The 144,179-nt window shown below is 34.9% G+C and overlaps 3 protein-coding genes and 2 pseudogenes across 3 annotated transcripts; 4 read left to right on the forward strand and 1 right to left on the reverse strand.

Moving 5' to 3' along the window:
* The first annotated feature begins 14,233 nt into the window (after positions 1-14,233).
* LOC115985581 lies at positions 14,234-30,547 on the forward strand (annotated as a pseudogene).
* Positions 30,548-36,219: 5,672 nt separating this feature from the next.
* On the forward strand, positions 36,220-66,895 carry LOC115985582 (annotated as a pseudogene).
* A 46,596-nt stretch (positions 66,896-113,491) lies between these two features.
* LOC115983599 (WAT1-related protein At5g07050-like) lies at positions 113,492-119,150 on the forward strand. The gene is made up of 7 exons (XM_031106317.1): positions 113,492-113,785; positions 115,262-115,324; positions 115,422-115,538; positions 116,544-116,784; positions 118,450-118,608; positions 118,680-118,831; positions 118,946-119,150. The coding sequence occupies exons 1-7, from the start codon at positions 113,553-113,555 to the stop codon at positions 119,073-119,075; spliced, it is 1,095 nt and encodes a 364-aa protein (XP_030962177.1). The 5' UTR covers positions 113,492-113,552; the 3' UTR covers positions 119,076-119,150.
* A 736-nt stretch (positions 119,151-119,886) lies between these two features.
* Positions 119,887-122,077, forward strand: LOC115983600 (DEAD-box ATP-dependent RNA helicase 15-like). Its single transcript, XM_031106319.1, has 4 exons — positions 119,887-120,829; positions 120,998-121,116; positions 121,580-121,636; positions 121,762-122,077. Exons 1-4 carry the CDS (start codon positions 120,814-120,816, stop codon positions 121,936-121,938), a joined length of 369 nt encoding a protein of 122 aa, XP_030962179.1. The 5' UTR covers positions 119,887-120,813; the 3' UTR covers positions 121,939-122,077.
* A 671-nt stretch (positions 122,078-122,748) lies between these two features.
* LOC115983914 (protein FAR1-RELATED SEQUENCE 5-like) lies at positions 122,749-128,410 on the reverse strand. The gene is made up of 8 exons (XM_031106774.1): positions 127,896-128,410; positions 124,655-126,794; positions 124,462-124,530; positions 124,233-124,325; positions 124,093-124,146; positions 123,895-123,969; positions 123,137-123,218; positions 122,749-123,036 (listed from the first exon to the last, which is right to left on the reverse strand). Exons 2-8 carry the CDS (start codon positions 126,788-126,790, stop codon positions 123,032-123,034), a joined length of 2,514 nt encoding a protein of 837 aa, XP_030962634.1. The 5' UTR covers positions 126,791-126,794; positions 127,896-128,410; the 3' UTR covers positions 122,749-123,031.
* Positions 128,411-144,179: the final 15,769 nt, after the last annotated feature.

Here is a 144,179-nt window from a genome sequence, read left to right on the forward strand (position 1 = left end):
TGAAGAGGGTGTTGGTGGATCAGGGCAGCGGGGTAGAGATTATGTACCCTGATTTGTACAAAGGGATAAACTTGAAACTTGAGGATTTGACAGCTTATGGTTCACCTTTGTTAGGCTTTGATGGGAAGTTGTTGTTCCAAGGGGCCAAATTAGACTACCCGTGCAAGCAAGTTCAGAGGTGGTAGATGTGGACTTTATTGTGGTGGATGCTTATTCTCCCTTCACGACCATTGTAGCAAGACCCTGGCTTCATGCCCTGGGATTCGTTTCTTCCACTCTGCATTTGAAAGTGAAATATCCATCTGAGGACCAGGTTGAAGAGCTAGTTGGGAGCCAGTGTATGGCTAGGCAGTGCTTGGTGGCTGTAATAATGCAATAGCCAGGAGTTGAGTCCTCGGCCTTTACTGAGAGGGGCTTATAGCAATTAAGGACTCCGGTGTTATCTATAGACATGGTGTCAGAAGGGACAAAGTGCGAGAAGTTAGAGAAGACTGTTATTGATGATGATCTAGAAAAATTCTTTCAGGTCGGAGCTTAGTTGCCTCCTCGAGAGAAGGAAGAGCTGATAGTGTTTCTCAAGAAGAATATTGACGTGTTCACAGGGAGTGATTACAAAGCTCTTAGGGTAGATCCAAACTTCATCTGTCATCATTTAAATGTCAATTTATCCGTCATTCCCAAAAAGCAACCACCCCAATGCTCATTTAAGGACCATTTTGATGTTGTCAAGGATGAGGTGATCAAACTTAAGCAGGATGGGGTTATTACAGAGGTGTTTTACCTTGAGTGGCTAGCCAATATTGTAGTGGTGAAAAAGGAGAGTGGAAAATGGTGAGTATGTGTAAACTTCACAGATTTGAACAAGGCCTATCCAAATGACCCTTTCCCCATGCCTCAGATAGACCAGTTAGTGGATGCAATTGTAGGCCATCCTAGGATGAGATTTTTGGATGCCTTCTACGATACCACCAAATACCACTAGCTTTGGGTGATTAGGAGAAGACAGCTTTTGTTACTCCTACTGGAAATTGCCACTACAAGGTGATGCTTTTTGGATTGAAGAATGCAGGGTCTACCTATTAGAGGATAATGACCAGGATGTTCAAGCCATAATTAGGAAAAAATATTGAGGTTTATATAGATGATATGGTAATAAAGAGTAAGGTGGTGTCTGAGCATGTAGGAGACCTCGAGAATATTTTTGAAATACTGAGGAAACACAAACTGTGCCTCAATGCTTCCAAGTGCTCATTTAGCGTGGGATAGGCAAATTTCTAGGCTATATGGTCATTCATCGTGGAATTGAAGTAAACCTTGATTAGGTTAAGGCAATTAACAGTTTACAGCCACCTCAGAATCCCAAGGAAGTCCAGAAACTAACAGAAATGACTGCCGCCTTAAACTGATTTATCTCTCGGTCAGTGGACAGGTGCAGACCTTTCTTCCAGTTGTTGAATAAATGGAAGGGATTTGAGTGGACTGAGGAGTGTGTCTTGGCCTTTTAGCAGCTTAAGGAATACCTTTCTTGGTCACCTGTTATGTCCAGGCCCGAGGTGAATGAGGTTTTGTTTGCTTACATTGCTGTGACTTCCCATGCCATGAGTTTGGTGTTGATACGGGTTGACAATGGTGTGCAGAGGCCAGTTTACTATGTGAGTAAGTCATTGCATGAAGCAGAAGTTCGTTACTTATCACTGGAAAAGGCCATTTTGGCAGTAGTACATGCTATGCGTAAACTTCTTCACTACTTTCGATCCCACACAGCTGTTGTTTTAACCTAACTTCCACTTCGATCACTACTTCAGAGTGTTGATTACACATGAAGGATTGCCAAGTGGGGTACGATCCTAGGGGCTTTTGATATCAAGTATATGCCTCGTACCTCTATCAAGGGCCAGGTCCTCGTAGATTTGGTGGCTGAGTTTGTTGAATTCCCATTGGAAGAGGAGGCAGAGAAGCAGGACATGGATGGAAAATCAGTTGTCATGGTTTCTTTGCAAGAACCTTTATCCTGGAGGGTATACGTTGATGGTGTGGCAAATCAAAGAGGATCTGGAGTGGGGCTAGTTGTAATCTCTCTTGATAAGATCATTATTGAAAAATCCTTAAGGTTAGGTTTCTCAGCCACAAACAATGAGGCTGAATATAAGGCTTTATTGGTAGGGATGACAATGGTTCAGAAAATGGAAGGAAAGACGATAGAGATATTCTCAGATTCAAGGTTGGTTATAGGCTAGGTTAAGGGGGAGTTGGAGGCTAAGGATGTGAGAATGCAAGAATACTTAAATCAAGTTAGACACTTACAATCAGAGTTTGAGTCTTTCAACTTACTACAAATCCCTAGAAGCGAAAACACCCATGCTGATTCTCTGGCAACTCTCGCAACCTCCTCAGCGTAGAGCTTTCCTCGGGTTATCCTTGTTGAAGACTTGTGCAAACCTACTGAGATGAAGAAAGAGATGGTCCATATTCATCAAATTAGAGTGGGACCTGGTTGGATGGACTCTATCGTATTATTCCTTAAAAAGGATATCTTGCCTGAGGGGAAGTCCGAGGCTGACAAAGTGCGAAGAAAGGCTCCTCAGTTTTGGCTGTCCGAGGACCAAAAGTTGTATAAGCACTCTTTTTCTAGGCCATATTTGCTATGCATACACCCTGAGGCATTAGAGATACTCCTAGAGGTATTACATGAAGAGATTTGTGGAAGTCACATAAGAGGCAGATCCTTGTCTCATAGAGCCTTCACTCAGGAATATTGGTGGCCAAACATGCAGAAGGAAGCATAAGAGTATATGAAGAAGTGTGACCAATGCCAAAAATTTGCCCCAAACATTCATCAATTAGGCGGTGTCCTTAATCCTTTGTCCAGCCCTTGGCCTTTTGCTTAATACGGCTTGGATATTGTAGGGCCTTTCCCTAAAGCAGTAGAAAATAAGAGATGATTGCTGGTTGGCATAAATTACTTCATCAAGTGGGTTGAAACTAAACCATTAGCAAATATCAGGGACATGGATGCCAAGAGATTTATTTGGAAAAATATTGTCACTCGGTTTGGGATCCTTCATACCCTTATCTTGGACAATGGTCTTCAGTTTGATAGCAAAGCCTTTAGGAGGTACTGTTGTGACCTGGGCATCACGAATAGGTATTCCACCCCGACTTATCTACAGGGGAATAGACAGGCCGAGACTGTCAATAAGGTCATAGTGAATGGACTCAAGAAAAGGCTAGATGATGCAAAGGGAAAGTGGGTGGAAGAGCTGCCACACGTCTTTTGGACATATCGGACTACACCTCATAGGTTAATAGGGGAGACCCCCTTTTTAATGACTTATGGGGCGGCCAAAATTGGGAATTAACACTAGTTTTCAAACAATATAATAAGTAGGCATTGCTTTCAAACTATATTTTTTACTAGCATCTCGAGTCTAAAAGACTAGATTTAAGGCCTATAAATCAAGTCTCAAAGACTCGGTTTCCATGGTCTGATCATGTCTAATGTGGCGTTTTTTTCACGTGGCGCCCACTTGGAAATCAAGTTTCTAAAACTTGATTTATAAATGGACCTTTTTTTTTTTACCATAACAAGGTAGAATAGTATATTTAAATAAAACAAATACAAAAGGTATAAGGAAGGGTCCTGAGCCATGCAGGCCTACCCAATAGCCTGGTCTCATCAAGACATTAACTTCACCCATTTTTATTTTTATTTCCCCAAGGCTTCCATTTCCCAAAGTTTACTTTGCACCACACCTTTTAAAACAATCTCTACAATAAGTCAGCCATTTTTACTTCTAGTCTTCTTCCTATTTTTTTCTTCTTTCATCTAAGTTTCCTTCATTTTTTCCTGTCACTCCAACTTTTCACAACTTTTTTTATTTTTTACCTTTCTTAAGTTTTCTTAAACCAGTTCGATTTCTATATTTATTTGAAGTATTTTAGTTAAATTTTCGATTTTTACTAATTTATTATATTTATTTATATTTTAAATAATTATTAAATTAATTATGAAATGATTATGACTACTCAACTTTTAGTTGTATTTTATACATTTTTCTGTGACTACCCAACTTTTGTTTTGTATTTTATACATTTTTTTTTTCACTTTCGGTAGTGGGTAGTCTATCCTTGTTCTTGTGTCCAGGCTATTGGGTAGGCCTACATGGCTCAGGACCCTTCCTTATACCTTTTGTATTTGTTTTATTTAAATATACTATTCTACCTTGTTTCAGTAAAAAAAAAAAAAGGGCCGGCTTATAAATCGAGTCTTAGAGACTCGATTTCCAAGTGGGTGCCACGTGGAAAAAATGCCACATCAGACGTGATTAGACCATGGAAACCGAGTCTTTGAGACTCGATTTATAGGCCCTAAATCGAGTCTTTTAAACTCGAAATGCTAGTAAAAAATATAGTTTGAAAACAATGCCTACTAATTATATTGTTTGAAAACCAGTGTTAATTCCCAATTTTGGCCCTTATGGGGCTGAAGCTGTGATTCCTTTGGAGACCGGATTCCCAACACTGAGGACGAGTTCTTTTACTTCAAGCAACAATGATGGGCTAAGAGAAGAGCTTAGATTTAATTGAAGAGTGAAGAGAAAGTGCTATGGTTCAATTGGCATATTATCAAGACAAGCTCAAGCAAGGGTATGATGCCAGCGTGAGGTTAAGGCCATTAGCGCCTGGAGACTTGGTATTAAGAAAGGTTTTGGGTACCGCAAAGAACCCAGCATGGGGAAAGTTAGGGCCCAACTAGGAAGGGTTATATTGTATCACCTCGGTGGCTGGAATATGAGCATATTATCTTAAAAATTTAGATGAAAATGTTGTACCACACCCTTGGAATGTAAATAACCTGCGAATGTATTATTATTAATAAAAGTCTTTTCTACCATATTTTCGTTTGCTACATTATGCGTTACACTTCATATTATTTGTTCAAGTATTAAACAGAACATTGGTCATGCTTGGCTCCTTGGACCACATACCTTGGGTAAATTAATGCTTCATGTCATTTTCCTAAGTATTAAACAGAACCTTGGTCATGTCTGACTCCTCAGACCACATACCTTGGGTAAATTAATGCTTCATATTATTTATTCAAGTATGAAATAGAACCTTAGTCATGTCTGACTCCTCGGACCACATACTTTGGGTAAATTAATACTTCATGTTATTTGCTTAAGTATTAAACAGAACCTTAGTCATGCCTGGCTCCTCCGACCACATGTTTTAGGTAAACTAGTCACTAACCCGTGCAATGCATGGGAAAGCTGCTAAAAATGAGATCAACTAAATATATATATATATATATATATATATATATATATATATATGTATTGGATCCAAAGCAAGTTACAAATTGTCAAGCTTTACAATTAGAATCATTTGCAAATTAGACTACAAAATTGGGTAAAAGAATCAATTGCTTGTTACAAACCATCCAGCTTTTTATTGGTAGCAAAATCACTTGCATGTTCGAATTTGGTCTTAATGGATCAAGTGCAAATCCTTCATCTTGATATTCCAGTATCAGGATAGATGATATGTTTTTGATAGGTAAGAATTAAGATAAATAACAATTACACATATCCACATAACTCCAAAAAAAGAAAATAATAATAATAATCATTTATTAAAGAACCTCAAAAATGTAAATTTTGCCAAACAAAACATCACATATAATGCATAAGCACATGTCTACATAGCTTTTGAATCATCCAAGTGCAGCAACATTAGAAGCAACCTTTAGGCTTCTGCCCTTTTTCAAGTGGATCTTAAACAAAGTCATTTTTTCCTTTTCAGTTCTTTTCATCATTCTACAACATAAAAATCACAATCAACACGTATACATCTCATAAAATCCATAAGCCTTTTTCCTTTTTTTTAGAAAAATTTTCCTTCACCCTCCTTAGTTTGACTACAGAAGTTAAAAATTACAATTTAAAACTAAAAAGTCAAAGTTTACTTCTTTATAGTGTTTCACATAAAGTAGATACAAAACCAAGCTTTTAATAAGAGTTCAAGTTAATTTCAAAACACAAACAGGTCGAGTTGAATACGATGAAGCAAGAACCTTTGAGAGTGAAACTATACATACTTCAAATAATTGGAAACTTGTCGAAGCATAATCTCAGTCATAATTAGAAAGACTTTTATCACGAATGAGCTCTAAAGTCTAAACTACCAAATAAATTGAGTGGCATCATATTAGGATGATAGACTATCATACATTATATATATATATATATATATATATATATATATTTTACTTAAAAAACATTCCATTGACAAATTGAAAGCACTCAAATAAAACTTTCATCAACAAATTCAGAACTATTGATTCAGAACCTAACGATAATCATTCATGTTGACTTCTAAAAGTTCTACAAAATGATAATGTTACAATAGCAAAAAAAGAAGCAATGTCACCATGATACCTGAAAAAATGATATACAAAATGCTAAGCACACTACCAAAGTAATAAAATATAAAGGTAACAGTAATACCTTGCACATACTCTGTTTGTTTCTTTAAAGCTCCTATAATTCTTGAATAGGAATGGATTTATAAAAAAAATATTATATTACTCATTGAAATTTCTTAAAAAGACAAATGGATAATCTTTAAGACAAAGTAAGTCTACAGTCATATTTATTTCAAATTTTTTTTTAGGTCAGTGTCAGATTACTAACCTTGCTATAAAAGATAGACAAAAAAATAAAATAAAATTGAAGTCATATAGACTTACCCCTCCATGTGCAAAAGCAATGGTCGTGTGATAGTTGCAGTTGACCACATATATGAGACAAATAACTTTTCATTAAGCAATACCCATCAAGGTTTGCATTAAATTCAAGAAATTTCGTTCAACATGAAGCAAGAACCATCCGAAATTACAATGAAAGAAGTCCTCAACTCAGAGATAAATAGCAGTATAGAAACCCCACTTACTTTGCCTTGAAATAATCTTTCATTAAGACCAAGCCATATGTAACTGATAGTAACACCAAAGGCCAGCTGAACATAAAATATTCCAAACAAATGAGAGTTCCTTGTTCATGAAAATTGTTCCTTAAGGCTTCCAATTCAAACAAACATTTGGCACTAAAGAACAATACTTTTTACCAGGCAAATTACTTTTGACTACCTAATTGAAATATGTGAATAAAATACACAAAAGAGAAAATAAATGAAACACATTTATTCTGCTTTCTAATGATTTACAATCAGAAAATAAAATTGTTGGAAGCAAACCACAATACATGTAAGTAGGGAAAATAAAAAGAACATAAGAAAAACTATACTTAACATAGAATTGCACATTTCCATCATAATGCAAATCACCTTATTGAATTGTTTATCAAATCCATTATTTCACTATGTTCAAAGTAAAGACATATATAGTCTCTAAAACATAAAATAGCTCAAATTGTGACAAATCCATTATTTTCTTTTTCTTTTTTGGTTCTAAATTGATGAATCAGAGAGAATATGGTATTATTTGAGTTCAACAGGTTCAATTATAGGCTTCTAAATATTTTCAAGTTATTTTGGATTTGAATTGTAACATGGAACTAATAAAGTAGGGAGAATTGGATTATGTAGTAGACTCTAGCTTCATTATTTTCCTCCAATTTTCATGATATTATGCAAATTCTAAAGTGATTTTAAGGTACATGATTCAGAGAACTTTGCTTCATATTACATGAATGATATTATAGGTAGGTTATATGGCAATTTCAAAGTAAATTCAGCATTTGATGGATTAAACCTTCATTGAAACAAATCTACTTGTAGTTAGTCTTAAATGAGTAATTTCAAGATGATATTTTTCTTCCTTATTTTTGGATTTTGATAGCAAAATTTGACCCTGTCTGGATTTTATTGGTTAATAAACATTCTTTCATCTAAAAAAGAGATTTAATATCAATTCATGTGTGTATGCATGTATTTTTCACAATACTATTCTACATACCCATAAAAATTAGATAAAGAAGTCATAAAAACAATAGTAAACTTGAGATGAAATAATAATTAAACTAAACATAAAACCAAGCTTGACCATAACCCAGAAACTTAAATTAAATCCAAACACAAACAAATGACTCACAAAAACATCAAGAGCATCCCAAGGATGCTCGTCTAATAAAAGGATAGGAAATATCATTACTGTCCCACAAGATGAGCATCAATTATAATATAAACCTTAACTTGTATTATTCATTCAAGCCATCACCTTTTTTTGGGTGCAAAACTCCTTGCACAAAACACAACAAAGGGGGAAATAAAGAATTGCTAACTCTGACTTACCGCATCTTGCTCACTCAATTCAGCACCAGATTTTGGCTTCATTCCTGTAGCCAAAAGCTTAGCTGGAATTCACCATTAAGTAAAACATCCAGTAACAGCCCAAATAAATCTTATTAATTACACTAAGTAACCCCTGAACTCATAAACTTGATGCAAGTTTCAATCTACACACATAAAAATTCAATCTAAAATCCCAGATGGATTTTCTCACGGCCAATAATTGAAATTAATAAAACCCACTACAGGCTCCAAACCCATCAATCTAAGCTAATCATTCAAAAAAAAAGACTCCCAAACAAAACCCTAAATCATATTTAACAACCAAAAACGAAACCCTAAATTATAGAACAAAATAAAAAAAAAAAACTTACCGATAATGTTTGCGGAGAGAATCTGGTCTAATGGTAAATTCTCAAAATCAAAAAATTTCTGCCACTAAAGGAGTGGGAGGCTGGCACCCGTGGACTATAGCTTAGGGGTTTGAGAATTAAGAGAGGCAGAGAGAACGGAAGAGGCAAAGAACCAAAAACGAAACCCTAAATCATATTTAACAGCTAAAATTATAGAACAAAATAAAAAACTTACAGGTAGTGTTTGCGGAGAGAATCTGGTTTGATGGTAAAGTCTCAAGATCAAAAACTTTCAGCCACTAAAGGAGTGGGAGGCCGGCACCAGAAAGGCAGAGAGAACGGAAGAGGCAAAGAGGAGAAGGCAGAGTGTATATATCGGGTTTGGGTTTTAGAAAACCCCTTGCGTTTATGATTTTTTTTTTTTAGTTTAAAAAGGTTTTTTTTTTTTTTTTTTGGGTGTTTTAGAAAGCCCCTTGCGTTTATGATTTTTTTTTAATAGTTTAAAAAAGTTATTTTTTTTTGGGTTTATGTTTAAGTTTTTTTTTGTGGGTTTATGTTTTTTTTTTTTAATACTGTGCTGACGTGGAAAATTGTGGGAGTTTCAGAGGTTTCGGTTTTATATATATAGATTAATACTTCATGTTATTTATCTAAGTGTTAAATAGAGCATTGGTCATGTCTGGTTCTTCGAACTACATGCCTTGAGTAAATTAATACTTTCTATTATTCATTTAAATATCAAATAGAACCAACCATGCTAAATGGCAAAGATCTTCATTGTAGTGACATGATTAAATGGACACTCATGAGCATCACTTAAAGCATTTGCAAGTATATCTATGATCTGTTTGAGAACTGATTATCACCTCCAGTTCCATAGAGTTACTGATAAGTGGAGAATTAGGTGGAGCCCGACATGTATGGATGCTCTACCATTATGTATGTTTTTGAGGTTAAGGTTATACTTTGTTAAGATTGTAGACTTAGTAGGTTTAACCTATCCTGTTGCTGACCATGTGAGGTGTAGTAACTATGCTACCACTTATGCAAGTAACTAAATGGAGCTATATCTCATTGTCACGTTGGTTATAAACAATTAAAACTGTTGTCAAGAAAATGACATGAGAGAATGACTATTTGAGCTTCATCACAACCAATGAACCAATAAGAGCTAAGCTTCAGTGCTTGACATGAGACAAGACAACACGCTACACAAGGCTGTCAAGACAACCATTTAAAAAAAAAAAAAATTCTCATTCAATACTAGTTGTAGTCCATTGTCCAAAGCCAAAGGCACAATGCACAAACCTCAAAGTTGAAACATGACAAACCAAACCACAAAGGGCCCCAAAGCTTCCTCAGTTCAGTTCCTTTACTCTTTCTCTTGCACCTTCGGCCTTTGCCCTTCTTCACACATTCCACACTTTTTTAGTTTCACGCAAAGCAATCAAAGCTTGTGCCTCTACCTTTCTCCACTGTTTTGCTTTCTCACTTCTCTCAGTTCTCTGTCACTTGCCACCCACAGGCCACACAGCCTAGATCTTGCTACCTGTTGACCCATTTAAAAGGAGCACAATCACAAATCATCAACTATGGTGAAGGTAAGTTAAATCCTTTTCATTATTCTCTTAAATTTCTAAATGTTTTTAGTTTTTGGATTGATTTTTTAATATTATGAATTTATGATTTAGCAATAATAATATAGTATACTACTCTGCCTCTGCTAATATTATATTTAATTGTTTGTGTGTTTGATTGTTGAAAAAATTGAAAATGTTATTGACTCATTGTCATTTGGATGAATGTCTTATGTTCATAGATGTTTTAAATAGACTAGAATTTTAATTTTAATGATATATTTTTCTTTGATAATTAAAGTATAGTGGCTTCTCCGGCTGTAAATTTGGAAGTGATGATGATGCTGTAATTATGGATACTTCTACTAATCCTTCACCATCTTTAAGAGTTAATTCAAAATCAAATTTTAAGGAACCAAAAAGAGTTTTAAGAGAGGAAGAAAAAAGGGAAAAACAACACACTTCTACAATTTGGACTAAATTTGTGAAATTGCCTATAGATGAAGAAGGGTTAAGTAAGGCTACTTGTCAATGGTGTGGGAACATGTTTTTGGCAGATAGTCATCATGGAACATCAAACTTGCATTGCCATCAAGATGGTGAAGAAGAGGGTAGGGTGTTACAAAACATGATAACTCAAGAAGAGTTTCGTGAGATGTTAGCGAAAGCTATTATTAAACATAATTTACCATTTAGCTTTGTTCAGTATGAGGGCATTAGAAAAGTTTTCAGCTATCTATATTCAAATGTTAAACATATTAATTTTTAGGAATACTTCAAAAGCTGATGTTCTAAAACATATTCAAAGTTGGTAGTTCTCTCTTGGTGGAAAGAGCATTACAATTGGTTTCCAGAGCTCTCTTTAATGGCACCGGATCTCATGAGCATTTTGATAACCACTGTTGCTAAGTAATCTAACTTTACTATTATTTTAAATGCAACAGGAACATGTGCACTTAAGAAGATTGATAACTTGCTACTTTGCTGACTTACTTGTTTTGTTTGTTTTAATATCTATCTCTTTTTGAAGATGTAAAGTTGTAATTATATGCATTTTGACAGTGAACTATTAACATTGGAGACTTTTTTCATCATAAATTCATGACTATAAATAATTTTTGTCATGCTTAAAATTGTTAGAATTGGAAGGATATTAACAAGTGGCATTAAGTACAATTCATTTGCTTAATTAATTTTATTCATTCTCTCTAAATATGCTGTCATTGATTTGTTTTTGTAATTGAAAAAAGAAAAGAAAAGCTTGTTTGAAAAATATGGGTCAACCCGACCAGACCTACAACCCGATTGACCTGACTCAACTGTTTTGCCACGTCTTGGTAGTAATCGGTGGTGGTTTTTATGATTGCTGGTGGTGGAGATCATTTGAGCTTGCTATCTTTTTTTGGGTTTGATATGACTGAGATTGGTTAAATTTTTTTTTTTGGTTTACTTTGGTAGTGATTGACGGTGGGTTTTTTAGGTTGTTGTGGCAAGGATTGGTGGTAGTTTTAGCTTGTTGTTAGGGTTTTTTTTTTTTTTTTTTTTTTTTTTTTTTTTTTTTTATGAAATTATTTTATATTTTTTTAATAAGATGGGTTTAAGTTACACCTGGTGTAACTTGACAAGAGTTACACCATTTGTAGACCATAGATTTGTAATTGATCTAATGGTTAAAAAAATAATATTAAATGCTAATTGACTTACACCTCATTCACTTAATTAATAACAATTTTTTTTCTCTCTCCTTATTTATTATTTAAAACCTTTTACATATATTCCTTTTTTTGCCAATGACTTTACAAATATATTTGTAATACTCTTTTTTTTTGGTTGAGTTCATACTACTCTTTTTTCTTTTTTTCTTTTTTTTTTTTCCCCTTCTTTTAAGCTAGTCATACTCTTATAGTCTTATCAATTGTGAATATATATCCTGTCTCCTTAAAAATAAATAAATGGCTAAGTGTTGTTTAATGACTGACCAAGCTTGTAATTTTTTGATTTGAGATAGAATTTAATCTTCACATAGACAATGCGAGACCAAGGTACTCTGTATTTCCCTCAGCAGTTTTTAATCTAATGACTGACCAAGCTTGTAATTTACCCGATGCCACTAGTGCTAATCTAATTTCTGTTAGATTTTTTGTCCCTTCAGAAGATGTGTCTATCATTCGCAATAGTAAATGGGACGTGGCTGGGTTCCTCGAGCTATTTGGATGCCTTTAACTAGGCTTTCCATCTAATGTCTTGCAAAAGTTTGAAGAGAGCTTCCATGACTAAAATTAATTGGGCTTCTGACCTGGATTTAGTTCGAGAAGTAAAATATGACACTCGCATCCATTTTCTGTTTTGTGCACTCAGGAACTCATGGAAATATTTTGAACCATCTACTGATGTATTTGAAGATTTATGAGAGTATAAAAGACACTAGTGCAAATAGGCTACACAGCCAACCCATGTGCTCTTTTTTACCACCAAAATAAATTCTCTTTTGGCCAGCACACAACAATTTTCGTATCAAAGCTAAATTTCTATTCCTATAAACTTGAACCACAAACTTTGTCAGCAAGTTCAAGTGAATCTACTTTCAACTATACCCAAAACAGGGTTCCTATTCTCATGAGTGAGAGCTATGTTTAAAGTTCACAATTGACAGACTTTTCATCTTACAAAATTTGTGGGATAAAAGTGAAGAATATAATTTAGATTGGTCTAACTAAAATTACTTGATTAAAGAGAATGAGAAATAAAAAAATTTACTGGGTGATTGCAATACTCATGGGAAAAATAGTAACACCAACAAACCCGTGTTTTTGGCAAAACAGCCACTTATTTGGGCTGAAACAATGAGCAACACACTAGAGGAGACAACTTGTCAACTACAAACATGTGAAGGTAATACCATGGAGTTTCTTTTATGTGAAAGAATAAGCCCATTGTGTCCTAACAGCAACAATTATATCCACTCTCCATCCAAGTCTGCAAAAAAAGCACAACAATTCCAAAGCTAAGGTTTACTTAAAAATGATCTAATAGGAATATTTAAGATATTCCGGGGAAATGTGTAGTACGAACTCGACCCAAAAAAAAAAAAAAGTATTGCAAATATATTTGTAAAGTTATTGGAAAAAAAAAGGAGTATATGTAAAAGGTTTTAAATAATAAATAAGGAGAGAGAAACAAAATTGTTATTAATTAAGTGAATGAGGTGTAAGTCAATTAGCATTTAATACTATTTTTTTAACCATTAGATCAATTACAAATCTACGATCTACAAATGGTGTAACTCTTGTCAAGTTACACCAGGTGTAACTTAAACCCATATCTTTTTTAATAAGTTGTATTGTGTGTTGTATTATGACTTATTAAAGTAGGTAAAACAGTTTTTTCTTTGTTAAAAAAAATATTTTTTACAAATACAAATACTAATATTCTATTATGGAAGTGATATTATGCTAATCACAATTTACTTTTTTTAATAAATTTTTTAAAAAATATTTAAGAAATTTATTGTATCTTTAATATTAAGATTTTACTAATGTGTGCCATAAGAACATACATTAATTTCCATTTTTGAAACTTTTTTTTTAGAATTGAAAAAATAATAACACACATTAACCGGACCCTCAATGTTATTAGTAAATTATAAAGATTAACATTTACATCATATTGTCGTGTTAACGTTCCCGAAAAAAGAAAAAGAAAAACCAACGTCATGTACGCTAGTGCTCAGAACATCATGTACGCTATTGCTATATACTGCTTCAAATCAGACGTGACATAAAATATTTGTTAAAGGTTTGACTCAGACTGAGTGGTAGAATTAATGATTTTATCCAATAACTGGCCACGATGATTGCGCCGCCGTACGTGCACTTTCAAATATGGTAGAAGTGGGGAGTCCATTTGGGAAAAGAGAAAGACTTTGTTTTATATTAAAATGCATAACGGTGCTTTGCTTAGAGTTCGGAGGATGCAAATTCAATTTGGTGGGAAATGATCAAAATGGAAGAGGAGAAAGAGGGTGTGAGAGAGGGTATAGGAAACAGCAAGCCAGAGAAGTTGTGTAAAAAGTTGAAACCATATATTTATTGCATATTCGCTAATGTTTGCTCTGCAGGATTCAACATAACATCCAAGGTCTCTGTAAACAAAGGCATGAGTCGTTATGTGCTTGTTGCATATGGACACACTATTGGAACTATAGATACTGCTCTTCTTGCATTTCTGTTTGAAAGGTTACCCTTTTTATCTTTTTTTTTTTTTTTTTTTTTTTTTTTTTTTTTTTTTTTTTTTTTTTTTTTTTTTTTGATTCGACTAACAAGGAATGGAAAAAAAAAAAAAAAAAAACAAAACAAAGAAAAACATATTCCGCAATTTGTTTCCTTTTATAATTGCATTTGCATCACGATATTCAGATGAGAAATTAATTAGGACAAGAACATATATATTGCTTCACAAAAAAATGCGAGCATAAATTAAATAAAAAAAAGTACTCTCTTCCCTTTATTTTATTTTATTTATTTTATTCAAATTTTGATTTTTAAACATAATATAAATTAATATGATATTAAATTTATCAAAAAAATCTTGATATGAGTATGGGGCACCTTTCTTAGTGAAATTACAATATGAAAGAAATTATATCCTCTGGATAATTAATTATTATTTATTCATTGCAGGAAAAATGACAGCAAAATTAGCTTACCAATCGTACGAAATCTCTTCTTCTTGGGTCTACTAGGGTGAGAAATTGAGTAAAGCGTTTGCCAAATAAACAAAGTCATGTTCTTGTCCAGAGCTTGTGTTTTATATTATTATCAAATAATATATAACAAAGTTTTGGCTAGTGGCTAATTTTTAATTTTTATTTTTTTATATATAATTTAAGGCTGTATTAGGGAGGACACTTTTTTATGCCGGACTAGAACAAACTTCACCAGCTTTTGCATCTGCCTTGGGCAACCTAATTCCATCAATTACCTTTATCTTAGCAGTTTTGTTCAGGTATATTATATATATGAATTAAACAAAATCTATCCTTTATATATTCGGAATACTCTTGTTTTAGATTTAATTCTTTATATATAAGATATGCACCACTTTCATGATAACGTATATTCAATCCTAAATATAAAAAGATAACAACTATCTTCTTCTCCTTTTTACTTTTTCCCTAAAAGTAAAAGGTAATAGAATTTTTAACATTGTTCTTGGAGGATGAATTTTGTTGAAAGTTTAGTCATTTGGATAAGCTGTTTTAGAAAGGGCATTTTTAAAACTACATCTAAGTGTTTGGCAAAAATTGTAAAATATGTGATTTGGGTCAATTCAACAATTAAATAATATATTTTTTTTATAGAACAATTAAATAATATTTACCTAAAATAGTTATTTCAGCTGGAAATTATTTAAAAGTCCTATATGCATTAACATTTCCCAATTCAATGTTATTATATAAGATTTAAGTACCACCATTGAAGGGAGAAAAAAAGAAAAAGAAAAGGTAAACACAAAAAGCTAAACGTGGATGGTATATATAGACCACTGTACTTGTAGTACTTTACCCTACAATAAAAAGTAAAGAATTCTGCAGTAGATTTCTAATTTCTCTACATTTGTTCATCACTTTAAAGTTTAAATTGTGAGGTTGCTCTCACTTTACCGATTTGAGGCTTGGACAAAAGAAAGAAGATGAAGCATAGGTTAAGTACCCACTGGCACTTTAGCATGTTGCCGTCGGAGTAAGTGAGAATGTTGGGGTGGGCGGCGACAACAACACAACATATAGTGAATGAAGCATTGGTGAAGGTACCATGAAGATAAAAATGAGATATATATATACATATATATAGGGTTAATTTGAGGAGAGGGAGGGTTTTGAAGTTGATATGTTGGTTATTTAAGATATATTGGGGGGTGAGGGGGGAATTTAGGGATTGAAAACCCAAAAAAAAAGATACGTCCACAATATTTTCTACGTATAGTTGTGAATTCTAAACTTGATGTTTTGGCTATTATAAATAACAAATTCTTCAAAATTGCAAGGTCAAACAAATTGATTTTCACGTTTTTTGATAAAAACGCACATTTTTCTCTTTAAAAAAAAAAATGCTAAATGGACCCAATAATTCAGTTTTAAATTTTTTTTTTCTTTATTGGGTTAACAACAATGATGATTCAAAAAATTAAGGAGAGGTATGAATTTGGTATCTTGAAGCATCTAAATATTTCAAGTTCAAACAATAAAACTTACAAGAGAATGTGTCATTTACCAATATTATCTATCATTTTATTCTTCATACTTTATCACAGTTCCGTCTACTGCAAGTCTACATTCTACAACGCTACTGCTACCACTTACCACACTATACCATTGTCATTGTAGTTTGTCCATAGCACCACCACAACCATTGCCACGATCACAACACCAAAAAAAAATATTGTCACTATCGCAACCACTAAAAAAAACATTATGATAACATATCATTATCACCACCATTGGGGATAAGGTTGATTGTAATAACCTTTTCCACGAGAAAGTATTTGGTATCAAATGATACAATGTCAGTGGTATTAAAACCCAATAAGTGAGAGACACGTCTAGAAAAAGTAACTACCTCACCAACAAATGAAATGTAGGGAACTAACACGAAAATCCCAAACCTGTGAAAAGCAAAATAGAGAAAACACATGGCAAAGAAAAATAATCATACGTACAAAACAATATTTACATGGTTCGGTAATTTGCCTACGTCCACGGAATTGTAGGGATTTCACTATTATCAGGGAAAAATATAAAGTGTGGCAGTATAGTTTTTTTTTTTTTTTTTTTTTTTTCTCTCTCTCTCTCTCAAAAACTACATCAAGAAACCCTAATCACCAAAACAATGGTTTCTATATCCTACGCACAGGATTCATAATGGGCTACAAAATGGGCCAAAAATTTTTCCCGCTATGGCTTGGGCCCATCGGCCCAAGCCTCTGCTCCATGTACTAAGCCTCAGAAAATCTCCTATTAAAAAACCACGCAACATTATTTCGAATTGGGTTGTCATCTTGATCAAACACACCTAGACTCCACAAAGCCCAACAAATTTCCCACTTGGAGACTAGTTCAATCACCAACATCAACCGCAATCCTTCAAAAACAATTCCTCATCCCTACAACTCATCCTCCTGTCCTCAAGCTAGAAGACCAACTGAAGTTGCACACAGCTTCAGCTTCTCGATAGTGACACCCTTAGTCAACATGTCTGTTGGGTTCTTAGATCCACAAATCTTCTCAAGTATTACTAGCTTATCTTCAATAAGGTAACAGATAAAGTGGTATTTTGTCCGTATATGTTTCGACTTTGAATGAAAAGTCGAATTTATAGCAAGAAAAATTGCACTCTGACTGTCACTATGTAAAATTCCTATCTCTTGCTTCTTATCCAATTCATCTAAAAAGCCATGTAGTCAAATAATCTCTTTTCCAGCTTCAATTGCTACAACATACTTAGCTTTTGTAGTAGACAAAGTAACAATCTTTTATAGATTTGAAGCTCAGGATATAGTTGTACCACCCAAAGTAAAAAGAAACCCAGTAGTACTCTTTGTTTGTAATGATTCTCATACCAAGGATTTGCTTTATAGCTCCCAAATCCTTCATTGCAAACTGTTTTGTAAATTGCTTCTTTAGATTATTAACACTACAACAAAATGTATTTTTAGTGACGAAAAAATTTGTCACTAAAAGTCCAATTTTTCTTAGTGACGAAATTGGACTTTTAGTGACGAAATGTGTTTCGTCGCTGTAGCCCCGTCGCTAAAAGTCCTAGCGACGAAAAATTTCGTCACTAAAAGTTTGATTTGTTTTTTTTTAAAAAAAACTTTTAGCAACGAAAACATTTCGTCGCTAAATGTTTTCCTCGCTAAAAACAGTATTTAGTGATGAAAATATTTCATCACTAAAACTATTTCAGTTTATTAAATCATATTTAGTGACGAATAATTTCGTCACTAAAACTATTTTTAAGAAAATCCAAACACATATAGTGACGAAAATTTTCGTTACTAAAATCATTTCTTACAAAATTCCGCTACATTTTGTAACGAAATATTTCGTCACTAAAACAATTTTTTGTTGCTATATTTGTGACGAAAAAATTCGTCACTAAAACTTATTTTCTGTTTTATTATTTTGATGACGTTGATATTAACTTGTAACTTGTCATTACATTATTAAAACCTCACATTTGATTAACACATTTATGAAAAATTGATCCATATATTCCACAAGTTAAAATTAAAACAAGTATCTAATTCAAACTCCGTCCATACAATAATTGTTTGCAACACATACAATAACTTAAGATGTTTTATAACAATACAAAAAATGTAGCATAATATAATTAGAACCAACGGAAAATGTCTTCATATGTCTTCAAATAATGCCAAAAGTAAATCCCCTAAAGCCACCAATAAGAAATCTGCACAAATATAAAAACACTACTACATTGAAATCGTAAAGTAAAAACATTGGCTATGTTATAAGAAACATTTTTAACAATGAATTAAGAATAGCCACACCAATAAATCAAAAATCACAACTCCTAATGTATAAGTTGTAGAAAGCAAATATAAATTTTCAAGTGTAATATAATACAATTAGTTTCAAATGATACATAAAAAATGAAGTATTTTAACTTAAAGATAAAGTACTAACCGATAAGTAAAATAAAGACAACTCATGCATAATGTATTCTAACATCTAAGTCTATAAGCTACTTAAATAAAGTTCTATCTTATTCATAAATGCACAAGTCTATATTAATACTTAAATAAATATACATTGCACACACAAATATATTGACTAATCAACAAGTTTCATTCACATTTGCAAGAAATTAAAAACACTCCCAATATGAATTTAAACTACCTTATAACACCATGCAAGCCACCCGCTTGCTCCAACACAACAACCCACCACAAAACAAATTTCCAACATCACAAGTATATATACAGTTTTATAAGTTTTTAACTAGAATTTACTTACTTTGCTCAAGCTAAATTTACAACTTTCAGAAAAAATCCAAAGTTAACTTGTGTTCTTCACCTTGTTCCTCACAATTTCTTCAGCCACAAAAGAGAAAGAGAGCTGGAGATAAAAGAAAGATAATTTTTAGTTAGCTTTAGCCCACATACAAAAAAAAAAAAAAAAAAAAAAAAAAAAAAAAAAAAAAAAAAAAAAACACCAATATCTAAAGCTTCAAAAAACATATAAATATATATATATATATATATATATATTAATAATCTGGTTATCTTCTTCTTTCTTTTCTTTTTTTACATTCCATTATAAATAATCAGCATCCCAACACCCCCAAGAATGACCACATCGTTACAAAGAGGTCCAAGACTAACATAATATGAACTAATCAATTTTTATATGAGCACACGCTAAACAAAGTTTGAATAAGTAGATGGAAGGGACCAATTGCGATTGATTTTTAAACATAGGTACTAAAAAGTAGGCAAAATGTAGAAATGATCGTCATCCATTAAAAAGGGATCTGTTCAATTCATTAAAAAGGGCGCTGAAAAGGGATTGAACCCATGACTGCACTCCACTAAGGGTGGAATGCTTCAGCCCATTGGTGGTTGTCCAATCAATCTAATCAAACACAAGACACCAAACAGAATGAACAGTGTGAGAAACACTCAACGTACACCATAAGAAAAATGAAATTAAATGTTACTAAGAATCAATTAACATCATCTTTTAGATTAAAAAAAAATTCACTCATCTTAGAAAGAAACACATCTAAAAAAAAAAGCATTTTTCTTTCACCTTAAGCATAGTAATAAGGTACTTTAATCATCCTTTTGTGAAGCTCAACGGTTAAGGGCAGTGGAGAAAGATCTCAACGGTGACAATGGGTGAGAAGCTCACAAATAGAAAAAAGCATCTCTTACCTTCCATGTTGTCAATAGACATCACCATAAAACTTTTCAAACCAAGACTCCATTTGTTTCATTATGAAACGTTTTCTGTCAAAAAATATTTTCATCCCATGCAAGCTTGCCAACAAGAAACCATTCCATTGCTCAACCATAGGTGCAAATCAAATCTAGTTGACTAGATAACGGAGGTGGGGTTGTACGTAGGTAGTAATAAGATAATAACAATGCTTTTGAATAATGAATCCTAGCAATAAGATATAATGAAATATAGCTTAAAATTTAGTCCTAGCAATAATGAAAAAAAAAAAAAGGGTAAACTTCTAATTGTTCATATACACTCAATTCTTATGAACCAAACTTTAAAGAGCCCTGCTATTGCCAAAGATATCACACCTTCTCAATTCTACAGATGCTATTAGCAGCTTCAGACTTGAATTGTTTTTTTTTTTTTTTTCCACATAATTACAATCCTTAATCTAAATACATTATCACTAATATAACACAATTAATAATTAAATTTGAAAAAAAAAAGAATAGAGAGATTGAGCCTTTATTCTAAACCTGTTCAAAAAAAGGCCGTAAACAGCTTTCAAAATCAAAACTTTCAATTTGATCACTAAGCTCCCAGCCGCACTTGAGCTGAAACTAAAATTAAAAACACGAAAGAAAATTAGGTTCAAACAGATTTAAATAAAAATCAAATTTGTAAATTGAAAAAATCAAGTTCAAATAGATGCGAAGGAGGCGAAAGGTCACGGTCAAAATCCTAGATCGCGAACAAATTGCTTTGAAAATGGAGAGGAAAAGATAGCGATTCAAAAATTCGATGCTGCTTCTTTCTCGAGAATTTCTCAAGAACCAAACAAGGCCACTAAAATTTTGTTAAATTTCTGTTCAAAAAAACCCTCATGCGGAAACAAAATTCACAGCCTTAAAGTAAAGATGCGGACAGGTGAAACTGAGTATGAGCGAAAAATAATACCTCGGAGGCGATCCACATCAAACACAATACCAACCGGCTCTCTTTCCCTTAAAGTCTCAACTTCAAAGAAGTAGTTGAACCTTCATTGAAGCTTAAACACTGAATGATGTGATCTGGGTGTTCAAGTTCAACACTACATTACATCATTTATTAGTTAAACTTTCTTTAAAAAAGCACCCACATCAACATGTTACCCCAAATCCAAAAATACCACTATCAACTACAAATTAGCTTTTTTTTCAACAACAAATTTCATGTACATAAAGGAAACAGAAATTGAAAATTCAAAAAAGGAATGGAATGCAAGGTTGTTGGAAGTGTATACCCCATGTCATTTCTCTTGGCAGCATCTCTTATAGCTTTCTGTACACTTTTCTCCTCCCTCTGTATACCTGAAACCAAACCCATCAGATTAGAGAAAACAATCTCAAAATTAAACACACACCCAAGAATCCAAAATCCATGAAAACCAAATAAAAACATAAAATAAAATTGACCCAGTGACTCGACGTTGCGGCACTCTTGGCGAAGCCTACGCTGCCAATTTCTAGGCGTAAAGCTCGAAATCTTCGAGTCTGACTTCGAGCGGCGGAGTGGAGCGGTAGAGAGGGAGAGTGGGAATGACGTCGTTGTGCTTACACAGTGACTCGACTCGGCGAAGGGAGGCGCAAGGTCACCGATGCGAAGGGAGGCGGTCGCCGGTGCGAAGGGAGGCGAAGGGTCGCCGATTCGAAGGAAGGCGAAGGGTAGCCGGTTCGAAGGAATGCGAAGGGTCGCCGGGAATGCGAAGAGTCGTCGGCGATTTGGAGTGGGTATCGGGAAGGCGAAGGGTCGCCGGGAATGCGAAGAGTCGTCGGCGATTTGGAGTGGTATCGGTGTGAGGAAGAGAGTGTCGACTTGGGTTTTGAGGGAAAAAATGAGCTGAGTAAAATATATATATATAGAAAATCTATAGTGACGACCTAGGTTTCGTCACTATTCCTTGCCTTTAGCAACGAATCCGAGTTCATCGCAAATACTTACTTTTAATTTTTGTTTTTCTTTTCAGGGACGACATATTTTCGTCGCTAATTGTCTCCTTCAACGACAAAAAGGGATTTCGTCACTAATAACGTTCTCACTAACACCTTTAGCGACGAAAATTTTCGTCGCAAAAAATTAAACTTTTAGCAATGAAAAGGTTTGTCGCTGTAGCTGAATTTAGTTTGGCACCAACATTTTTCGCTTGGCGCCTGAGTTCAAATTAGTATAAAACTTTTAGTGACGAACTTGGATTCGTCGCTATTGGCTACCTATAGTGACGAACTTGGATTCGTCGCTAATAATGTACTGATATTTATGATTTTATTTTTAGCGACGACTTATTTTCGTCACTATATGTTATATTCAGCGACGAAATAGTTTTCGTCACTAATAGTGTTCTCACTAACACCTTTAGCGACGGAATTTTTCGTCACAAAAAACTTAAACTTTTAGCGACGAAAAATTTCGTCACTGTAGCTGAATTTAGTTTGGCGCCATCATTTTTTGCTTGGCGCCTGAGTTCAACATAAGATATAGCGACGAAATCTAATTTTCGTCGCTAAATATTACTAATTTTTTTATGTATAGCGACGAAATATAAATTTCGTCACTATATAGTACTTTTTTGTGCGGAAAAAATTTTCCTCACTAAAATTCGTCACTGAAACTACATTTTGTTGTAGTATAATCTCCTCAATGCTAGACCCTACAATGAGCATATCATCCACATACAACAGTAAAATGATGTAAGAATTGCCAAAGAACTTAACATAGCAATAGTGAGCAGCTTCACATCCCTTGAACCTAATTCTATGCATAAAACTGTCAAATTTCTTATATCACTGTCTTGGAGTAAGTTTTAGGCCATACAAGCTCATTCTTAGTTTGCAAACTAGATTCTCTTGTCCCTGAACAATAAACCCTTTTGGCCGAATCATGTAAATGTCTTCCTCCAAGTCTCCATGAAGGAATGCCATCTTCACATCTAATTGCTCAAGATGTAAATTTTCTACAACCACCATTCCCAGTATCAGTCTGATTGTTGACATCTTCATAACTGGAGAAAATATTTTTGAGTAGTTAATGCCCTTCTTCTACTGGAACCCTTTGACAATTAATTTAGCCTTGTAATGCTTGCTACCATCATGCTCATTCTTTACCAACTTGTTGTACAAAGCCTTCTTTCCTATTGGCAATTTAGTCAATTCCCATGTCTAATTTCCCAACAAGGAATCCATCTCATCCTTTATGGCTAACTCCCACTTGTTTGAATTTTCATCCTACAAGGTTTCATCATAACATTCTAGCTGACCACCATCAGTCAACAGGAGATAACTTAGAGCGGGTGAATAACGCTATGAAGGTTTAATGGTCCTGGAAGATCTGCGGACTTTAGCTACAAGTGTACTTTGATCTACCTGTGAATCTACATTCTCCTTATCTTCTTCACCCCTTTTCTGGATAGTACTTTCAGTCAATTCATCTAAGTTGACAATTTCAAATTTTTTTTGATCTATCTCTGTAACATCTGGCACTACAGTTGACCTATCCTTGTACATAACCTGTTCATTGAATATCACATTTCAACTTTTAATGATTTTTCTGTTTTGTTCATCCCAAAATCGATAGCCAAATTTCTCATCACCATAGCCAATGAAAAAACATATTTTAAACTTTGTATCAAGTTTACTACGATCAGCAGAATCAATATGAACATAATAAACACAACAAAAAACTTTTAAATTGGAAAACTTTACCTTTTTACCACTCCAAACCTCTTCAGGAAGTCTGAACTCCATGGGAACTGATGGTCCTCAATTTATTAGGTAAGCTGCAGTACTAATAGCATCAGCCTAGAAAGTTTTTGGTAATCCAGCATGCAACCTCAGCTCATTGAGAGTTCTGTTCATGTGCTCAGCCACACCATTCTGTTGTGGTGTCCCAGAAATAGTCTTCTCCATCTTGATTCCATGTGCAACACAATAATCATTGAACTCTCCATCTATGTACCGTTCTCCATTGTTTGACCTCAAACATTTTACTTTCAGACCTATTTTCGTTTCAACCATAACTTTCTACTTCTTAAAAGTCTCAAATACATCAGATTTATTTTTTAGAAAATAAACCCATACCTTTCTACTTGAGTCATCAATGAAAGTGATGTAATACCTTGAACCTCTAAGGGATGTAATCGGAGAAGGCCTCCACAAATCAGTGTGTACTAACTCCATTTTTTCAGCCTTAGGTGTCTTGTCAATTTTCAAAAAGCTCACATTTTTTTGCTTTCCTAAGATGCAACTTTCACACATGTCAAAATCAACGGATTTCAATTTTGTTAGTTTCCCTTTTGACGACAGCATCTTCATCCCTTTATCACTCATATGATCAAGTCTGCAGTGTCATAAGCTTGTATTAGTACTTGCTTCAGTAACTGCAATTGTGTCTCTTGGACTTGAGGTCTTATATAGAGTACCAGTCTTCTTTCCACAGGCCAATACTCTAACTCCCTTTGTAACCTTCCAAGTACCACCAACAAATAGTATTTTATGCCCTTCACCATCAAGTTGTCCAACAGAAATCAAATTCCTCCTCAAGCTAGGAATATGTCGAACCTTCTTCAGTAACCAAACAGATCCATTGGGCAACAATATCTGGACATCTCCCATACCCACAACATCCAAGACTGTACCATCAGCCAAATACACCTTATTGAATTCACCTGCAACATAGTTCTGCATGATTTCTTGGTGTGGAGTGGTAGGAAACAAAGCTCCTGAGTCCAAAACCCGATCATTAAGTGGGCTATCTACTGCAAGAAGTAATGCATCCTGTACCTCTTCTGTTAGAGCATTAGTAGAATCATCTTCATTCTTCTTCTTAGGACTTTTGCATTGCCTCCTAAGGTGACCCGTTTCCCCACAATTCCAGTATTGTACTTGTTGGCTTGATCTAGATTTACTTATGTTCCGATTAGAATTTCTGGATTTTGATCTGCCCTGATTTGAAATTCTGTTATTACCTCTACCACTTGTCTCAAGGTTTAGGGCAAAACCAGATCCTGAGGTTTCATTTGCATCTCTTCTGCGAATCTCGTTAACCAAAATTAAATCTCGTATGTCATTATACTTTAGTTTTTCTTTTCCTGTAGAATTGCTTACTGCCATCCTCATTGCCTCCTAACTGTTTGGCAAAAAAGCCAAAACGATCAATGCACAGATCTCATCATCAAAATCAATTTCTACATATGATAATTGATTTGTGATAGTGTTAAATTTGTTCAAATGTTGTGCTACTGATGCATTCTATGCCATCTTCAAATTGAATAATTTCTTCATCAGATGCACATTGTTGTTTGCTGATGGCTTTTCGTACATAGCAGACAAAGCCTTCATTAGATCTACTGTGGTCTTCTCCTTTACAACATTGTGTGCAATAGACCTAGACAGAGTTAACCTGATGACTTCCAAAACTTGTCTGTTAAGAAGGGCCCATTCCTCATCCTTCATAGTTGTAGGTTTTTCCCCTAGAAGCGACAAATGCAACTTCTTCCCATAAAGATAATCCTCAATTTGCATTCTCCAAAATCCAAAGTCTGTGCCATCGAACTTTTCTATTCCAGACGCCTTTCCTACTTCCTCTGCCATTTCTCCCACTCAAACCTAACCCTAGGTTCTGATACCAGTTGTAGGGAATTAACACAAAATTCCCAAACTTGTGAGAAAAAAAATAGAGAAAACACATGTCAAAGAAAAATAATCACATGCACAAGACAGTATTTATATGATTTGGCAATTTGTCTACGTCCACGGAGTTGCAAAGATTTCACTATTATCAGGGAAAAATATAAAGTGCGGCAATACAGTTTTTTTTTTCTCTCTCAAAACTACATCAAGAAACCCTGATCACCAAAATAACGGTTTCTATATCCTACGCACAAGATTCACAATGGGCTATAAAACAAGCCAAAAATTTTTCCCGCTACGGCTTGGGGCTATCGGTCCAAGCCTCTGCTCCATGGACTAAGCCTTAAAAATTTCCCATTAAAAAACCATGCAACATTATTTCAGGTCAGGTCGTCATCCGAATCAAACACAACAAGGATTCACAAAGCCCAACATGAAAGACATGTGTTAGTAGGTAGTTATTTTTGCACACATATCTCTTGTTTATTGGATTTTGATATGGATAACATGGTATTATTTGATACAAAATTCTTTTTCCTTTTTTCACACCTAAAAATAGTTGAATTTTGTGTACTGAGTATGACCATTAATTACCACTATCACTACTATACCACTGTAATTCTTATTTAATTATGCTCACCAATTTGGTTGTATCCACCAATCTATTGGTTGTATTAAATTCTCAAGAATGTTGCTAAATTCTTGTAGCCAATTAAGGCTGTGTTTGGCAATAGCGGAAAAAGCTAGCTTTTAGCTAATTTGGCTTATTTTAAGTTGGACACGTGACACATTTATTATTTGCAGGGCCCACTTGCTACTTTTTCAAGAGCAAAATATCATTTGCAAGTGTTTGTGGACCCACTTGCTACATTTTAGTTTACTTTTTTTAACACGGCTATGGGTCCCCTAGGTTCCACATGACTTTTTCTTTCACTTCTTTTTCTTTTTTAATATTTTTCTATCATACTTTCAACAAAAAAATTTTAGCAAAAAATTAAATAAGCTGTGTTAGGTTCTAAGGATTAGGAACTAATGTATTAGAACTCTAATTTGTATTGTTGGCAAACCATGATCAAAACAGGTTTTAGTTTGTTTAGACTTGCTCAAAGTATATGCGTTTTATGTAAAGTTGGAATCGAGTTACTGCAGAATTTATTATGCAATTCAGTCTGGCTCGATCGATCGAGAATTAGACTCGATCGATCGAAACTCGGCAAAATGTTTTTCTTCAGAATTCTTCCAACTCAGCCCAAGTCCGTTTGACATGTAGGGTTTTATGTCTTGTCTAAAGTATAAAAGGGAAAACCCTAGCTACGTTTTTTGTTGTCCATTATGCTGTGTGTGTGAATATTTTGTGAGATCAAGAGGTGGTTGCCTTCACACATACTTAGGGTTTCCAAGATTCAAGACTATGTCAAGAACTTGGTGATTGATTCAGTTGCTGCATTAAAGAGTTTAAAGAAACACAAGTGGGTGTGCTTGTATTTGCTGGAGAATCCAAGAAAGCAGGAGTCTGTGGTCTTGGAGTTCGCACGTGGTCGTGTCAGTAAGTTTCTACTGGTGGATAGCAATAGGATGTTAGTGGTCTAAGTCCTATTGTAAAATTTTGATTCTTTTATAGTGGATTCAGGTTTACCTTGAGGATAGTTAGGTTAAATCCTCCCCTGGTTTTTATTAGTTTGGTTTCCTGGGTCATCATATCTTTGTGTTCTTTATATTCCGCACTTTACATTGATATGATTATATGATTGTGTTAACCTAGATCTGAAATTTGGACGAAGTAATCACTTGGCTAATTTACTAGGTTAATTAAGTTGTGTTTTAAGGGGTCTAAAAACAAACAAGCTATTTCCAAACGAACCCTAAAACTCACATGGTCCAAATCCCACCTTCCTCAACTATCTAATTATTTTTTTGAGAGAGTTTAAACCTATGACGTCCACTCTTGATGATAACTTTTTATTATCAGACCAAGACACCAATCGGTTTTTGGTGTAGGCGGAGATTGAACCCAGATCTCTTATTCAACTATCAAAGACTTTACCATTTAAGCTAATTAGAATCCACTCAACTATCTAATTATAATAAGAAAAAAAAATCCTCAACTATCCAATTATTAATTATATGAAAAAAAAAAACCTAAAAATGTCGATGTGCTACAATTACCTTTTATAATTTATATGCTTAACATGCCCATTTGATTATTATAATTATTTGCATTTTTAATATATTTTTTTAATTTTTATATATGAACATTTTATATATTTTTTATTTTTATGAAAATGATTCTAAATTAAAAAAAAAGCTAAAATTATTATCAATTTATAAATAAAAAAAATTCTAAAACTATTATTAATTTATGATTAAAAATTTATAAATTGTTCTTATCATAAATTAATATATAATTTGTGTCACATTAATAACATAATAACTAAATTTTTATTTTTTTTGTTTTGTTGCGTTTAAAAGTTGACACATTATAGTAGTTTGTAAAGCCTATGTAACTTTATAGTATCTGCAACGTTACAAGATTCCAAATTATCTATTGATTCTTGATTCGTGAGTAGCTAAGTTTTGCTTGGCATGTTAGGATGGAGAAATAAAAGATTTCAAAGCATGGTTCTTGTTAAATATTAGCATTGATACACCGTATTGAATATGCTAGTATAGATGCGGAAGTGAAAGCATAAAATATAAAACACGATAACACACGAGGGTTATGTGATTCATCCTAATGACCTACATCCACAGAGGAAACCCTAAAGGGCTACATCAATAATATATTATAGTGTAATACAAATCCTGTGTTACAATAAATCATAATATGTGTATATATAATAGACTAAACCCTAGACTAACAGACTTCTAGTAGAAGTAAGAGACTTGACTTACACACAAAGTAGAATTAAGCTTGGGCTTATGCTAATGGGCTAATATATATTTAACACCCCCTCTCAAACTCAAGATGGAAGTTTGATGAAATCTTGAGATTTGATAAAGTTGAGAAGATCCCTTGAATGAAGTTTGGCTCTGTGACAGTAGTTTGAGGAAGGCAATGGTCTTGCAGTGTTGATGCGACTTCTAACAATGGCTTGACTATACCGGAGAGTTTTGACAACAGTAGTAGGAAGCCAAAGAATATGAACACAGCGCAAAAAAAAAAAAAAAAAAAAAAAAAAAACACCGAGGAAGACAAAGATTGCTCTTAAATATACCATAAGGACAGAAAACCATGGCCATAAGAAGGTGGCTCTGATATCATGTTAAATATTAGTATTGATACACTATGTTGAATATGCTAGTATAGATGCGGAAGCGAAAGTATAAAGTATAAAATACAATAACACACGAGAGTTACGTGGTTCAGCCTAACGGCCTACATCCATGTAGGAAACTCTAAAGAGTTACATCAATAATATATTATAGTGTAATACAAATCCTGTGTTATAATGAATCATAACATGTGTATATATAATAGACTAAACCCTAGACTAACAGACTTCTAATATAAGTAAGAGACTTGGCTTGTACACAAAATAGAATTAGACTTGGGTCTATCCTAATGGGTTAATATATCTTTAACAGTTCTCAAGCCAAGATATTGGGAACCGTTGCGTTTTCTGGTGCAGCACTCATGACCCTATACAAGGGTATCACTGTCATTTCTCTCCATACTCAGCACTCGAATCAACTTGTGACCCCATCAAAAGCATTCATAGACAAGGAGTCCATAAAGGGCTCCCTCATGCATGTCACTTCATACGTTTCATTGTCAGCTTTCTACATCCTACAGGTGATTCTGAGTTGATATTTACAAAATAAATTTTTTTATACAACTAATTCATTATAGAAGTGATCATTGCAATTGGAGGCCACTATGCCTTATGTTCACTATGTTAAACATACTTGTATTATAATAATAAGGATTACAACCACATATATTGGAAACTAATGCATGTTCGAATTTAAATTTGACAAAAGATTCATAAAATTATAAACTAATACGCATATATGACTATTGCAGACAATTACAATTAAGATGTATCCAGCACCACTAAAACTTACATCATTAACGTGCTTATCGGGTTCTATACTCTCCACTATCATGACAGCAATTTTGGATCATAAATCTTCATCATGGAAATTGTCATGGAACATCAGCCTTCTTGCTCCAATTTTTAGTGTAAATTTTTGAATGCCACACCCATCTTTTCCTATTTCCAGAGATTTGAGAAAAGCTAATTCTATAGTAATTTAATTTTTTTCAGGGAGTTGGGATTTTTGGAATTACAGTATATGTTCAAACATTGGCAATTAGACTAAAAGGACCGGTTTTCATGACAGCGTTTTAACCATTGTCCACATTAATAGTAGCCATTATGGGACTACTAATTTTAGAAGATGCTTTATACATTGGAGGGTAAGTTATATATATTGATTCTTGAGATAGCTTTGGTGAAAAAGGAGTATTCTAAGGGGAAAAATGCCAAAGGTATAAATTTAGAATTAGTAATTCTTATACTCTCCACTTTGATTAATTCCAGTGTTATTGGAGCTACCTTGATAATTCTTGGACTTTACACCACGCTATGGGGGAAGGAAAAAGAGAAGGTGGAGAAACTGTCGAAGGAAACCCTGTCCGAGCAAGTTAATGAAATCAACCAAGAGAAGTAATAGAGAGGTAGATAAATTTGTATTGGAATTGTACATTATCGGCTAAGGATATTATAATCACTTTATTTTAAAATTTTGCCCAAATGCTAGCTAGTATATATCATACAAACCTCTGCACCAAAAAATGCATCGGAGTTTTTATCTGATTTTTTCTTAACTCTATTATCTACGGGACAGATTTTGGCTCTAAAAGATGCATTGGAGTTTTTATCTAATTTTTTCCTTCAATCTATTATGTACAGGACAAATTTTGGCTCCAAACTGATTTAAAAATATTATTTTCAACCCATTATGTGACAAATCTATTAGACTATCTATTTGTATTATTTAAACAAGTCACATAAATCATTAAAAAACCTTATGACTAAAACTACACAAAAATGATCACTTTAATTGTCACATCATGATGTGGAGCAAGATAGCCTAAAATTAGTTTGGAGTCAACCTTTTTCCGTATCTACTCGTAACTAGACGTGGAAAAGCAAGTTGAGATTCGCCGACACGACCCAAACTCAAAGGAAAATACCCAACTTGAACCTGAAGGTTGACAAGTGACCCAACTCGTTTTTTCTTTTCTTTTCTTTTTTATTTTATTTTTTAATAGGTGAACCTAACCCAACCTGGTTAACCTGTGACCTGATTTGTTTGTTAAAAATAATTTTGTGTAAAAAAAAAAAAAATTAAGATATATATGGTTGGTTTACTTGTTTATTTTGTGCTTTATAGTGCATAACTCAAAACTAAATTCACAAATATAATGCATGAGATTATTATTACTATTTTTTTTAATAGAAAGAATTAATTTTTATTAAATTTTTTGGGATAATGAAGTTATATATAGACATGTATGAGAAGTATTCATAAGTGTGAAAAAAGTGAACGCAAAGTATATCAATAAAATTGACATAAATTATGGATACTTTGGCTTATATTTTAACAGTTCATAGCCAAAATAAAAAATTGTATTTCCTGGAATGTGTGTTACTTAATAATGACACGATATTCATAAAAAAAACAATATATAAATACATAAACAATCAAAATTTGATGTATATTTCCATATTAAAATAGAGTGCCAACCACATTGCATCTAAAATTAAACACAATTATTAGATTATTTTTCAATTAGGGTAGAGAGCCAACTCGCCTAATCAGAAGATAAAATAATAAAGTACTTAAACAATGTATAAAGTAGATTGAATATGAGTGACTGAGAAAAACATTCAATGGGTATGTTATTGGGGAGATTAAACATTCAATATATTCTCAAATCATAATGAATCTATGATATACTTAAAAATCATATTAAATCTTAAAAACTTGTCAACATGTAATAATTCCAAATATTAAATCAATCTCAAAATTCAATCATCAATCCATAGTAAGCGCATAGATAATCCCAAGAACACATGATAAAAATATTAGGTTTCACCTCTAACCCTAGCTAAAGATTTAGTTACACATAATTATGAAAAAGAAATCCATAAAAATGCTACTAATCGTCTAAAAAAATAAAACAAAAGATGAGAAAATGTTCTAGGGTTTTTCCCATCCTATAACCTTAGTCTCCTCCAAAAGAAACACAAAAAATCCATCAAATTTAGGATGAGAATCCCTTGATTTTTTGAATTTTATCCACCGTCAGCTTTTAGCTCACTTTTGACTTTCAATTTTTTTTTTCCTGAATTTGTGGTAAACTACAAAGTTGTATATCTTTGAGTCTTCTTTCCGTGGCCATTAGAATCAGGTCCATCGGACATTGGTGCAAGAAATTATGGCAAAAATATAGTGCCAGATGTTTCCATATCAGGATTTTTCCAATTTTGGCTTGAACAAATTTCTTTCTTCCCTTTTTTATTCTTCAACGTGTTAGGGTCATACTTTTTAATAGTTGGCATATCCTTTGACAAAAAGCATTTTACTTGTATTTGGATAGTTTTAAGTAGATTTTAGAACATCATGAAGTATGTTTTACAAACAAGACTATGAAATTATTGAAGACATGAAGACTACACAAAGAAACAAGTGTGAAAAGTTGAAAATAGTGAACCTTGACACAAGCTCGATACTACTCTATCTATCGAGCTTCGCAGATCCAGAAATTCCAAATCTGTTTTTTGGCCTATGATGATTCGGACTTCTAGGGCTTTGTTCACTAAACTTCTAGATGATATAGAATTATTTTATAGCCATCATCATACATAGAGAATCTATATACTTACTGTGAAGCTATTGCATTCGTATACACTTTAGGGTTTTGTGATCGAGTGTTTCCTTCTCTTCAAGTGTATTGAAGAACTTTGCATCCAATAACGAGCTTCAAGTTGCCAAGAGTTAGCCATGTACTGGGATTTCGGCAAAGGGAAGAGGTCTCTACCAAATCAAGACCAAATGAGGATTGGTGCAAGGATTCTATGTAGGTAGGGACTTTGGGATAGACCAGGTTTGGGGTAAGATAGCTTGTACTTGTAATCTCTTGATTTTGATTAGTGATTCTTCCTAGTGGTGAATATTTTTAAGAGAAAAACACATGTAATTAAACATGAAAACTTTAAGATAATAGTGTAATTAAACATGAAATTGATGTGATATTGCCTACCAAAACTAAGATAATAGTGTAATTTTAAGTAATCAACATTAGATTATGAAATTAGTTTTCGAGATTGTAAATTTCTTATATATTTTTTGTCAAATTAGCTATCCAATAGAGCATTTGTAATTTTGTATTATGTTTTGGCATATTGATATTTAAAAGAAACTTGTGCTTTTTAATTATGATGATGCAGAAAATCGTTAGTGAGTTGATCATCCACACGTGCAGTGATTGAAGTACCTGAAGAACAAAAAGAAAGAAGAACCTACAGAGAGCACTGGTAGAGTATTGGCCAAAGACCCTCCGAAAGTTAAGTTAGTGTTAGAAGAATCTCCAATAACTCAAAGTGTAAGAATTAGGAAATTTCACATACCTTGCAGAAGAGAAGACTCGGTACTTATATAGTGGTGTAGGGCTGACTGAGATCCCATGAACGTAGTATCTTTCCTTGTAGGGGAGATATGGAGTTTATGTTCCAAGATCTTAGGGCTTTGCTTTCCATACTAGGAAGATAAGAATATGTAGGAGGATTTTTGGGCGTGGTGTGTAGGTTCTTTCTATATATGGAGATATGAGTGGAAACATGCACAAAATGGCACGGGACTAAGTGTGCTCTCCCGTCAGTATGCTTGCTAGCTTGACGGGTGCCTTCTTACCCAATGAGCAAGGTGAACAAAGGTATGGAGGGGGCCTTCCAAGCCGACGAGCGCTCCAATCCCGAAGGGTGTTTAAGCGTCAATACTGTACCGGTATGTATACTGGAATCGAAATGCCAATGTTTCGTACCGGTTTAAATACTGACCATACCGGCCGATTTTAGGCACCATCGGCCGGTACAGAAAAAAGCTTTTTTTTTTTTTTTTTTTTTTTTTTTTTTTTTAATATGATAGAATGGTAACTTATTTGCATTAACTTATTAGTATTATTTATTTCTTAGTATGCAATGAACAATTAAGCTTTCTTTTTTTTTTTCTTTTTTTTTTTCTTTTTGTTCTGAATTGAGGTAATATTTTATGGTAAACTTTTATATTTATTATAATACACACACACACACATATATATATATATATATATATATATATATTTGTAAATATAGAAAATAACGGTACACCAGTATTGACCGGTACCGAAATATATCATTTCACTGGTCAAACCGGTATAGTCTCCGGTATGAGATTGACTCCCCTGTGTTTAAGTCTTGAAGGGCAAAGAGAGTTAGAAAAATTCTTCGTAAAAGTATTCCTTATCAAATTATACTTTCAAAAGGTAGACTACACTCATTTTTGTTTGTACTTTTTTTTGTTAGCTATGTTGGGATTTGTATATTTTTATAATTCTTAAACATGTATCAATTTGTTGATCCTAACACTTTCTCGATATGTATGGTGAACTCAAAGTAATGCATTTCACACCCAGTAATTTGTTGTAAAAAATATTCATGTGAAAAATATGGATTAACCCAACCCAACTTGCAACCTGATCAACTTGACCAGTTTCGAACCTGTTTAAAATAATTTTTTGTTTCGATCTGAGCCTAATGACCCAACCTGCCCATTTTGCCAACCTAACGATTTTCTTTCAATGTTTAACCAATTTGATACTAAAGATTCACAATAAGCTCTCGTATTAGCCTACCATCTTTTACAATACCTTCGAAACCACAAGTGCAATACATTTCTACACATTTTCATGATGCATCCCTTTGTATTATGCAAGGAATGAATAAGTAAGGTCGACCCATCAAATATCAGGGCAGTTTCAAATCTAATTACTAAGCGGCCAAAATACACTCTTGATCTCTAAATTTTAGCACATGAGCAATTTTAGTTCTAAAGTTTAAAGTAATCACTTTCAATCTCTAAATTAAAGCAATGACATGTAAGTTTTTTGTTTGGCCACATCCTCTAAGGAACTTAAAGCGATCACTTTAAACTTTAAACACTAAAATCACCCATGTACTAAATTTTGAAAGACCAACTGTGTATTTAAGTTATTTTAAACTTTCAAATGATTTTCAATTAGTCTGCAACAACATTGATTTACATTTACATTTATTGTTCATAAACAGTGGAATGTAACTAATAATTTTCCTAAAATTAGAAGAGAAATGACAAACAACATTTCTAAGCAAAATGGTTTTTTTTTTTTTCCTTCTTCTATACACACCAAGTGAAGACCTCTATAAGGGTGGTGAGAGCAACATAATGAAGCCCACCAAGAGCATAACAAAGTGTGTTAATTGTGGGGTGCTTAACACCTTTCCTGAATGTAACCAAAATTCTGGATCTATGTCTACAGTTTAAACATTTCATTCTTAGCGCTTAAGAACCCTTACGGAATCCTTTAGTTAATAGGAAACAAAAGTAATTAAACACGTGACCAATAATCATAACCAAAAATCCCATGATTGGTTACAATTCCTAAAATTTAAAGATAAATAAAAGAGGCTCACTCGTATACACATCATCATAAGACACTTGTCCCCAAGGCCCTAGAAATTTGAGTATCGACAATGTTGCTGTTTATCTAATGTGAAAGTGAAATTGTACTAATCACAATTTATCAATTCAATAAGTTATAAAATTTATTGAATCTAATATATCTCTAGTGTTTTAGTATTATCAGTTAATTATAAAGATCAGCATATATACACCATATTGACATGTTAACCTTTTTGTTTAAAGGTAATTGACATGTTAACTTTAAAAAAAAAATGTCTACCATGTAGTGTCATTAAGAACTTTCACATCATACGTGACATAAAATGTTAGTTAAACAAAGCCTCGTGGAATAACCACTAAAGGTAAGACCGATTGGTAGAATTTATGATTTTATCCAATAACTGGCCACAATGGATGCAGTACGCACTCGCACAAAACCTAGTCACTATGCTTCTTCTCAGACTCAAAAAAAAAAAAGACCCTAGTCACTATGCACTTCTAAATATGGTTGAAGTGGAGACCATGTGACAATATAGATACAAATATTTTATTATTTGCATGGAGTATCTACAGACTCCAATCTTATTAAAATTCATGGTGCTTAGAGTTAGGAGGATGAAAATTCAATTTGGTGGGAAATGATCAAAATGGGAGAGCAGAAAGAGAGTGTGAGAGAGGGAATAGGAAACATCAAGCAAGAGAAGTTGTGTGAAAAATTGAAACCATATATTTATTGCACATTCCCTAGTGTTTGCATTGCAGGATTTAACATAACATCCAAGGTCTCTCTAAACAAAGGCATGAGTCGTTATGTGCTTGTTACATATGGATATGCCATTGGAACTATAACTACTGCTCTTCTTGCATTTCTCTTTGAAAGGTTGTATTATACCCTTTGATATTTTAGTGTTTTGTTGGACACAAAGTCATAAACATAAATATTGCATCACACACCAAAAAAAAAAAAAAAAATAATGAGAGCATAATATTTTTGTTTTAAAGTACTCTCTTCCCTTCCTTTTTCTTTTCATTCATTTCTTTCCAATTTTGTTTTTTAAACCTAGCTAGTGTAAATATGATATGAAATTTATCAAATAAGTTTTTTTTTTTTTTTTTAAATAATAAAAATCATGATATGAGTATGGGACACCTTTCTTAGTGAAATCACTGTATGAAAGAAATTATATCCACTGGATGATTTATCATTAAATATTCCTTGCAGGAGAAATGATAGCAAAATTAGCTTACCAATCGTACGGAATCTCTTCTTCTTGAGTCTACTAGGGTGAGTAAAGCGTTTGCCAAATAAACAAAGTCATTTCCTAGTCCAAAAGTTGTCTTTCAGTATATTATCAAATAAGCATAACAAAGTTTTGGTTAGTTGCTAATTTTCTCAATTTTTAAAATTTATTTACTTTGTCATTATTTAGAGCTGTGTTAGGGAGGACACTTTATTATGCTGGACTAGAACAAACTTCACCAGCTTTTGCATCTGCCTTGGGCAACCTAATTCCATCAATCACCTTTATCTTAGCAGTTTTGTTCTGGTATATATATGAATATAACAAAATCTATCCTCTGCATATTCGTGTTCTTGTTCAGGTATATATATACCTACAATGAGATATTCATGGTATTGGTATATTTCGATCCTAAATAATTTTTTTTTTAAAATAATAGAATTGTTACTAAGGGTTGAGCCAGGACTTAAATTTATTTTATTTTATTTTTGTTATTGGTAATTTTTGTTGTTGGATTAATTTTTTTGGGCTTTGTAATTTTTTTTCAAATTTTAGTTTTATGAATTTTTTATGACCTTTAAAAAGATTAATGATAGTATTAAGGGGGCGAGTGTTTTTTGGAGTTGGTTAGACAAATCATTTATATGATGTGAATGCTCTAAGACTCACATTTTTCAAATCCTCTTTCCCTCAACCATGAAATTATATTAAAAAATAATAATGATTCCATAAGAATGTCCATGGGCTACAATTACCTTTAATATGCATTTGATTATATATATATATATATATATATATGAAAATGATTCCAAATAAAATGCTAAAACTATTATTAGTTTTATGATAAAAATTTACAAATTATTCTTGTAATGGTAATGATTGGTGACACGTTACAACATGATGATTAAATTCTTAATTACTTTTTGCATTGTGTTTAAAAGCTGATACATTATATAGTTTATAAAGAATATGCAGGGCCGGCCCTAGATATTCTGGGGCCTAAGACGAGAAGTAAAATTGGGTCTTTTTTATAGTTATGTATTATTAAAATTAATATTTATTTAATATTTTTATATTATAATATGTTTCATTTAAAATCTATTTTTCTTGCCTTTTGGGATGAAAATTAACTAATCAAATTTTTGTATTCAAGTTCTTCTAACATCTCCATTTCAATCGATAATATAGCTAATCTACTTAATCTTTCTTATGACATTGTCGATTTTAGATATGATTTTATTAATTTTAATTTTGAAAAACTTCTTTCTGCAGAAGTAACTGTAATAGGTATTATTAGTAAAATCCTATAAGCAATGCATGTATTTGGAAATGAATCTAATTTTTTTTTAATATATATAATTTAGTACGTTTAGACTCAAACAACTTGCAACAAAAAAATAAATAAATAAATAAATAATTGGTCTGTATCTTTTGAATACAGTAGCCATTTTCTATCATTCTTCTCCCCATTTGATAATATTCGAGTGTAATGAATAGTAGAAAAATGTCTAGCTAGTGTCATCACCTCTAGGAAAAATTATATCTTTGTCTCTAATTGGACATCTTTCTACTAATAAATCTCTTAATTTCGTGTTAATATTTTTCCAATTACCTAGATCATAAATATTTGAAGGAATATAATTCAACATGTCATTACTATTTTCATTTTCTTCTAAATTCTTTTGAAGTTCATTATCAAGATTTGTTGTATTGCAAAATTGAACATCATTGTTATTTTGCAATTGTATCATTTTATTATCTTCTAACTCTTTTTGGTGAAATTCTTACTCATTTGTGATATTTTCATCTAAATTTTGTGTTATAATTTTTTTTTTATTACTAATAACAAATTTATCCATTGATCATTTTTGAGACTCGATTAATTTTTCTTCTTCTTCTTTCTTTTTTTTTTTTTTTTTTTTTTTTAAGTTTTTTATATCCAAATGCATATTTTCTAGTAGACATTTCTAATCAAACAATATATTTATAAAGACTAGAATAAAATATAACTTTCAAGTGTAGAGCAAATGAGAAATAGAATTGTTGTTATTTCACCAAACAATAACAAGTTTTTAGCAATCTCATCCTGCATAAATAAAGACTTATTCATTATATTACCAATAACTAAAATAGATATATAAAAACACAAGATTAAAAGAAAAAAAAAATCCAAGCCTAGCCAGAATAGAAGTACAAGCCTAGCTAAGAAGATAACCACACAAGTCTTACTAATAAGACCCCACCCACCCCAAAAAAAAAAAAAAAAAAAAAAAAAAAAAAAAAAAAAAAAAAAAAAACAGATCCTATTACACCTATAACCAAAAAAAAAAAAATTAATAATAATAATAATAAATGAAAACACACATGCTTTAAAAAAAAAAAAAAAAATACTTGAAGGCCCAGCAGCCAGCCATAACTCAAGCACAAACAGGCCCAGTGGCACTAGAGAAAGCCTAAATCTGCAATAAAAAACACATGTCTTATACCTCAATCCTTAGTCCTCAGTTCAAAGTTTTTCAGATCAAATGTGATCGGATGATTTAGATCGGAGGAAGCCTGAGCTAGCAATAAAATGATTTAAGATTAGGATTTAGGACCAGTGGAGAGAAAGAATGAAAGAGGCAGAGAGCAAGGGTTGAGAGAAAGAAATAGAGCAAGAATGAGAAAGAGAAACAGTAATAATTTTAGGGATTTGAGATTTTTTATTTGTTTTGATTTGTGATTGTTTTGTGGTTAATTTCTTAGACTGGATTTGTAGTTTATCTTGTTGAATTTTGATTTGTCTATGTTGGGTTAAGATAGCTTGACTCCAGTTAATTAATTCAATTACCAAAGTTGATTAAATAGGTTTAATTGCATGTAAATCATGGAGGCACCAACAAATCACCAATTAAACTAAATGTAGCGGAAAATAAATTGACACGATGCTCTATTGACAAATAGGGAAAACCTCGTAAAGCAAAAGCCCCACCAAGTGATTTTAAGGTCACCACTTCTAAGAATCCATTAATCAATAATCAAACGGTTACAAGTATAAGGAATCTTACCAACTACCCTTGGCTTATCCCAAAATACTAACCTACAGTTGAACCTTTGCTCCAATACCCATTTGGAGTGAGAACAAAGGTCATCACCATATTAAGGAACCATGGTCCCTTAGTGAATCAGTTGTGGAGAAATTAAGTGTACCTCCCCACAACATGGTATTCTCACAAAAGAGTGAGGTCAACTCATCTTTAGAGATGGAAGTGAGAAGAGGATGACTAGGGTAATCCGGACGATCCACCCTAGGGACATGTAGTACCTCGGAAATGAAGTCCGGGGTAACTATGATACATGTACCACGAAATACTGTAGTAAACTAAGGCACAGAGGTATTGATGGCATGCATATTGGAGTAAAACTCCTTTATGAACATGTCGGGATAGCTCGAGGGTTTCTCACAAAGAGAAGCCCATCCTCGAGAGCTAATAGCACCGGGTAGATGAGTGTCTAGAAAGTCAAATAGAATGACCTGGCGTTTTGAATGAATTTCCCGATTAGAAAAGTTCCTCGAGAAGTCAGATTGTGCCTTCTCATCACAGAACTAGATAGAATCAGGAGGAAAAGAAGAAGATGAAGAACCACGGCGAATCGAGCTTTTAGAAGGGACATAATTTTTAGGTGCCATGATGAGGAAACTAAACGAGAGAGATAGAGAGAAGAATAGAAACACAATAGAAACATTTAGGTATAGGAAAGAAGGAACAAGAATGTGCAATGCATGAAAATGTATGAATATGTGATGTGCAAAAATGAAAAGCATCATGGGTACTCACATTGTTTAATCAAGCACACAATCCTAGAATGCATGAAACAAGGTAAAAATGAGCATAGAATGCAATGCATGAGCATAGGATATCATTTCAACAAAAACCAACCAAATTTTTTTGACAAAATCACAAAACCCCAAAAATTTTCCAAAAATTGAAAACTTAGGTAAAAAATGCATGAATGCATGAAGAAAAGGGAAAAGAAGAGATTGAGAACACTTACCAAGTGAGGGAGGCTTGGATTAGGCTGAAACAATGACGAGAGGATTGATTTTAGAGAGAGAGAGAGAGAGAGAGAGAGAGAGAGAAGTTTAGGTTACAAGAGGATAGAGAGAGATCGAAATATTTGAGAAATGACAAAATCGGGTCAAACCTTAAACTATATATAGAAAATGTAGCTTAATAGATCGAGAAGGTATCAAGCTTCTATCGAGAACAATAGCTCGATAGATCGAGAGGTATCGAGGAGGTATCAAAGGTAAAAAGTCTCGATAGATCGAGGAAGGTATTGAGGTGCTATTGAGTAGATAGAGACTCCAAGGAATTTCGCCCAATGGATTAGGCTATCTATCAAGAGGTATCGAGCAGAAACCCAAAAATCTCGATAAAAGATCTTGTATTGAGGAGGTGTTGAGCAGGTATTGAGACTTCTATCGAGGTATCTGTTGAGAGCCCTGAAGAAGAGAATTTACAAAGGAGAAACAACATAAGATGAATGCAAACAAGATAACTATCAAAGAAAGCATTCAAGGAGCTTGTTTAAGCATAGATACACATTCTCAATGCTAGATGCAAAACATTCCTAGATCAAAACACACTAAACATGTCTAACCAAATTTTATTTTAAAACAAGTTTGGACAATTTAGAGAGCATATATTACCACATGTATTCCTTATGATGGCTAAATCATATTGTACCTATACAAAAGTATCAAAGGTAGCAAAGATTATGCATGTTGTGTGTAAAATTTGTTGCAAGAGAGCAAGAGCATCATTATTTGAAAAGTAATGATATAAAAAGATCAAGTACATTCACACACAATCATAATTGTTTGATGGGGACTATCACCCTTGAGGTACATCATATTACTCCCACGTCTCCTAGAAACACACTTGCAACCATATTAAAAGCATTTTTGATTCTTTTATCTTTCCATGTTCTTTTCATATTTTTCTTTTAAGCATATCATGCATGGACATATAAGAGCGAGAAAAGAAAATAGCCAATTATGTAAGCTTAAAAATCCTTATTTTGCTTTGCAAGTGCTACACCTTACCGAGCATGGCTTTAATAAATTGCACACAAATGTTTTATGATTAACAAGTTTTAGTGGTAAGATAGTTATTTATGTCTTTCTCTTAGGATTTTTTAGTCCTTCCCGTCAAAAAGAGTGGTTTAAGATATGAAAGATAAGAGATCAACCAAATCATACAAATCACATAAAAGAGCCACAAAGCTCACATTGCTTAGTTGTGCATGAAAATGCTCATCTAAGCAACAAGTGAAACAAAGTTGGGAAACTTTGTTTCAAAGGCCATCAAAGGTACACGGGTTCCAGTATACACAAATACACACTGTTTTTTGTATTTTTTCAGATTTTTCCTTTTGTTTTTATTTTTAAAAAAAAAAAAAAAAAAAAAAAAAAAAAAAAAAAAAAAAAAAAAACCTCAAAACAAAGCAAAAAGAAACAATCAATGCATCAAAACTATATTGACTAATTGACTCAAACCACACCACATACCATGCAAGAGATCAGAAAAGTGGAGAAATCACTTAGAATCTTTTTCCTTTCCCAGAGATGACACACTATTGCTTTATTGAGTGACTAACCACTTATAGCAATTTGGACAAGTGTGCCTAAATGCTCCATAACAATGACATAAATGAGGCTTCTTTGTTGGAGACATATTGTTGGTGGAGCGATGATTTTTCTGCTTAGTCTCTTTCTTACCAACTTTAAGGGGTGCTCCTAGAATGGACTTTCCCTTATTACTCCTATTGTCACTTACATTCTCAGTTTTACTATCGGTTACCTCATTGTTTTTAGAGTATCATTATTAGAAGGAGGAATAAAAATAACTCTATTCGAAGCATTAGAAGAGGTACTACAGGATGAGAGAGAGTGATCATACCTGAGACCTATTCTATCAGATGTTGACTTTGGAATATTTAGCATTTCATCCAGTATGGCCCTTAAAGTCCTTTCTAGTTGTGCTTTAACTTGAAATAGTTCAGCATCCAACTTCTTGGTCTTTTCAACAAGAAGATTGTTCTCAAATCTCAATGCTCCAATGGTCTAATTTGCTTCATCAAACTTGGTGGAATTCCACACGTTCCAACTCCACTTCATTAAGCTTTCTTGTAGTCAACTTGTAGAACCTCTCATGCTTCTCAGAGACTTTGTAGAGCATGGTGTAAGTAGTGTGAATGTCATCCTAATCATCCATCTTTTTTAACTTTGATTCCATCAACTCTTCTTCTTCATCAACTACCTCTACTTCTCCCTCAGTAGACTCAACAATAGCTATAAAAGCACTTATAATCCCTTCTTGGTCACTTTCATCAGAATCTGCTTCTGGTTCTGAATCACTTAAAGTGGTAGCTAGGACTTTGCTCTTGCCAATGGATTTTAGGTATGTAGGACACTCCTGTTTCATATGTCTAAATCCATGACACCCATAGCACTTTGGTCCTGAAAAAATATCGTTGCCTTGACCAGCATCCTTGGATTCTCTCTTGCCCTTATCTTGGGACTTATATTGAGAGAAAGCAATCCTTTTGCAATCCTTATCACTAGCTTAGACATTTGCATTTTTGATGAACTTCTTGAATTGTCTAGTGATATATGACTTTAGCTTGGTATCCTCATCATCAGATGACTCATCATGTCATCATTCTTGGTTTTCAAGGCCATATTTTTGCCTTTGCCACTTTTGCCAACCCTTGCTAATCCTAGTTCATAGGTTTGCAAGTTTCCAATCAATTCAGTTAAAGGAATAGAATCAAGATCCTTTGATTCTTTAATGGCAGTGATCTTGGCATGGAATCTCTATAGAAGAGATTTGAGGATCTTCCTAACAATCTTGGGCTTCGGAATTTGTTCTCCATGATTGAATACTGAATTCACTATGTCCTTGAGCTTGGCATAGAATTCATCAAAGGATTCATCCTCATCCATCCTAATTTCCTCAAAGCTAATAGTGAGCCTTTGAAGCTTAGAGTTCTTAACAACTTCAATACCCTCATAAGTGTGATGCCCCAATTTGATTGATTGATTGTGTGATGTGTGTGGGTGTGTGATGAGTCCTACATCGGGTATTTACTAGGTAGATCTGGGCTTTATTAACAACTACAAGGAGCCTTAATTGTGATTAATCCTTTTGAGGTATAGCGCAGATGTGGCTAGCGCTTTTCCTTGGGTCGTTACAATAAGTGTTCTAAAGAATTGTCCAAGCTTCCATGGCATTGTCAGTTGAAGAGATTTTCTTGAATTCTTCATTTGTTATAGCATTAAACAAAGCATTCAGTGCCCTACTGTTAAAGTTGGCAGCCTTAATCTTGGTGTCATCCCATGTTGTGGGTGGCTCTTTAGGCTTTTTTCAACCTACTTCAACTGCTGGCCAGAATTTCTCATCTAAGGATTGCAAAAAAGCTCTTATGTGTACTTTCCAGTATGCATAGTTAGTCACATCAAATAAAGGAGGAATAATCAAAGATTTTCCATGATCCATAAAAATAGGGGTCAATGGATCACACAGCAAAGATTAAAACCTAATCAAAGTGTGCCTGCTTTGATACCACTTGTTGGGTTAAGATAATTTGACCCCGGTTAATAATTTAATTACCCAAGTTGATTAATTAGGTTCAATTGCATGTTGTTGGGAAATTTAGACCCTAGTTGATAGAATTAACAAGTTTTAAACCCAAGTTGTTAATTAGATTTATTATGAATAAATCTTGTTAAAACAAACAAACATCAATATCATGCAGCGGAATAATAAATAAGACAAGATATGATAACTCAAGAAAACCAATGAAACAAACTAGTTTTACAGTAAAAAATTTGGGGGGAACCTTCCTAAAAAACAATTCACTATAGTAAAGAGAAGTTTCAGATTTAGTACAAAACCTTTGTCCCCAGACTTTACAGTCCCCATAAAGGAACTTACAGCAGAAAACTTCTGCCGCTTCAGAACCTCTGAACTCTTCAATATATGAACGCCTCCTTTTTGCACGGATCCCAGTACATGACTAACTCTAGCAACTTGAAGATGTTGTTGGATACAAAGTTCTTCACTTCATCAACAATGAAGATCAAGAAGTACATGGTTACAAAACCCTAAGGCGCAAAAGATGTAGTAACTTTTTGCAGAGAGAATAAGGTACTAGGTCACTTTCTGCATGTGTTTTCCATATAAAACGGCCTTTAAAATAAGCTTTATATATGTCTAGGGTTGTGAGAAAAGAAACCTTACATATAAATGTCAGCATGAGTTGAAAATCATATTTGGAAATTTTGATTTCGTAGATCATGACAGATTCAGCTTCTGTTGAGCTTCGTTCTAAAATCTTGATAGATACTGTTTCTATCGAGGTATCTGTCGAGTTTTAATGAACAGCTTTTCTTCACTTGTTTCTTGGTCCAATCTTCATGGCTTTAATACTTAGCTTAAACAAAATGTTTCTTGAAGTACTAAACTCATCCTAAATCTACCTAAATACAAGTAAAGTGCATTTTGTCAAAAAATTAGCCAATTACATAAAATATGTTCCTAACACATGTAAATCATGGAGGCACTAACAAATCACCAATTAAACTAAATGTAACAGAAAATAAATTGACATGGTGATTTGTTGACAAATGAGGAAAACCTCGCAAGGCAAAAACCCCATTAGGTGATTTTAAGGTCACCACTTTCAAAAATCCATTAATCAACAATTAAGCGGTTACAAGTATAAGGAATATTAGCAACTACCTTTGGCCTATCTCGAAATACTAACCTACAGTTGAACCTTTCCTCCAATACCCAATTGGACTTGATCTTGTTGTAGCATTTTTTCCCTTGATGCACAAACCTCCAATTTGTGACTAACCCTTTGCACGAATCCCAAGTACATGACTAACTCTAGTAACTTAAGCAGATGTTGTTGGCGGAAAAATTCTTCACTTTATCAACAATGAAGATCTAGAAGTACTCAGTTACAAAGCCCTATGGCATACAAATGTAGTAGGTTCACACAGAAAAAATAAGTCTCTTGGTCTTATATATGTTTAGGGTTGTGAGAAAAGAAACCTTAAACAAATATGCAAGGCTGGGCTGAATTTCAGATATGGAAATTCTAAAATCGTAATTCTCGATAGATTAAGCTACTGTCGAGCTATCTATCGAGCTTCACATTAAGTCTCAATAGCAGGCTTCTGTCGAGCTATTTGTCGAGACTTAATGAACAACTTTTCTTCACTTGTTTCTTAGACCAATCTTCATGTCTATAATACTTGACTTTAACAACATGTTTCTTGAAGTAATAAACTCATATTAGATTTACCCAATTACAAGTAAAGTGCATTTTGTCAAAAGATTAGCCAATTATACAAAATATGACCCTAATAGTCTAGAGGATAATAATGTTATTTTTGGGACAAGTGATTTTGTTTAGACCAAAGAATTTTTTTGTGCTACCAATGTTTAACCAGATATACTAGAAATTTTTTTTTTTGGTCAAAATGATGTACCGGATTTTTTTAGATTCATCTGAAACTAAATTATTTTTTACCTATTACCTCTTCTTTTCCAAAATTTTAGGGCCCGCCTTCCACTTGGAAGGCTTAGGCAATTGCCTAATTGGCCTAGTTGAAGAGCTAGCCCTAAGACTATGTAACTTTGTTGTATCGGTAACACTATAACTCCATATTATCCATTGATTCTTGATTCGTGAACAACTTAGTTTTGCTCGGCTTAATAGGATGGAGAAATTAGAAATTTCAAAGCGTGATTCTCAAGCCAAGATATTGGGAACTGCTGTTGCGTTTTCTGGTGCAGCATTCATGACCCTATACAAGGGTAGTACTGTGATATCTTTACATACTCAGTGCTCGCATCAACCTGAAACCTCATCAAAAGCATTCTTATACAAGGATTCAATAAAGAGTTCCCTCATGATTGTCACTGCTTCCATGTCAATGGCAGCTTTCTACATCTTACAGGTGATTCTGAGTTGATAGTTACAAAATAGATTGTTTTTCTGCGTGCTTTAAGTAAAGCTAATAACAGAAAGAGTCCCTCTATTTGGCCTTCCATAGTAGTCAATATTGCTTCTTTGAGTTTATACAACTTTTATCTATACTACTATTTAAGAGGCTTCCTCTGTTTGAATTCCTTGATTTTGATGCCTAAAATACCCTCATCATATCTACTTAGAAGTTTTCAACTAACGGGGATAAATATGTAAATTAAAACTCCTATACTTTCGACCCACAAACTCACTTTCACTTTGCAAGTTTCTTTCATTCTTCTTCAGATTGAAGACATTCAGATTAGCTCTACATCCACTTCTTTCTTCTTCTTCTACTTTCAGATTTGGTTTCTAAACAATTTAAGGCTCCAATAGCTTTTCAGGTTCTATCTTTTGTAAGTTCCTCTTTCTTTTTTTCTATCTTTTTTTAAATATTTTTTATCATTGATTTTCTTTGAGTTCTTACCTGCTATGGCTGCCAAGTACTTACCCGTGGGTCATGGGTGAATGTGATTAGGGATTCAAAAGTGTTTGACGATTGCTTATTACCCATGGCTGACTTAGAAATTTCAAATAAGAGGGTTTGTGCTTGAATTGGCTGCTTGAGAAAGGATATTGGTAAGGGCTCTTTCTTTTTCTTTTTGCAAACTTCTTTTTTGGTTTTTTTTTTTTTTTAAATAATTGGAATTTACGCTTTTTTTTTTTAGGGTAGGAATTTATTCTTTTTTTTTTAGGGGATTATGCTACTTAATTAGTTTCCTAATTTAAATAAAACACAAACTCTTTGATAACAAGCCACTGTTATCTTTATGCTTCTTCTTAATTTTTTTAGATGTAGGAATTTATGTTTTTTTTTTTTTTTTTTTTTTTTTTTTTTTTTAAAGGGATAATAAGGAGAGAGTTAGAGAGGTTTATGAGAGAGAAATCGTATCGGCAGCAATATATTTACTTATTGTAGGTATTGCTGTTTGAGAATTTGGATTGAAATTCGCTTAATTGGATTTCGTATGCTTAAACCTTTTTCGTATGCTTAATTGGATTTCGTATGCTTAAACTTTGTTGCTGATTGTTTGCCTTTTGCCTTTTGTTTTGTAGGATTAACTATGCCATGTACGAAGAGCTTGATGCCCCCAAGACATGGAGTGCACAAGAGAGGTGTATAGGTAAGTTTGTGATTCTTCAAAACTTCTTTTTGTGTTTGGTAAAGTTGATGTACTGCGTAAAAGTTTATGTTTAGACTTAAAAATGTGGAGAATTGCTTTAATGGATTGTGTTGTTTCTTTTTTGAAGGAAGATTGTGTTGCTTGGTTTCCCAATTTAAATCAAACACAAACTCTTTGACCACTATTATTCTTTAATAACATGCAAGCCTGCTACTTGGTTTGGTGTTTATTTTTTTAGGAATTTAGTTACACTACTTTATTTGTTTCTCAATTTAAAACTAACACAAACTCTTTTTTTTAATAGGAATTTATGCTACTTTTTTTTTTTTTTTTTTTGAGGGTATTACACCGTTACATGCTTTTTTGAGACAGAACAACTTGAAACATTCTTACTACGCATTACACGCTACTTTGTTTCCCAATTTCCTAAAAAAAAATTAACTTCTCATTCAAAATGTATCAGTTGCTCCAAAAAAGAAAAAAGGAAAATTTACCCACTCTTTCACCCACGTACAAGTTTAACCTCCCCTCATATAAAAAAAAAAAAATAAAAATAATAATTTAACTTCCCATTATCATCAAACAGTTGGACCAACTGTTTGATGATAATGGGTTGGGAGTCTAGCAGTTACAATTTTATTTAACTCTACCATCCTTAACCTCACGTCCCATCTTTAATGCAAATTCAAATTCAAATTCAAAAAAAAAAAAAAAACAGTCTTTGATACGTTAAGAGCCCGAGAGGTCTGGTATCAAACCAAAAATAATAATAAAATAATGAGAGATGTTACGTCTACAATATTTCTACAACATTTTTACAACAAATCACAGGTGGTTAGTGGTTATTGGTTCCAATTTTAAACTAAATCTAAGATTACTTTTTTGCCTCAACAATAACAATTAGTAACAACTTGCCACTTAGGATTTGTTGTAAAAATGTTGTAGAAATGTTGTAGACATATCATTTCTCTAAAATAATAAAACAAACTAGCCTCTGAGCATGCGCTCATGCATGTGCTCAGAGGCTCTTCTATTTTTTGGATAAGGGTTAATTCAAAGCATTTATTATAATTTGGGATTACTTTATTTTTCAATCACAAAAAGATCTAGGGGTATGATGAATTATTTCACCCACAAATGCATAATACTCATCACACCCTTAGATTGATTATTATTATTATTATTATTATTATTTTGTGATTAGAAAATATAATAATCTTAAATTATAATGAATGAAAATTATTAAATTTTACCCAAAAAATAGAAGAGCCTCGCGCGTGCTCAGAAGCTAGTCATTATAAAAGTGATCATTGGGGGCCGCATGTATTATGTTCACTATGTCGTATACTTGTTGTATAGTAACTAGGATTAAAACTACATTTATTGGAAACCAATGCATGTTATTTCAATTTAAATTTGAGAAATAATATATAAAATTATAAACTAATAAGTATATACGACTATTGCAGACGGTTACAATTAGGATGTATCCAGCACCAATAGCACTTACATCGTGCTTATCGGGTGCTCTACTCTCCACTATCATGACAGCAATTTTGGATCATAAATCTTCATCATGGAAACTGTCGTGGAACATCAGCCTTCTTGCTCCAACCTGTAGTGTAAATTTTTGTATGCCACACCCATCTTTTCCTATTTCTAGAGATTTGATAAAAGCTAATAATATAGTTTATTTATTTATTTATTATTATTTTTTTTCAGGGAGTTGTGATTTTTGGAATTACAATATATGTTCAAACATTGGTGAAAGTTTAATTAGTGTATAAAACATTTTGAACGTTTAGACCCCCAATTTACAAGTTACCAATTCAAGTTTAAAGTCAAACAATTAATGTGCAGAATATGAACATAAGTTTAATACAAAATTGATAAACAATTTAAACTAAATAAAATCACATTCACAGCAGAAATTAAATGGAAAAGATTAAGGGAAGAGAGATGCAAACACAAGGACAACACACGATGTATTAACGAAGAGGAAACCGAAGCCCTCGGCATAAAACCTCTCCGCCGCCCTCCAAGCGGTAAACAATCCACTAAAGAATATAGTTGGGATACATGAACAGCAGAAGACCCTCCAAACCTAATCTACCCAATGTACCTAAGCTCTCCAAGCTCCTAATCCAACGAGGTTACGCCGAACCTATTTCTTCTTTAACTTACTGGATTCCGCTACTTGACCATATCATCAACCAATATGAAATTGGTCCCTTCTTAATTGCTTTCCAGACACCAAATGGCCTTCTCACAGATATGGGTATGGTGAGAAAATGTTTTGGTAATATACCTCTCAAGGATTTGATAATGGAGAGGAAGAGAGTAGAGGAATTTGAAGAGTCTCTATGTGAAGATTGTGGATGAATCAATCTTGTTTTTCTCTAGGGTTTCTCTCTCAAAATTCTCTCTGTAAGCTCTCTAAATATCGTGGGTATAAGGGTCTATATATAGTAGGGTGAGAAGGAATGTGAAAAGTCAGTTTTTCCCAAATAAGGTGGTTTGGCGACTTGGCCTCGCGACTGGGCTGAGTTGCGAGTTCAAGCCGCGAGCTAACAGCCTGGCCAGCCTGGAACTTTTGTCCTATAGTGCAACAGCTGGCATGACTTTTCAGCTCCCTTGCATGCTCCACACGTGTGCCAACTTTAGCGGCTTGCTAGTCGCGAGTCACCCGCGAGTCTCTGCATCATTGCACAATCTTAAGCATTTCTTCATACTCTCTCACTCACTACCCTTACATAATTCCCACCTAAATACAGGGTTACTAATTGCTAAAATACAAGTAAATTTGGCATGGAATAAAACCAACAAGATGGTTGATAAAATTTAACCTTACAATCTCCTCCTTTAGCTATTCTGTGACAAAACCCTAAAACAAACTCTAAACTTAATATGTGAGTTAGGAACAGTTGAAAAAAACTTACTCACACCTAACTCTAGAATCTGATAAGCTCTTGAATCATATGAACAAGAATCTCCTAAAACATAACAACACAGTATCATCATTGTATGCAGAAAAACTTGTAATTGCATATGAGATAAGCACAATGCGTTCAAGCAAAATGGAATGAGAAATAAATCATGGCTTGACCAAATAGGCAATCACTATAAAATAGTGACCACAATGCTCATTCACACTTGGAATGAACATCTGGACATACAGCCTATAAGCTCAATGCAAATCACTTGCATGTCCAACATTCAATCAATGCATAATACATAAAGTATATGCATCTAGGAACAAAATCCTACAAAGGCACAAGAGTGAAAATACTTGAAGAAAATGCATAACATTTAGCTAGAAGTATTGGCAACATAACATAAAGGTTGCATAGCATGGTACAAACCATAAAAGCCTACAAAATCATGGAAACAAACCCTAAAAGCTTACAAAAGCAACATGGGCACAAACACAAAAATACTGAATAACAACTTTAAGTATTAACAAACCAAAGTATCATAAGTGTTTGAAACCAAAACAATAACCCAAGTGTTTTGACATATTAAACCCATAAACTATAATAAACATAAAGTAAAACTAAAGCATAAACTGAAAAACACTGTTTGTGACATGCCCCCCCTTAAAATAACACTCCCTTTCAAGAGCTCAAGAGCTGTCCCTCAAAAGTTCTCCCCTTTTTTGACCGGAATGGCCAAAAGGTCACTATTGGGTGCTAAAGCTGTCAAACTTGGCTGAAAGTATGTTGAGCCGATCCTGAAGTGTTGCCATCCTATCAGTATGCTCATTCTGGACATCTCTGAGTCCATCAATTCTCTCCAGAATGATCTGGAATGCATCAGGAGGTACCTCTGATGAGGTTGAAGCTCTGCTTCTCTTACCTCGGCTTCTAGGTGATGAAGTTTGTCCTACAAACATTGTCTTAGTCTCCATTTGGTCACCTTCAGCTTGATCACCTACCTCTTCATCACCTAGAAGACGGACTTGAATCCTGATGATGGTTAACTTATTGATGGCTAAAGGTGTAGGCAAGGGGCAGATATCTTGAGGGATTTCGACACCTTTTGCTCTAAAAAGCCTCATAAGAAGGCTAGGAAAGATCAGCTTGGGCCTAGAGGTGGTTTTAGTCTCATCCACAATAGTGTCAAAGATGTGAGAGCTAATGTCAATGAAGGTTTTCTCCTTAAGTTCCATGAGGAAGATAGCTTTGGCATTGTTGATTGTAGTCAGCTTCCTCACAGGGTACAAATTGAACATCATGTTGGTGGTTAGGCACCTCATGTCAGTTGGAAATGCTGTAGTGTTGAGGCATTTCCCTTCTCTTTGTCCACCAATGCGAGTTTGAACAGTTTCTATAGATAGCATCCTGTCCTTGTAGTTGGTGAAGTCAGAGTCCTCTAATCTTTCAAGCCCTAGTACCTCATCAATGTCATGGGCATCTATGGTGAATTCCTTTTGCATAGAATTTTCTAATTAAAGGCTCATAAATAGCAAGAAGTTCACTCAACAATTTATCCCATCCTCTGCCCTCAAAACAACTTGGAATGAAGGTGTCCTTCAAATCCCTTAAGTCAACAAACATTTCCTGAGTTATGGTTCCCCTCAAGAAAGAGTCTCTATATCTCTCAAAGTGTTGAATAGACCTAAATAGGTTATGATCCATTTTCAACCTTTTGTCAGCTTTCTTAGCAGGAGTCTTTTTCTTTGTAGGAGAGGGGGCCATCTATAAACAAGCAGAAAAGGCCATAATATAGAGCACAATAGATGGACACTTAGAACATTAGTAACATGTTATTGTCAAAAAAATATTGCACCAAAACACTCCATCTAGACACAGTTTAAAGTTAGGTGTTGAATGAGAAAGCTTAAAGCAAAGAGGTATAGAACAACTTATCAACACAACAACTCAAATAAAAACATTCTAGGTCACATTCCCAAGGACAAATTTCAACAGCCAATACTCAGCTGTATTGTAGCAGTGAATACCACATTTATCCCCAAAAAAAAAATGTCTATGAGACATATCTAAATGATTATGATATGATCAAACCAATACAGAGCAGACAGTATCCTCAAGGCAAAAGCAGCATTCATGATAACAAGGAACTATAGCAACTAAAAGTCAAGACATAATAACCCAACAAACAAAACTCAACCATATTGAACCAGAAATACTCACAAATAGAGTATATCACAAAAACAATATAATATGACAATGTGACCAATAAACATAGGTATGAGATTTACCAAACATCATAGATCAATTAATAAACTCTAATAGTGAAATGAAACATGAAAGTAACCATATTTAGCAACCTAGAAACAAGATCAACCAAGCCCAAACACCCAAACTCAATAAACATGAACCCAACCTATAGCTGAAACCACAGATATCACAAAACTCAGTAACGAATCACAAATCCAAGAAAACAAAGCTCAAAACATGGAATATGTAGTGAGAGAGAGAAAACCCATACCTTTTTCTTGAAGATTTGAGAATGAAATGAAGCAAGATGGAAATTTTTTTGAGAGTGACACGGTGAGTTTGAGAGTTTTTCAAGAAAGGAAGAAGATGAATAGTCATAAATATTCGAGGGAAAATTGAAAAGGTTTAAAAACTAACCAATTTGCACAAAACACGCGTTTTTCGCGACTGAGTCAAGTCACCAAGGCCAGCCGCCAAAACACTTGAAAGAAAACTTTTGAAAAAATTTTCTAAGTGTTTTTCATGACTGGAAGTTCCACTCGCGAGAGAGTCGCGAACTGAGTCGCGAAAATCTCTGTGTATCCCTTGCGATTGGACCTTCCACCTGCGAACAAGTTGCCAACTTGAGTCATGAAAAGCATGAAACTCTAATTTTTTGAAAAAAAAAATTAAGTCTTTTTCGCAACTGAAGCATTTACCCACCAATGAGTCGCCAGTGAGTCATGAAAAATCTCTGTGATGGACTCGCAACTGGGACATGAGACTGGTTCTACCCGCGACTGAGTCGCCCAATAGGGCAATATAGTTTTTGAATTTTTGACAATTTTTGTAAAAACAAAATACTTTCCAAAAACAACTAAAACACTCAAAAATCTTTTTGTGATTGACCAACAAAGATTGAGCATGTGAAAACACATTTAATTAAGTACAATCACACGAATGAATATAGCATTCATTGAACATAGATATGTGTGTTGTGTGTGAATATAAAAAATGAGATAGTCCTTAGTCTAATGTGAAACTTCAATGATCAATTCAACCAAGTCATACACAACTAGCACTAGATAATGTGACCCATCTCAATTATAGAAATACGCATATATGACCTCCCACAAGATTTGAGTACAATATGTTTGAAACTTTTCATTTGGCTCCATGTTTGACATATCATTTGATCTTTTTGAATCAACACGTCTCATTTTCAGATTGATGCCTGAAATTTTTGATATTTCACTTTGATGGGTTAGCCTTTGGCTTTTTGGGCATCATACACTTTTAATTTTTGGTCGCTTTCCATTTTTCCTAGTCAAATACTAGTATATGCGACAGGCTTTTGTAGCTCAATATCTCTTTTCATTTGGAGATTTACATTTGGTGAGCTCTTTTAGCAAAAACAATAAAATAAAGAGTGGGAAGATATATAAACACGAGTCTATGCATGTCTCAAGGTCAACAAAACCATTCACTAATCATTCATGACAAGGTTGAAGATCTATTTACAACAGTCACATAGATTTCAAGATTTCTCCCACAATGATATGAGTGCATAGGGAATAAGCTATGCTCGTAGATGCACAAAGCCATTTGCACAAAGGTACAAGGTAAAACATATTATGAGACAAAACTCAACAATGTCGATCAATCTTTTTGGATTTTCTACTTTTTATGTGGTTTTTGGATTTTTGACACACAAGAAGGAAAAGATTGATTAGAAGCAACAATGTAAAAACATAAAAAAATAAATAAATAAATAAAAAATAAAAAAAATGAAACAAACAAACAATTTTCAATTCTCATAATCAATAAACAAACCAACAGTCACACAACATAGGAAGTATTAATGCATGGACATGTGGTAATGCTTAGGCATAAGTACCCTTTATCACCCACACGTCACGTGCGTTTGGGGTGATATCCTTATAGGATTGGGTACGAGAGTTAGGACTTTCAAACCTTCTAGTGAAGCTTTCCAAGCAGTTGGTGAATGCACCAATCATCTTCATCACGTCCATTATTCCGGGATCAACATTTCGATCTCTTGATGGCTCAACAGCCCAAGTCCTCTTGTCATTTCTTGGCCTTCTTGACCTTTGATCACTAGCATTCCTCAATGCTCTCAGCTTATGACAGTTGGGTCGGGTGTGCCCTTGAAGTCCGCAGTGATGACACACATGATTCGTTCTAGGACCTCTTTGCGATCGTGGAAGAGATTTTGCTCTGGGTTCAAACCTGACCAAAGATTGATTACGAGGCTTGTTTAACACCCGCTGGTCAATTATATTCTTCTTATTCTCAAGATTTTCCTTTTCAACAGTAGGGGCAACTACAACCGGCTCTTTGGCCTTCACAAACTTCACTTCTTTGGAGATGTTAAGAGCTAAACTACTTTCTCCGGAATATCCTAATTCAGTTTTGTCGGAGAAGGTCTTTTGAGAGAAAAGGACATCATCAAGCTTCTTTGTAGAGACTCACTCTACCTTGGCATTTGCTTGAACCACCTCAAGCTCAAGGAATTTTACCTTGGTGTAAGCTTTGGTTAGCTCGCCATTTAGCGTCTCTATCTCACACTTGGCCTCCATATACCTCACTAGAAGACTTTTATAGTCCTTTTTGAAAGTTCAAATATGTGTATAAACACCCTTGAACATTTAGACCCCCAAATTACAACTTAACCAATTCAAGTAATATGTCAAACAACTAGTGTGCGGAAAATTAACATAAGTTATAATATGAAATTGGAAAAACTATCTAAGCCAAATTAAAATCACAACCCACAGCAGATAATAAAAAGCAAAGATAAAAGGGAAGGAAGATGCAAACACAAAGACAACACGCGATGTGTTATCGAAGAGGAAACCGAAGTTCTTGGCGTAAAACCTCTCCGCCGCTCTCCAAGCGGTAAACAATCCACTAGAAAATATAGTTGGGATACATGGATAGCAATAGACCCTCCAAGCCTAATCTACCCAGTGCACTTAAGCCCTCCAAGTTTCTTGCTCCAACGAGGTTGCGCCGAACCTTTTTCTTTTCTAACTTTCCGGATTCCGCTACTAGACTGTAGCATCAACCAATGTAGATTGGTTCCTTCCTAACTGCTTCCCAGAAATCCAAACAGCCCTCTCACAGTGATGAATATGGTGAGAACAAGGTTCGGTAAAATGCCTCTCAAGGATTTGATAATGGAGAGGAAGAGAGTTGAGGAATTTGAAGAGACTCTAATATATAGATTGTGGATGAATCAATCTTGTTTTTCTTTAGGGTTTCTCTCTTAAAATTCTCTCTGGAAGCTCTCTTTCATTTGTAGGTAAAAGGGGTATTTATACTGGAGTAAGAGAGGAATGTGAAACGTCAGGATTTACAAAACAGGGGTGGCTCGCGGCTTGACCTCGCGACTTGACTGAGTCGCGAGATCCAGTCGCGAGAGAACCGTATGGCCAGTTGTCCTGTTTTGTCCTGTAGTACTCCAACTAGCATGACTGTTCACCCTCCGGCATGCTTGGCACGTGTGCTGCGTCTGGCGGCTTGCAACCACGAGTCACCCGCGAGGCCAAGCCGCGAGTCTCTGTTTTCTTGCACACTCTTGAGCAAACTTCACTCTATCTCACTCACTACCCTTACATCAAGCCCCACCTAAATACAGGGTTATTAAATGCTGAAATACAAGCAAATTTGGCACGGAATAAAGCCAATAAAATGGTTGATTAAATTCAACCTTACAATCTCCCCCTTTTGCTATTCCGTGACAAAACCCTAAAACAGACTCTAGACTTAACATGTGAGTTGGGAACAGTTGAACAAAACTCACTCACACCTAACTCTAGAAGCTGTGAAGCACTTGAATCATAAGAACATGAAACTCCTGAAACACAACAATACACCATGATCATTGTATGCAGAAAAACATGAAATGCATATGAAACAAGCTTAAGGTGATCAAGCAAAGATGAAATGAAGATTCAAATCAAGACTTGATCAACCAAGTAATCACCACAAGGTAGTGATCACAGTGCTCATTCACACTTAGAATGAACACTTAAACATACAACTTAACAATAACAATACAAGATACTCACTCACACCTAACTCTAGAAGCTGTGAAGTACTTGAATCATAAGAACATGAAACTCCTGAAACACAACAATACACCATGATCATTGTATGCAGAAAAACATGAAATGCATATGAAACAAGCTTAAGGTGATCAAGCAAAGATGAAATGAAGATTCAAATCAAGACTTGATCAACCAAGTAATCACCACAAGGTAGTGATCACAGTGCTCATTCACACTTGGAATGAACACTTGAACATACAACTTAACAAGAACAATGCAAGATACTTGTATGCTCAACACTCAACCAATGCATAATACACAAAGTATATGCATCTAGGAACAATCCTACAAGGGCACAAGAGTGACAGTACATAAATCAAAATGCAAGACATTTAGATAGAAGTACTGATTTCAACAAAGCATAAAAGGCTGCATTAAGCAAGGTACAAACCATAAAGCCTGTAGAATATGCATAAAAACATTAACCCTAAAACCTTACATAAGCACATGGGTACAAACACAATATAACAGTTTACAAAACACAATATATCAACTTAAACTGAAGAAGAATGCAAAAACACTCCCCCTTAGGTAATATCCTCCCCCTCTGATCAGGCCTATTACTCCCCCTTTTTGTCATGGAATAAGCTATACATCCTCTTCCAGCTTTCTCTGAATTTAATCCAAGTGAGTTTGAAGTGAGGTAAACTTCATATCCCATCGAGTGCTATGATGGTATAGAGTAGATGTGAGTCCAGACATCTTAGTATTCAACTCGTGTACAGAGGATACAATGTGGTCAAGTTTTTCATCAAGGGAGAGAGTGCTGAAATGAGAGCCACTGTGAGATGCGGAAGTTTCTGGTTTGGCTCTCTTCCGACTATGTCCAATGCTTGCATTGAATGTACGCATGTTGATTGGACTAGGTTTCGAGAAAGGAGATTCATCTGCCGTTGGATAAATTCCCTTGAGCTTCAAGATCCTTGAAATGAGACAGCAGAAAGGAATGCATGTTCGGGACTTAGTTCGTAGAACCGTTTTGCACAGAACATGAAAGATATGAGCACAGATGTCAATTTCTACATTAGAGATTAGATCATGAAGAAACAAAGCACGTTCGAGGTTCATATACCCAGTGCTTGATAAAGGGTACAAATTGTGAAACATCACAATTGTAAGCACTCTTAGTTTTGGAGGAAGAGAGGAAACACTGATGGATTTTCCATTGGGTGAGAACTCCAAGTCTTGTCCAAAACTTTCTTTGAGAAGCTCCTCATTAGGACAAAGATCATCATAAACTGGTGAGTGTCGGAATATTGATCTGTTGATGTGACGGATTTCTGCCAGATATGCAGGAGAGATTGAAAAGCTCTTTTTCCTAACCCAGCACTTAAGTTCATCTTCTTCCACAATCGTGTTGGCATAAAATTCCTTTACCAAATCTTCATACACGTCATCCAGATCAGAGAGAAGGTAATTCCAGTCCTTGTGAGCAAACCATTTCGGAATGTGAGTGTCATGAAGTGATGACTGATCCACAGTTCTTTCTAATAATGGTGTAGCATTTTGGAAATAATTCTCATGAGACTGATAGGTTGCATAGGATCTGAACTTGTTGGGATCGAATCTCTTTGATGAAGAACGAGTCTCTTTTGTTTGAGGTGGGTAATCATCAATATCAATGACGTGTTCCTTCCCTTTGGAACTGCCTCCTTTCACAGCTGCTTTCTTGAATGGTGACATGTCTAGTCTGAATCATGAATAGAGGAAATGACAGAACACAATCCAACAGACATTATTAGCAGTGGGTTAGTGGTAATTTAGGGATAATGAGGAAACCCTAATAGCTAGATGAAAATGACCAAAAAATAGCAATAAGGGACAAAAAATGGCCCAAATGTAGCTACACAGTAGAGTGGGTCAGATTAAACCATACAATCAGCTTAGAAAAACACACAGTCAACACAGGAACATTTTGAATCAACACATCAACAACGGATCAGATAAGATGAGAAACCAACAAATAACACACCCTAGCTAAGCACATGATGAAGAGCAAAATCAACAACATAATAAAGCTCAAAACTGAATCAATAGCTACCACAGGCTAAGCATGGACAAAAAGTGACAGCCGAACCAAAAATCCATCTCAAAATCATAAACAAATGTGAATAATCTGGAGGGAAAAACACAAAAACAAGTAAAATAGAGTTCAAGACAGAAAACCCATACTTGTTACTTGAAAATTTTGAGCTGAAAAGAAGCAACAATGGAGTTCGAAAATGGAGGCATGGTGTGAATGGGTAAGAGCAGTGGAGAGAGACAATGAACAGTCACAAAAAGGTCGAGGGAAAACTGAAAAAGATTTAAAAACTGCCCCTATTTTTGCCAAACACACGTTTTTCGCAACTGAAGTGAGTCGCCAACAAGTCGCCAGTTCAAGCCACCAAAACACTCAAAGACAAAAGTTTGAAAAAATTTTCTAAGTGTTTTTCGCGACTAGAAGGTCTACCCGCGAGGGAGTCGCGAGCTGAGCCACAAAAATCTCTGAGTAACCCTCGCGACTAGACCTTCTACTCGCGAACAAGTCGCCAAAAATGACCCGCGAAGACGTAACTGAGGCACGCGATTTGACTTACCCGCGACTGAGTCGCCAAAACAGGGCAAAAATGGATTTTTGAAATTTTCAGATTTTTTAAACAAAATACTTTCCAAAAACACCTAAAACATTCAAAAATCTTTTTGTGCTTGAATTAACAAAGATTGAGCATGTGAAAACACATTTCAACAAGTACAATCACACAAATAAATATGGCATTTATTGAACATAAACTTGTGTGTTGTGTGTGGATATCAATAATGAGATAGTCCTTAGTCTAATGTGAAGTTTCAATGATCAATTCAACCAAGGCATACAAAATTAGCACTAGATCATGTGATCCATCTCAATTATAGAAATATGTATATATGACCTCCCACAAAACTTGATAACATATCTTGGAGCTTTACATTTGACTCCACTTGTAATCAAAACATTTGATCTTTTTGATCCTTTTAGACAATAACCTCTCATTGTGAGAGAGATATTTGATATTTCACTTTAAAGAATTAGCCTTTGACTTTTTGAATAAACATTCACTTTAATATAAGGTCGCTTACCCTTTTTCCTAGTCAAATACTAGAATGTGCGACAAGCTTTTGCAGCTCAATATCTCTTTTCATTTGGAGATTTACATTTGGTGAGCTCTTATTAGCAAAAACAAAAATAAAGAGTGGGAAGATATATAGACACAAGTCTATGCAAGTCTCAAGATCATCATAACCATTCACTAATCATTCATGATAAGTTTGAAGATCTATTTACAACAATCACATAGATTTCAAGATTTCTCCCACAGTGATAAGAGTGCAAAGAAACAAGCAATGCTCGAAAATGCACAAACCCATAAGCACAAAGGTACAAGGCAAAACAAGTTTTGAGACAAAAGCTCAACAATGTCAATCAAACTTTTTGATTTTCTAATTTTTATGTGATTTTTGGATTTTTGACACTAGAAGAAAAAGATTGATCAAAAACAAAAAATCAAAAGTATGCACAAGTAGACAAGCAAACAACCAACAGCAAAAACAATAGGCAAACAAACAAATAAACATCGTCGCAAAGCATAGGAAGTATTAATGCATGGACATGTTGTAATGCTTATGCATGAGTACCCTTTTTCACCCACACGTCACTTACGTTTGGGGTGATTTCCTTATAGGATTGGGTACGGGAGTTAGGGCTTTCAAACCTTTGTGAGAAGCTTTCCAAGCAGTTGGTGAATGCACCAATCATCTTCATCATGTTCATCATTCCAGGATCACCATTTTGATCTCTAGATTGTTCACCTGCCCAATTTCTTCTATCATTTCTAGGTCCTCCTGACCTTTGAGGAGTTGCACTATTTTTTGCTCTCAGCTTTTGGCATTTGGTCAAGTATGCCCTTGAAGTCTGCAATGATGACACACATAAGTTGATCTAGGACCTCTTTGTGGTCGTGGACGAGACTTGGCACGAGATTCAGACCTGCCCACATACTGATTGCGGGGATTCAACAACCGTTGGTTCTCCACATTCTTCTTCTCCTCCATCTTGAGCTTCTCAGTAGTAAGGTCAACTACAACTGGATCTTTAGCCTTTACAAACTTCACTTCTTTAGTAACAGTTCCAAGTGAGCTACTTCCTCCGGTATATCCCAATCCGGATTTGTCTGAAAAGCTCTTTTGAGATGAAATAACATCATCTAGCTTCTTGGTGGTGACCCTCTCTATTTTAGCATTTACTTGCACAACCTCTTGTTCAAGAAATCTCACTTTTGTGTAAACTTCTGACAGCTCACCATTCAGTGTCTCTATCTCACATTTGGCCTTCCTATATCAGATTAGGAGACTTTTATAGTCCTCCTCTGCCTTCTTCATTTTTCTCACAGCAGCCTTGGCCACCCCTGTGTACTTACCCGACTTCTCCAGGAGTGAGTTATAATTCTCTTGAAGATTGGCTGTGCTTTTATCTTCTTCAGCATCTGATTCTTCAACAATTTCCAGTGATTCTTCATCATTATGTTCTCCAAGGTCTCATACAAGCAGATTCAACTCGTCTGAAGACTCAACATGAGCAATAGTCATAAAAGCTGAGTAGTTCCCCTCTCCATCATAGCTTTCTTCAGATTCTGAGTTGGATGAATCGGAGTCACTCAATGTTGTGGCATACATTTTGCCTTTCGATTTCAAATAATTCGAACATTCTTTCTTAAAGTGTCCATGTCTGTTACATTCGAAACAAGTGACACCTTGTGTAGGTTGGGATTCTTTTCCATCTTTCTTTTTGAATTCCCTTTTCTCCCTTCCAGAACTTTGGAATTTTCTTTTATCATCAAATTTGCCATTATTTTTGAATTTCAAGAACTTTCTGAAATTTTTAACAAGGTATGCAACATCTTTGTCAACCATATCTTCTTCCGATGAGTCTTGATCTTCCACCTTGTCATTAATGGTCTTAAGAGCAAGATATTTACTCTTCCGTTAATTAGGCAGTGACATCTCATAAGTCTGAAGAGAACCAACCAGCTCCTGGACTTTGATGTCATCAAGGTCCTTGCTTTCTTCAATCGCTGTCACTTTAGCACGAAAACTTTCCGGCAATGATCGAAGGATCTTCCTTACAATTTTAGAATCCTCCGTTTTCTCCCCCAAATTTAACTTACTAACAACCACCTCATTTAGCTTCCCATAGAAAGAGTCAAAGGACTCATTCTCACTCATTTTGAGCTCCTCAAACCGAGTGGTCAGCATTTGCAACTTGGTGTCTTTTACTTTCTTCGTGCCTTCGTAGGTGGTTTCCAATATTTCCCATGCTTCTTTGGCAACGGTAATGTGAGAGATCCTGTGAAATTCATCTGGAGACACACCACAGAAAATAGCATTGAGTGCTTTACTGTTAGCATTAGATGCAGTAAGTGCTGCCTTATCCCATGTAGATTTGGTTTCCTCAGGCCTGGTCCAACCTATCTCAACAGCATCCCAAACAGATTCATCAATAGAACATAGAAAAGCTCTCATGTGAACCTTCCAAAAAGCATAATTACTACCATCAAAATATGGAGGTGCATTTAGGGATTGAGACCGATCCATCTCAAAAGGGAGTCAAGGATCACACAATGGTATTGAAACCAATAAAAGTGTACCTGCTCTGATACCAATTGAAAGTTCAAATCTGTGTATAAACACCCTTGAACGTTTAGACCCCCAAATTACAACTTAACCAATTCAAGCAATATGTCAAACAACTAGTGTGCGGAAAATTAACATAAGCTATAATATGGAATTGGAAAAACTATCTAAGCCAAATTAAAATCATAACCCACAACAGATAATAAAAGGCAAAGATAAAAGGGAAGGAAGATGCAAACACAAAGACAACACGCGATGTGTTATCGAAGAGAAAACCGAAACCCTCAGCGTAAAACCTCTTCGCCGCCCTCCAAGCGGTAAACAATCCACTAGAAAATATAGTTGGGATACATGGACAGCAATAGACCCTCCAAGGCTAATCTACTCAATGCACCTAAGCCCTCCAAGCTTCTTGCTCCAACGAGGTTGCGCTGAACCTTTTTCTTTTCTAACTTCCCGGATTCCGCTACTAGACCGTAGCATCAACCAATGTAGATTGGTTCCTTCCTAACTGCTTCCCAAAAATCCAAACAGCCTTCTCACAGTGATGAATATGGTGAGAACAAGGTTTGGTAAAATGCCTCTCAAGGATTTGACAATGGAGAGGAAGAGAGTTGAGGAATTTGAAGAGACTCTAATGTATAGATTGTGGATGAATCAATCTTGTTTTTCTTTAGGGTTTCTCTCTTAAAATTCTCTCTGGAAGCTCTCTTTCATTTGTGGGTAAAAGGGGTATTTATACTGGAATAAGAGAGGAATGTGAAACGTCAGGATTTACAAAACAGGGGTAGCTCGCGGCTTGACTGAGTCGCGAGATCCAGTCGTGAGATAACCGTATGGCCAGTTGTCCTGTTTTGTCCTGTAGTGCTCCAACTAGCATGACTGTTTACCTTCCGGCATGCTTGGCACGTATGCTGCGTCTGGCGGCTTGCAGTTGCGAGTCACCCGCGAGGCCAAGCCGCAAGTCTCTGTTTTCTTGCACACTCTTGAGTAAACTTCACTCTATCTCACTCACTACCCTTACAACAAGCCCCACCTAAATACAGGGTTACTAAATGCTGAAATACAAGCAAATTTGGCATAGAATAAAGCCAATAAAATGGTTGATTAAATTCAACCTTACATTCTTCAGCTTTCTTCATCTTTTTCACAACTGCCTTGGCCACCCTTGCATATTCTCCTGACTTCTCAAATAGAGAATTGTAGTTCTCTTTAAGACCAGCTGTATCTTCATCTTCTTCAGCATCTGATTCTTCTACAATTCCCATGAATTTCTCATCACTATGCTCCCCAAGCTCTTCCATAAGCAAATTCAAGTCCTTCGAAGACTCAATATGAGCAACAGTCATGAATGCTGAGAAATTCCCTTCTTCATCACAGCTATCCTCCGAACCAGAGGTGGAGGAATCTGAGTCACTGAAAGTGGTGGCATACACATTGCCCTTCGATCTCAGATAATTAGGACATTCCTTTTTGAAATGGCCCTGTCCATTACACTTAAAACAAGTGACTCCTTCTGTAGATTAGGACTCCTTCCCTTCTCTCTTTCTGAAGTCCTTCTTCTCATTTCCAGAACTCATGAATTTTCCTTTATCACCAAATTTCTCACTGTTCTTAAACTTTAGAAATTTTCAGAAATTCTTTGCAAGGTAGGCAACATCCTTTTCTACTGCATCCTCATCCGATGAACCATGACCTTCTACCTTTTCATTTATTGTCTTAAAAGCCAATGATTTGCTCTTTCTTTGATTTGGTAATAAAAGTTCATACGTTTAGAGAGAACCAATCAGCTCTTGGACTTTGATTTCATCAAGGTCTTTGCTCTCCTTAATTGCAGTCACCTTTGCATGAAAGCTCTTCGGCAATGAACAAAGAATTTTTCTTACAACTTTCGAGTCCTCCATTTTCTCTCTCAAGTTAAACTTGCTGATAACCACTTCATTTAGCTTACTATAGAAAGAGTTAAAGGACTCATCCTCGCTCATCCTGAGCTCCTCAAAGCGGGTAGTCAGCATCTGTAGTTTTGTGTCCTTAACTTTCTTTGTACCCTCATAAGTGGTCTCCAAAATCTGCCATGCTTCCTAGGCAACAGTGATATGAGAAATCCGATGGAATTCATCTAGGGACACACCACAAAAAATTGCGTTAAGTGCTTTACTATTAGCATTTGACGCTGTGAGGGCTGCCTTATCCCAAGTGGATTTAGCTGCCTCAGGGTTTGTCTAACCTATTTCAACAGCATCCCAAACAGTCTCATCTATAGAACACAGAAATGATTTCATCCTTACCTTCCAAAAGGCATAGTTGCTACCATCAAAATATGGTGGAGCATTCAAAGATTGAGACCAGCCATCTCAATATGGGGTCAAGGATCACACTAAGATAATGAAACCAATATAAGTGAACCCGCGATGATACCAATTGAAAGTTCAATTAGTGTATAAAACACTTTGAACGTTTAGACCCCCAATTTACAAGTTACCAATTCAAGCTTAAAGTCAAACAATTAATGTGTGGAATATGAACATAAGCTTAATACAGAATTGATAAACAATCTAAACCAAATAAAATCACATCCATAGTAGAAATTAAATGGAAAAGATTAAGGGAAGAGAGATGCAAACACAAGGACAACACATGATGTGTTATCGAAGAGGAAACTGAAGCCCTCAGCGTAAAACCTCTCCGCTGCCCTCCAAGTGGTAAATAATCCACTAAAGAATGTAGTTGGGATACATGAATAGCAGAAGACCCTCCAAGCCTAATTTACCCAATGTACTTAAGCCCTCCAAGCTCCTACTCCAACGAGGTTACGCCGAACCTATTTCTTCTTTAACTTACCGGATTCCGCTACTGGACCATAGCATCAACCAATATGAAATTGGTCCCTTCTTAACTGCTTTCCAGACACCAGATGGCTTTCTCACAGATATGGGTATGGTGAGAAAATGTTTTGGTAATGTAACTCTCAAGGATTTGACAATGGAGAGGAAGAGAGTAGAGAAATTTGAAGAGTCTCTATGTGAAGATTGTGGAAGAATCAATTTTGTTTTTCTCTAGGGTTTCTCTCTCAAAATTCTCTCTGGAAGTTTTATAATATCGTGGGTATAAGGGTCTATATATAGTAGGGTGAGAAGGAATGTGAAAAGTCAGTTTTTCCCAAACAGGGTGGTCTGGCGACTTGGCCTTGCGACTGGGCTGAGTCGCGAGTTCAAGCCGTGAGCTAACGACCTAGACAGCCTGAGACTTTTGTCCTATAATGCAACAGTTTGCATGACTCTTTAGCTCCCTTGCATGCTTCACATGTGTGCCAACTTTGGCGGCTTGCCAGTCACAAGTCACCTGCGAGTCTAATTGTGAGTCTCTACATCCTTGCACAATCTTGAGCATTTCTTCACACTCTCTAATTCACTACCCTTATATGATTCCCACCTAAATACAGAATTACTAATTGCTAAAATACAAACAAATTTGACACGGAATAAATCCAACAAGATGGTTGATAAAATTCAACAAGATGGTTCATGACAGCATTTAAACCATTGTCCACATTAATAGTAGCCCATTATGGGACTACTCATTTTAGGAGATGCTTTATACATTGGAGGGTACGTATTTGAACCAGCTTTGGTGAAAAATGAGTTATGAGAACGATATAAATTTAAAAAAATTAGCAATTCTTATATCGCTACTTTGATTCCAATGTTCTTGGAGCTACGTTGATAATTCTTGGTCTTTACGCCACTCTATGGGGGGAGGTAAAAGAGAAAGCGGATAAAAAGTCGGAGCAAACCATGTCCGAGCAAGGGATTGAAATCAAACAAGAAAAGCAATTGAGGTAGATAAATATGTATTGAAACTGTAATCTTATTGGCTATGAATAATATAATTACTTTGTTTTACTTCCAGTGTGGCCCAGTGAGTTTTAATAATCTTCGCTGGTGGGCGTGATGATCATGAGGCATTAGAATTGGGTGGTAGCTAGGATGGTGGAGTGTCCGACAAACACTCTAATAATAAGAAAAAACTCCCATGCAAATCTTACCCATATTCCAAAACCCATTAATTAACCTTTGACCCATATGATTTAAGTAAATTTTTACCCACCCAATTCTAATTTTGGGTTAAATGAGTAAAAATTTACTAGGTATCCCTATTAAATGGGCATTAATGGGTAAACCAACTGGGTACCAATATAAGTCTAAATTTTAAATTATAAATGTCTATAAAAAAAAGAGATTAAAAAGAAAAAAGAAATTTAAACCTAACAACTAACCAATCGCATCCTCTCCCTCACTATCTCTATTCAATTTCTAGCTCTTTATCATTTTGTCTCTCTCCTTAGGTTCGGTCTATCTTCAATTTCTAGCTTTTTATCTTTCTTCAATTTCAAGGGCATCTAATAAATTTTGTGAAAGCTCAAATTAGTGTGAAAACACTAAAATTTGTTCAGACCCCAATTTTAAAAGTACGACTAGATTGCTTTTACTCTAACTTAACAAAATACAGAACAAGAGTAAATATGCGCAATAAACCAGTAACACTACTCTAAGCCATATCCAACCACAATAAATAGTAAATGAAAAGCTTAAAGAGTAAGGAAGAGAGATGCAAACACAATATAACATCAAGACGTTTTACCGAAGGGAAAACCGAAGAACTCGGCGAAAAACCTCTTCGCAACCCTCTAAGTTGAAATCGATCCACTAGTGAATAAAGTTGGAGTACACAAATAACAAAAAACCCTCCAAGCCTAGTCTACCCCATGTACTTAAGCCTCCAAGCTCCTGTACGGACTTCTTAGAGTCATGTCTTCACTAGCTTTCTGTATCTCGTAATTCAACCCAATTGCATCCACCACTTAATGGCTCCTTTCCATACTTCCCAAAGGCACCAAAACTTGACTCAACACTCAAATTGGGTGTGGTAAGTTTTTGGGCTAAGAACCTCTCAAGGATGTAGAGATGGGGAGGTAGGAGTAGAGGAAAATCAAGGGAAAATGTGTAGATGATTGCGGATATAACAATCTCTAACTCTTAAGTGTTTTTGCTAGGCTTTTCTCTCTAAAAAGCACTCCTTACATTCGTGGGTAATGAGGTTATTTGTAGTGTGGGTAAAGAATTTGGTAAAACACTTTTTCTTTAGAGTTTTATGAGTACCTCACGAGATAGCCTTTCTCGCAAAGTACTCGCAAATTTGACAGCCTGACATGACTCTTCAGCTTCTAGTTATGTGCCTCATATGTGGCCTTTCATGGGTTACTCTTCTCGTAAACTTTTTGCAAGCTAGTCGCGAACTTCCTTGATCTTCTTTTGATGCTTGATTCTTCACCAATCTCTCACAGTCATCCCTTACAATTAAATCCACATAAATACAGGGAAATGATTGAAGAAAATACAATCAAATTTGGCATAGAATTAAAGCCCACAAAGGCTAGTTGGAAATCACAATTTTATAATCTCCCCCTTTGGCGATTCCATGACAAAACCCCTAAACAAACTCTAGACTTAAAACGTAAGTTTGGGAACAAAGACAAAACTCACACCTAAATCTAAAAGCAGTGAAACATTTGAACTATATACACTTGTATCCTGAAAACACTTGCACATAACAAATAAACTTCATTAAGCACGAGACAAGTAGAACACTAGGCATGTATAAAGAACAAGTAAAATGCGATCAAGAAAAACACAAGATATGAAAACATATAGCATAGCTTGATCATATAGAAACAGTCATTAAGAAATGACCGCAATGAAATGAGCATTTAACGAATAAATGATCATCCAGACACACAATGCAATTAAGAGCAATGCAAAAATTAATTACATGTCCAACAAACCACATGATGCATTAAAGAAACTAAAGCGAGAAGCAATAAATAACTAAAAGCATCAAGAAATGGCTATAAAAACCAAAGTACACAAAGTACTAAAGAAAAAATACGTTTTAAACTAAAGTATTGTAAGCTTTAAATAAAGCACTGTAAATAAAAACATAAACTGCCAAAACATATGTTAGACTAGCCAAAAGATGTGTGGCTATAAGTTAGCTTTCTCCTTTTAAGCCCACTAATCTCCCCCTTTCAATATGCACTCCCCCTTGCTATATGATGATTTCCTCCTTACTCTATGCTATAGTCATAGTATTCATAGTAAGTGTTCTCCCCCTTTTTGGCACGAATAGCTAAAGGTCCATCTCAAGCTTGCATTGAATCTCATCCAACTGTGTCTCAATGGTGGTCAAATGAAGCTGAACATGATTGTTGTGTGAATACATGACATTAGCTAGTCCAGAAATGTGATCATGTAAACCCTCCATCAAGGTTATCATCCTATCCGTATGAGGAATGGATGGTCCCGGCTAAGTGCTAGAAGGTTGAGGCTACGGAGTATGATGAGAGGCTGTCTCAAGGAGTTTGGAGACACTAGGAGCAGTTGTGCTCTTTCCAAATGGAGAGGCATGATTGGAGGATTCACTCTTTAAAGGTTTGGAAGGACTCTTCTTTGCCCTTTCAGCAGATGAGTGACCCTTGCTGCTTTGGAGAGAATTCATGGAAATCGGTCCTTGACAAGGCAACACCATTCCATCTTTCGGAGGACGAATACCCTTGAGAGTCATGATCTTCATAATAAGGCTACAAAAAGGTAAACATGTTCTTACAGCTGATCTCCTCACCATTTTTCCCATAGTCTAAAATATGTGAGCACAAATGTCTATTTGAGCTCCATTGATAAGATCACATAGGAATTTTGCTCTTCCAAGGTTAATGAAACCTGTGTTGGACAAAGGGTACAGGTTGGAGTGCATAATCAATGTGAGAGTCTTCATCTTCTATTCGAATCTTAAAGTCCCGATGGAGGTGCCCATGGAGGAGACTTCATGATGTGCTCCAAAAGTTTCAAGTATCTTAGCAACAATTGCTAATTTGTCATCATATGGAGAAGTGTCTACATTTGCCGAACAATTGATGCAAAGGATCTTTGCTAGATAGTCTGGAGTGATGACAAAATCTTTTCCTCGAACCCAACACTTCAGTTCAGCTTTAGTGAACCAAGCACTAGAGTAGAATAATTTGGCCAACTCCTCAATGGGATCTTCAAAGCTACCAAACAAGCTAGCCCAATCTTTGTCCACAAAGATTTTAGGAATGAAGGTTGATCCCATTTTGTCAAACCTCACAATCCTTTCCACCACAATAGGTGCATTCTTGAAATTGTTGATGAAGGATTAAAAGTCCAAAAAAGTCTTAAATCTCTTGTTGTCAAAGTTTCCCGACGATTGACGAGTCCTCTTTGATATCAGAGTTGAAGAGAGGTCAATCAAACGTTCCTTACCGCGTGAAGATCGATAGGACATCTACAAAATAGCCACACAAATAAACAAACCATACACAAACATGGTAACAAACTTGATTAGATACAAGTTAGTCCATAAACAAGAAAAAATTGAGAAAAATGTCCTATAGTGGAAATAGACAAGCATAACATAGACACAAGAACACGTTATAGGTGCTAAAGATTTAAAGAGACTTAACTAGCATGAGTGAATGCAAAACATGACAAGTGATAGAGTGTGTGCATCAAGGGTGCATCTAGTGTGCATGTGAGACGCATGAGCAATGCATAAACAAGCACTCATGGGGAAAAGTGTGTAAAACACATAAACAATGATCAAAACATGATAAACATGCATAATCATGGTAATCCCCAAAAATTGGTACTCATTGGAGTCCAAAACAGGGAAAAAAATTATCATATTGGCATTTTATCAAACACTAGTGCATTCACTACACATGTATGTTAAAAAATGCATGAACACATGAAAAACTTGCCTAAATACATGTTAAAATGCCACATGGGGCCAACAAAGACACAAACAAACACAATGGGACACAGCCCAAGCAAGAAAAACAAAAAAAAAAAATTCGACAAAAATTAAATTTTCCCAACCCCATTCAAAATAACCCCAACCCTAGAAATTTTTAGAATCTAAGACATAATCTAAGGATTTCAAAGATAAAAGTTGATAAAACATATCTTAGAGAAGACTTAGAGATGAAATCCAAGGAGTTTTGGTTGAGATTTGAGTGAAAATGGTGTTTTGGGTTGAGAGATACATGAAGGAGGCAAAAATAAAAGTTTGAAAGACTGTCGTTGTGTGCCCCATTAAAAATTGAAAATCTACTCATTTTGCGAGATAGCTACCTGCGAAGTACTTGCGAGTTACTCGCGAAATGCCTTAAATGCACAGGGCAAGTTTCGTGGGAAGCTGTTTCTCGCGAAGAACTCACGAAACTCTCTGTGTAAAATTTTAGAAGAAATGAAAATAAACTTCCTCATTTTCGTGATTAAGGTGCGAGATACCTTACTCGCGACATACTCGCGAAAATGCTTCTGGAGGAGTTTTTCAACAAAATAGATTTGGCTTTTTGGAAAAAATTTCAAAATACAAGTAATACACAAAAACACTTTCAAAAACAAATAAAACACTTAAAAATCTTTTTGGGTTTGATCATCAGGCAATTGAGTATACACATCATATTTGAAGATGTACAATCACACAAATGAAACAGGCATTCATTGAACATTAGACTTGTTTGTTGTGTGTGTGAATCAAGTATGAACTAGTCCATAGTCTAGTATGAAGCTTCAGTGATTAATTCAATCAAGTATACACAACTAGCATGAAGTCAAGTAACCTATCTCACTAGTAGAAATGAACATATATGACCCCCCACTAAGGTGTTTACATTGATTGAAAACTTTTCATTTGACTTCTATTTTTCATACTTTTTTATCAACACAACTCAATTTTTGAGCAGTGATGCTATGAAATTTTTATATTTCATTGAGGAATAAGCCTCTAACTTTGGCATCATACATTTTGAATATATTTTGCTCCACCTTTTCCTAGTCAAACTAGTTTTCGAAGCAAGGCTTTTTGAGCTCTTTCTCTTTTTAGAGATAGATGTTTGTAGAGTTTTTTGACATAAAAATAAATGTGAGAAGATATATAGCAACAAGTCTATGCATGTATCAAGATCAAACAAGACTATTAATCATTCATGACAAGCTTGAAGATCTATTTACAACAATCAAACATAGATTACTAGATTTTGCTCACGCTTAAAAATGTGCATACATAACAAGCTAAGCTCGTAAATGCACTACGCTATTTGTACGGAGGTACTATGCCAAACTCAACATATGATAAACATAATACAAGTGATCAAATTTTTGAGATTTTATACTTTTTATGGCTTTTTAAATTTTTGACACACTAAAAAAAAGCAATAAAGTAAGATCAACAAAACAAGGTAAACAACACAAAGGCCTATAAAAGAAACATGCTAGGACGGAAGCAATGACACTAGAAGAATGCATATGCCATGATGCATGAAACTATGACCATAATACATTGGAAGTATTAATGCATGGACATAGTGAGTGATCATGCATGAGTACCCTTCTTCACTCACGCCGCACGAGTGTTTTGGGTAAGGTCCTTAGAAGGAGGGGTACGACTGACATAACTCTCAAACCTCAGGGTGAAGCTAGCTAGGCATGATGAAATGTTCTTCAACATCTCCATAACATCTCTAATGAGTTGACCCTCATTTTTTCCTTTAGCTTGGTTTCCCCTTGACATTCTTCTTGAATTTCCTTGATCACACAAAGAGTCAACCCTTTTGAGAGAATGAAGCTTGAAGCAATTTGGTTTTGTGTGTCCTCGAACTCCACAATGATGACAAAAATGCTTCACTTGAGGTCTCCCTTGGTTTTTAGGCAATGACTTCCCTTTTGCCTTTGGTTTTAGACCAATGTCTTTCTTCTCAACAGTAGGGATCTCAACCTTAGGCTTCTCTAGATTCTTTGCCAACACAAACTTCATCTCCTTTTTGGGTTCGCCACTTGAGCTTCCTTCACCGGTGTAGCCCAAATCGTCTTGTCTGTGGAAGGCTTTTGAGATGAGAGCATGCTATCAAGTTTCTTGGTGGTGATGCATTCCACTTTGACATTTGCTTGAATTACTTCAAGTTCAAGAAACTTGATTTTGGAGTAGGCATTCAACAACTCTTCCTTCAGCTCTTCAACTTCACACTTAGCATCCTTAAGTTGTACAAGAGTGGATTTGTGTTCTTCTTCAATTTTCTTCATCTTCTTCACTACACTCTTGGAAACCTTAGCATACTTATGCATTGTATACTTCTTGAAGATTCTTATCACCCTCATTGAGGTATGCATCCTCATCATCAGAAACTTCAATCTCTTCACCTTCAGAATGTACACCAAGTTCTTCAACCAAATCATTCAATTCATCTCTAGAATCAACCTTGGTAATAGCCATAAATGCTGAATAGTTTTCATCACTATCACATTCTCATTATGTATCAGAATTTGAGCTCTTCGAGTCACTAAGGGTAGTTGTTAGCATTTTTCCCTTTCCTCTCAAATAGTTTGGACACTCTTTCTTTAGATGCCCATGGCCATTGCATTCATAGCACACAATTCCTTAGGATGATGATGAGTCTTTCCCATCCTTCTTCTTGAAGTCTCTTTTGTCATTTTGGAGGATAAGAATTTCCCTTTGCCAAACGACTTCCCATTGTTCTTCATCTTAAGAAATTTCCGGAAGTTCTTTGCAAGATATGCCACCTCTTTTTTAACATCATCCTCATTGGAAGAATCACCAGTTCTCTCATTTATGGTTTTGAGAACAAGTGATTTGCTGGACTTGTGAGAGGGCAATCTAAGCTCATAGGTTTGAAGAGATCCAACAAGTTCTTAAATCTTGATCTTGTCCAAACCTTTGCTCTGCTCAATGGCGGTGACCTTAGCCTTGAAGCTTTCAGGTGAGGATCTCAATACTTTCCTTACCATTTTGGCATCTTTAATCTTCTCTCTGAGATTGAGCTTGGCAATAACAATCTCATTGAGTCTCCCATAAAATGAATCAAATGACTCATCGTCACTCATATTCACTTTCTTAAATCTAGTAGTGAGCATTTGAAACTTGGTTTCCTTGAACTTCTTGGTTCCTTCGTAGGTGGTCTCAAGAATGGTCCATGCCTCTTTGGCGGTCTTCACATGAGATATCTTGTGGAATTCATCAGTAGAAACACCACAAAAAATAGAATTAATAGCTTTGCTATTGACGTTTGCCAAAGCAAGTGTAACCTTATCCCATTCAACTTTGGGTGTTGTAGGTCTCACCCAACCATTCTTAACGGAATCCCAAACAGTCTCATCAATAGCACATAGAAAAGCACGCATATGTACTTTCCAAAAAGCATAGTTACTCCCATCAAAGTAGGGAGGTGCGTTGAGGGATTGAGATATATCCATCTCAAATGGGGTCTAGGTCACACTAGGATATTGAAATCCAACAAAGTTTACCTACTCTGATACCAATTGAAAGCTCAAATTAGTGTGAAAACACTAAAGCTTGTTTCGATCGTAATTTTAAAAATACGGCTATATTGCTTTTACTCTAACTTAACAAAGTGTGGAACAAGAGTAAATATGCGCAATAAACCAGTAACACTACTCTAAGTCATATTCAACCACAATGAACAATAAATGAAAATCTTAAAGACTAGGGAAGAGAGATGCAAACACAAGATAACATCAAGACATGTTATTGAAGAGGAAATCGAAGAACTCGGTGAAAAACATCTCCGCGATCCTCCAAGTCAAAATTGATCCACTAGTGAATAAAATTGAAGTACACGAATAACAAAAGACCCTTCAAACCTAGTCTACCCCCATGTACTTGAGCCCTCTAAGCTCCTACTACCAATGGACTTCTCGAAGTCATGTCTTCACTAGCTTTTCGGACCCCTCAATTCACCTCGATTGCATCCTCCATTTAATGGCTCCTTCCAATGCTTCCTAAAGGCACCAAAACTTTACTCAACACTCAGATTGGGTGTGGTAAGTGTTTGGGCTAAGAAGCTCTCAAGGATGTAGAGATGGAGAAATAGGAGTAGAGGAAAACCAAGAGAAAATCTGTAGATGATTGTGGGTATAACAATCTCTAACTCTCAAGGGTGTTTGCTAGGGTTTTCTCTCTAAAAAACACTCCGTACATTTCGTGGGTAATGAGGGTATTTATAGTGTGGGTAAAGAATTTGGTAAAACACTTTTTTTTTGCCAAACAGAGAGTTCCGTGGATACCTCACGAGATGGCATTTCTCATGAAGTACTTGCGAATTTGACAACCTGGCATGACTCTTCAGCTTCTCATGAGCTAGTTGTGAACTTCACTGATCTTCTTTTGATACTTGATTCTTCAGCAATCTCTCACACTTATCCCTTACAATTAAACCCACATAAATACAGGGAAATAATTGAAGAAAATACAATCAAATTTGGCACGAAATTAAAGCCAACAAAGGCTAGTTGGAAATCACAATTTTATATTTTGACTTTTAGCTAATTTCATTGCCATTGATTTTTTAGTTATTAGATTCATCGATTTGATTTTGGTTGAATTTGTGTAATCAAATATTTTGAATTTTAATTTGTGTTGTTTTGATATTTATTATGCAATTTAGATAATAATTGTTATTGTTGAACAAATCTATATGACTTTTGTGGTTTTTTTTTTTATTTTTTATTTTTTTAATAGTACCTAGGCCCAAGTAGGAATAAGGATCCTGGGCCTAATACTTGTTATTTGGTGGACTGGGCTTGGTTCACTACAGCTGTGTTAGGTTGATTACGAACCAAGCTACGCACAAAACATGGGTCCTACAACACATACACATTCGTACATACAAAATACATACATATTGTATAGTAAGGAATAGTCAAAAAGTAAATAAGATGTTAGGGATCCTTAGAATGATAGTATTTCATTAAATTTTGAGTTTTAGTATATTGGGTCCTTTCTCCATTGGGATATGCCACGAGGTCCAAATAAGTTCAAAAGTCATAGACTTAGATAGCTCCTTTAGGCTTCTAAGACTTGTGAGGTTTGAATCCTTTTGAATTCAAGTGTATCCTCTAGTGCCTGTCTTAGAATCCCTCACAACATTTTCCTTCTTTTCTCCCTTTTTGAATTCTAAAGACGTTTTTTTAAAGGATCTTTTTGCTTTGATTCTCTATTGCTAACCATTATTTTCTGTTGGCTCCATCCCCTTTTATAGTGCCTTCCTAGGGTTTTTGGTGTACCACTGATTCCTTCTATTTCCTCCCCTGGATACTAGAACCAATGTTGTGTTAGCAACATTGCTGGCTGGTCTCTTTCTTATTTTCTCATTATTTTCCCCTTTTGAGGTTCTCTCCCCCCCAAAAAAAAGTCCCCAATTGACCTTCCTTTTTTGGGAGGTCCTAAAGGCTGACTTTCAATCTTGTTTTTCCAAGGCTTCTAGATGCTACTTTTCAGACCCACCTTTTTGGCTGTTCACCTTTTGTCATTTTCTCTAAATGGGTAGATTCCTCTCTATCAAGTTAAAAGATCCCCAGCCACCTTCCTTCATGATCCACCTTCCTGCATTCCCTGATGTACCAGGCTTCTTTTCATGAAGTGCTGATTCCTAAGTCATCAGCCTTTTTCTGAACCATGGGTGGCTGATGGGACATATCCACCTTCATTCTTTGTGTCCACGAGCATGCTCCCTTGAGCTATCCCAATCCCAGTTGATTTCTTTCTGCAAATCTTGAGGATTCTAGGCTTCTGGGAGTCCCAAGATATCTTGGTCCAATCCCTTTTTGGGCTTTCTAGCAAATTTCCCTCACAAGGGCTGGGTTGAGCTTCGTTTTTCCTTTTCCTTTATTTTCTAAGGCCCAAAGCATCTCATTCATGGGTTTGGACCCCTTCCTACTTATTTTAAGTGGACCTTGATTGGTGGATTTGGGCCTTGTCCCTTCTTTGAAGGGCCAAATGGGTTCTAAATTTAAATTTTGTAATGTTTTGGGCCTCGACGCAATGCTTGTGATATTTTAGACCTCAACAACTTTTAATACTAAGGCTTGTTTTTTTTTTAACATTGTTTATAAATTTATTTCAAATGAATTTGTTTTTTTGGGTATCGACTTAATAGACCTCAAAAATTCCAAATTTTTTTATTATAAAAAATATCATATTTTTACAAAGGGGACTATCTAGAATGTCGTAGTTTATCCCATTCGAAATTCGGATCGCTTAAATTTCCGGTCTAAGTCAAAATGACCAAAATGCTCATAGTTGACCAAAAGTTTATTGAGTTGACCAAAAGTTAAATTTGTGCATAGTTTCACCAAACTTCCATAATTTCATCTTCTTATATGAAAACCAATATTTTTGAAAGATTTTATCAACTTTGACCAGGTTTGATTGTGATCAATTCAAAGTCAACCGCACTTTTACTAAAATACAACTGTATGATCGAGATAAATTTGAGCCCAAATGAGAAATATACATTTTTTTTAATTACCTTTAAAATAACTACTTATGGGTCGAATTTGGAAGTAAAGCGATTGAGATATCATGGAAACATCAGAACACCACCCAACACTTAGGTCAATTCTTAAGTGTTTTGACATGTTCGGGTACCTATTTTCTCGAGGCCATAGCTTAGAGCATATACAATAGTGGGTCTATAATTTTAGCTATTTAGCACCACCAAAACTTACTTGATCTATTTTACCTACACACATGCTGCAGCAGTAGATCTATTTTAGCTTTCAGCATAATAAAATTATATAAACATCACAATAAAATAATATAACCCCTATAATAAAATAATATATCCCACTACTCAAAAAAAAATCCACAGCACCAACCACAACCACCTCTACCTTCAGCCATAGCCACAGCCACAGCCACAACCACACATACCTAGCAAGGTAGCAACCACTACCACCACACACCCCAGCAAGGCAGCAACCACCACCACCCCACCATCACACACACCCCACCAAGGCAGAAACCACCAACAAAATAGAAAAAAAAAAAAAAAACCCACTGATCACCAACAAACACCAAACCAAGCACAACACCGATTGGAGAAACCACTAACAAATACCGATTGCAGAAACCACCAATTGCAGAAACCACCAGCAAACCAACAATCCACAGCCCATCCCATGCCCACCAAACATCAAAACCACTAATCCGGCCACCCAATCACCATACCAACACCGATTCGGCCACCTAAACACCAACCCACAGCCTATCACATGCCCACCAAGATCCACCAAAACCCACAGCCCATCCGACCCACAATCCTTACGCTGCGACCATCTCATCGCCCACGACCACCAGAAACCGACAGATCTCATCTGGGCTGATGACGTTGGTGATCGGTGGCTTGGGTCAGCTTGGGCAGATGACAGAGAGAGAGAGAGACGGGTGGTAGCGGTGGATCAGAGGCTTGGGAGGCATGGGCTGGTGGATCGTGTGTCGGTGGAGGCTTGGACAGGTGACGTTGAGGCCAGCAGAGGCGTGGGTCTTGGGCGGCTTGGGCTGGTGACATTGAGGCCGGCAGAGACGTTGAGCACGGAGTGACCGAGAGAGAGAGTGACTGAGAGTCTGAGAGAGAGAGAGGAATTTTTATTATTTTAATCACCGGCCTTGAATAAAATAATATATTTTTTTTAGCTCTCATGAACAGTGCACATCTATCTATAGATGTGCACTGTAGCAGTGGAGCTAAAAAAAAATAGATTTAGCTCCACTGTTGGAGCATCATTTTAATGTTTGTGGAGCTAAAATTTAGCATTATAGTATTATACCTCCTCTGCTGCAAATGCTCTAAGAGATGGAGTCATTGGGAAAAGCAAGCTAGTACTTTCTTGAAGTATATACCAAGATCTTTCTGACGGTATGTCATTTGAGCCAATCCGAGGTAGGAGGAGTGAGAACCAAGCTTTGGAAAATTGCCTATTTGTGCTAAACATTAGCATGGGTGCCTACTTTGAACTCAGATATATTATGTACCAGCAATGGGGGAGCCAAAAGGCAAGTACTTTCTTGAAGATGGCACTTTCCTCTACATTACAGAACAACTGACATCCCCAAAACATCTCCGGATTGGCAAGAATCAATCTAGCAAAATTGTAAAAAAGTCATCTGAAATTTTATGAATGAAAATCATATCTATATCATATACTATGTAATAAAAGTTAGGCTTAGAAGTTATGTTTGCGCTAAATGGCTGCATCAAATTGCAGTAAATTTATAAATAAAAATAACTTTGTATTTGTTCTTATCAACTATGTTTCATCACTAATTTCTAGATAAAAATAACAACAATTTTTTAGATAAAAACTTCTTTTTTTTTTTATCAACAATTTCTTTTATCTTGCTTTTTTATTGATGAGACTTAGTCATGTTATTGCAAGGACTTTTGATCATCTGGCCAACTAATGCTATCTCACCAAATTTTAAAGTTAAAAAAAAAAAAAAAAAAAAAAAATGTGCATAGTTAGGAAGAGTTAGACATGTACATGAGTTGGAGAGTTATATCTATTTGATTATTGAGATAAAACTAATTTTCATTGTTAATGAGTTAAGACTATAATAGTCATAATTCCTAATTAGCATAAATGGGTAATCTATAATTTATATTTATCAACTATATATACCAGCTAATAATAAATAATAATAAAAATTGCATATACGAAATAGACTATTGGGTGATGTATATATATATATATATAAATATATATATATATATGCTTACAAACCCATGCAATCACAAATCAAGAAATTTACAAGATGTGCAATCATGCAACAAGAGCTTATGTGTTTATGATGCTATTCTATTTAACATAAGCCAGGAGAAGATTAGCCAGGAAAGAAAAATAGTAAACAAGACCCACATTAATTAAAACTCTAAACAAGATGCAGGAAGCAAAGTTTTTGTTCTAAAACCAATTACCCTCTTGGAAAAGTAAGGTAAATTATTATTATATCATTAGTGTGATTTATTAACCACACTTAAAATCCTAAAAATAACATAACTCAATTTAATTTTTTTCTTTGATATGAATCATGTTTTTTTTTTTTTTTCCTTGAACACAATTGAATTGTTTATTTAATCTTTGTAAATAGCACTTTCAGGCTTTGTAAGATTATTGATCTTTACCCATAAAAAACAATTATTGTATGAATCATTGTTATTCATGCATGCATAGATTTATGAATTTTAGTGCGGATAGATCGGTAATCATGCACCTCTTTTTCTGGGTCCGAAATCATTATTCATATTCCATTTTATTGTGATTGATAAAATACATTATTTGATTATAAGTACTTGCTAAATTTCTATGTATAATGTATTGAAGTTTTCCTAGATAGATGGTTCAAGGTCCATACCTCTTGATCATATGTATGAAAAGAACATAAAACTCTTAAATTTTAAGGTAATTGTTTACATATATATAAATATATATATATATATATATATTTTCTTTATATATGTTTATTAATTTGATATGGCCAATAAATGAGGATGCTTATCTAGACCTTTTACCATAAAAGAGAAGTCAAGGTTAATATATTGTTATTTTAAAACTCTTTACTTAATTAGAAATAAAGAGAAAACACAATTTTGGTATTTACATTTTCGGGTCACAATCAATTTGATTCCTATATTTTGATAGCAGCCAATTTGGTTCTTATTATTTTCAACTTGCAGACAATTTGGTACCTACCATTAACTCCCTAACAGAAAATGCCTATGTGGTAAATGGTTTGCACAGTTGGGCATGTGTGTTGCTGACATGACAAATAAAATAATAAAAATATTGTTTAGTATATATTTTAAAATGTCACGTCATCATTTTATAAAAAAAATTATTTCACAAATTTTAAAGATGGAAAACAAATTTAGAAATCCCAGATTTTCTTTGACTTTCATCGCAACCAAACACAAAAAACACCTTGATTTTTCCATCTTAATTCTTAAATCCTTGAATTCATATATACATTTCACATCATCTCACATCTATACAATTGAGAAACACCTGGAAAATAAATAACCAATGGGAAATTGGAATTTTAGAACATGAAAAATTCAACAAATCTCACCCCCAACAAACTTTCTCGGAAAAATAACAGAAACCAAAAAAAAAAAAAAAAAAAAAAAAAAAAACAAACAAACAAACAAACACAGATGAAGAAGATCCTCTCATTTCGGGTGGTGTCCTTGTGTTGAGTCCAATCCAATGGCTTTGATGGGGACAAATCCAACCAAATTTTTGAATATTTGTTTGTGGCTTTTCTAGTGTATGTAATTTGAATTTGTTGGGATGGTTCTGATCCATTAGTTCACGTGTTTGATAATTCAAAACCTAGGTTTAGAGTACTTCAATGGTAATGTGTGGTTTTTTTTTTTTTTTTTTTTTTTTTTTTTTTTTTTTTTTTAATTATTAAGGGGTGAAATTATGTTAAACGTGGATGGTTGGTGTTGAGAATGATATAGCAAGAACCCAACATTCAGGTTGCATTTCCTCACAATCCATACAAAATAACCCATAAGCCTTCACCTTGTTCTTCATCTTCAGCTGCTCCTTCGTCGTCTTCTCATTTTAGGCTTCGGTTTCCAACATGAATTAAAGAGCTGAGATTTGTGGAGGTTGATTTGGCTTAGATTTTTCTGGGGCATGGGTTCATGTTCAAGCTAGATCTGAATTCAACCCCCCCCCCCCCCCCTTCTTTAAAATTGATAAATTGATATTTTTATTCATATGCTAATGTGGCATTTATTATTACGTATTATTTTAGTTGCCACATAAACAGTGGTGGCTCTAAGAATTTTGTTTTAGGGGGGTCATTAAAAAATTTTAATAAAAAAAGAACTTGAATATATCGAGCTATCGACAAAAAAAATTAATACACGAAGTTTTACAATTTTCTTCTACAAGTTTTCAAATTTTTAATTGTTATATAATAGTTCATTATGAGTATTTATTGCTAATGTCGGTAGCTATGAGCCTATGACTATTTTATTTTGTTAAGTTTATCTAACATTTTTATTTTTATGCAGTTGTTATTATCTATTTGTTATTGTTTTCCTAAAAATATTTTAAACTAAATGACTAAACTAAACTCATTAGTTTTGTATTAATTATTGACGTACACAACGACACTCATTCATACATAAAATTATACACTATGTGTCTACTTAACCAGTTAAATGCTTAGACAATCAATGGGTTCCAATTAATTCAATTGATAAAGTCTCTGATAGTTGAATAAGAGATTTGAGTTTTAATTCCCGCCTTCACCAAAAACTGATTGGTGTCTTAGTCTGATGATAAAGAGTTATCATCAGAAGTGGACGTCGTAGGTTGAAACTCTCACTCAAAAAAAAAAAAAAAATGTTTGGACAATCAGTAACTTTACAATATTTTTCTTAAATTTTACTAAATTTATAAAAAAAAGTTATTATAACATAATAACAATACAAACATATGTAACAAACCATCTCTATTTCCTAATTATTAAATTATATATATTTATATTGTACACACAAATGTCCACACACATCTTAATTTACACAAATAGCATTATAACAAAAAGTAATGCACATAATCAATATTAGACACACTCACACATAATATATATTTATAAAAAAGAGTGACACTTACAATTCACAAGCACTTACTCTTTACTCCTAGAGTTGGAAATACTTGTAATAATGGTGTGCAAAATTTAAGTCAAGGTGTGCAAAAACATTTTAAAAAATAAATTAGAGTATTAAACTAACAAAACAAAATTATATATATATATATATATATTGAAGTCAGGGGGTTCATTTGAACCCCCTGAATATAGAGTAGCCCCAACCCTGCACATAAACATTAAATGCGCCAACAGTACACACCGTTTGCCATGTAAGCGTTTTACGTTAGTGATTTAATGGTAAGGACCAAATTGACTATAAGTTGAAAATAACAAGTACCAAATTGATTGCTCTCAAAATGTAGAGCCCAAATTGATTGTGACCTCAAAATGTAGGGATCAAAATTTCATTTTCACCTAGAAATAATTCTCACTCTTAAGGACAACCCTTCACTTCCCATGTAAGTCTCTCTCTATTAACTCTATTTCACCACCGCACACCCTTGATGCGATAGTCACTCCACAAGTATAAGTGCTTGTGGGATGTGGGAGGCAAAAGCCAGGATTTAAGTCTCCAAGAAGGAGTTTCACACACATATACACTTAAATTAGGCTAAAGTAGAATTTCTATCTTGTATAAAAAAATAATAATGATAATAAATTAAAAAAAAAAAAAAAAAAACTCTACTTCTAGTTTTTTTTAAATAATTTTTTCTATAAGAACTTCTAATTTTTAAATAAGTTTTTCTTTATCCAAAATTGCCATATATTCATTATATGATTAGTTATTCCCTTTTAACCTTTTTTCTTTCTTAAAATAATCATTTTTATTCTCATATGATCATCATCTCAATATATTAAATTTTTCCTTGGTTGTGTGTAGTGTTACTCTCAAAAAGATAAATCTCCCTTACTAATTCCAAATTTTTAATTTAATTTTTGTGGATAAATAATTTAATTATATTATTGAAATAAATTATTTAATTTACCTATACTTTTGTATTAAGTCGTGCATTGCACGGGCATAACACTAGTTTATATATATATATATATATATATATATTAATAGCCAAAACTTAGAGAAAATCGAATTAGATTTTAATTGGATTCTCAATTTTACACCACGTATCCTATTTAATTTTTAATTTTGTGTCAAATGAATTATTGAGTGTAAAAATTAAAGAGTTTAAATCCAATTAGATTCTAAATTAAATTTCAATTGGAGTCCAATTTTCAACCACATGTCCATCTAAGTTTTAAATTTTTGTGGCAAGTGAATTATCGGGTGCATAAACTAAAGAGTATAAAACCAATTAAATACTAAACTGTATATATATATATATATATATATATATATATATATATATATATATATATACAGGGGGTAGAATCAACAGCTCAGCCCAAGTTCGATTGCTATGGACTGTATGGTGGCCTAATACAATTAATTTGTAGAAGTTATCAAGGCCAACCTTTTAAGCCTGGCTGGTTTCATTATACGATTTAGAGAGAAAACAATTGTTAAGGCATCAGCTTTAATAGAGAATAATCATAAGAAAGACAAGGATTTCTATATCAATTCTTTCTCGGATCGATCCTCGGATCACTAGTTCATATAATATTCACTTCTCAGTTATAAAGCTCTTAATGACACTCTATATTTCTCTCTTCCATTTTCTCCTCCATTATAGAGGAGTCCCTTTTCCTTATATGGCTACCTAGATTTCATCTTAACCCTCCACTTGGACAGCCACTAATCTTCACTTGGATGCTTGTCCCATCAAGGCCTTGCTGGAGGTGGTAGAATATGCTACAAATTGTGAGAGCACTGTTCAGGGTAATTCTGCCATTAATGCGGCTAGTTGAGTTTGTGCAATGTATTGAATATATATGTGATGGGTACTTTATCGGGAAGCTTCCTCCTTTCTTCACTTGCATATCTCTCCTTCTCTCCTCAGCTCTCGGCCTTGTGGACTTGGTGGTCAATCTCCAGTCCCCCGAGGAGTACTTGTCCCTCAGGCTTTTCAGGTGTGCCACTCTCCTCGATTTCTCTGACAACCTTATCCAGATTGGTCTGAGCCTGTCCTAACATATAGTTAGGATGTACTGCCCCTTGGACAGGCTTTATTCTATGATTCTCTCTCTTCATGTCCTTACCCCACACAATATATATATATATATATGAGAAACCATTATATATTTTAGAAATGTATGGTTTAAAAAATGTATAAGCTAATACCATGTATACTTTGAACAATATAATTGTGATTATTTTTAATTTTATCTGTGCATATGCATGGGGCGATACACTAGTATATATTAAAAGTCAAGACTTAGAGAAAATCCAATTATATTTTAATTGGATTCTCAATTTTGCGCTACATGTCCCATCTAATTTTTAATTTTTGTGTCAAGTGAATTATTGAGTGTAAGAATTAAAAAGTCCAAATCTAACTAAATTATATATATAGAGAAAAATAGAGTCAAAAGAGAAGCCTATAGAGCTAACCACACCAGGGAACAAAAGAAAGAAGTTTTGGAAAAATGGAAAGAATTCATGAAAGAGATATCTAGCAATGTCCCTTTCTTTGAATACTTTGAGAACCAATTTGAATGGCACAAAAAGTCTTGTGTTATCACCAAAACTAATTGGACCATAGAAGACAACAAAGGCAACAAAGAAGTTGTTCGGTCTAGTCATCCACCCCAGGAAGCCATAACCTTCAAACACCGAGGAAGTGATGTAGCTGCCTTCCCCTTCAAAGTCCCTTCTAGTGAAGAGAAGCCAGTCAAGAAGGAGATAGAGCAAAACAACTTCACTAACCAGTGTTTAGGAGTTATTGGAAAGCAGCTTAATAGGATAGAGGATAGGATAGAAAACAAGGTTATGCTCTAGTCAGAACACCCTAGTAAACCTATCCAAACATTAGAAAAACCCTTAGTTAAGCTCCCCACAACCAAACAAGCCAGTCTTAGACCTAAGGATAAGACAGCCTTAGAAATTGTCTCCCAAAAGCTTAAGGAACTAGTGAAGAAGCCCTTCACCAAACACCACCTTAACCAGTAAGGATCCCCGACTTGTTGTCTTAGATATCTACACAGCTTCTAGTAGCTCTAGCAGAACCTCCTCAGACAATGAAAAGGAGATAGAACATCTAGAAGACCAATTTTGAGGTTTATAGGTAAATAGGTTTTACCAGCCCAAAGTCAGCCCAACCAGTCTAACCAAGAATTGGTATCCCAGACCTACACCCCCTGACCTTCAGTTTGAGGAAAGGAATGTTAGCACCCAATTCTCAGTATCTTCTAGTAAACTCTATGAGTAGAACATAGATGGTTTTTCAAAACAAGAAATCCTAAACAAAATCTAGCATATGACCATGGTAGCCAATAACTACCTAAATGATGGACATCCCCACACAGAGGTCATAGAACTCATGAGCTTAGGATTCATAGGAAAACTTTTGCAATGGTGGAATAACTGCCTCACAAAAGAGTCTAGAGAAGACATTAGGAATGCTGTCCAAAAAGATGAGGAAGGAAAACCCATCTTTGACGAACGCATAGGAAGAGGCGTTCCTGATGGAGTCAACACCCTGATCTATAAGATCATGAAACACTTCATAGGAAAACCCAGCAACATCACATCTAGGACTTACGACCAGTTGAGTAACCTTAGATGTAAAACCCTTGGTGACTACAGGTGGTATGAAGATGTTTTCATCACTAGAGTCATGCATAGAAGCGATTGTAACTCTCCATTTTGGAAGAAGAAGTTTATCAATGGCTAACCCAGATTATTTGGCGAAAAAGTCAAAGAAACCCTTTGTAGCCCTTTAGGTGTCATAGATTATGATAATCTAACCTATGGAGACATCTCTAACACAATCCGAAGTGAAGGAATGAAGATGTGTAGAGATTTGAAAATCCAAAGCCAAGCCAGCAAGAGTAAAGCCAAGTACGAAGTAGGAAACTTCTGTATACAGTATGGCTTACCTTCAGTCATCCCCAAGAGAAAATCCAAGTATAGAGGAAAAGAACCCTCTGAGAAATTCCACAGAAAAAGAACAGCTTCCAAGTTTTATAGAAAACAGAAATATAGCCACTTCATGGATAATGATTTATATAAGAAAGGAAAATCCAAGTCTACAAGAAAACCCATACCCAAAGCATTAGGAAAATGCTTTAATTGTGGAAAGAGATGTCATTTTAGAAAAGAGTGTAAAGCTAAGGCCAAATCCCTTATCAACACCCTTGTTAGTGGCCAAGCTAGTAAGGAAGATATCTTCAAACTCCTAGAACTCGACCACTCAGATAGTGAGTCTCCCAACGATTCTAGTGACCAAGAGATCCACCAAATATATAGGTTGTCCTCTGAACCCTCTAGAGTTACCTCTAGCACCTCTAGTGGCCCAGACGAACCTATACCATGCAAAGATAGTTGTTGTAGGAACAAGACTATTAATGTTCTTTCTAAGCAAGAAGAGCTTCTCTTAGATCTCATAGAACAGATCGAAGACCCAGTCATCAAAGCTCAAAGGCTTAGTGATTTCCATAAAACCTTAGTTAGGGAAACCAGTAAACCCGAACCAAGGTTTCAGGAACCCAAGGTTGATTTAGAGAAAATCTACAACAGATTTACCAAATCAAAGAAAGAAGTTATAGTTAACGACCTTCAGAAAGAAATCAAGGAAACCAAATCAGAAGTGAGAAACCTTAAGCAAGAATTAACAATCCCTAGGGTAGATCACAATCTCCTTGATCAGAGAGTCAAACATATAGAAAACACTTCTCATCCGAGCAATGAGGAAAGCTCCTCATTTCAGAATCCTTCTGATGAAGAAGTTGATGAAACGGTTAACCCTACAGTCGACATGGTACAAGAACAATCCAGTGAAAAGTTCTTAGAAACCATCAGTAGGATTAACTTCCAAAAATGGTATTCTAAAGCCAGGATTGTCATCAGTAAAGATTTTGAATTTTAGGTAGTAGCCTTGATAGATTTAGGTGCTGATCTCAACTGCATTCAAGAAGGAATTATTCCCTCCAAATACTTCAAGAAAACTAAAGAAAGGTTAACTTCTACGAGTGGAGGAAAAATGCAGATTGAATTCAAAATCCCAAAAGCACATGTTTGTCAAGACATTAAGTGCTTTAAAACCACATTTGTTCTTGTCAAAAACATGACAGATAGGGTCATCTTAGGAAACCCTTTCATGTATCTGTTGTACCCTTTTATCATGGATAGTGAAGGAATCACTACCCATCCTTTTGGCCAGCCAATTAAGTTTAAGTTTCTTAGGAGCCCAGAGCCGAGAGAAATTAGCAGCCTCCAGGAAGTCTCTATCTCCAAGACCCTTAACCTTATCAATGCCAAAACCCAACACCTTAAGTACCTTAGAGATGAACTAAGTTACAAAAGAATTGAGGAACAACTAGCTTGCAAAAGTATTCAAGCTGAGATTAGAAAGTTTGAGAAAAAACTAGAGCAGGAAGTCTACTCTAATCTCCCTATAGCTTTTTGGCATAGAAGGAGACATGAGGTAGCTCTCCCTTATGTCAAAGATTTCCAACAAAAGAATGTTCCTACCAAAGCTTGACCTATCCAAATGAGCCAAGAACTCATGGATACTTGTAGGATTGAAATAGAGGATCTTCTTAAGAAAGGAATCATCAGGAAATCTAGGTCACCATGGTCCTGTCCAGCCTTTTATGTCTAGAAAAAATCTGAGATTGAAAGAGGTGTTCCTAGACTTGTCATCAACTATAAGCCCCTTAACAAAGTCCTAGAATGGATAAGGTATCCAATTCCTAACAAAAAAGACTTAGTCAATAGGCTTAGCAAAGCAGTGGTCTTCAGCAAGTTTGACATGAAGAGTGGTTTTTGGCAAATACAAATCAAAAGTCTGATAGGTACAAGACAGCCTTCACCACACCCTTTGGCCATTACGAATGGAATGTAATGCCCTTTGGTCTAAAAAATGCACCCTCTGAATTCCAAAAATATCATGAATGAGATTTTTAATCCATTCTTAAATCATGCTATTGTGTACATTGATGATGTACACATCTTTTCAGAATCCCTGAATCAACATTGGAAACACCTTCAAGCATTCCTCAATACCATCAAGCTCAATGGTCTTGTTGTTTCAGTCCCAAAAATCAAACTTTTCCAAACCAGTGTAAGGTTCTTAGGTTTTGATATAAGACATGGTGTCATCAAACCCATAGATAAAGCCATCCAGTTTGAGAATAAGTTTCCAGATGAAATCCTAGATAAAACCCAACTTCAGAGATTTCTAGGATCTTTCAACTACATTTCTGATTTCTATCAAAATCTTAGGCAACAATGCAAACCCCTCTTCGATAGACTTCGAACCAATCCTCCTCCTTGGGCCCCAGCTCATACCACAACTGTCCAAGAAATCAAAAAATACGTTAAGACACTCCCTTGCTTAGGAATTCCCTTAGTAAATTCCTGCAAGATTGTCTAGACAGATGCCTCTAACATAGGTTATGGCGGTATTCTCCTCCAGCGTCTCAGTCCTACTTCCCCTGAACAAATTGTCTGTTTTCATTTAGGAATCTGGACCCCCACTCAAATCAATTATAGTACTATTAAGAAAGAAATTTTATCTATAGTACTATGCATTTCAAAATTTCAAAGTGATCTTTTCAACCAAAAGTTTTTAATAAGAATTTATTGCAAATCTGTAAAACATGTTTTAGAAAAAGATGTTCAAAACATTGCATCAAAAAATTTTTTTGCACAATGGCAAGCCATCCTTTCGGTTTTTGATTTTGACATTGAATTCATAAAAGGAACTCAAAACAGTATCCCTGACTTCCTAACCCGTGAATTTTTGCAGAATCCAAAACAAGATGTCCGGGAAAAGACCCATACAACCCCAACCCCCAAAGTTGCCTAAACAACAAACAACCAGTAGTACTAGTCAGGCAAAGAACCCTGGCCATTTAGTACCATTCTCCCCCAGTCAAGCAAAGGCCTTACTTGTGTCACCAACCACTATTGCCAACCGTTTTTTGGTCTTTACCATCCTGAAACCAAACTACGAAAGGCCTCATGGTCAACACAGTTACAGTTCAGCCTTAGTCACACCACCTCCTAAGACAATCACCCCATACACAGTCGAAGAACCTTTTGGTCCAATAGTACCCCAAAAGCCTTCTTCCTGGTCTCCTTATGTTAAGAAGCCATTCATCTAACACATCTCTTATATTGAACCACACCTAGTTCATATAACAGTTCCCTTAGCCCTGGCCCTGGAAGTTTTGCCCCAAGAATGGCATTTTCTCCCAAAGCACCCAGAAAAGAATATAAAGTTCTACAAGAGCATCCTCATCCAAGAAAAGTCTGCTCGAATAGAAAACATCATGAACAAAGGGGACCCCTCAGTAGACCTACACCACAAATTTATCATAACAGGTTTTGTAAGTTGTAAAGATTGGGGACAACATCCTTCCCTACTCAAGACACTCACAAATCTCAAGTCTCTCTCTGGTTCAGAACTCCATTACAGTTATTATGACTACATGGATGCCTTTGAAAAGGTTCTATTTTACCAGAATAAGAACTTTGATCATTCATGGTTCTTAATGTTTGACAAAAAGTTCTCTAGTCCGATACCCTCTTGGTTCCTCAAGTGGTGGGAAATGTTTGGTTCAATCTCCCAGATCTTCCCAAAACCCCTACAAGATGCCCTCAGGTACTTTGGCTCCAGATTCCAAGATTCACATCATGGTTCCCAATTTCCTGCAATTATGCATATGACAGTCATGTACAGAGTTCATTGGATAAGCATGTGGAACTATTCAATCAACGACAATCTTTTAGACAGGGAATTCTCTGTAAAATGGTGTGACAGTCTCCGGTTTGACCAAATTATTAGCCAGATCCATAGAGACTTTCCTCCTCCAATTCAGAGAGCCATTGCTCATAATACAAGGTCTCAGTCTAGCCTAGACTCCGTCCAAATCGCCAGAAAATCTAGCAAGGAACTTAAAGATCTTGACCAGCAATTGCTCATTCAGCTAGAGAAGCTCGAGTCAAAAGAGAGAGTCTCACCTACCTCTTCAGAAGCTTTAGTCAACCGCAATCTAGTTGATCCCTTCCAAGATTCCCAAGATCCTTATGATGGTTATAATTTGGATAGCGATTAAGATGTTTTGGATAGCACCAGTCACTATTCAAAACAATTCTTCAATCCGGCTACTATTCATCTACAGTACCAGTCACTATGCATGAACAGTACCCGCACTCAACAGCCTGATAAGGACAAATGATAGGTTACTATTCATGAACAGTAACAGTCACTATTCATCTACAGTACCCGACATAATAATCCAGAAGTACTATTTGCTTTCGGTGGAAAAGATTTTCACCCTCAGTAAAAGCATTTCACCTTCCGGATTTTCAGCAATCTTCAGAAAGGATCCAAGGCTCCCTCCATCTATTTAAGGCAGCTCATTCTCCATTCTGAAGCAGGTCTAATTTTAGGTCTAGTTCAACTCTGAAATACCTCCCTTCTTATTACAACCCTTAGTATTGTAATCAAATGGCAACTTTAGTTTAAACTTGTAACACCTTAATCGGTCTTCACAATTGTAACTTGGCCTCAGTCGGCCTCCCCCCCTTACTTGTAACTTACCCCCTTTTGGTATATATATATATATATATATATATATATATATATAAAATGAGAAACCATTATATATTTAAAAAATTTATAATTTGAATCATGTAACTGTGATTATTTTTTATTGTACCCATGCATATGCACGAGATTACACACTCGTTTTAATGAAAAGAAAAATCATATCTGAAATTTTATGTATATAAAACATATTTTTATATGTAAAGAGAAATTAGATCTAGAATTCTTATGAATGAAAAACATATTTATATATATATATATATATTTTATAATGAATTTAGATTTGGAATTTTATGAATGAAAAATATATTTATAACGGAGAAAAGATAGATCTATGATTCAACTCTTAGTTAAAAAAGACGACCGCAGATCTAAAAAATATAATACCAAATTAATCATTTCATCATGCTATTCACATTTTATCCCATGACGAATTTTAATTGGCATCAAATAATCAAATCATGTTATGGGAAAGAAAGAAAATGAAAATATACCAGCATCAAAGGGCAATACAAGAGGGACTTCTCTTAGAAAAACAAGACATTTTGGAATACAAAATCAATCACTAAAGTAATTGTAGACACCTCAATTTGTAACCGGTTAATAAAATTTAGTCTTCAATTCTAATGATGAGCTTGATATGTCTACAAAGGGTAATTGAAGTTATTTTAATAGTTTGAAAATAATCACAACTCAAAAGTACTCAAATCGCTTTGAAAATGATGTTGAAAAATTACCGTTGCTCATTTTTTTGACCGTGACTTTTCACTCACAAAGAATTTTTGAATGAAGTTTATTCCATTGGAAATTAGATATCCTATGCATCAATTTGAACATAAATTTTTCATGATTTGGATTTATATTGAGGGAGTTATGGCCATTTGAAGTTGAGACATCAGAACAGTCAAATTTAAGTATGCGTGTGCATGTTTTTAAGTTTGCACATGCATACTTCGAGCATGTGCATGCACAAGCATTTCCTTACCTCAAAACTTCATTTTTTAGAGCCCAAAGCTTCCCTATTTGATTGGGCTCGGCCCCAAGACCCTTAAGAACATCCAACACCCTTTGAATAACCATGAAAGCCCTAGTTTTTTGAGCATATAAATATCCTTTTATGCCATCAACTAAAACCTTGGCTAGAGAGAGAGAGAGATTATTTTCACCTAAACTCTTCAAAAAAATCTTTCTTCCTCTAAATCTTCTGCACACACAGAGCTATGCACATTTTTGGTTCTTCCAAGACTCTCTATTACTCATTAGGGCAAAAATTACTTTCTAATTTTTTTTTTTAAACCTTTTTCAAACAATCTTTTCAAGAGTTCTATTTTATTTTGAGTTGTGATTACCTAAGAATTATTGATAGCTTTGACTCATTGAAAGAACATTAAATGATTAACTTTACTTTAAATTAAATTCTAAAACTAAATATTTTAAAATTTTAAAATACTATCCTAATTAAACCTCAATTATAAAAATATTTCAATAAATATAAAATAAGTTTTATTAATTTTAAATCATTCTTTAATCTATTTATATATATATATATCATTCTTTAATCTATTATATATATATATATATATATGTATATATTTCTTTTTTCTTTTTATTTATTTTTTGGTTTTGGAAACCAAAAAAAAAAAAAAAAAAAATGAACTTACATGCTGAGCACTCATCATTTAACTTAAATTAAAATTTTCTTTTACTATCTATATTTAATAAATAATTTTATAGGATTTTAATTATATTTTGAACTGGTGTTTAGTTTTAAGTCTTAATATAATTCTTGATTAAATCATGTATTGTATGAGCATAATACTGATATATAAGTAATATATGCCAATATTGAAGCATGTAGCTGAAAAAGTAGCGTAAACCAACCAATTAAACTTTAGAAGATAGTTTTTTATAAAAACTTTTAAAATTGTTACTTTTGTTAGATATATGTGTATTTTTAGTGGCTTATATTCTAAACAAGTTTACAATCAAGATGATTAAATTTTTTTAGATATATATTTACTTTATTTTTAATTGAGGTTAGTTACAGGAGACAAATAGAACAAATCTCAAATGGGCAAAATAACATATCTCATAGTACAGATAAAAATAATATAAATTCGGATCTAACTGCATGTGAGTTTACAATGTTATCCCCTAAATAAATTTATCTTAATCCAATTATTTAAATTTTTGAGGCAATTCGTAATTTAACAAAAACTCAAGCCGACAAAGATGAGTTCTCCAGACAAACACGTAACGTGTGATCTACCCAGAACCGGGGATACAAGACAAATTACTTTTGCTTTTCAGTTTTCAGATAACAAAGCAAAAGCAAATGATGTTACATAAACTTTGGAGGTAGTGAACAATAATGGTGTTTTGTACATGAAATGCGTTGATATTGTCGTAACAGGCGTTTCCGTCTCCCTGGTTTTAAAAAGCAGTTTGATTTGTGAAATATTTAAGGATTAATCTCTGCTTATACTAAAAATTGATTTGTATTTTGATTTTTTTATAAGTTAAAATTCTCTCTCTTTATATATATATATATATATATATATATATAGATGAACCAGCCATGGCCATCTATTTTTTTTCAGAAAGCGGTAAGTAATTTTATTGAACTAAATCAAGTTGAAATACATCATCCAAATTATTAGGTAGCTCTTCTACCCATATATCAATGTCAGCAAATAGAACTGCTCGTTGATGTGGGCCAGATTATTACCCTCCCTATTAACATGTTGTAATATTAATATATTGCAAAAAAATAAAGGTATTTTCGGCTGATATATATATTTTATAGGGTAAACTTTTAAACCTATTGTTTTATTCTTAAGCAGTAATAATCCCTAAACTTTTAAAAGAGACATTTTAAAGTTCAGACTTTTAAGTGCATACCCAGAAAACCCCCCAAACAAATCTCCCCTCATACGGCTAATCCTCTTAATGGTAGAATCAAAACAAAACCCCACCCCCAAAAAACTTAATAGATGAGAGAGAGAGAGATAGAACCAAGAACACGTACAAAGAGACAAAGAGACACAACACCTAGAGAGAGAGTGAGAACCAATAACATGTACAAAGAGACAAAGGGACACAACACCTAGAGAGAGAAACATAGCAATGAAGATAGAAACACATCATAGAAAAAGAGAGAGAAATACAGTAGCAATGAGAGACAAAATATTAGAGAGAGAGAGAGAGGTAGAATTTTTTTTTTTTTTGAGAGAGAATTTCAACCTATGGCGTCCGCTCTTGATGATAGTTTTTTATCATCAAACCAAGACACCAATCAGTTTTTGGTGTAGGCGGAGATTAAACCCTAGATCTCTTATACAATCATCAGAGATTTTACTAGTTGAACTAACTGAAACCCACAGAGAGAGGTAGAATTTAATTGGAGTTTTTTTGGGCTTATTATTATTATTATTTTTTTTTGTATGGGGTTTAAAATGTGGGATTTAATGTGTCCAAAATATAAAATTGTAGAGCAGGGTCGACTTAAGCATGTAGGCACCTAAGGGACTAATTACGGAAAAATAAAAACCCCGCCCATTTTATATTATATTTTAATTAAGACTTCTTTACCCTCTTACCCAATTTATTTTTTAAAAAGTTTAAGGCCCATTTTATTAGCAAATAGAATGTATTGTATATATCCAAAACACAGAATATAAAGAAGGTGAAGAGAAAATATTACCTTTATATAGTCTGTACTTCTTTTGATTAACCAAAAAAAAAAAAAAGATATTGGAATCTATAAACTCTATAGCCATTATCATGTGGGTTGATGTGATCATATATCAACCCATTTGTTACTTTATTAAAAGCTTTTTTTTTTTTTTTTAATTAGTCTGATTTTTCCCATTTCCATTGGTACAATTTTTTTTAATATTTCAATTAATTAATTTAATTTTTATTGTTTAAGAATATTTCCATTGGTTATTCTTTTTAAAAAAATTAATTTTTGTACTAGTACTAATTTATTCAATTATATGATAAATAATTTTTTATTTGTGCAAGTTTAAAATATAAAGTGACCACATTATTTAGTAAAGTTGCAATCTTACCTTTAATAATTAGGTTTCATTGTTCTATACTTTAAATTTTATTTTAGTTAAATTATAATTTTCTATTATAAATTGTGTTTAATTAATTAATTTATTTTTTAATTATAAATGTCCATCTAGATTTTTTTTTTTTTTTTTTAAAAGAAGAAGAAGAAGAATAAGAGAAAACCAGAAAAATAAATTGAATTTCAAAAGGCATATGGATAATTTGTTACTAAAAATAAACAGGACACAACAGAAAAATTGGGAGAAAATGTAACAAATAAATAAGAAATCTATTAAAAAGAGTTAGAAGATAATAAAATTACATTTACTACTCGTCTATTCCCAATCTCACCCGTAATTGATATTTACCTCACCTCTACCAGTCCTATTAAATCACTTTGTGAAGTGTGAACTCCCTTCGCATCATATTCTTCTTCGTTTATTTTATTTTATTTTTCACTCTGCTGCTTCACTTAAATTTTGTTTCAAGTTGTTCTCACCTTCCTTTGTCTCATGTACCTCTCATATTTTAGTCAGATCCATTGTTTTTTTCTTTTGCGTTAACGGAGATTAAGGTTTAACTCGGTTTACCTCGGCTTTTATGAATCTTTGACAAATTATTTAATTTTCTTGCAATAAATAACATCCTCTCAATCTAATTGCAAAATTATAAACTTAAATTTCATAATGAAAATGACTTTTTCCCCCTTTTGGAAAAGAAGTTTAGTTGTTTAATCAGTTTTAAAAAATAGCATATGAAAATGACATCATTAGTAATTAAAATCAAGAGAGAAATATGGCTTGACTATCCTGACTTCTCAATCTGCTGTAGTAAATCCATTTATTGGGTTATAAACTGACTCAATTAATTAATTCAATTATCAAAGTTGATTATTTTGCTAAAACTGAAAATTTTTTACAAAACATACTGTAAATAAAAGTAAAAGTTAGTTGAAATAGTACAGTGAGACCCATGAATAATACCAAAAATTGCAATGAGGCCCATGAATAGTAGTAAAAATAAGCTGAATAGTAAAATAAGCTGGCAAAAATAATTTTTTCCAAATAGACACTAATTATCCAAATTACATGTAATAATGTGGAGGCATAAACAAATCACCAATCTAAACTAGAGTGTAGCCTAGTGATTTGTTGACTAATGGGGAAAATATTTGCAAGCAAAAATCTCACCAGGTGAATTTGATGTCACTACTCCTAAGAATCTACTAATCATAACATAGCGGTTACAAGTATAAGAAATCTTATCACTACCGGCCTATCCCAAAATAATAACCTATAGGTGACCCCTAACTCTAATATCCAATTAGACTTGGTCTTGTGGGATTTCTTCTTTGCACGAATCTCCAATTCATGTCTAACTGCACAGCAACTTGATTGTTGTTGTTTGATGCAAAGTTCTTCAATCCACGTTTGTAGACTTAAAAGCAACTTAATTAAGTTGTAGGTAGTATCTATTGATAGAAGTTAGCAGTTAACAGTCCGCTTAAGTATTTTTCTTTTAATGTAACCGTCACACACCAACCAAATCAAGAGGGTCGAGCATGCAACAATAGCCATATCAAATCAAATCCAATTAAGCACGAAAGTCCAAAAATAATAATAATCTCCCAACACTACTATATATATATATATATATATATATATATATAAAATAATTAAAATCTCTTAAGACTAAGAGTCTAAACAAAGATAAATTTGAAATATAAAAGTCCAAATCTTATTTCAATAATTCCTAAACTTCACTCATACGCACATCCCAATGGAAGCCCATACGTACACATGCTATTCTCCAGGATCAAAATCTAAAAGGGGAAAGAGGTGGGAGAGTTGACAACCCAATAATTAACCAAATACCAAACTAGCTTAATCAAGCATATAGATTGACAAAATAATACGTGTCCATAACATCATATATATATATATATATATATAGATGATGCCCAGAAATTGTTAGTGAGTTAATCATCCTCACACGTGCCAATGGGTTTACCTAAAGAACAAAAGAGAAGAACCAATCAAAGGGCACCAGTGAGGTATCGGCCAAAGACCTTCCGAAGGTTAAGTCAGTGATGAAAAAATCTCCAAGAACTCAAGAGTGCAAGAGTTAGGGAAAATTCAAGTACCTCAAGAAGGGTAAGGTTTGTGGTTTATATAGTGGTAGAGAGCTGACCTAAATCCTTTAATACGAGGGAATTTTCTTATAGAGAGAAAGATCCAAGATACTTGGAATCGCCTTTCCATATACAGGAGATCTGATTGCATGGTAGGGTCTTTGGTTGTAATATGCAAGTAATGTCCATGTAAGGATGTGTGAGTAGGCCCCACGTAAGCCCTATGGAAACCTTAAGGAGATGGTTTGCCAAGATTGAGGATGGCCTGATCTATCGACCCATAGGTCAGTTATCCCTTTTAAGGTCGTTAGGGAGGTTCGGTTCCCCCATATTGATCAGTAAAAAATTATCTTCATCAGTTGCCCCTTACTTTATGAGTCATCAGGATGGCCGACGGGTCGTGGAGTTGTCATAAATGCTTTGCCTTAGTGTTATGTGTCATAAATAAGGGTAATTATGTCCTTCTGACAGGGCTAGAGACACATGGCACTTTCTGATTTGAGGAGTCAAGCATCGCGTCGCTTTGTTTTCCATGCCAGACCGCCCTATAAATAGTCCAATGCCATTATTGTCCTTATCATTTGAACATTTTCCATTTCTAATCTCATAGCTCATTCGTCGGTACTCCTTTGTTGGTTTTCTCACGTTCATCTATTCTAGGCATGCCTCGTCAGTTATATATATTTTCTTTTTGTCCTTTTGGTCTTTCTTCATTGTTAGCTACATACTTAGGAGGTAAAGTAGAATCTTAGTTTGCATTCGTCGCTTGTAGGTGAGAGATGTATGGAGATAGTGAAGCGACGAGTGATCATACGTTGTTAGTCCATATGAGTTCGAACAACGATTTGTCCAATCCTAGGCTTGAGTCCACATCAGAGGGTTCGTCAGTTTTTGATAGGGAGTCAGCATCTGATCCCCCCTTTCAGGAAGCTAGTCCCTTTAGGTGACATCCCAGGGAGATTGTCCTTCTCGACGATTGGTCCATCCATGACTTTCTAGTCAACATGAGTGATGAGGTCTTTAGTAGGCTGAGGCCTCGCTTCCAAATACCTAATGACATGCCCATAAGGAAGGGTGACATAGGGGAGAAGTGCTATGATGGAAGGTCATCTGATGTAGGTTTTTACGAGATCGCCCTCATAGCGGGGCTTCATCTGCCCTTATCCACCTTGCACAGTCGATTGGCCTCTTACATAGGCGTATTTGTTAGTTAGATAGCCCTAAATGCTTAGACGATCTTCATTGGGACTGAGGTGTTATGAGGTTAGCTTAGTGGAGGTCATCACTCCCTAACTTTAGAGGAGTTTTTCTATTGTTACAAACCCCAAGAGATCCCTCGATCCAAGGGCTTTTACAATTTCTTGTGTCATCAGGCTACCCTAAGACTGATATCTAATATGCCTGACTCTAACTGTCAATGGAAGGCTAGGTTCTTCTTTGTGCAGGGGGTCAATTGGGTGTGTCGTCTAACAAGTGGGATAGCATAGGGTCCTTTTACGACCACTCTTGGGGGCTCCTGAACAAGTCTGGTGAGTTGTTGGGATTGCCTAGGTTGTCAGTTGGCACTTTTTATTTGACTAACATACTCTTCTTGTTTTTTTTTAGCCACAGTTTGCCCAACGATCCTTCCAGAGCAAAAGGAATTCTTGGAGAGGGTCTTTGAGATACCCTTTAAGGAGAGGTCTTGGAACAAGCTTGTCAATTTAGACACATTTCATGCCTTCTATGATGGACCCGTCCTTTCTGAGGAAGCCCAACGATTGGATTGTATCTCAAGAGTTCGTGAGTGCTTTTGCTTTCGCTTTTACTTTGTTTTAGTTTGATTTTGTACACTTTCTAACCCATTCGTTGGTTTCAGAGATGGATTCCTTGAAGAACAAACAAGCTGCAAAGAATAGGCAGGAGGAGATCAAGAAGGTCGTCGCCTTGAGGGCTCAAGGTGGGGGATCGTTGGCTATGTCCCATCATGTCTCCAAAGAGAGGAAGCATGCCTTCGATGCTCAGTCGTCGGATAAAGGTGCCAGTGGCTCATCCACTCAACTAGAGACATGTGAGGTTGCTACTGACATTCTTCGCCAAGGCCCCGTCGTCCCTCCTCTTCTTTCTTTGCTGATGAAGGATAAGGAGTATGCAGTGGACACTACTCATTCCATTGTCTAGTATGTTGATCTAGATGAGTGCTCAGAACATGAGACCAACCCTTTGGGTGACTTCGGTCTTCATGACATGATAAGGGTATGTTACGTTTTATTATATTCGTCCTTTTGTGTAGATTCGTCTCTTTACATGGACTTGTCCCATTATTTTGTTCGTCTCTTTTTGACATTGATTCATCCCTTTTCAATCAGGGCTTAGTGAGGATGCGAGCTTTGCAAATCGCTGTGCATCTCACGAGGCATCAATCAAGCGCCTAAAGGATTGTCTAGAGTCTAAAGCAAATAACTTGAAGAAGTTCAAGGATTCTTCTCGAACTCTTGGCCAGGAGGTGATTGATTTGAAGGCCAAGTTGAGTGGGATGACCCACCAAACCGACGAGCTGGTGAAGGAGAATGATAACTTAAAGTCTTAGAGGGCTACGCTCCATGAGCATATGGACAAAGTGAAGGAGGAGGCCATCAAGGAGTACCAAGTTTCCCAACCTTATTTCAATGAAATAGGGGGTTACTCTGAGGGACAAGTTTGAGGACTTCTGCAAACAAGCTGTCCTCATGTTCCCAGATTTGGACTTCTCCTAAATCCAGATCAAGCTTAGTTCCCCGACGACTCCTGCAGCTGAGCCCACTCCCGACGATGCGAAGATTGATGACGAGGTGTTGGTAACCGATGGGCCTGGTGATGTGGCTGACGACCTTGTGAACCCTTAAGCCAACAACCCCCCTGCTGATCCTTAGAGATATTCTCGTACCTTTTTTTTTTTTTTTTTAGTCTTTGGTTTGTAACTTAAAAACAATGATGGTGCCTTGTTTTGGGCTTATGTTATCTTTGCCCCTTGTTTTGGGTTGACACTTATACTTTTTAGCAATTTATAAAGCTTTCTATTTACTTCATAATTAAATTTTTGCATTTTGTACAAGTATTCATGCTCCCCGGTTTTCCTTTTACCACATCAGTGTTTATTTAATCATCAGTTCGGAGGGTTTATCTCTATGTTAGGCACTGAGGGCTATGACTCGTTGGTTACTTCACCCCTACCCTCTTTTCTTTGAGTCGTTGGTTTACCCTCTAGGTAGGGTCTTGAGTTTTGACAAGGATCAGGTGCACGTGGGCATTTTTTCCCATCCTTTAGGTAGGACTTAAGATTTGATCAGGTGCTCGAGGGCATCCTTGATCATCTGTTCATCCCTTAAGTAAGACTTAAGGTTTGATCAGGTGTATGAGGGCTTTCTTGATCATCTGTCCATCCCTTAGGTAGGACTTAGGATTAGATCAGGTGCACGAGGGCGTCCTTGATCATTTGTCCACCCTTTAGGTAGGACTTCAAAGTTAATCAGGTGCATGGGGGTATCCTTGATCCTTTGTCCACCCCTTAGGTAGGACTTAGGAGTTGATCAGGTGCACGAGGGCATCCTTGATCGTCTATCCACCCCTTAGGTAGGACTTAAGGTTTAATCAGGTGCACGAATGCATCCTTGATTGTCTGTCCACCCCTTAGGTAGAACTTAGGGTTTGATTAGGTGCACGAGGGCATCCTTGATCGTCTGTCCATCCCTTAGGTAGGACTTAGGGTTTGATTAGGTGTATGAGGGCATCCTTGCCCTTGAAACAGGCCTTCAATTTTTTATATGCCTTTCCTCATTATAGATAATAATAACTCCATTCGAAAATAAACTAAATAAAAATGTTGATAACTTGCAGTTTGTTCGGTCAAAAACTAGTCTATCAACTACTTAGACAAAAACTTAAAGAAAAGCAATAACATAAGTGATAACATTGGCTATTCCTGGTGCACTAATGATAGTATCTTCTAAGGTGCTCAAAATTCTAAGGATGGTGCAACTTTTACCTGTCAAGCATCTCCAAGTAGTAGGTATCCTTCCTGTTGCAATCAATGATTCTGTATGGACCTTCTCAGTTGGGTCCTAACTTCCCTTGCATGGGATCTTTTGTGGCTATTGTCACTTTCCTCAAGACAAGGTCCCTGATGCAGAAATGTTGAGGCTTCACCTTGGCGTTATAGTGTTTGGCCATGAGGTTTTCGTATCGGGTCATTCGTTGCTCAGCAATCGCCCTTAGCTCGTCTAGCAGATCTAAGTGTAGATAGATCCCCTCTTCATTCTTCCTTTTGTCATGGTGGGTCACTCCCGAACGCTAGACGAAACGGTGTTTTTCTCATAGGTGTCTGAGTGGTTGTCTTATATGCCCATAAGGTGCCTGGTAGCTCGTTTGGCCATATGCCCTTTGCCCCCTTCAGCCGAGTCTTGATCAATTTGAGCAAGGATCGATTTGTAATCTCAACTTGCCCATTGGCTTGTGGGTGGGCGGGTGAAGAGTAGTGGTTCTTAATCCCTAATTGATTGCAAAAGTCTCTGAACGCATAGTTGTCGAACTGTTTGCCATTATCAAAGACGAGGACCCAAGGGATCCCAAATTGACAGATGATACTTTTCCAGACGAAGCTACAAAATTTTTTCTCCGTGATGGTTGCTAGTGGTTCTACTTCTACCCATTTGGTGAAGTAATCAATCTGTACAACAAGGAACTTGAGTTATCGCATTGCTATTGGAAAATGTTCCATGATGTCCAATCCCCATTGAGCAAAAGGCCATGGGGCATTTATCGGGGTGAGTGGTTCTGACTATTGCTTTACGACATTATTGAAGTGTTGGCACTTGTCTTATGCCTTTACATAGGATTGGACATCCTTCTACATTGTAGGCCAATTGTACCCTACTCGTATGAGCTTATGGACCAATGATCACACCCTTGAGTGGTTTCCACACACCCCTTTATGGACTTCCCTCATGATGTAGTCTGCTTTGTCAGGAATCAAACATCTTAGGTATGGTCGAGAGAAACCTCTCTCGTATAGCACATCCGCTATCAGCATGAAGCATGATGCCCGAACTTTCAATCATTGGGATCCATCGTGGTCTTCGGGAAGTGTCTCATTCTTAAGGTAAGAGATGATCTAAGTTGTCTAGTTAGTGCCTTTTGGAATCATCTGTATCTCTAATTCCTTAATGGCAAGGGAATGCTAAACGAAGGATAGGACTTTTCGATCAACTATAATGTGCTCCGCAGATGTAGCTTTGGCCAATTGATTGGTGTGTTCATTTTCTTCTCTCGGAACTTGTAAGAATTTTATTGCGAAGGTTTGATTTGTCCGTCTTCTAATAAGGTCGAGATACTTCTTCATTCGTTTTCCCTTGGCTTCGTAATCCCCATTGATATGCCTGACGAAAACCTGGGAGTTGCTATGAAGGACAACTAATGAGGCCCCAGCTACTTTGGCCAAATCGAGCCCTATGAGAATGGCTTCATATTCGGTCTCATTATTAGTCGTTGGGAATTGGAGTTGGATGGCACATTCGATGATGTCCCCTTTGGGGGATTGAAGGACCATGCCAATCCTTCAAGCACGTTTGTTGGACGATCCGTCCATTTAAACCTTCCAAGGGGTTGCCCCCTAGTCATCGGTTTCGCTTGTTGTGAATTTGGTGATCAAGTTAGCTAAGGCTTGGGCCTTGATCACAGTCCTTAAACGGTACCATATGTCAAACTCACTTAGCTCTATTGCCTATAAGACTAATCATTCGGTGGCCTCTAGATTATCCATTATTTTCCAAAGGGGCTTGTTTATTTAAATCACTATGGTGTGTGCTTGGAAGTATGGCCTAAGCTTGCGGGCTACTGTGATCAAAGCAAAGGCTAACCTTTCCATGGAGGGATATCTCTCTTCTGCCCTCCTTAGTGTTCTATTGGTGTAGTACACGGGCAATTGTACGTGATCTTCTCAGATCAGGGCTCAACTAACGGTTGTGGGGGATACGGGTAGGTATAGGAAGGAGCACTTCATTAGGTTTGGATGGACTTAAGAGCGATGGGGACGCCAAGTATGCCTTTAACTCCTTGAATGCCCTCTAACATTCGTTGGTCCATTTAAAAGCTTTCATCAAGATTCCTGAAGAATGGAAAGCATTTGTCTGTTACATGAGATGAATCTGCTGAATGCCACGATTCTTTCGTTTAATCTTTGTACCTCTTTTACATTCTTCAGAGGGCTCATCTTTAGGATTTCTTAGATCTTATCGAGGTTGGCTTCAACAGCCTGTTGGGATACCATGAAGCTAGGGAACTTTCCTGATGATACCCCGAACACGCATTTGTTGGGATTTAGCTTCATTCCGTAGAGGAGAAGAGTTTTGAACGTCTCCCTAAGATCATTCAGGTGGTGGTCCTCTTCTTTGTTTTTTACTAATATGCCATCTATGTATACCTTGATGTTGCATCTGATTTGTCAAACGAACATCTTGTTTACGAGCCTTTGGTATGTTGCCCCTGCATTCTTCAATCTAAATGGCATAACCTTGTAGCAAAAAAGGCATTGGCTTATGACGAACGATGTCTTCTCTTAGTCAGACTCCTCAAGCTTGATCTAGTTGTAACTAGAAAAAGCATCCATGAAGCACAACAACTGATGTCCAGCCATCGAGTCTATAAGGAAGTCGACCTGTGGGAAGGGGTAGCTATTCTTTGGACAGGCTTTGTTTAGGTCGGTGAAATCCACACACATCCTTCACTTCTCATTTGCCTTCTTAACCATTACTACGTTAGCCAACCTTTCGAGGTAGTAGACCTCTCTAATGAAGCCTGCGTCTAATAGCCTGTGAACTTCTTCGGCTATGGCCTGGTCCCTTTCTTGTGTGAAACCCCTCTTTCTTTGTCGGACAAGTGGAAAGGATGGGGAGACGTTGAGCTGATGGACCATGATATTTGGATCAATCTCGGGCATGTGCTCATGGCTCCAAGCAAAGATGTCCAGGTTGTCCCTTAGGAATAGGATCAGCCCATTCTGGACTGAAGGGTTGGCTTTCATGCCAATATGAGTGATTCAATCTGCATGTTCTTCATCCAAGGAGATGGTTTCTAATCCCTCTATCGGTTCTACATTCACTCGTTGCTCCTTAATGTTCATGGTGATCATTTGTTCTTCCATCTCTAACATGGCTACATAGCACCTCAGGTCGCCATCTAATCTCTGCGGGCCTCACCTACCCTACACTTCGTAGGGAACTTCAGAAGTAGGTGATATGTGGATGTGGCTACCCTCCACACGTTGAGCATTGGCCACCCAATGATGGCATTGTAGGCTAATGAGCAATTCATTACCAAGAAGGTGACATCCTTTGTGATTTGTTGAGGATAAGTGCCGATGGTGACCAACAACGTGACGGATCTGACAAGCATGACCTTTGTTCATCCAAAACCTACTAGAAGGATGTCCAATGGCATGAGTCATTCCTTGCCAATCCTCATTTGTTGGAAGGTCGGATGGTAGAGGATGTTAAATGAGCTCCTATTGTCCACTAAGACTCGTCAGGTATTGTAGTTTACTATGGTCAGATTGACCACCAAGGCATCGTCATGAGGGTGGTGGACTCATCGGGCATCCTCCTCAATGAAACTGATGACCGGGTCATCCATCCGAGTAAACTTAGGTGGACGATTGGTAAGTTGAACATTTTGCATCATCCGTAGGTAGGTCCTCCTTGCCTTCCTTGAGGACCCGACAATCATGCTCCCCCTAACAATCACTCTTATTTCTCCAAGTGGGGCCCTGGGTCGTTCCTCAATTCGTTGGTATGGCTCTTAGTCCCTTAGTGGGTTTTCTCCTGCCCTTTCTCGCCCTATGAACTATTGCAATTTCCCTTGTCTAATGAGGGCTTCTATATATTGCTTTAAGTCATAGCAATCGGAGGTGTCATGCCCATGTTCATGGTGGAAGTGACAATACTTATTCCTCGGCCTTTTGTTTGGGTTGCCCTTCAACTTATCGGGCCACATCAAGGCAGGGTCATCCCTAATCTACATTAGGACCTGAGTGAGCGAAGTGTTTAGCGAAGTGAAGTTGGCGATTTGTCCCGATGTGGGCCTTAACCTTCATTCATCCCTTCTGTCACCCGTTTAGGTTGCCTTCCTTCCCCTGTCCAGACAGGGATTGTCATGCTTTTCTCGCTTCTTTAGTCTGCCCCTTCTAGCGATCACAGCATCCTTGGCATTCATATACTTCGTGGCCTAGTATAGCATGTCAGCCATGGTCTTTGGATCATTCTTGTAAATAGAGAATAAGAACTTCGCAAATTGGAGTCCATTGGTAAAGGCTGTGACCAAGAACTTATCATTAGTTTCATCAATTAGTAGTGCTTCCTTATTGAACAGAGTAACATACGACCCTAAGCTCTCGTCGTCCCGCTGTTTGATGTTCAAGAGGCTTGCCGAGGACCTCTTGTATCGTTGACCCCCAATGAAATGTGTGACGAATAGCCTGCTTAATTCCTTAAAGGTCGAGACGGAATTGAGGGCTATCTTGCTGAACCATACTTGGGCTGGTCCTTTGAGTGTGGTGGGGAAGGCTCTGCACATAATCTCGTATGGGAGCCCTTGGAGGTGTATGAGGGTTTTGAACGACTCTAGGTGATCGATGGGGTCCTTTGATCCATTGTATGCTACCACTTGTGGCATTTTGAACTTAGCTGGAAGGGGGAAGGACACCTAACCCTTTAGGGCATTCATCATCATATCCATCTTCTCTTTTATCGGCTGCATCTCTTATGCCATGCGCAACACGCCGACTTCCAGCTCGGATGGATGACTGGTATCCTGCTGGTCCTGCCTACTGATGGCGTTGCTCTCCTTTTGGTCGTCCCTTTCTTGGTGATCATTTTTCGGGGGACGATTGTTGTCGCGTTCATCCCTATCCTGTCTGTCATTCTGGTCATTCAGTTCCTACTAATTTCGCTACTCCAATTGTCGTTCCAACTCGTGGTTCCGCTTAGTGAGCCGTTCAACCGTTACGGCAAGGGTTTGTACTTGCCTCTCCAATGTGTTAGGTGGATTCCCAGTATCTTGGTTGGTGGTGGCAATTGATCATGTCAGGACCATACAACTCTTTGTCTTTGAAACAACGATATGGCTTATCACTCATTCCCATAAACGACACCAACTGATGATGCACAAAAATCGTCAGTAAGTTGACCGTCACACACGTGTCAATGCGTGTACCTGAAGAACAAAAGAGAAGAACCAATCAAAGGGCATCGGTAGGGTACTGGCCAAAGACCCTCTAAAGGTTAAGTTAGTGATGGAAGAATCTCCAAGAACTCAAGAGTGCAAGAGTTAGGGAGAATTCACGTACCTCAAGAAGGGTAAGATTTGTGGTTTATATAGTGATAGAGAGCTAACCTGAATCCCTTGGTATGAAGGAATTTCCTTGTAAAGAGAAGGATCCAAGATACTCGGGATTGCCTTTCCATATACAGGAGATCTGATTGTGTGGTAGGGTCTTTGGTTGTGATGTGCAAATAATGTCCATGTAAGGATGTCTGAGTGGGCCCCACATAAGGCCCATGGAAACCCTAGGGCAATGGGTCGTCAAGATCGAGAATGGTCTGATCCGTCAACCCATGGGTCAGTCATCCCTTTTAGGGTCGTTAGGAGGTTTGACATCCCCATACTAATCAGTCAAAAAATTATCCTCATCATATACACACACACATATATATATATATATATATATATATACACATATATATCATTGTTCAAGGACATATATTTCATTCAAATACATATTTAACATCATATATGCAGTAATCAAATATATTTATGATGTTTCTTATTCTTTGCTATAAATCAATTTAGTAATATTATTGAAATAAAAATATAATAATTGTAATATAATGCTAAGAAAAAATATAACTAATTAGGATAAGATTACTTATCTCAGATTGCACACCATAAAAGAATTTTTCCCTAACCCTTCCTCTAAAATCCTTACATTTTGTTTGTTTTGATGGAAAACCTTGTGTAAAGATAGTTTTTCTTGTTATCCCATGTTTGGTAGCTAGCATAAAAAAAAAAAAAAATTAAAAAGTCAATAGAAAACTATTTTTTGTCAACAAAAAAAGTATGACTTATTTTTAGAGATTGCTGTCCATAATTTTTTTTAGAAAATAACTCTATCTCACAACAAACTAAAATAAGGGAAGTTTGGATATATATATATATATATATATATATATATATATATTAACTCATTTAAGGCTGCTACCAAACATAGAAAAATGATATAGTTTTATAGAAAATACATTTTGGAATATGACTCATTTTTTAGAAAATACTATCACCGAAACAAATAGAGATATCACCTAAAATAATATTCTGGTACCATTTATTCAACAATTAAATAATTAAAGAAAAACGTGTAATGGTAGCTAGCCAGAAGAGAAGATTCTAAAATATCCAATAATTTTCCACTATCATCTCACACCCAAAAATCCACATATTCATAATATATTTTCTTTATTTTTCTGCCACAATTAATTTCCTAGAGGCCAATGATAAAGCCTATAAAATGAATAGGACAAAACTTAGGTACAATACCTTAGGTACTGTTCCTTAGGTTCTCCTCTTAAGATTCAGCCATGTGACTACTTAACATAAAAATACACTTCCATCCTATGAGAAAAAATTCACATGACAGAATTTTAAGAGGAGAACTTAAAGAACAGTACCTAAGTACTGTACCTAAGTCTTGCCCAAATGAATATAGGACATTGTTATGAATACTGTTCGGTGCTCATTTCGGTTTATCTATTGAAATGGAATATTTCGGTACTAGATTGGTACCGGTTTATTTCGGCATACTGTTTCGGAGTTACCTTTTTTATACTCTTTTATTTATTTATAATTTTATATACTTATATTTCCTTATATATTATTGGTCAAAATCCATATAATTTATTGAGTCTTAAAATTATAAGTACATATTTAAGCTAATATATCAATTTCAAGTCTAAAAATCCACCCAATAATTATAATAATACTATTAAAAAAATTTTACTATTAAAATATTCTAAAAATAATTACTTTTAAAAAACCGAAATATAAAATCTCAAGTTAAATATTAAAATAGTTTTATTATTTATTATTACGTGTGGACCCACATAAATAAAGCCCAAAACTTTTTGTCAAGTCTCTGTCATTTCCAACACCTAGTCACGTGTTAGGTTCATAGAACAAAAAAGAACACACAAAACAAGACAATGAAAATTCAAAATTGTTAAGTTCTAAATATTTAGAACAACTGGCAAATTGTGAACACAAACTTGTCTAGATATAGATCTTAGAGTCTATAGGTATTATTAGACAAAACTCAAGGTAATTCAAGTCAAGATTCAAAAACATACAAACTGCAGGAAGAAGATTTCATAATCTACCTGGTTCGATCGATCAAAAGATAGGCTCGACCAATCAAAAGTCGTATCTACAGAATTTTAATTAAGCCCAAACAGCAGTTCAAGCTCATTAAGGATTAAGGTTTCTGATTTACTTCTCCCAGTATATAAAGGAAATCCTAAGCATGTTTTTATACGGCTTTTTAGAGAGAGAAGAGTGTGTCTCTTTGTATTTGGGTTTTGTACCCAAAAGCTCTCTCATATCTTCTACCGGTATTATTCCTTGAAAAATCTCAATATTCAGTATTGTAGAAGTTGCTCCTTCTCTACTCATCAAAGGTGTTGATGATCTAAACTTTCAAGGGTGGTCTTGGAGTCACAAACAGGAGAGTTTGTATTGCTAAACCTTTGAGTGTGATCTCAAAGTCACAAACATGGGTGTTTGTGTTTTGCAAAGGCTAAGGAAAGAAGTAGTCTGTGGACTCGGAACTATCATGGGGTCGTGGTAGTAAGTTTTCTACTCGAGGTAGTAATAGGATTTTAGTGGTCTAAGTCGCTATTGTGTAAACTTCAATTCTTTCTAGTGGATTTGTTTTTTACCTTGAGGATAGTTAGGTTAAATCCTCCCTAAGTTTTTTACCGGTTTGGTTTTCCTGGGTTATCATATTGTTGTGTTCTTTATTTTCCGCACTTTACAATGATATGATATATGTGTGTTAACCTAGATCTGATTAATTTGACTAAGTAATCACTTGGCAAATTAACTAAGTTAATCTGGTTGTGTTTTAAGGGGTCTAAAAATGTACAAAAATATAATTGAAAAAGGACAAGTGGACGAAAAGGAAAACGAAGAAGAAGAAGAAAGAAGAAAAAGAAGCAGCAGCAGCAGCAGCTACCTCTGCCATGGTCTAGGTTCATTCCGGCAACTGTAGACGTGGTGGAAACCTGCTGTAAAGGGATGACTAGATGAGTACACGAGCCATTCAACTGGTAAAGGACCGAAATCAAGGTAAACATTATGTTATATTAGTACTGGCCGAAATTAATGTTCCGGCCGAAATTCACTGAAACAAGCTGGAATGACCGGAACGGAATGGACCGAAATGAATTGTAATTTAGGTCGAGGTGGAACAAGAGGGTGATTTGTACCGGTCAAGTGATCAATATGAAATTTTCCGGCCATTCCGGCTGGAACGGAATGGAATCCATAACAATGATATAGGATGAAAACCAAGGTAAAGTCACTTGTAAAAGAGGAAAACGGATCTGGACTCATCTCTATGCTTTTCGAAAACACCATCCTTCCCTCTCTCTATTTCCAACACCTAGTAGATTTTTTTTAGGGTTTTAAAAAAGTTGTCAAAAATATTAATTATTTTTTCAAAAATTTTTTTTAAAAATAATTTACTAATTATAGACCTAAAAGCATACGTTAGTAATACACTTTTTTTGTAGTCCAACCCTTCCTGTACTATCTCTTAAAGAAAAGCCTGCGCAGAAAACTGAAACACCAAGCACAACAAATCTTGACACACCAAGCATAACAATTTGTAGTTTCTATCTACAATTTAACGCAATAGTGGAAATAGAAAAGAATGATTATTTTACCGAGACAGATGTTAACACCAATACCGAAAATATAAGTCTAAACCTTTTTTGGTTTATATCCTAAAACTCATAGGATATTTAGATAGTCTTACAATTGACCAAAAATATCCACATAAAATATTATAATTTCATATAATGCTTAGATTTGATGAATGATGGGATTTGTTAGGTTTTTACCTCAAGTGTGTCTTCAGTCTTTCTCTACTTAAATATTTTGAATATTCCCCTCTTTGAAAATATCTGTTATTATAAGTTTACTTAATTAACTTATCAACTTATAAATAAGTAGGGTTTCAACCTTATTATCTAAGAACTCCCTTTAGTAATATTATTATGAAATTGACTCCACCAAAAAAGAAAGTTTAATTAAATACCCCACTTTTTAAGTCTCTCTCACCCTTTTATTATTTTTTTTTCTGCATATTACAGTTACGGTCTGCTTAATCGTTTTTCTTTTCATGTAACGGTTCTCTTAAGCAATTATTTATTTTATTTTTATGGAATAAGAGTCTTATATGGAGGAATTTGTAGATTAGGCTTCTTCCACTATATATATATATATATATATATATATATGTGGTAATAGATAAAATTTGATTCTACAAAAAAAAAAAAAAAAGTAATAGATAACATTTTTAAAATTACGGAAAAGAATATTTAACAAATAATATACTTTGTCATATATTTTCTGTCATATGTATAACTAATGTCATAAAACATATCGATAACTAAATTTACAAAACAATAGTTGGGGAAAAAAACAATAGTTATCTTGAATAACGATGATGTCACGTCGCCGTTAAAAAATTCTCATTTCTTTTCAATACCTACGGTGGACTTAGTTGTTTTTTATTTGCTAATTAGGATTAAAGTCATAAATAGAACGTACATATGTGTCTTCTTAAACTCATTATATGATAATTAGATATCTTGCGAAGAGAGGGGACCATGATTAATTGGGTTTTATATACCTGTGGTCCTGCTTGAAATTTCCAAGATTCTGCTTATCTTCTACTTTTGTTAAAGCAATTTTAAACCTAAGTCAATAGTGCATGATGGCATCTTCTATAATGTCATTGCCCCATCCCAAACTTTTCTTTTTTGCTGAACCCCAAACCCTTCTTATTGCTTCCTTTTTCATTATCTGTATTTTCTCTGATTCTTGATGGACCCACGATTCGACTTTATTTATTATGATGGCTCAATTTTTCTTGATTCTTCCATCTCATTGCTTTTTAAAACTTTTCAAATGTTGTTTAAGCCATACAACTCTTAAAAAAATAATAACAATAATTAATGAAGTTCAATGAAGGTAGATATGAATACCATTTGTTTGATTCCAAGAAGCATTAGTAATTTAGTTACATCTGTATTATTTATGCCCGAAAAGCATTTGCATTATTAAAAAAAAGTCAAGAAAAAAATTACGTAATCTAGGAGGATTCGCACCTGCACAACAATTTCACTCTCTAAATTCAAACACATATCTACGTAATTAATCTATGATATTATAATTATGTTTTTTTTTTTTTAATATAAGAAATACGGTAACTTTATTGAAACGAAGAGAAATACATAGCATCATGAGTTGTAGAGGACTCAATAATGGGAGGATTTTTGTGTTTGTTATTATTCTCTTGTCTTATTAGCATATTCGTTGTGGAATATTTTCTGTATATATTTATAGATACACTAGGAAAAGATTCGCATTCTGGTTTGTACTAAAATAATAAAGGTTCTCTTAACTTGGAACCTCCTACCTAGGACATATACTAGATATATAGCTCCATACACCATACTTAAAAACCAATATTGAGCATCTAATAGACTCTACACGTTTTCACCTAAATTTGGAGGGGAAAAAAAAAAAAGTCACTTTCTCTATTTTATCTACTACTTAACTTTACTTACTTTATTAAATGCACTTTTCAACAAACTTTTTATTCTTCATATATTTATGTATATCGTTTTAAAATTATTTATTCATTCACTCTCAATTCTCTATTTATTCATTCATTATTTCCTTATTTCTTTATCCAACTTCTTTATTATATTAGTCTAAAAAATGTGTTTAAAGAATTATAATGGTTTTTCATACCAAAAATGTCACTGCTCGTCAAAAAAAAATCTCCAAAATGGAGATATTGTTGTTGTTTATGGGTTTATTCTCTAGAACACCTATTAAGTTAAATGGCAAGTTTTACCAGACTACCGTTAAGATCAACCATGTTTTATGGTATTGAATATTGGGTTATTAAGAATCAAACAGAAAAAGTAGAATATAAGGAAAGATAAGATATAAAATAAAGAAATAGACTTAAAAGATGGAGGGTTTTTTTTTTTTTTTTTTTTTTTTTTTTTTTTTTTTTTTTAAGATAGAAATTCTACTCTAACTTAATCTAGGCGTATATGTGTATAAAAATATCTCTTGGAGACTTGAACCCTGACCCTTACACCTCACCCCACAAATACTTGTGGAGTGACCATCGCACTAAGAGTGTGTAGTTGTTGGATGTTTTTTTATTTAAGAAATTATATGGGAGAGATGATTAAAATGATTTAGTCATGTACAAAGAAGAATGATTAATATGTACTACATTGAGGATGAGCGATTTGATTCAAGTAAACGAAACAAACGAAATGAAAAAAAGACCTAAAATAACTTTGGTAGAAGTAGTAAGAAAAAAATGATTATTAGAAATAACAGAGAATATAATATTGAATATGATAAAAGGATAGCAAATAGTACATGTGCTCGACTCCAACTAATCAATCAAAATCCATAACCAAATTCAAAAATTTTGGGACTAAAAAAATAATGTTGTTATTGCTTATATATATATATATATATATATATTTGAAAATAAGCTAGTAATTAAAAAAAAGTTGTCCCAAATACATATTTAAATGAACTAAAGTTGACTAAAAACTAAGCTTATGCTTTCATTCTACAATTGGCTGAAACATAGATAAAGCAATCCCGCTAACCTAGTCACAAAGCACTTGCAAGCCAGACTAAAGTGGAGTCACTGAGGATAGCCAAAAAAAGAAAAGAAAAAGCTGACGTAATATATATTTGCATGAAGAATCTCTTATTAAAAAGCCGATGGAGGTTAGAACCATATGTAAAAGCCCTTCTAATTGAAAACGATCAAAATGGAAGACCTAAAGGAAGAGAGTGTAAGAGGAGGAAGAGGAAGCACTAAGCAAGAGGTGTGCAAAGAGTTGAAACCATATATCTATTGCATATTCTCTTCTTTTTGCTATGCAGGATTCAACATAGTCTCCAAGGTCTATCTAGACAAAGGCATGAGTCTTTATGTGCTTGTTGCCTATGGACATGCATTTGGAACTTTAGCTACTGCTTTTCTTGCATTTCTGTTTGAGAGGTACCCTCTTTCCTTTTTACTCTATTTTTTTTAGAAGTCTTTAATACTCTTCAGTTTATTTCTTCCACTATTTTCTCCATTCTTTTCGGGTCATATATAGTGGACCTAGAACCTTCTTTCTTCCACCAGCTAATAATAGAATTCTCTCTCTCTCTCTCTCTCTCAATTAAATAGGTTTCTTCTTTCTCTCTAAGGTCTGAGTTGATAAGAGGAAGAGGAAGGAAAATGGTAAAATTATTATCAATTTTACTAAAAAAAGCTTTAGAAATTAATAAGAAAATATCATTGGGTACTATTGGCATAATGGTTACTCAAAAAATAATAAGTTCTTGTGGGGTAAGGAACAAGAGCTGAGATTTAAGTTTAAGGTGTGTTTGGTTGGGATGAAAACAAGGAGGATGAAAAATAGGGAGGGGAAAATATGGTGAAAAATGTTGTTTTCTACTGTTTGGTTGAGGAAAGAAAATAGAAGAGACAGAAAATAGGGGAGAAATTTTTCCCTCCGGAGCCCACTTTTTTTATCCACCCAAATTGGGAGGAAAATAAAGAGGGAAAAGTGATGAGAAATACATTTTACACAAATACCCTCATTTTATTACACTCACCTACCCCTCTCACTTTCCTACTATTATATAACAAGGATATAATAGTCAATTTATATAAACTACATTTTCCATCCTCCCCTTTTTCTCTCCAACTAAACAAAAAAGTTTTCCACCCTCCCACTTTTTCACCTCTCCAACCAAATACACATGAGGGAAAACCAAATATTTTCTATCCTCCCACTAATTTTCCATCCTTCTACTTTTCTACTCTTTCAACTAAACGGACCCTAAAAGGAAATTTAACTCAAATATACACTTAAAAATTAAACTAGAGTAGATTTCTATCTCAAAAAAAAAAAAAAATGACAATGAATGTGATAATCATTTTAAAAACATAATAAATAAATGTCTTAATGATATTTAGCAATGGTAGAGTTTTTACAAATTTTATTATATATATAAACTTTACAAACTGATAAATTAGTGATAAAAAAATGTAATTTAAATATCTATTTATTATGTTGATGAAGAAGCAATACACATTCTTTATTATATTATTAGTAGTATATCACTATAGGTTTACATGGTAAAAGTTATAATGTCTCTAGCTACCATCAATTAGAGGAAAGAGAGATAACGGAAGGATGAGAAAAATATACAGATGGCTCGAGGAGGGAGGGGAATCACAATTCATCTGGGAAAAAGAAGCCATCATTTCCTTGCTCCCTATTTTTTTTGAAATCATTCCTTGCTCCCTATTAAATAATAAGAATAATGATGATTTTAATTATTTCAATCATGGGGTAAATCTCATATGAAATTTAATTATAGAAAAAATAAACGAATTTCAATATGAGTATTTGTGTTTCTTATGCATGGAGAGAGGGTATCTTCTCTAGATAATAAACAATTAAAATTTTCTTGCTTGCAGGAAAAATGACAGCAAAATTAGTGTACCAATCTTACGAAATGTCTTCTTCTTGGGTCTGCTGGGGTGAGAAAACTGCCAACCAAATTTAAAAGTCATGGCCATTAATTAAAATTAATTTTGTGTTTAATTCCTTTTTTTTATATTTTAATTTTATATTAAGAGCCGTGTTAGGGAGGACACTATTTTACGCAGGACTAGAACACACTTCACCAGCGTTTGCATCTGCCTTTTCCAACTTAATTCCATCAATTACCGTTATCTTGGCAGTTTTGTGCAGGTATGGATAAAGCATAATTTCTCCTTATTTGTATTTCTCATTCTTGATGGAGATGTAGTTCTTTCGGATTTTATTCTTTTATTTATTATTTATTATTTATTTATTTTTAACTTATTGGAGATATGTTGGTATTGGGCCTTATCCATCTCATGCTTTCAGTCTTTTAATAACCTCCAGCCTCCTGGAGCTTAGAGATAGTGATGAAAATAGGCCCAACCTTTTAACAAAAGAAGCCGCATTTAGAGAGACAATAAGCAGATTTTTAATTTTTTTTTATATAATAATTAGATAGTTATAATCAGAGAGAGAATTTGAATTCTAAATATCATGAACATACTAAGAATTATAAAACTCTTAGCATGAGCAAATTAATTCAAGTACATGTGAAAAAAATAATATAACAATATTAAAAATGAAGCTTACAAACTATTATCTCTTGTTATAATATATATATATATATATATATATATATTCCTCTCAAGAAAAAAAGAAAAAAAAAAAAAATCAGTGCATGACTTGTTGCTTCCCCTTAACTATCATATCAAAATTTAAAAACTCCCCCCTTGGGGAAGGATGACTTTTTGGGACATAACCCACTTTTATACATATTATAAAAATCCAACAAATAGGGTTAAGGCAATACTTAGTTATGCAGAATTAAATTCAAACACTGTTGCATTGACTAATAAAAATATAAACAATATTATATTTTCTAAAAATAATTAAATCCAATTCAACTTTGTGTTTGAATTTATTTTGTAACCCTAATGTACTGTACCCGATTTAGTGTATATCTAAGTTTTTCCTTTAAAATTATGAAGCCACAATCCCAGGCCAATAATTATCACACAAAAGAACCCTAATCCTATTTTTTGGTAAAGGAGTTGGTAATTTCCTGTTACTAGAATATAGCCCTCTCACTGATATATCAGGCCTTTTTCTTTATGCTTTCAAATATTCCAAAATAATCTCTTGATTCGTGAGCAACTAAATTTTGTTATTCAGGATGGAGAAATTACAGATTTCAAAGCGTAGTTCTCAAGCCAAGATATTGGGAACTATTGTAGCATTTGCTGGTGCAACACTGATGATCCTGTACAAGGGTATCGCCTTGATTTCTCTACATAATCACCACTCACATCAATCTGCCAATTCGTCAAAAGTATTCTTAGACAAAGATTCAATAAAAGGTTCCCTCATGCTTGGCGTTTCATACATTTCATTGTCAGCGTTCTACATCTTACAGGTGATCTTCTGGCTTCAGCGTTGAATTAATGCTAAATTTCAACCATTATTTTCATCTACGGTTGGTAGTCTCCAATAAAATATGTTGGCTGTGACAAGAGGTAAATATAATATCCTTATTATTTAGCTAACAAAATATTGTAGTTGCTCTGAAATTAATTAGAGTTTCGGGTGAGTGTCAAGTTGGTCTTTGAATTTCGATAAGAATAATTAATTCTCTGGATATAAGTTTAATGGTAAATCAAAATTTTTGTTTGTATTCACTGTTAAAGCTGATAGATTTAATAAATAACATTCACATCATAAAAATAATATTTCAAAATAATTGATAATGTAGGGGAATAAAATATGTGCATTATGTGATATTGTGATTAGATCGGTTAGCTTTTAACCTAAACTAGTAGCAGGAAAAAAAGTGCTTGTGATAATAAAGTTTTTTTTGGGTAGAATTCGTGATAATAAAGTTGCTTGTCAGGTAGTGGCAAACAGTAAATAAACTTATTCGTGTCTCCCACCCACAATAGATGGGTAGCGCACTTCTCAAAAACAAAAAAAAAAACTTATGCGTCTGTATTATCACCAATAGCACGAGCAAAATGGTTTGTCGGATACAGAACCTGGATTTGGTATTCCATAATTGGGATTTATTAATATATGGTTAAGGCATACCTTAATCGGACTCTCCATAATTAGTCAATATCGTTTGTTTGAGTTTACACAACTTATAGGATTTAGGCTGGGTTTGGATCCAGCTTTTGCGTTTGCGTTTACGTTTCTTCACCTTTTTTTTTTTTTTTCCCTGCTGCTACGCACTTGTTTAGGGAACAACGGCTACTGTTCATGTGAACAGTAGCTGGCAATTGTTGATTTTTCAGTCTTTTTATTAGTTCTGTGGGTCCCGTGAGCAGTATACAGAACCCACAAATCTCACTTTTGAGTAACTTTTTCATTAAAATTGGGTCCCACAATACTATTCACACATTTAAAAATTATTTTGCTACAGTGTTTTCAGTTTTCAGTTTTCAATTTCAACAAAATAAGTTCTATCCAAACAGACCCTTAATTAGCTCAAGTACTTAACTGGTAAATTCTCTAATGATTGAATAAAATATTTGGAGTTCAATTCCCACCTACACCAAAAACTGATTTATGTCTTAGTTTGATAATAAAGAATTATCATTAGGAGCAGATATCATATTTCGAAACTCTCTTAGAAATAAAAAAGAGTTTACACAACTTTAATATTATATAAAAGTGATTTAAATGCATCATGCATTATGTTTGCTAAGTTGTATGATAATCACAAGAAATTTTTTTTTTTAATTTTAATTTTTTGATGTCCTAACTCCTAAGGATATTCATTTAGAAAATATTTTGAATCTCTTTTTATGGGGAAGGATAAAAAAAAAAAAAAAAAAAAAAAAAAAGCTAATTTTTTAGTTTTTTATATTTCACATAAAAGTGGTATCAAAATTTACTTAAAATAATTCATTAACAAATGTCTTATGAACATCAGTTGATTAGACATTTTTTTAATAATTATTTAAAATTTGGTTCCTGATTTTATCTATTAAAAATACTAGAAATTGTTAGCTGAATTATAAAGATAATCATAATTAAGATGATTACAATATTAAAGACTAACGCACATCTATAACTATTGCAGACCATTACAATTAAGATGTATCCAGCACCAATCACACTTACATCTTTAACATGCTTATCGGGTACAATACTCTCCACAATCATGACCGCAAGTTTGGATCATAAAGCTTCGTCATGGAAGTTATCATGGAACATCACCCTACTAGCTCCAATTTATAGTGTAATCTTTTGACTTCACACCAAATTTTACTATTCATATTTACGAAAGCCTAATTATATAGTCTTTTGCAGGGAGTTGTGATATTTGGAATCACAGTATATCTTCAAACATTGGCAATAAGACAAAAAGGGCCAGTTTTCATGACAGCATTTAGACCATTGTCCACAGTAATTGTAGCCATTACAGGTCTATTCCTTTTAGGCGATGCTTTATATTTTGGAGGGTACGTACGTATGTGGATTATTGAGCTAGATTAGTGAAAAATGAGATTTTATAGAAAAAAATAAAAAGTTACAAATGTGGAATAGCAATTCTCATATTTCTACTTTTACTCCAGCGTTATTGGAGCTATGATGATAATTCTTGGTTTGTACGCAACTCTATGGGGGAAGCAAAGAGAGAAGGCAGAGAAGCTGTCGGAGCAAACCATGTCTGTGGAAGGTACTGAAATCAAACAAGAAAAGTAATAGAGGTAAATAAATATATATAGATTGTAATTTCATATAAGTGAAGAATGAAGTAATGTAATTTATATGTTTGAATCAATTTGTCCAATGGCAATAATCACAGAAACCTCTGCCAAAATGGATGCATATATATTAGAGTTATAACAATGTAATTTAAATCTATTATCTACTACATGATAAGGAAATCACGTGAGTGATGCAAAGACATAAATAGGCTATATCAATTGTTAGAATATAGGTCTACTTGCTCAAGGACCAGACTCTTTGTCAAATCTACTTCATTTTTTTTAGTATTGTTATTCTACGTCGATATTATGCATTGTACTTGTGTACTTTAAACCTAGATTCTTAGGCCTATATTGAGGGGTTATTTATTTATTTATTATATATATTATTTTATTTTATAAGTTTGATAGTTACCATAGAGAATGTTAAATTTGAATTCTGGACGTTTTGATTATAATGAAGGAATAACAATTACATTATAAGACTCTATATATAAAATAGGTTATCCCCACCTTTGTTGCACTTATTATGCCCACTTATGCCCACTTATGTTGAGTTGGTTTATGCGGGTGGTGAGTTGAACGAAAAGGATTTAGGTAAAATGTCAGCAGGTAGCTTAATGGGAGTAAGGATTCACATCCAGTGCAATACCTAGGGTATTGCACGGTGTGCAATACCTCAAATCCCAGCCACCCATTTAATCCAATGTCTTCTTATTTTGACACCTCACCAGGACACGCTGGCAATCCGTGTACTCACCCAAACTTTCATTTCAGCTTATTTTTGAATTTCACTGACTCTCTCTCCCATTTTTGAATTTCACTTAAGACTCTTTCTCCTCTCTCTCAATACCTCCGAGCTCTATCCGTCACTCTCCACTCTCTCAACCCCGACTGCGCCTCCACCACTCTCTCAACATTCACGCTTGCTCTCTGCCTCTCCGTCAACCCCGTCTTCACCGCTTCCCGCATACCCACATCAGACCCATAAGCAAAAACAAAGAAAAAATGGCGGCTCACCATCAGAGATCCCGACCCCCAAACACGCACACCCTTTTTAGACCCAGATCAGAGAAAGTAAGGGTTGGGGTTTGGGGAGAATCGGGTTAGGGTTTGATGCTTTTTCATGTTAGATCTATGTAGGGATATGAGATTGAGAGTGAAAGAAAGAGAGTTTGGTCGAAGGAGACAAGAAGCCACCATCGGAGGTGGTGGTTGTGATGAAAATTATCCTTGCCGATTTGGGCGGGCTTGTTTCAGAGAGAGACCACCACTCGGTAGGGTTTTCTTTTATCTCTATTATTTTTAATAAACTCTGTTTTCTTTTATCTCTATTTTTTAATTCTGTTTTCTGTTTTTTGGTTTTTAGCTTAGGAATTGAAATCAAGTCTTATATTGCTTGCAATTTTTGTCAATTGTTTAAAAATGCTTGATACAAAAATAGTGATTGTGGAATTAAAAATGCTTTCTCTGGCATTAAAATCTATCAACGTGATACAAAAACAGTATATTAGAACTGTACATCTTTTTCTCATTGGGGCTGAATTTAGTTCTGTTCTCTCTTTTTTGGGGTTTTAGCTTAGGAATTGAAATCAAGTCTTAATTCTGCTATTATTGTTATTGTGGTTGTTGTTGTTGTTGTTGGAACACCTGGAAAAATATTGGCTCTGGCAAGGGATAAAGATCTTGGATTGAAGAATGTGAGGCATTTTATTCTTGATGAGTGTGATAAGATGCTAGAATCACTGGGTATGGTCTTCTTATTCTTCTGCCTTTTATCCCCTTGTTTATGTGAATTAGTTCTGACATGTGATACTTTGCAATTCTCTTGTTCTCTTTACAGTGTATTGCATTGTTTGCGATAATAATTTTCTTATTTTAAGCCTTCTGTTGTCCATGTTCTTGTATGTTTTACAGACATGAGGAGAGATGTGCAGGAGATCTTCAAGATGACTCCTCATGACAAGCAAGTTATGATGTTTTCAGCAACTCTCAGTAAAGAGATCCGCCCTGTTTGCAAAAAATTTATGCAAGAGGTGTGATAAGGCATCATAAAGTTATGATATTCTTTGTATTTATAAATGTCATGTCATTGCCTTGTTGGTTGTGTCAATTGTGCGGTTTTGTGGCTTAGGTTTCAATTTGTCATGCAAGGGAATGAATTTGTAGTTGTAGTACTAGCAATATTTTTAGTTTTTCCTACTTCTAGTCTGAATTTTCTTTGGGCGTAACCATTTCTCTTGATCCTTTTGGTTATATATGGTTGGGTGATTGTGTTTGTGGGGCCTTGGTGAGGATATTGGTTCCACTTCTTATTTCTTGGGTAGGAGCTGGATGTTTCTACCATTTGAGAGATGAGTACGTTCAATCAATACATCGTAGTTCAGAAGGATTGACTTTTTGGATTGCCAGTTATTTGTTTATCTATTGTTGTTGAGTTTTGGTTGCTGTAGAAGATGGTATTTTGATGCACTTTATATTGACACTCGTTTTTTTCAGCCAATGGAAATTTATGTTGATGATGAGACCAAGTTGACTCTTCACGGTCTTGTACAGGGTATCTTCGATGCTTTTTTTTTTTTTTTTTTTTTTTTTTTTTTTTTTTGCAATATTTTTGTTTCATCAGTTGACTGTCTCTTGCTCATTCAACTAATGCACATTTTCATTGTCTCTCTGTGCAGCACTACATTTTATTGAACGAGGCAGAGAAAAACCGCAAATTGAATGACCTTCTTGACGCATTGGACTTCAATCAGGTTGTCATTTTTGTCAAGAGTGTGACCAGAGCTGCTGAGCTGAACAAGTTACTTACGAGTGGGACCAGAGCTGCTGAGTTGAACAAGTTACTTTGTTCATGATTTTTACTTTTATTTTTCATATTTTTATTGTATGGGGAAAACACTTAGATGGCTGAGTTTTTTGCTTTGTCAAGTTAAGATTAACAGACAAAATCGTGTAATATTTTCCACACAAAGGTGATATAAATATGTATTTTACTTTCTATTTGTTCCACTATTTGTTCCTTACAGACCTTAATTTGGTACATACCAGTACTTGAATGTCTCCAAAACATCTTGTCCTCCTTAAAAAAACAAGGAGGGGTGGTATAGATTTATAATAATGCTGGGATTCCAGTTATTAGCGAATGACTCAACAAAGTCAGCCACAGTTTTCAAATTTGAGCCAACAACTCCCTGATATTTAGAAGTGCTAGGGAACCAAGCTGGGTGGTAAAGTTATGCTCAAACTTGTTCCTATCATCCACCAACCTTGATGTGTTAATGGATTGTTGTAAATGATATTCTTCCAAGTCTAAGATTGGTGAGGGTTGGGTTTGCAGTCCTGGAGAGGATTTTCAGGGAAGTATTTAGCTAACAAGGAGTTGGGATGGTAAACCATTCACCAAAATTCCACAATTCCAAGAAGTATTTAGACCACCTGAACGTGCGCCAAGCTCCACAATTCCTCATTCTCATCCTGTGCTTTTCCTGTCTTTATCTCTTTCATTTTTTTTTTTCTTTTACACACGACAGAATGAGACACTCAATAGCACCAAATCTAATATGAAATTGGAAATCTCTCATTCATTCTAGCATGTACTAACAAATTTAGGAAACCAAAGTTAGGGTATGAAGAGACATTGCATTTAAAAATATTAATCACTTGCATATATAATTAATATTTAACTAGAAGTTACTCAAACATGCACTTGTACAATCTAACATATTTAACATGTTTGACTAACTTTTTTAGTTACAAAAATTATCCAAAAAATTTGCTACATGTGCAATCAGTTGTCTAAATAAGTTAGATTTGCTGTCCAAGAAACTGTCCAAGGCAAAGCTGTCCAAAAATGCTGTCCATTGTGCAATATGCTACCATGTCCACTGTGCAATATACTATCAAACAAACTGTCCAAAAAATGTTATCCATCATACTGCAAAATCAATATTAACCTGAAAATATGTCAAAAAAATCAAGTTACATTTTAAACTTGAACAAACATAAGAAAATTTCACTATAATTGAACTTACCATTTATTAGTTTTTTACATACCAAAAAAGTGTTGTGTTTCCAAGCAAGCATTTGTATTTTCAACACATGGAGTTAGTCCATAATTGAACCTAACTTCATTTTCCTGTGTATATATATAAACAAATAAGTTTATTCATTTGGTAAGTAAAGAGGATATAAACACATGGATTTATTTTTTACTTGACCAATATTCATTTGGTGAATAAGAATTAAAACTAAATATTTTAAATTTGAGAGACCAAAACCAAACTTGCCTTAACCAAAAATATAAGTCACTCACCAAATTGTTATAGGTGGAACTCACATAAAAGGTCAATCAGGAATGATGGAGTTACTCACCATAGGCCAAGCCACTCACACAAAAGGTCAGTCAGGAATGATGGAGTTACTCACCACAGGCCAAGCCACTCACACAAAAGGCAAGTCACTCACCACAGGCCAAGCCAAAACCCAAATCACCCATTGCCAGGTATGCATAGCCGAGAGACAATCAATAACCAGCCACACCCAAATCATCCATCGCTATCAACCATCAAAGAGCCAACCCAAATCACTAGTCATCAAGACAACACACAGCCAAGCAATAACAATATCCCAACCCATCAACTACCTGACTGGCAGCCAAGACCCACTTAAACACATAAAGCCACTTCAACAGAAACCACTTCAACAGAAACTTCATAATACAAACCAATTAGAAAAACAAACTTCAAATCTAACAAGTTCATGAAAAAAAAAAGTAAAGAAGATAGTCATTTAAAACAACGTTTACATTTTACCTGACAAACAGCTGCATCATTTGATACTTGAGACAATGATGGAGTTAATTGAGACAATGATGGAGTTAATGGTGCCTATGTAAACACAATGATTATAAGAGAAATAATTTACGAAATCATTTAATTACTAATAATTGCAAAACAAGTAAACATGTAAGTTTTTTCAAAATTTCATGTATGAAAACATTTACATTTTACCTGACTAACATCCACAGGATTTGATACTTGAGACAACAATGGAGTTAATGGTGCCTACGTAATTACAATAATTATAAGAGAGAGTTTAAGAAATCATCTAATTACTTATAAATGCAAAACATGTAAACAAGTATGTTTACCCTTAAGAATGACGTGAAACTAGTTTGGTAACTATGAATTGGTCCCAATTCAGATGTCATCATTGGCGTGGAAAAAGTGACAGGATAAGTCCGCTATATCACAAAAAAGAAAACTTTATTAATAAATTCACAAATAAAAAGGCAAATGTAGTACAACCTCCACCTTCACAAATTATTAAGTTATTTCACTACAAATAAAAAAATAAAAAAAAAAAAAAAAATCTCTTACTTGATGCGAATAATGTTCTCTATGTGAGTCATAATTATTGTTTTGCATGTTAGGAGCAAAACTAGGTACCTATATGAGAAAATTTATATATATTATTATTAACCATAACAATATAAAAGTTTACAAACACTAGAAACTTAGTAAGGGATAAAAAAAAATAAATAAAATTTACTTTGGAAAACCATTGACTAACCTCATCATTTACTTCAACTCTACCCCTTTTTTTGGTTTGCTTCTCAACCCAACTTTTCTTTCGTTTTCCACCCTTGCGACCTTCTTTTTTCTTAAGACCTTTTGCTCTTTCAACCAAATCTTTCAAATGTTGGTTAGGATCAAGATTTTCTGCACCACTACATAATGACATTTGATGGGGCAATTGATGACCACCCATATTTTTTGCTACAATGTCTTCAACCTTCTTTTCATATTCTTCTATCATCTTCTCTATTAAAGCAAATGCCTCTTCATTGTCTGCCGCTCGAGAAGCTAATCGTACCAACTTAGGACATAATCTTCTATATCGCTGTGTAACACTCAAGTTGATATCTTCTTCCACATAGGTTCTCCTATTGTCCAAGATACATCCACTTTTTGCCTCTCTTGTCCATCTTTTCAAAATGTACATATTAGGAATTGTCTTTATATCAAGAAAGTCAAAAACTTTTAAAACATGACAACATAAAATCCCAACAATTTCAAACTTTCTACAACTACATGAAAATGTCTTATCTGCAGTGTCATAAGAGACTATGAACTCACCAGGCTTATGCATAAACTCAATAGTGTATGTATGCACTAACAAGTCCTCTTGGCGATTTTTTATCCTTGTAGCTGATGCAAGGTCATATTGATCTTGAAGCATTCGAAATATTACAGGTGTGTACACTTGTACTGCTTGCTTCAACAATGGAGAATTTTTTAAGCTCAACTGGGGAAATTTTTGCCTTGCATTAAATTCAGCTCGTAACTCTCTTTCTCGTTTTTGCTCAATCACCCGATCAAAGTGTTCAAAAAATTCTGCCACATCCAAATCAGGTCTCAAGTAGTCTTTCAAATCTCCATTCAAGCTTTCACTAAGTTGGGTACTTTGTATTCCCAATGTAAATTCATTCTTCATATAACACCTTGCCCATTTTCCTTTCAATTTGTAGATAGTATCCAACCAACTACGATCATGTATAGCATATGTGTCAATCATGTCCTCCCAAGTTTTTTCAAATTCAATTTCATCATTAAACTCAAACATACAAGTTTTAAAAACTTGAAGAAAAGAAGAGCCATCCTTCATCAAATTCCCCAAATGTTTTATCCCATTTTGCATTATGTGCCAAGTACATAACCCATGGTAAGTGTTAGGCATTACCTCACTCAATGCTTTTGCCATTGCGGGATCTTGATCCGTAAAAATTGTTTTAGGCCTTTTACCTCCATGTGCAACTAAGAAGGTTTCAAACAGCCACTTAAATGATTCTGCCGTTTCATCATATAAAAGAGCAGCCCCAAAAACCGTTAACCCTCTATGATGATTGAAACCGGTAAACACCCCTAAGGGTCTTAGCTCTTTATTAGTACCATATGTAGTGTCAAATGTCATCACATCACCAAAATTAGCATAATCAATAATCATTCTAGCATCAGCCCGAAAAATGTTTGTAATTTGCTCAACATTATCTAATTGTACTGCATATTGGAAAGATGGATTTGTAGTCAATTGTTTCTGAAAGTATCCTAATAAGCATGCAGCTTGACCGTATATCAAATTTTTTTGCCGTCTTGTTCTAAGATAATTTTGCTGATCAATCTCAGTAAATCCAAGATTAGCTCTCCCACCAGCCTCTCTACTCATTAACTCAAGTGCTGCTTTTGGCTTGATTCCAGAAGAGGATGCTAACTCAATCAATCCTGCATGAACTTCTGAGATTTTCCGTTGAGATCTCATCATATAAACTGTTTCTGATAGATGAAGAGTGTGATTATGTTCTTCAATAAAATCAGTCACTTTATACTTTCCAGTTTCTCGCACTAATGAAACATACAGCTTTACAGGACAATTAGTCCTTGTATCGTCTCGGTTACGAGTGCGAATCATATCTTCTTTTTCTGAACCTCGAATGCCCTGCTTTGCACATACAAATCCCCTTGATGTTATCTTTCCATCCTTCTTACTTTTATTTATGTAATGCTTTCTAACATCAAAGCCCATTCGCCTTCCATATTTTAGCCAAAATTCCCATGCATCTTCTAATGTATCAAATTCCATACCAGCTCTAGGACTCAAATCTTCATTGTCATCCATGACTCTAGGACTCAAATCTTCATTGGCATCCATGACACTATGCAATGAATTAAACAATACTCCTATAATTAACAAACAAATGTACAAAATATCAACTATTATAAAAATAGAAGAATGAATGTTTTTCATTAAAAATCAAAGCTGAAAATTTTTGTACAAATATTGTGCTTATCATATATAAGAATTACAAAAAACCAATATATGATCATGAGAGATGATGACCCTAATTGGGTAGTTTCAAGCTAAATTTTTTTAAGAAACTGTTAACTGTGTATCATGACAAACTTTCAATTATCAAAATTTTCTATCCCTATGACAATTAAATTTTTATCACTATATTTTGACTGCAAACTTGAAAGGCAAAGATCAAAACACTATAGTTTAAATACAATGAGGACCTAAAAGCATAGAATTCATGAAGAAAACCAAAGGATAGAAACTTATATAGGACAAGGAAACAATGAAAAACACATTAACAATTCACAAGTGATACTTCAAATTAGAATGTAAAAGACATCAGTAAAGTTATTGAGGACGATTTGTATTCATTGATCTTTGAGAGAGAATAAAGTCATAAATGATAAGATTTTGATTTATTTTGATAAGACCTCTACTGGTGGGACAAACAGAATTACTAAAATCGTCTAAAAATCTTAAAAGACTTAAAAGGAGGTCATTTCAGGGCTAGTTGGAAGCAAAGCAATTCTGGTATCAGGGGTTCAATGTAGCCATTGAGTATTGACACTAACCTACATGGTCATTGACTCATGTACAATTTCCACCCTAACCCACAATTATTTTTGCAATATCAACACCTTAATTCAAGATTAACTTGTAATGCCCATCCCAATATCTAATACCAGTATTAAAATGCAAAATTTAGTAAAGGCCCACTTGGGTGAACATTGGTATCAAAAAGTAACTTTTTTCAACTCAAATTATATTTTGCCTAAATATTCCAATGGATAGGGAGATTTAACCAAAAATAAAAATGATGATTTTCTTTTGGCTATAAGAAATAACAAATACATATCTTGGGCAAGATTAGAAAGTCAGCTCATTAAGGAAAAGAATAAAGAGTATGCCTTTCAAAGAAGAAGAAGAAAACAAAACCCGGTATTTGAGTTGCTGAACTCACCGAGTGGAAAGGGCGAGTCCTAGATCGAGATTGAAGCGTGCATGGTGGAAAGAAGCAGAGGAGTTTGAGGTTGTTCTTCTGACTTCTGTCTTTCTGTGTTCTGTTCTTGTCTTGCTTGATCTTCTTCTATGTTGGGGATGGACCCGTGGTGACTATCACAAAGGCATTTGGCTTCAGAGAGACCTCCACTCCATGAGAGTTGGGACTTGGGACAGCTTCACACACGAGATAGAGGGAGTGTGAGCGTTAGGGGGTTTGGTTTCAAATGCTAAGTTTCAGTGTTTGGGTATGAGCTGGGTCTGCTGTGACAATGGATTGAAGGAGAGGCAGAGAATGGGTTGAAGGAGAGGCAGAGACGGCAGCTGCGCAGGGGAGAGAGGAAAAAATTTGATTTTCTGTTTGGTTACTCAAGACTTTTACCAGAACATTGGGCGGGCTGAATACAGTGGGCGGGCTGTGAAATATTTTAAGGGTAAAATTGTCTTTTTCTATTTGGTGAGGTGTCAAAATAAGAAGACATTGGATTAAATGGGTGGCTGGGATTTGAGGTATTGCACACCGTGCAATACCCTAGGTATTGCACTGGATGTGAATCCATGGGAGTAATAATATATTATGTTTATCATAACCAATAAGAAGAGCACTGTCAAGAAGAGCACTGTCCTTGACAGTAGACAAGACATCACAACACTACTGTCACTACACAAGGGCCAACTTGGCCAACTCACAACCATTAAAAAAAAAAAAAAAAAATCTCATTCAATGGTCAATGCTTGCTAGCTGTAGTCCATGTCCATCACTCACTCGGTTCACTCCATTGTCCAGAGCCAAAGCACAAAATGCACAATACAATCAATTATACAAACAAACCTGGCAAGTGAAACCTGAAAGTTTAGTTGAGTTCCTCTACTTCTCTAAGTTCCTCTCTTGCGCCTCCATGTTCACAGTCTCTGCCCTTCTTCAGTCTTCACACATTCGACATTCCACACTTTTTTATGTTTATTTTTAAATCTTTTTTTTTTTTTGTTTAATTTATCTTTCTAAGTAATCTAACTTTACTATTATTTTAAATACAACAGAAATATGTGCATTAAAAAGACCAATAACTTGCTACTTTGCTGGCTTACTTCTTTTGTTTGTTTTAAAATCTATCTCTTTTTGAAGTTGTAAACTTGTAATTATATGCATTTTAACAGTGAACTATTAACATTGAAGACTTTTTACATTATGAATTTATGACCATAAATAATTTTTGTCATGCTCAAAAGTCAAAACTGTTAGAATTGGAAGGATATTAACAAGTGGCATTAAGTGCAATTCATTTGCATAACTGATTATTCATTCTCTCTAAACAGATTATCATTGATTTGTTTTTGTAATTGAGAGAAAAAAAATAAAAAATAAAAAACTTTGAAAAATACGAGTCAACCCGACCTGACCCGAAACCTGATTGACCCGTTTAAAAATGACCCGTGACTCGTTTGACTTGCCAACCCGATTGACCCGACCTAAACCCAACCTGACCCGACCTAAACCCAACTCGACACGCCCGTTTTGCCACGTCTAAGTGGGCGAGTCCTCCAAAACTTTACCATGCACATGTGTTTGGACCAATTCTCTTGCACTACACTTAATTAAGTCCAATAACTTACAAGACTTAAAATTAAACAAGGGCTCTCTCTCCTTATTAACGTGGTATTCAATTTATTTTACAAAGACACTAACTGGCCACTTAAGGTTCATTAACCACATAAAACTCCCACTTTTTCTCATTTAATTTGCCAAATTAATTTATTAAAAATTCATTATAATATTAGAATTAACAGGGGTGTGCATAAAACCAATGAACCGAAAAAACTGGCCGAAAACAATCAAACTGTTGCAAAAATTTCAGTTTTTAATTTTTAAAAACCGAAAGTTTCAGTTCGATTTTCGGTTTTCGGTTTGGTTTTGATTTTTTGTTTGAATACACCGAACCGACCAAAACCGAACCAAACATATTATAATATATAATATTTGGGCATTAGGCCTCCTATACATATTTGGACCTGCCATACATGTTTGGCCTTTTCATTTTTCTTTTAAAAACCATTTGGGCCTTTCTTTTTTTCTTTTATTAGATCCAACCCTTTCCCCTTTTCCATTTATTCATTTTATTTTTACAATAAGTAAGTATAATTAAACTAATTACTAATTAAATATCTAATTAACCTAATTAAACTTAATCTAATTTAACTATAAAAACAAAAGGCAAAAACCCTACCCACAGCACACTTTCTTTCTCATAGCCTCCACTCTAAAGATTAAGAACCTTAGAGAGCTTCTCAAATGTGTTGGCCTGACGAGGACTCCAGTCTTTAATGACGTCACCGGCGATATCCACAAGCCATGCCGGCCAGCTTTGCTGGTTCCTAACAATGCAAGGTTCGACTCTCGGCTTCTGGCGATCAATTCCCTCCGCTAGAGTAGAACTCGCTGGAAAGTCAGCTCTGGAGAACTGACTCACCCTGATAACATTCCGCCTTTCTTTCTCAGCTGCCCTATTCCTAATGCCAACGTCGGTCACGGCACGCTCCTCGATGCCACCCACACGCCAGCCTCCCTACGCTGGCCTAATCTTTTCATTCTAACGGTGACCCTCTCTCTCTCTTTAATTTCTCCATAATTTCCTCTCTCTTATTTATATTTTAGGTTTGTTTAATATTGAATCAATACTATTTTTTCAAATTTTATGTGCAAATAAAGTTAGGGTTTTGAAAAAACCCATGTGCTTGGTTGTTTAATCCAACTGAAACCGATTGAATTCCAATTACTTCAGTCGGTTTCAATTGAGAATTTTACAAACCGAAAATTTCGGTTTCAGTTGGCCAACACTTAGAAAACCGACCGAAACCGAACCAACACACTCCTAAGAATTAATGTTCCAACAAATACCTTTGCCACCTTACATGAATTCCATACTATTCATGAGCATGGTTTTCAGATTTGGACCGTTCAAAGAACCGATAAAGGGAGAGGTTCAAGACTTTTAAGGTCAAACCGTGATGACGTCATAATTACTTTAATAATTAATTAAAGCCCAAATATAGATATTAAATTTATAAAACTTGCAAAATTGACTAATATATCTATATATGTGAGGGAAATTTAATAATTTTCAAGTATATATTTACAAATTAAATAAGATAAAATAAAATAATAACCATGAAAATATTAAAATTTATGATTAATTTTTGAAGTAAAGTTGAATATCTTTGAAGGATTTTAATTATAATTTTTTTTTTATTCCTTTTAAGAGATGGATAATTTAATTCAATAGAAAGAATTGTGTTTAGTTGTTTTTATAAAATAAAAAAAAAAAAAAAATTGCACTAAGTTTACTTCAAGTGTTTTTTTTTTTTTTTTTTTTTTAATTGTTGAGCATCAACTTGCAAGCTTAGTTTAGTGGTTAGACTCTAACTCCAACTCTGATCGTGCCATGGTTCTAAACCTGGTAAGCGCACTTTTCCCATTTTTTCTTAACTAACAAGCATGGTTGGACCGCAAATTTCAAATAAATTTGGTTCTCTATGTTTAAAAAACCGGATTTTAGTTTGGTTTCTAGTTAACTCCCGAATTTCAGTCCAATTTTCGGTTAACTCAGTCGAACTGCCCAGTCCGGTCCGAGTTTGACAACCTTGTTAATGAGGTAATAAGGGTCTGTTTGGCTGGAGGAGTGAAAAAAAAGTGATTATGCATGTGTGCATACACAAACACTTTTTGATTCCAATCATTTATACTATGTGTACACACAATCACCATGCACACACATTATACTATTCATTCCAATCTCATTATAGTTGTTGCATCTTGTCATTCTCCCTCTTTTAAATGGATGTAAAGAACGCATTTCCTTATCCTCCTAATAAAGTTAATTTGATGACTATGCCTTGCATTATATAGATTTAAGCAAGCAACACGTGCCTGGTTTGCAATGTTCATTTCCTCTATCTCACAGATTGGATATTCGGCCTGCTCCTATGTCTTGTCCTTGCTAATTCGAAACACAAACCACAGTATTGTTCTTCTTTTTCTATATACGGATGTCATGATTATTATAGGTGATGATTTGTAGGATTCACGAGCTCAAGCAGTTTCTCAGTCAACACTTCTAAATGAAATATTTAGGTCCACTCAGCGACTTCCTTGGCCATGAGGTTTCCTCATCCCTGCATGGCTATTATCCAACCCAAGCCAAGTACACATCAAATCTCCTTTCTTAAGTTAGTATCATAGACAGTAAGATAGTTGACACAACAATGTGTCCAATGTTCGTTGTAATGCTCATGATGATGAACCCCTTCGTGATACCACTCTTTACGTACAGTGGTTGAGACCTTGATTTATGCTTTTGTCACACAGTTACATCTCATATGCTGTGCACATCATTGTACAACATTGCGCCCGTGGTCCATTTGGCTTCTGTTTAGGCTAACCTCGCGTGAATAGGTGGAGTTTTGTTGGTGTCCCTCCTAAATCGAGGGTTTTAACAAGGAGTTACCATTTATTTTGTTTAAAGAAAAAAAAAATTATATAAATAAAAATGCATTTCATTGAATAATTGAACTTGTCATTAAATAGAAAATAACATTACAGCTTACAAGGCCTTGGTCCTAAATACAATATAAGAATTACATGAGTTTTGTCTAAGTTACATTCTATAAAATGTAAAACTACATGGACAGTAACTAGTCTAAGAACCTTTAATCTAAGTTTGAATGATAAGTTACAAGGTGAAAAGGTGTTAGACACCCACCTTGCTCAAAGAAACTAGTCTTTTAGACTATGTTGGCCATTGGTCATATCACATTGTCCATATAAACAAACATGTAATCAATCAATTGCGTTTTAAAACTTGAAAGTAAACATGACATGTGATCTTGATCAAAATTAAAAAAAGTGTTTGTGAGTGCATGCATAGTGAAAAATCTGAATTCTAGCATAACGATTATTTCATTTGGATTTGGATTCAAAATAGGATGACTATGTGTGTGGTAGGTGTAAAACCCTAATTCTAGCATTGGATAATTTCATACAAAGTGGAATTCAAAACATGGTGATTATGTCACTATAATGGCATTTTTTTTAGTGGCGTTCATAAAAAAACGCCACTATAGGTATCATATAGTGGCGTTTTCTAAAAATGCTACTATAGGCTTATCTATAGCCGCATTCTAAGGGCTCTATAGTGGCATTTTCAAACACCAAACCTATAGTAGCATTTGAAAATAACCTATAGTGGTGTTCATGAACGCCACTATAGGCCTTTTAAAAAATAAAAAATAAAAGGGTTTATTGTGGTGCTCATAAAATTTGGAGAGTTGAAGGGAAAAAAACCTTTTGATCATGACTAGAGGGAGTTGCCCTAATTTAGGCGAATTCCTTTGTAAAGGTCTCGAAAACAGTGATTTTACTATTTTTAATAATATATATTTTCCTTAATAACTTTTAGTTTAAAAGTCAGAATAAGGTTCCGTCTATTTTGGAATGTTTCTTTGAGAGTTGTTTCAATTTCCGCAATATCTTAATTTTGTTATTTTTGATAAAAAAATTACTATATTGCCACCTAATTACGTGATTTGCATGAATTCGTTTCCTAGGCATTTTCCTAGCCGCCCTAGGTTTTTCTTTTTACTATTTAAACGTATTGTAGCCTCTAGGGCAAATTAGTTTTTTAGATTAATACAAAATTCAAACTTTTTTTCTATTGTTTCTCTTTGGTGGATTCTAGAACTCTATCACCTTATGTATTTAAGCGACCTCTCGTGGATTCAAGGCCTTCATTCAGAAGCTAATGTGTCTAGTTTATTTTTTTCCATTCAGAAAGCAACGTGTTTGTTTTCTTATAGCTTCCGCGACATAAAAATTACTATCTTACCCTAGGATGTGGAATTACCATTTTCTCTTAAGACATGGTTAAATTCATGTTGTAAAATGAGATATCTACATTGTCTGCCAATTCATGGTGGTGCCATGATATTCTTATTTTGCCACCATCCTTCATATTCTTGGATGTCTAGAATACACATTGTTCCATAGAGTCTACTTCTCCTCACAAACACCATTGAATGGATCATATAATGATGCTGATCTACTACATTGAAAAATTTAGGACCTGTTTGGTAGAGAAGTTTGAGTAATGTTGTTTGTATTTTTTTGAAATACGTGTGGGTGAAAAGTGTGTGGAAATGCATATAATGTTGTTTAAAAACTAAAAACATGTTACTAAGATGCTCTATCAAACGAGCCCTTAGTTTCAAAAGTGTGATCGAATCCTGTCTCAACTCCGTCAACTTTTATTGATAACTTTATTTGGTGCCCAAAAAAAAAAAAAAAAAAGATTCAAATAATATATCTACTTTTTATTCCAACAAGTACTCACATAGGTACATTATACATGTAAATAATAAATGTGTGAATTACATTTTGCCAAGAGTTTTGTAACTCAACTGACACCTTCTGATATTTCTAATAGTGATGTTCAAGATTCAAATTCCCTTCTTACAACAATTGAATTTTTTATTTATTTAAAAAAAGGAACATGTCAGTCGAAATTCTACATCATAAATCTTTATAAGATTTTGTTAACAAATACCCTAAGGGTATTCATTTAAGAAATACCTTTAGAAACTTTTATGAGAAATGAAAAAAAAGTTACTAATTTATTATCGCTTAGTGATGCACATACAAAGGGAAGTCGATGTTATTTGGCCATGTATTTGTGCCCTAAAGAGTGTAACTAAACCAATGTGTAAGTGTGTATTTGGGAATGACTTTTAAGCTTCTATCACTACCGTAGGATCCACTTAGCTTGTTTTTTGCAATGTTATTAATTTCATTTTGTTCCGACCGGAATAGATGGAATATTTCGTACTGACATGCAATATAGTACAGTATTAGCTTTGCTATCATCTTTTATTATTTTCAAGTTTCAACTTTTCACTTTTGCTTCATCTAGTGTGAGCCACGTGATTGGCTTGGGAAATGACAAAGGAAAGTTAAAAAAAAAAAAAAAAAAAAAGTCCACAATAAGTGTTAGACACTCAGACGTATTAACTTCATTTCTTAAAAATAAGTCTTTGTTTTTATTTTTCCTATTATCTAGGGACAATGGTACATGTTAGGCTGCATTTGGTTTAATGTAAAATGTTTTCCAAGTGTAAAATATTTTCAGGTGTTTGGTGGCATTTTAAAAAATACTTGAAAAATATTTTTTAGTATTTGGTTGTGTTCTTGAAAATACTATAGAAAACACATTTTCTCATCTTCCAAACAAATATATAATATCAAACCAAACCCAAAAATTCATCAAATCCAGTTAAATTGAGAGAAGAAGGAAGAGAGAGAGGCGACTGGGTTCGATCTAGAGGTGGCGGGTCGCTCGTCGATGAGGGTCACGGTGGGTTTGATCTAGAGGCGGCGGAGGCAAGATTAGTGACATGGGTCTAATGGCAGTGAGATCGATGGGTGGGTCTGAAGGAGGCAACGGCGGCTAGATCGGTGGGTGGGTCTGAAGGAGGCAACGGTGATGAGATCGGTGGGTGGGTCTGATACCCACGACGAGATCGGTTGTCTTTTTCACTTTCCCTTCTAGCTCTCTCTCTTTATCTTCGGGTGTGTGCTCTCACTCTCTCTCTCTTCAGGTGTGTGCTTTCACTCTCTCTCTCCGGGTGTGTGCTCTCACTCTCTCTCTTCGGGTGTGTTTTCCGAAAACGCTTTAAAGGTAAAATCAAAGCATAAATGATTTTACGCTTCAAAAGTGGTTATTTTCCGGTCAAAAGCTTATTTGATTTTCGTTGACCATATTTTCCGTAGCTGCCAAACACATACAATGGTATAAAATGATTTCCTGAAAGTGTTTTCAGGCGAAACAAACGCAGCCTTAATGTTTATTTATTCTTAAAAAAAAAAATGAGGTATTATTATTACTATTATTTGGGTGTGCTTTGACTTTCACCTTTATTGAATTGTTTACAAATATAGAAAATGTGAATTTTATTTGTATAAAAATTATAAATATATATATTTTTATACCCACTTTATTTAATATTTTTTAAATAAAATAAGATAAAATAAAATAATTAATTTATATAATAGTATAACTTCTTTGAGTTGATACTTTTATGTTGTATAACCAAAAAAAAATGTATATGGATTAGGTTCAAGTTACACCTGGTGTAACTTTAAGGCTTTGTTTGGAAGGAGGGAATGGAATGGAATGAAACAAAAAGAATATTTTTAGAATATTCTTCCCTCCCTCTTGTTTGGTAGTTTTAATGGAGGGAATGAAAAGTTCAATCCCTTATTTGCGAGTTTAGGTGGGAGGGAATGAAATAGTTAAGAGGGAATACTCATTCCCTCCTAAGCCCTCAAAATTTCAAATTTTTGTTTCTCCAAATTGGGAGGAATAGAAGGGAATGAATTTAGATTTAATGAAAATTTTATTGAAATTCCTAAATTACCCCTTGAATCTTAGCCCTCTTTATTTTCAACCAGCCATACCAATATTTTTGCTCTCTCTTTGTCGCTCCTTCTTTCTCACGCTGCTACTAATCACAACCAGCCATACCCAACTATGAGTTTTTCAATTGTTTTTGATTTCATTGATTTAGTTACTATTAAAAAGTTTTTTAATTGTTTCAATTGTTTTGCTTTCATTGATTTTTTCTCAACTAGCCGTACTCAACTATATGTATTCTGCTTGTGCTTGTGTGAGTGTAGTTTGCTACTCCTTCTTTCTCACGTTGCCGCTAATCTCAACCAGCCATACCCAACTGTGAGTTTTTCAATTTTTTTGATTTCATTGATTTATTTACTATTAAAAAGTTTTTCAATTGTTTCAATTTAATTGCTTTCATTGATTTTTTCTCAACTAGCCGTACTCAACTATATGCATTCTGCTTGTGCGTGTGTCCTTAATTCCTATCATTGATGCACAATTAGCGTCAGGTCAGCATAGTGCCAGGGGCACCAAAACTCCTTTACTATTGGATATTTAGATTAGTTTGTCTCCCTATAAAGATATAAGCATAACATGTTAGTGAGTAAGAGAGGAAGGGTTTTAGTTGGTTTACAAATTTTACACTCATTGGGGGCTATCCAAATAGTGCTATTTGCCTTTCATGTTAGGAGATATGCACTGTTTTTTGGTCAAGAAATAGAGTGTTTTTTAAGTCATCCATATTTTCATTAGGCAAGGGTGAGGACTAAAGAGAGGGTTTTTGTTAGATAATATTCCTCTCAAGTTAATGAATTTAGTTTAAGCTAATATATGTCCAACACTTATAATGCCAGTAATCAAAGAGCACACCACATGTCAGTTCAAAGTTAACATGCAATGGGATGAATGTGGCCACGTTGAAATGGTTCTTACTAATTCATATACTTATTGTACCATTATTTTAACAATGAAGTGAAATGTTTTTTATTAAAAAAACAATATTATCTATTATCTATTAAAAAAAATTTTAAAAAAATTTTGTATATAAGATAACATATACATAAAAAATTGACTCACTACACTTGATCTTTCACAATAATTGAAATTGATTTTTCTCATACCACTACATTTCTTAAGTCTTTTTTTATTATTAAAAAAATCTTCTACCAAACCAAGTTTAAAATTTTCTCACCTCTTCAGCTCAAAGCAGTAGGTCCGTAGCCATTGGCCCAACGAGTCATTATACAACTTTTCAAATACATTGTTATATTTTTTACACTTTTTCATTGAGTTTGATGGTTTTTAGACCCCTTAAACAATTTATTAAACCTAGGTAATTAGCCAAGTTGTTACTTAGTCCAATTAAACAAGTCTAGGTTATCACAATATAAAAGATCAAATCATGCAAAGCAGCGGAAAATAAATAACACAAGATCAGGAAACCAAACCGGTAAAAATCTAAGGAGGATTTGACCTAACTATCCTCAAGGTAAACTTGAATCCACTATCTTGAAAGAATCAAAGTTCATACAATAAGACTTGCAAGCCCCCACGCTCAACTTCTTACTGCTACCAACCAGTAGAATTTACTGACACGACCACGTGCAAGCTCCGAATCCACAGACTCCTTCTTTCTTGGATTCACCACCAGATACAAGCACACCCGCTTATGTTTTCTTTAAGCTTCAATGGCAGCAACTGAATTGATCATCAAGGTGTAGATAAATCTTCTCCTTGAAAATCCTAAGTTTGTGTAAAGGAAAACTCCTCTAGATCTCACAAGAGATTTACACAAACCGCAATTATGAGCAACACTAAAACGTGGCTAGGGTTTGCCTTTTATACTTAGGACAAATAAGAAACCCTAAAAACATTTTAAAACACTTAGGGCTGAGTTAGACGAATCTGCAGAAAAACATTCGGCCCGAGCTTCGATCGATCGAGCCTGTCTTTCGATTGATCGAGCCAGGCCGAAAGGCACAATCCTTTCCTGCTTTAACTCGATTCCAACTTTACATAGACACACAACTTTGAGCTAGACTAAAACACTTCTAAACACATTGTTTTGATCATGGTTTGCCAACAATACAAATTAGAGTTCTAAATACATAAAATCCTAAGACTTTAGAACCTAACAAACTTCCCCTTTGGCAATCCGTGACAAAACACAACTAGAAGCTCAAAGTTTACAAAATAAAAAGCCCTTTACAAAATAATGCTCATACAACAAATTCAATCCTAACTATTATCCATCAGTTGCAAGTGTAGACAGCAGCTCAATTGAATCAACCTGTATATTTCCTGAAACACTAAACAAAATGCATAACCGCATGTGTGGAAACAATACAAGTAAACAAAATAACTTTTTGATTTCAAACAACACACAAATAAAGACAAATATCAATGAATAACTCATAAATATAAATCAATAAGCAGTTTGAAACAAGAAACATATAAAGTACCAACAAAAACATAAAACTCCCCCTAACATGAATATCCCATCAAAAACAAGGTAAGAGCTAAAAATGTTAAGTACAAAGTGAAGCACCTAGATACAATCTAAACTCCACAAGCTCCAACCAAAAACAAATAAACTCCCCCTGAAAGCAAAAACTCTACAAAGTACTCCCCCTTTTTATGATGGAATGCCAAAGGGTAAACAAGATATCCATCATCAAAAGGGAGGTGGTCTAAATTGCGCCAACTCCGCATGTAAGGCACGGATCTCATCGAGCACGTCCACCAAAATCTGTCCTTAAGCCGCCTGAATGGTCAAGACATGATCCAACGTGCGACGAATGTCTGAATCATCTGACGCAGTCGGTGGAGGAATATCAGCATCAGCAGCAGCACCTGATGTCTCAGCAGGAGCAGTACCTGTAGAAGAGGGAGGAGGGGGAACACCACTAGATGACGCACCTCTAGGACGAGAAGGAGCAACTCTCAACTGAGCAGCCCTCTGATGAAGAAAGGTGGCACCTATGGGAGCAATCACATGAACAGGCTCACCAGAAGGAAAACCATCTAGACCTAAGAAGAGCAAAATCCTATGAATGAAAATAGGATGAATCAGTGCATGCCCTACAACAGAACTCCTATGAACCTCTTTCAAAGAACGAAGGAACAAGTGAGGAAAACTGATAGACACTCCAGAAACAAAGGCATACAAAAACACACATCGCTCTAAAGGGATGGTGTGGAAGTGAGATAGGCCACAAGGAATGACACGCTATACTAAAGAAGAGATAGGCCATCTCGGTAAGCTCAGCGGACGTGATCCGAGGATCAGAACCCCACTGGATAGATGACCCAGTGATGTAAGACATGACAACATCTAATGAGGGTGACTCATCATAGGGATAGTCAGTCTCCCGAACAACTGGCACCCCAAGAGCCTCAGCCACTACCCGAGGTGTAATGGTGAACTCTACACCTTGTATCCAACTCCTAACAAGGGTGTTGGAATCATAGATATGGCAAGAGAGGTTTGAGAAGAACTCTCTAATCAGGGCGGTCGGGGGTGGATGATCTATCTCTAAGAGAGGCAACCAACCTCTAGACTCAAAATTGGCCCTGATGGCCGGATCAAGCTCATCCAACACAACAGCTCGCTCAGCCCATATCTTACGCTTACAGTTCAAGGAGTCAAAGGCTTCTCTACACTTATCATTTCTGAACAACTCAACCCTAGTGAGAGACTTAAAGGAAGTGGAAGTGGTCCTATGGGCTCTAGTTTTCCTAGGCATGGTGCTAGGATAAGGACCAACACACAGATAGAAAAAAAAAAAAAAAAAAAAAAAAAAAAAACCAAGGGCAGACTGCAAGTTAGCACAAAAACAAAATATAGAATAAAAATCTATATGATGCATGAACAAGTTAAATGACATGATGCATGTTCTAATGCAGTGAATTAAGTCCAAACGGTTTAAATTCACAAAATTGGCTTGAACATTAAGGTTTTAACACACAAAAAAAAAAAAAAAAACCGAAAATTTGGAAAACCACTTGATCAATTTGAAAAATATTGACGAATTGATCATCACACATGATAGAATAACAAAAATAATGACCAAATACATCAATTTGATAAGCCAATTTCATCAATTTAACCCAATTAGACAAAATCCCCAATTCGGATCAAATTCAAACCCTAGAATTTCCAATTTTTCAAAAACCACAAAATTGATCAAATTAAACTATAAGAATCATCATTATAGCATCATAGAACAAAAACCTATTGATCAATTTCACCAAAATAGGTTCGAATCATCAAAAACCCCAATATTTTGAAAGTGCCGAAAATAGCCACAAGAATGCATGAAAAATGCATGAAATCATGAAATAAAATGGAAAAGGAAGGGCAAAAGAGACTTACTGGCCTCCAAGGACAAAAACCTTGCAAAAATCTTAAAGGAAAACGACAAAAAATTGATGGTGGAGCCTTTAGCCAACGCGGAGAGAGAGAAAAGTTGAAAAACTATTTGAAAATGTGACTTTGAAAAGTCCAATCTATCTTTTTAAAAAACCTGTTTCACGAGTTTTGATCGATCGAAAATCAGCCTTGATCGATCGAAACAGACAGAGACTCTCTCTATCAAATTTAAAAATTTTCGATCGATCGAAAAACAGAATGGATCGATCGAAATAGGCAGAGGCTCACCAAATTTTGAGGAAAAAACACAGTTTTTGAAAAACATTTAGAATTAACTCAAAACATTGAAATTTAAGAACAAAAATGCATGAGTATGTGATGATATGATTTTCAAAACAAGAATTTTAAGCCTAAATTCCCAAAAAACAAAATTTCTTGCATTCTCCACAAATTTTCCAGCAACAAATTAATTTTGCACAAAATTCGAAGTATTTGCAAAACTTGATTGGTCAGACCATAAACACACACAATAACATGTACAATGTTTAGCAAAGAGTAACTTGTGTAGTGTGTGTAACTAGCAAAATCTTGAGATACATGTGAGGTGATATGTGAATAGCAATCAATCACAAAGTCTACAAAATTCATCACAAAGAATTTAAAAGAGACTATCACCTAAAGAATTACATCATATAACTCCCACATCTCCTAGGTCATAAGCTTGCAATCATGTAAGTTTCTTGTATTTATGTCTCATAATATACATACCAATTTCAAGTTATGTGAGTTTGGCATCAAGCCTAATAGTACACACCAATTTTGATTTTAAGAATTAAGCAATTTAACCCGAGGCTTCACCTTATGTTCTTTTTATGCATGTGCTACACTTTCTCGAGCATAAAATCTTATGATATGCACTAAGGTGTTCATGATTGGCTAGTGAACAGTGGTGAGATGGTTATTTATTCATTTCTCTTCAAAGTTCAAGTCAAACATTTAAAAACATGTGACTTCAAGATTAAGACATAGTAATCAAAGGGCATAAACATCTTTCCCATACAACATGCACTACAAAGTTTCAACTAGTAAAGTGCAATAAATAAGCTCATCAAAGCTAAACAAGGTACAAAAGACATGTTATGTGAAAATAAATTGACCAACCTTGTTCTCAAAAACCAAGAAGAATAGTACAAAACAAAATGTGCTTCCTTTTTCTTCCCTTTTATATATATATATATATATATATATATATTAAAAATAAAAAACATCTAGAATGAAATGCATGAATGTTATGCTATGCAAATCCAAAAAAAAAAAAAACAAAACCAAAGAACAATGGTCACAAAATGTAGAGTAATGAAGCACAAGGACCATGTTAGAAAGACTTAGTTAGATCGAGTCTTTTGCATCCAAAACCTTTTAGATGCACTATGAGCATTGGAGTTCTTATTCACATGAGAATGATTACCAACTCTAAGATTGGAATAAAGGTTTAAAGCCTTTACCAAATCACCAAGAAGTACCATAGGATCAAGTGCTTGAGGCACAGGTACTTTTGGTTTGTTTACTCTCTTAGCAGCTTGCAGCTTGTAGCAATTTGGACGGATGTGTCCACACTTTCCACAAAAGTGACAAACCCATGCAGGCTTATCATGTATCTTGTCCTTAGATAGGGTAGGCTTCTTAGACTTAGACTCTTTCGGATCAACCCTAATCTTTCTAGATGAAGAACCTTCTAAGGGTTTAACAACCTCACTCACAGGGGGTTTAACAGTTTCATTCACTATCTCACTCATGGAAGGTTCAGAAGAAGAAGATGAAGGAACAAACTTTATGGAATGAGGAGCGGACACAGAGATGCTTTCAACATAACCTAATCCAGTTTTGTCAGAAGAAGACTTTTGAACACTCAGCATTTGATCAAGTTTAGAACTAGCAGATCTAGCAACAGATAAATCAAGTTCCAAAGATTTAACTTTATCAAGCAAAAACATATTTTCAGTTTTCACATTGTTCAAAAGATCATTAGCATTAAATAGTTTAACAAGCAAATTTTTCTTTTCAAGCTCAAGAGATTCAATTTTCTTCAGGCCAAGTTCAACACATAGCATCCTTTGCAACAACTTTGCAAAGTTTATTATAGGCCTCTTGAAGATCTGCATCTTCAGAGAGTTCCCCATCAGAAGGGTTCTCTTCAACAGATATGCTCTCATCAACTACAGCAGTAGCGGTGAAAGCAATGAAGTTTCCATCCTCATCACAATCAGACTCATTATCAGAAACTTCACCATCACTAAGGGTTACAGCCATAGCCTTACCCTTAGACTTCAAATAGGTTGGACATTCAGATTTCATGTATCCATACCCTTGACATCTAAAACATTGAGAGCCCAAGGAATTATTGGAAGATTGACCTACTCTTTCTTTAGGTTTATCATTGTTGTTAACCTTAGTGGGATCATGCTTCCTAAAATTTCTAGGTTCAGCAGTGTTTGTGCCTCTTGCCTTTCTATTACTATTTCTGAGAAAGTTTCTAAAGTTCTTGTCAAGGTAGGTAATCTCTATAGCAGAAAGCTAATCATCAAATCCACCACCTTCAACATCATCAACTGACTTAAGAGCCATTGATTTGAATTTGGTAGTTTTGGGTAGATCCAACTCATAGGATTGAAGAGATACTACAAGTTCATCAACAGGGATGGAGTCCACATCCTTGCTTTCAGTAATGGCAGTCACCTTGGGTCTAAAGTCTTCAGTCAAAGATCTAAGAATCTTCCTAACAATTTTGAGGTTGATCATAGATTTCACCCAAGTTAAAAGCAGAATTAACAATATCATTCAATTTAGCATAGAATTCATCAAAAGATTCATCATCAGACATCCTAATACTTTCAAATTTAGAAGTCAATTGCTGTAATTTATTTATTTTGACAGCCTTTGTGCCTTCATGCACAGTCTGGAGGATATTCCAAACAGTATGAGCGATCTCAATATTAGAGATTCTCTTAAATTCCTCCATAGAAACAGCGTTAAAGATCGCATTCATAGCCTTGCTATTAAACGAAGCTGCTTCTTTTTGAGAAGTTTCCCACTCACTAACAGGAGTAGTGGGCTTCTCCCATCCGTATTCAACGGAGTTCCACACTCTCTCATCAATGGATTTCAGGAATATTTTCATCCTTACTTTCCAGTAAGCATAATTATTCCCATCAAAGTGAGGAGGAATAACTAGAGAGTGTCCGTGTTCCATGACAACAGGGGTCAAGGATCAGCTCAGTGATCAAAGGATCAACAACAAAAGAACAACCCGCTCTGATACCACTTGATGGATTTTAGACCCCTTAAACAATTTATTAAACCTAGGTAATTAGCCAAGTTGTTACTTAGTCCAATTAAACAAGTCTAGGTTATCACAATATAAAAGATCAAATCA

Source organism: Quercus lobata, chromosome 4 (genome assembly GCF_001633185.2).
Source record: "Quercus lobata isolate SW786 chromosome 4, ValleyOak3.0 Primary Assembly, whole genome shotgun sequence".
NCBI lineage: Eukaryota > Viridiplantae > Streptophyta > Magnoliopsida > Fagales > Fagaceae > Quercus > Quercus lobata.

What these genes read in the sequence shown, in the direction of transcription:
- LOC115983599 (XM_031106317.1), top strand. Translation starts at nt 113,553, where the DNA reads ATGGAAGACCTAAAGGAAGAGAGTGTAAGAGGAGGAAGAGGAAGCACT. An exon ending in ATCTTGGCAGTTTTGTGCAG is followed by an intron (nt 115,539 to 116,543) that starts GTATGGATAAAG and finishes TTTGTTATTCAG; the next exon opens with GATGGAGAAATTACAGATTT. An exon ending in TACTAGCTCCAATTTATAGT is followed by an intron (nt 118,609 to 118,679) that starts GTAATCTTTTGA and finishes AGTCTTTTGCAG; the next exon opens with GGAGTTGTGATATTTGGAAT.
- LOC115983600 (XM_031106319.1), top strand. An exon ending in GCAAAAAATTTATGCAAGAG is followed by an intron (nt 121,117 to 121,579) that starts GTGTGATAAGGC and finishes CGTTTTTTTCAG; the next exon opens with CCAATGGAAATTTATGTTGA. An exon ending in CTCTTCACGGTCTTGTACAG is followed by an intron (nt 121,637 to 121,761) that starts GGTATCTTCGAT and finishes CTCTCTGTGCAG; the next exon opens with CACTACATTTTATTGAACGA.
- LOC115983914 (XM_031106774.1), bottom strand. Translation starts at nt 126,790, where the DNA reads ATGGATGCCAATGAAGATTTGAGTCCTAGAGTCATGGATGACAATGAA. An exon ending in GAGTTGAAGTAAATGATGAG is followed by an intron (nt 124,531 to 124,654) that starts GTTAGTCAATGG and finishes TTTCTCATATAG; the next exon opens with GTACCTAGTTTTGCTCCTAA. An exon ending in GTTTCACGTCATTCTTAAGG is followed by an intron (nt 124,147 to 124,232) that starts GTAAACATACTT and finishes GTAATTACGTAG; the next exon opens with GCACCATTAACTCCATTGTT.